The sequence below is a fragment of the Lissotriton helveticus genome, chromosome 7, assembly GCF_964261635.1.
Source record: "Lissotriton helveticus chromosome 7, aLisHel1.1, whole genome shotgun sequence".
Classification (NCBI taxonomy): Eukaryota; Metazoa; Chordata; class Amphibia; order Caudata; family Salamandridae; genus Lissotriton; species Lissotriton helveticus.
In genome coordinates, this window is record NC_136068.1 from 1,175,376,335 (window position 1) to 1,175,520,513 (window position 144,179).

Genomic DNA, 144,179 nt, shown 5'->3' on the forward strand with positions numbered 1-144,179 from the left:
CATTTTTTGGGTACAATTATTATGTACTTTTAAAATGCCCCCAAAGGATTGTGTGAGTTTTAGATTTGCTTTCTTAACTTGGGTGCCCCAGTCCATCTTATCATTAAGGGTAAGACCCAGGTAATCAAAGGTAGATACCCTTTCTAGTGGCTTGTCGTCCATTTGTGGTTTTGGGAAATTACTGGTATTTGCATGAAATACCATATATTTCATTTTTTGGAGATTGATCTCCAAATCTCTCTTCTTGCAGAATTTACAGAACTCCTCCAATACCCGCTGCTTGCCCATCGGGGTCCTGGAGAGTAGCAGCGTATCATCCACAAACATTAACACAGGTATTTTACGATTTGCTAACCTTGATGAGTCTATATCTTTTACCGCCAGCAGAGTTTCAATTAGACCGTTTGAAAAGAGGGAGAACAGGGTAGGCCGAGAAGGCAGCCCTGTCTCACTCCTTTCTCTACTGGGATGGGGGCTGTCAATTCCCTATTCTTACCGTATCTAATTCTCGCATACGTATCCTGGTGGAGACGCTTCAGTTGGTGGCATAAGTAATCTGGCACTCCCATATCCTGGAGTATGCCCCATAACTGATCACGCTGCACCGTGTCGAATGCGGATTCAAGGTTAGGTAAAGGCTGCCTCCCTCCAGGAACACTGTTTTCCAGTGGCTCAGTTGCTTTTACTTCTAAAGCCAGGTTGCAAAGGTGTTAAAACCTTTTTGTCATCAATCCAAGACTGCAATCGACCCAATAGAACATGGGCAAATAGCTTTTGGGTCACGTCAATGAAACTTATTGGACGATAGTTAGCCGGGTTAAGCGAGGAGCCCTTCTTAAAAATCTGGATCATTTCTGCACCTGCCCAAGTAGATGGTAACTCCATCCCTTGAAGGATAGCGTTAAATAACACCCAGAGATAAGGGACCAACACAGATCCTTCATTCTTAAATAGGTCGTCGGGGATTTTATCCAACCCAGGCGCTTTTGCTGGGAGCATTTTACACAAGGCTGCAGAAACCTCCTTTATAGTACAAGGAGGCGCATTAGTCTCCAGTGGGTTGTTATAGGATATTGTATCCCTAGTAGATACAGCTCTATCCGCAGGTCTGGAGTATACATTTGGAAAAACGACCTCCAGGCTTCCTCCCCCAAATTTGGTTTGATTGCCGAGTTGCCTTCGGACTTCCCAGTTCTCACTAGGTTCCAAAAGCCTCTCATGTCTCTATTATCTAGAGCCAATTTATTAGCTTCCCAATTTTCTAGCTCCTAGGATGACTTTGCTTCCACTACCAATTTTTTATATATAGCTCTGGTTTCTTTGGTACGTTGTTTGTCCTTATCTTTGACCGCCAGCACCAACGCACCCTTAGCATCCCCAGACGCTTTATTGAACCAAGTATGCCTATTTTTGGGATCTGAATGATTTTTTGGCTCTCCATTGTAAAAAACACTGCAAGTTTGGAGAGCATTTCCTGATGGTTCTTGCCTATTACTGGCAGGGAATGTAAGAGTTGATCACTAGCAGACATTAGAAAGGCTAGTTCTAAGTGGGGAATAATTTGATCATAGAGAGTGGCCACTTTTTCGCTTGACTGTACAAACGTTCTCCTATGGACTCTTCTGCCGCCTTCAATTGCTACCAAGTTTGGGGCAGAATGTTCGGATGGATTCTGAGATTGCTCGAGTTTTGGGAGGGGGATTTCTAAGACCAGCGGATTATGGTCACTTTCACAGCGGGGATTAACTGCAAAATCTGCTATACTGTGCCATAACTCCACATCTACCAATATATAATCAATAATAGATGTATGGCCCAGCTTGTTATAAGTAGGAACACCCAGACTGTCAGTGGGAAACCAGCCATTGCAAGCCCTAAGCAGATTAGAAGTTCATCTGCAGGACTAGAGGGGTCCACCTGTTACCTGATATTTATTACAGTTGGGGATGGACCACGCAGAGTCCTCCTCACTGGTAATAGTAGTACTCAAACCATTTAATGGTTCGAAATGACAGTTAAAGTCCCCCCCCAATAATTTTGTGCGAGGGCTCGGGCAATGTATGTAAAAAGGAGGCCAGGCAATCTAGAACCTGTGATGTCAGCCCCGATTTCACAGGCCGCGAGTAGATGTTAATGATAGCAATGTTCAGGTTGTTAAAAAAAGTAAGGAGAATACACAAGATGTCGGGGGATGGGGAGTCTATCACTTTTATGGTACAGCCCAAGTGAATGCCAACCCAGATGCAGAGGCCACCCGACGGTCACCCCCTGGTCCCCTGGACAGCAGGAGTAAAGTATGCTACATACCCCATTCTATATAGAACCTTTCTTGACCAAGTTCCCTGGAAGAGGCATAGTTCATGTGTTGTCTATAAAGGCTCCCCAATCTGGGAGATCTGAGAGATCTGGGAGATCCATTTTGGAGTTAAGATCTGCTATGTTCCAGGATAAAATCCTAGTATTCTGTGCAGGAGACCCTCCCCGTTGTGTTACCTGACAAGTAATTTGATCCTGCTCGTGTCACCCTACCTCATCCTGTGTGATGTGATCTAAGTTGCCTAGAATGGTGTCTCGCGCTCCAGCGGCCCCAATCAAAGGTGTCATCTCAAAATGTTTTTCAGAGGATTGGACACTATTTTTGGATCATTCTAGGTATTGAAAATGAGTTGATCGATTTTGTGCCAAATTCAAATTTTTATACCTGGGTGCTAGTCAGTCGACCATATCCAAAGGACTAAATCGATTTCTAACAGGGATATTGAATTGCTCTCTATTACCCCAATCCTGACCTATAAATGGCAGACCATTACTCTGGGCACGCAGTTTCCATTTTTTGTAGACACTATCCACTCTATCTAAGAGAGGGCTTGGGGGGTAGAAATAACCCAAGAAACTGTCTGGATGCCACCAGTCACCATTGTTGGTCTCCAGTTAAGGATATGTTGAACCACCCTTCTATCTCTAAAGTTTATCAGGACACAATCTCCTGCTATGTCTTTTTGTCTTAGCCCAAGCCAGCTAACCCTCAGGGTGAAAAGAATTTCAGTGTGTACTGGGTGCGGAAGTGGTCTATATTTACTTAACCAGTGAATGATTTTATGTTTTAGCTCAGGGTATGTTTCCTCTCGACCGTCATCCAGCGGAGGAACTGTGGCTAAAATTACTACATAGGGTGTTGATGCTGGAGGTAGGTCAACAGAAGGGAGAGTAGATGTTGTCAATCTTGGCTTGGCTGGTTTTGGATTCCTATAGGTGTTTGGTTCTATTGTTTGTGGCTGCTGTTCAACTGATGTAATTGTAGTGGACACCGCAGCCCTCTGGGTTTGCGCATTGACAGGAGAGTGTGACATCCTGCGATGGGAGCTACTAGGTGGTTGGGACAATTGAGGAGGGCATGCTGATTCGCCTGTGGGGCATTCTTGGGGGCTACAAGTGAAGGGTGCTAGACACAGGGAGGTAAAATAACCTGTGTTAGTTGAGGGGTAATAGCCTTTTCTATGGGAACAGTTGAACTAACTATGTTCAAAGCGGCGTCAACTTTAGATCCCCATGCATCTATAAGTGTTTTTAATTTAGGTATGCTTTTCATTACATCTCTAATTTCAGATTTTTTGAGCTGGTCTAAATATAATTTGAGCTCCGTTGTCAACAATGATACCCAACCCAGAGGCTCGGCGATTTTATTACCACATCATCCAGGTTTCCACTCACTGGAGTATTATTTGACACGATACTTGGAGAATACTCCACCTGTTTTCCAACCATATGAGCACCATTTTTCCGCAGAGCTCCTTTCCTTTTCACCCTCCCTCTCATGCCCACCCTACCAATTCTTGTTGCAGCTGAATTAACTTGTACAGGAGGTAATTCTAGAGAAGGGGAGGCGACTAGTGCTTGGGACTCAACAGGTATATCTGTCTCCATTGGTTGTGGGTGTTAAGGATACTTGGGGTTAGTGAGAGACACCTCTCTGAGCGCTCTTTTTCACTGGAGACCTGTTGAACCATCATATCAATCGCAGTCGGCTGTATTATGGGGGTTTGAATAGGGAGTTTCTGTCTAGTACTCGTGCGAGGGGGAGTAGATTTCCCCATGAACGTTTCCTATCTCGACCAAACAAGACCTACAGCTGGAACAGTTGTTGAGTGTGATCAATGAGCTGCAACAATACAAAGACCCTGGTGACTGTTTGGAAAACCTATGGACAATAATAATAGTTGCTCTCTAAGCCCCAGTCCAATAGTGCTCACTAAAAGCAAATGTCCGTAGACTGGTACTCACAGCGTACAAGTGGGAAGGGGGGTGGGCCAGTCCGGTCTCATCCCGTCTCCGACGGGCTCAGACGGGCCTGCCCTTGGCCTGGGCTTCGCCCGGTGCGCCCGCTCGCTACCCGTGTAACGGAAGTCTTAAACTCACTTTAAAGGTGGCGGTCGCGGTGGGTGTGACGTGTGCGGCTCCCGCCGTAACGTGCGCTGAGTCTTGGACTCTGCAGTCTGGTAGGTGGAGGCAGCAATGCAGGCTTTCCACTTCCTGCACTCGGAAGCGTTAACCCCCACTTTGAAGGTGGCGGTCGCAGTGGACATGACACGTGCGGCTCCCGCCGCAACACGTGCTGAGTCCTGGGCTCTGGAGTCCGGTAGGTGCAGGCAGCAAGGCAGGCTTTCCACTTCCCACACTCGGAAGCGCTAACCCCCGCTTTGAAGGTGGCGGTCGTGGTAAGCGTGACGCGTGCGGCTCCCGCCACAACGCACGCTGAGTCCTGGGCTCTGGAGTCTGGTAGGTGCAGTCAGCAAGGCAGGCTTTCAACTTACCGCACTCGGAAGCGCTAACCCCCGCTTTGAAGGTGGCGGTCGCGGATGCGTGACGCGTGTGGCTCCTGCCTCAAAGCACTGTGTCCGGGGCTCTGGAGTCTGGTAGGTGCAGGCAGCAAGGCAGGCTTTCCACTTCCCGTACTCGGAAGCGCTAACCCCCGCTTTGAAGGTGGAGGTCGCGGGGGGCATTACGCTTGCAGCTCCCGCCGCAATGTGCACTGTGTCCTGGGCTCTGGAGTCCGGTAGGTGCAGGCAGCAAGGCAGGCTTTCCACTTCCCGCACTCGGAATCGCTAACCCCTGCTTTGAAGGTGGCGGTCGAGGTGGGCGTGACGCGTGCGGCTCCTGCCACAACGTGCTTAGTCCAGGACTCTGGAGTCCGGTAGGTGCAGGCAGCAGGGCAGGCTTTCCACTTCGTGCACATGGAAGCGCTAACCCCCGCTTTGAAGGTGGTGGTTGCCTTGGGCGTGACACGTGTGGCTCCCGCCGCAATGTGTGCTGGGTCCTGGGCTCTGGAGTCCGGTAGGCGCAGGCAGCAAGGCAGGCTTTCCACTTTGTATTATGACCATATGATATTTTGAATATTAGATAAAAGTGACTTGATAAGTATTCAGAGTTTGTCTTTATTAATGAGTTATTAGACATAATTCATACTGTGACTATTGTTGTTGGTCAGGCTTTTTCTTCATTATAGGTCCTCATGAGGAAATGGCATCTGTCTCTTATTATCTGAGTCTCTATTAGCTCTACCTAAGATCTATCTGAGGACCAGATGTTTGTAAGTGGTTATTGAGTTTCTATGGGCCCAAACTCTGAGTTATAATAAAGTATTTGTTTATGATATATTGGAGATATAGTAAATGAGTATAAAAATTATCACCGCTTCCACTGGATCAGTTTCTGGTATTGTCATTGGATGGTTAGTTTAGACTAAATATACTAGGTAATGAAGAGACGGAATTTAGAAATAGAATTTTATTGACTACGTACCTTTATGTTATATGGTTTGGTCCGTCGTTGACCTTAATGGAATAAACGTGTCCGTCGTTGGCCTAAGATCCCGGGATCAGCCTAAGGACAGTCTTAGTGTGGCATACACTAAGTTGAGTTGTCTGCTGTTGATGGTTGTATTGTCGGTACTTGCACAGGGAATCTTGAAGTGTTGGAGCAAAGTCACCGTAGACCAGCTAACCACCACCCTCGCCCAGAGCCCACCCGCCGACCATACCGACCCCGACATCGCCGCCCGCAACCTCAGACAGTGGATCAATGACTGCGCCAATACCCTCGCCCCGATCAAGAAACCCTCCAACAATCATACCAACAAGAAAGCCAGCTGGTTTACTGAAGACCTCCGGGCCGCCAAGCAAACCTGCCGAAAGCTGGAGAAGATCTGGCTCCGTGAACGAACACCGGACAGCCACGCCGCCCACAAGAATGCCACCCGCAGTCACCATCACCTCATCAGATCCGCCAAAAGGGCCTCCTTCAAAGACCGCCTAGACAACAACGCGCACAACTGCAAAGAGCTCTTCAACATCGTGAAGGAACTCTCCAACCCCAGCTCCAACACCAACGACGTTCCACCCTCGCAAGACCTGTGCGACTCTCTGGCCACCTTCTTCCACCGCAAGATCACAGACATCTATGACAGTTTCAACGCCATGACCACCCTGACAACCACTGAGACCTCCGCCCCCATGACCATCATCCGCACCAACCGCCTGCTCTACTGGACCAACATCAACGACGATGACACAATCAAGATCATTAACACCATCCACTCCGGATCTCCGTCAGATCCATGCCCACACCACATCTTCAACAAAGCCAGCACATCTATCACACCCCATCTCCGGAAAGTCATCAACACCTCCTTCGAGACAGCAATCTTCCCGTAGAGCTGGAAGCACGCCGAGATCAACGCCTTACTCAAGAAACCCAAGGCGGACCCCAAGGACCTAAAGAACTTCCGGCCCATCTCCCTGCTCCCGTTCCCGGTAAAGGTCATCGAGAAGACAGTCAACGAACAACTGACCCGCTACCTCGAGGAGAACAACATCCTGGACCCTTCCCAGTCCGGGTTCCGCATCAACCACAGCACCGAGACTGCCCTCATCGCCGCCACCGATTACATCAAGTCCCTGTTGTACAACGGAGAAACAGCGGCCCTCATCCAAGATGGAGGTCCTCATCCTTGGATCCAACCCTTCGACCTGGGACGACTCCTGGTAGCCGACCGCACTGGAACCGCTGCAACACCCACTGACCACGCACGCAACCTAGGGGTCATCCTCGACTCCACCCTCTCCATGACTAAACAGGTCAACGCCGTCTCCTCCTCCTTCTTCAACACCCTCCGCATGCTCTGTAGGATCTACAAGTGGATCCCCACTGAAAGGAGAAGGACAGTCACCCAGGCCCTTGTCAGCAGCAGGTTGGACTATGGAAACGCCCTCTACGCAGGAGCCTCTGCCAAACTCCTGAGACGGCTCCAACGCATCCAGAACGCCTCTGCATGCCTGATCCTTGACATCCCTTGCCGCAGCCACATCACACCCCACCTGAGAGACCTGCACTGGCTCCCGGTCAACAAGAGGATAACCTTCAAGCTCCTCACCCACGCACACAAGGCACTCCACAACACCGGACCAACGTACCTCAACAGACGACTTAGCTTCTACACCCCCACCCGCCAGCTCTGCTCCGCCGACCTCACCCTCGCTACAGTCCCCCGCTTCCGATGAGCGACCTCAGGTGGCAGATTGTTCTCCCACTTCACCGCCAAGACCTGGAAACCCTCCCCATCCACCTACGGCAGACCCAAGACCTGCTGACCTTCAGAAAACTCCTCAAGACCTGGCTTTTTGAGCAGTAGCAGCATTCCCCTCCCAAGCGCCTTGAGACCCTTACGGGTGAGTAGTGCGCTTTACAAATTATATGGTTGATTGATTGATTGATTGAATATTGAAGATTTATTAATGTACCTTCGGAAAGTGCATTTGGAGAAGTCCTGAGAATGTACACTTGAGTGAGGGTAAAATCGCGCTGGTCAAGATTTTGCTGGAAGTAAAAGAATTCTCACAGTGTCCTTCTTTTGAGTGGGGCCGGCAAGTTGTTTTATGTTGTTTTCTTAAAGACTTTGTAAAGATTCAAACGTTGATTTTGTAAAGGGAGGGTCAGTCGCAGGAGTTAAACTGATGTCACAAAGTGCAGGGCAGGTATTGGTCAGTTACGGAGGAATCGTCATGAAAAGTGCTGCACTGGAATACGTTGGTTGCTGTGTGCCGCGCTGGGATTGGACAGCGTGATTAATTCTGATTGGTAGCAGAGAATCATAATACGGAAAAAGAATAGTTGCAGATTTTTGCTTATATAGATATACTGTGAGCGAAGAGAATTGTGAAGATATTAAAATTATTGAAAACGTTATTTAGTCAGAATGAGTTGATACCCAATAAAGAAGGAATTCATGTGACTCTTGAAGGGACCCCCACTTCTTACATGTCATTAGAAAGGGGTTATCATACGTTTATATGGTTAGAAAAAAGATGGAATACACTGAGCATGATGGTAATTTAGCATTTCCAGAGAATGGGACTTTTAACCTAAAATTTTAGAGAATATAAAGAGACAAATGTATAATTTGAGACCTAATCCTAGACCTATGCAGTACGAAGCGCTTGTAGAATGGGAATATGAGGCATACAAAAGAGCAAAAAGAAAGGTATCAGACTAGATACAAGAATACTGTGAGTAGATATTCAGAAACAAAATGGGATGCTCAAAAGAAACTGTAGAGAAGAGACATAGCAGAAGGTGCGAGAATGTTTCCAGTTATGGTAGCTGAGACTAATGAGGGAGAAAACTGTAAGGTGAAAAAGAACAATGTTGTAGAATACAAATCTAGGAATAGGGAATTTGCTGAGGAAACTGATGACATTGATGATGAATTTTTAAATGAATTATTGATGAATAGACTAACCCTGGGTGAAGTACTATGCTACGCTCCCGTAGTTTGCACAGTGTGTGCTACTTCGCACTACGTGAATTGCACATAGGACAGTGCAAACATGCGTAGCGTAGAGGTAATTTTTTGCTTGCTTGCGGTTCTTAATGTCAAGTTGGCCACCGTGATCAAGCAAAATGACATCCCGGCAAGACTTTTACCTTGTTTGCGATCAGCAACATCAAGTTGCCGATCGGGAGCGTGAAAAATAAACCTCCCGGGGAGGTCAGGTTTCTCATTGCCAGTGGTCGTGTATGCTTGCGACCGCTCGCAATGAGAAACTACCAGTCCATTTTGAGAAAGCTGCCGCTCGAGTAGAAATATACTCAAGCGGCATAAAACGACTGCTTGCACTGTGCAAGATGCTGTTTGCACTGATTGCACAGTGCGGAAAAGCATCCGGCACTGTGCAATCAGTGCGAACAGCATTTTGCACAGTGCACTATTCATTTCACGTACCTATGCATAGTTCGCGTAGTACAAAGTGCACTCCGCGTAGCTATTCGTAGCGCTACTACGCAAACTACGCCCAGAGTTAGAAGAGACCTTTGCCTTCTCAAGAAGAACAGAACAGAGTAGAGACAAATTCTTTACCAAGTGCTCCATTAATTCAAATCGAAGTGCCGCAAGAGAAAACACTTGTAAGTGTAAGTAAGAATCAAAATCGGGTTAGAGAGGAGTTGTTGAGAATAGTAACACCAATGAACCCAGATGCTTTGTCAGTTCCAGTGAGTCAGGAACAATCAATGTAGTGACAGAAGCATGTACCTTTTATAATTGTAAGAGGACTACATATAATTCAGCTATTTGTGTTGTTGAATCACCTAAGAACTTCAGATGAATATGCCTAATTTAAAATTTAGAATTACTTTGCACTCCCTTTACTGCTGTGAAAGAGAAGCACTGCTGTTGGCCCGACCACAGGTTGTGGCAATCTATCTGTTTAAAGACAGAATGAGTATAATTCAATGCTTTCCTCTTATTGGTGGGTGGCATGGAAATGCTTGTTGATATTGGAGGAATTTATGTATTTTTCTAATGCAGGACATGCACGTTAAACGTTCGAACACTGAGCACACATGTAAGGCTCTAGAATTTGGTATACTTGCCTTAGTGGCTGCCTCTAGTAGTGGTATGCGCTCCCTATAATACATTTTTGCTTGTGCTGTGGGACTTTCTTTAATAATGACCCTTTGTACTGACTTGGGTATTTTGTTCAACTGGACCAAACACTTTTCTTATGTGGAAATTGGATTTGATTTATATGCAATCCGAATGATCAGGTCATCTTATATATCAATATAGGTAAGTGAACCCTGCCTGACTAGGAATGATTCTTATTATATACATGTGTTCTATTTTGTGTCTGCAAATGTGCTGTTGAGAACTCGTCTTTCTGATATTCTTTAAGAATTTTATTGTTTTCTCCTTCCAGTTCTTCCCTGATCAACTGGTATTTTGGGGTGGCTTTCTTCACATATTTCGGGAGATATGTTTGCTTGAAATTTAGAAATCATTTTTGTACTACATACAGGGGCTCAAATATCCTACACTTCTTCCAGAACACTTCCCCAGGAATGCAAGTCCTTTCCCTTGACTGGATCTCAGGGAGATCATGTTTACACAGCATAGTGTAGTTTTGGTTACAGAAATAACTGGTGGGGCCACAGTGAGACAAATTCAAGTTCACTCTCCAACACAGATACTGAGCTGTGTTCCAATTAATTTTGCAGATACTATCCTAGTGGCATTTGGAATATGTAAAAACCAATCAGAATATCAATTGTGACCATATAAATATCTATAGTTGTCTATAGCGAGATGAGGGTCAACATCATACATTGAAGCATAAGGTTGTAAATCAAGAAGTAACTTAGTTATGGTGCTCCTACCTCAGTCAATGGCAAAAGGTCCAGATGATAACACGTCATATACATTCAGGTGAATGATGAGCAGTACTTGGACAGTACCTGCTAGTCCCATGATCTGGTACACCTAGCTTTCTCAACAAACACAATCTTGAAGTGGTTTAGCTGTTTGCTGACTGTAGAGCCATTCAAAAACGCCTAGTCACTCTAGCCTGGCTTTATTGCTACTGAATTTGGATTCTTATTCTTTGGAATTAATCCACCATGCATTATTTAAATGAAAAACACAACCATGCTTACCCAGATTATTAACACCTATGTAAAACTATCCATACATAATTCCAGGGGCTTGGTATAAGTCTGCATTGCTCAATTTGTTTTTGCAAATATTGTGATTATGTTGTCTACATGTTGTATATGTATATTCACTGCACCATCTACAATGTTCAATTCCATTGGACTTTTTCAAGGTGTCCGAGACACTTATAAAAGTACATGGTAAATGTTAGACCTGGAATCCTTGTGGTTTTCCTTCTACCTATTTGCCTTCAAACCTCCTGTTTTGATTACTTTGATTTTGCTGGCTTTGGGACTCTGCACACTTTATCACTGCTACCCAATGCTAAAGTGCTTATGCTCACTCCTTACAACATGGCAGAATTGGCTTATACCCAAGTAGCATTTACTTGTAAGTCCCTAGTAAAGTGGCACTACCTGTGCCCAGAGCCTGTAAATTGAACGCTACGAGGGGGCCTGCAGCACTGATTGTGCCACCCACTTAAGTAGCACTTTAAACATGTCTCAGGTCTGCCAACGTAGCCTGTTTGTGCAGTTTTAAACTTCATATCGGCCTAGCAAAACAAAAGTTTTGCCACGCCTAAACCTTACTTTCTAATATATATAAGTCACCCCAATGGTAGGCCCTGGTCATCCCAGATGGCTGGGTGCAGTGTATTTAAAAACAAAAGATATGTACTGTACGTTTTAGATGTCCTGGTAATGCAAAACATTTAGGATCATTTTTTACTACTGCAAGTCCTGCCTCTTCAATTGGATAACATTGTAGTTACCTTATTGCATTTAATAAGTGATCATTTCAAAACGGGAGCAGGTAACCAGTTCATATTTGGTATCTTTGGAATTGTAATGAAAAATCCTCTCTCATGTAGAAGTTGAATTTTAAATTATAATTCTGGAATTGCCACTTTTAGGAATTTGCATAAAGAATAAATTGCAAAAAGAACAATTGATGGGTGGAATGCTGAAGAATGTCAAACACTCATTCCCAGTTACAGATCTGGCCCTAAATCCATTGGTATGCCCATACGTGGGTCACATGCTCGCCATGCCCCTGGATTCAAGCTATCCTGGCTTATGAGGGGTGATACTCTGAAACCGGTCACATGATGCTTGTTTCCGGTCCAGGTAGGACCTGGCCTTGCATTTCGGGCTGGACTGTTCCCATGGGGAGCAGGGTCAAAACTGATTTCCATATATCTGGGTCCAAACTGGAATGGCGTGGTGAGCAAAACAACTATGGATTAAGGCCCAGATCTCCGACTGGGGTTGGGTGTTTGACATTGTTCAGCATTCCATCCATCAATTGTTCTTATTGTATTTGTCAACCCGAGTGGGGTTGGTATGCCTATATATGGGTCTCGTGCTTGTCATGCCACTTGATTCAAGCTATCCTGGCTGATATGGGGTGATACCCCAAAATCGGTCCTAGCATGTTTGTTTCTAGTCCAGGGGGACATGGCAGTTCAGGCTGGACTGTTCCCATTGGAAGCAAGTTCTAGACTGATTTGTATATGGCTGAGTCCAATCTGGAATGGAGTGGTGAGCAAAACAACAATGGATTCAGGCCTAGACTTCTGACTTGGGGAGAGTGTTTGACATTGTTCAGCATTCTATCCATCAATTGTTCTTTTTACTTTTAGAAAGTTGGCATTTTCCTGCTTAAGCCATTCAGTGCCTGCAGCCTGTCTTTGGGGCACATGACTGAGTGTAGCTGCCAGTTGGACTTTGTGTATTCCTCTTAGACAGCCACACACAAAAGAGATCTTAGGTGTGCTTGGATGGGCCATCACTGGCAGTATGAGTGGGCAGAGAAGGTTAACGCCCACCTTACACTTGAATAGGCTGTGTCCTGCCTCCACACAAAGAGCTGTATACCCCCTGTAGTTAGTCTGAAGCCAGGACAGGGAAGGCAGGAAGCCTGTGGACTTCAAAGAGAAACCTCAAGAAGCTTCTCAGACTTCAAAGGAATGCGGAGGTATAAATATTGGACCCCAGACACCAACTCTCCAGTAAACTTCTGGACCTCTGGAATTTCTACCAGAAAGAATGACTGCTGTGCTGCTGAAAGGACTTCCCCTCTGCTGGACTGCTACCCTGCTGGACTACTGCCTTGCCGGACTGCTGCCTTCCTGGACTGCTGCCTTCCTGGATTGCTGGATTGCTGCCCTGCTGTCCTCCTGTCTGAGTCTGAGGGATCTGGACCTGCATGTGAACCCAGGACTCCCAGAGTGACTACAAGGGCTAGGCTGCTGACCTTCTGTTCAAAGTCACAGGGACATAAGAGGGTCACAACCACCTGCACCAGCACCCAAATCTGGCTGAAGCATGCCCCTGAGCATCACATGTGCCCCTCAGGTCCTGGGCCCTTGGTGTGGCCTCAGAGAGGCTGAATTGAAGTTTTTGAGCTGTTCACAACTACGATTGGGCCAGTTGGCACCAGAACATTGTAACTTGCACAGCCTGCCAATGCGAAGTTCCGTTAGCCCGACCCTTCATGTTACAGTACTGAGCACTCGCAGAGAGCGCCACCGTGAAGCTCCGGCCCGCCCACTTGCAAAGACAGCAGGATCTTCACACTACAGCAAAAAGCATTCACGACTCCAGGTCTGCTATTCGTGCTACATCAACGACGGTCCGTGACACTGCCCTGATCTTCGTGGACTTTTTCTCTGCAAATGGAACTCTTTGCGCTGGACTGACAAGGTCATTTCTCAGCAGGACTAACCTGGTCCTTGTATCCAACCCGTGCTCCATCGCGGTCAGCCTGAACTTGTGACTTTTTCCCGGTCTCTCACGGCCAGATATCTGGTGCTTTGGGCTTGTCTTCGATTTTATACACATTTATAATTGTATATCTCCGGTTCTACTGATTGGATTTTTTATATTTTGGGCTGATTTATCTATTAAATTCTACTTCATTTTTCTAAATTGGTTTGGGACTTTTCTTGTGTTACATTTTCACTTTATTACTGTTTGAAGTGCTGCATCAATACTTTATACATTGCCTCTGAGTTAAGCCTGACGGCTCTGTGCAAGGCTAACAAAGGGTTAATTATCAGGTTAATTTGGGGTTTGCTTGTGCCTTACCCTGACAGGGATTGTGGTTGCTGCATGAGTAGGGTTTCAACCCCCTCAATCAGTAACCCAATTTCTCACAGTAAAATACGAAAAATCATATATGAATAAAGATGCACAATTAGAAGAGATACAAAGTTTAAACAGCATAGAATTTTGAAAATGTACAGCAGATTTGAGAAATTAGACCATCCTGATCATTTAACAATTGTAAAACGTGTAGTGCTACCCTCCCTTTGTAAATTTCAATTTCCGTAAAAAGGTTCAAAGAAATTGTTCGGTAAAAACTACATAGAATTTATTGATAAAAATAAAATGCAAATGGACAGTCTGAGACATCTTTACAAGTGCAAGCACAGACACTATTATTGCTATACAGTATTAAGGGGAAGCAAAGAAGTTGTTTGAGCATCCCTGCTCTAGATCTAAACAGTAAGGCCCGCTCCCAGTGGCCTGGTACATGAGTCAGGTATGGCTCTATTACATACGATTACAATTTTTAGAGCTCCGTCTAACCTAACTGTGGGTTTATCTAATTATTCAGCTTCCCTCATTAAATGATTTCTAGCCATGAAAAAGCATTTGATCTGACTTTCGTTCATGAAGCAGACAGGTCATCGGAAACAGAAGATCGCCCTAGTCTAGCAAGGTTCTGTTTAACATAAGTAAGTCCAAGGAATTTAAGTCCTTTTTCACATGACAAACAGTCTCTAATAATCTGCTGGTTCATGGTCCCATGGGATTTAAACCAGAAAGATAGCCACAGCGACAATGGTCCCATGTTAGCAAAATCTGCTAAATAACTGAGACCCAGTTTCTTGCGGCAAACAGTCAGATGTGGATGGAGGAGCTGAGAGGAAACTTCTACAAAAGCGGTTCTCCTCCACTTGCAATCCAGAACAAATAGTGTAGTACAAGACCCCTGCCTCATAAGTAGCCATTTGGTTCCACTCTGGGGCATATTTACAAGGAAATGGCGGAGGGCTAAGCTGCAGAAAATAGTGCAGCACGGCTCTCAGCCATTTTCAAAATGCAGGGATGCGGTGTATTTATAACAATACATTGCACCTCTAAGTTTTCCCTAGCGCTGCCGCTAAAAATAGCTGCCTAGCCCCAACACACACCCTTGCGCCATAGTGCAAGTGTGCCTGCAGTGCAGGGAATGATTGTTTATGTGCAGGAAGGGACACTTTCCTGCACATAAGCAATCATTAATGGTGTTTTGGTCTTTCAATGTGTAATGGAGCACACATGGAAAAAGCAAAAACGAGGAGAAATAAAAGTATTTTTCCTCATTGCGCTGTACGCCTACTATTGTATGGCATTCGTTTTTGGCCCTGCCTCAGATTTGCACATACTGGTAATTCTGGGACAGCGTTAAAAAGCAATCCGTGTTTCTGTGGAATCTCCACAGCAAAACCCATTGAACGTGGAAAAATGTGTGAAAGGGTACCATATTTACAAAGCGGCGGTAAGCCACAAAAAGTGGCTTAACAACACTTTGTAAATGTGGACCAGGGAATTGCGCCACAGGAACGTTGGCAAAAGTGACGTTCATGTGGGGCAATCCCCTTGTAAATATGCCCCTCTGTCTTTTGCAAACTTGAAGAAGGGGTAAGATTGATTACTACCTAAAGGCTAGACAAAGTTAAAGACAGCCCCCACTGTTTGACTAAACTTCAAGTGGTGGTTAGAAATATTAGTAGTCTCAAGGGAATTGAAAGAGACCCCTAAATATGGGAATGTAGATACCCTTTCCATCCTATTTTTTTATGGTGAGAGCACACTCAAGCATTTAGAGCCACAAGCCATCATTTGGGATTTTGCAAAGCTGGTAACTAAATCTTAGTAGACCATAAACTGTAATAGGCACTAACTAAGCGTCATAAAGCCAGTAGGACCGTATCGTCTGTGTAAAAAGGAGAGCTGCAAGGACACAGACCTGGCTCACCACCATTGTAAATAAAACGAAGCGCCATAAGGCCATGGGAGTGCGGGCCAGTATGACCGTATCATCAGTGTACAAAAGGGCGGGGGTATGATCACTGTTAATCATCAGTACATCTAAACAAGCATTGGTTAAGTAAGGATTGAGTTTATAAATATATAAAATAAAAAGGGGAGGTGTGAGAACACAGCAGTGGTGTATTCCCCGTGGAAAGTAAAACTAGTCTGATAACTTCCTGCTGGGACCAAATCTGACCCCGGCTGAAAGATTCTCATGTGGGACGGATAGTAAATGCGCCAAAGTTACATCAAATTCCATTTCCAGCAAAAGAGGTCATTGTTTAGAGAGGTTAACATTATCAATTGTGGACAAGTCCATAAAGGCAATGTGCAATAGGCAGTGTTTAGCTATGGTATAGTTACCAATAATAAGATAAAGGTTTAGGGACTCCTCCAGTGTATCCACCAACTCACTAAAGCCACATTGGCAAGGACTAAGTCTGTTATTGTCATTGGGGCAGTCTCACATTCTCGTGTAAATTACTCTTCCTATGATTTTAACTGAGGAGTCAATAAGGGAGATTGGCCTATAACATCTGATCTGCTGCCTTAATTAAATGTAGTGACTATGACCGATGTAGACCATAAACAGGGTAATTGTGTGTGTTCAAACTTATTAAAAACATTAGTTCCGAGGGGAGCCCAAAGTTCTACATTGCATTTTGTCAAGTCAATGGGCACCCCATCTGGTCCAGGAACTTAACCAGCTGGGTGTTGGTGTATGGCTCCAATCACTTCAACCAAATTAAAAGTAGCTTTAGGGACCTGTCCTGGAGTAGTTTGAAAAAGGAACTGGAAGGTGAACATACAAGGTGACAATAAATACCCATGATATGTGTGACACATTATGCACTAATAATATGGCTGCTAGGCTCAGAAAGTGGGCTGTTATTGGCTTTGATGGATTTTATTGGCTTGGAGATTTTTGAGTTGGCAGCAGATACCAAACGCTACCAGTTATCTCTATGGGTGGTTTCTTTCCCTTTGAGGCTAATTTTTATACTTAACGGGAGGCAGAAACCTCCTCAATATCCCTATGTCTGGAGGACAACGCATTGCGTAAGACTTGATTTGTGGATGACCAATCCGCAAGGAACCATCGGTGAAGATGATCATTGGGCTCACACGGGCCTAAGCAAGGTCATTTTAAGGTTAAAGCAAAAAATTATAAAGGCACGCGTTCTTTCACCCAACAGTAACCTCCAAAGATTAGCAAATGGAGAACAGGTTAAAATGTGATCAAGGGTGCTAGCAGGTCCCAGGCCAGCCTCAGAGCATTACATTGAGGCTGTGGGTAGACTATTGACACAAGAAGGCAGCCGGTAAGCACTAGAGGGAGAGGTAGTGAGGCGATTACAGGATTGTGGTCCGCATAATTAACTTCTAGCATTTCACCCTTCAGTGAGATATTTTGTTAAGCCAGGTGACAAGAATATATAGTTAACTACTGATGGCAGTCTCTCCCATGAAAAGGGTACGCTATGCGCCCCACTATACTGAGTCTCGTGGATATTGATAGGTGGTGAGTCATCATATAAGTACTGAGTTTGGGGCTCCTGCGGTCTGTGGGCTCATTTATCTGACACTTTTCCAAATGAGGTCAGATGTATTTAATTGGAGTTTTGCAATAACATCCCCAGAGAGTATTAAACTGAGCTCCTGCGTGGGGCATCTGTGCTTACACTTTAAATTGCCTATAACAGTGAACAGCAAAAGAAAAATTCCTGTGAATGGGGTTTACAAAGTCATCATTATAGAAATGGATTCAATAGAAGTAAATGTTAGGCATACCCTTCACTAAAAATGTCTGAAGCTCCATACTCTTGGTCTCCACAACAGTTATACCTAGATTTAGGGAAAGCGTAACCTAAATCGAAAGTCCTCCTTTTGCTCGCCCAGAGGAAGAGGAGGAAGTAGGTAGGGAGCGGCATGTGCGTCCGTCACTGTAAAAAGGGAGAGTGGCCCAAGTTGACGGGAATAGAATGAAACCGTGCTTATTATTCAAAGATATAATCAGGCTGGGATAGTTTAGAGATGGTCCAACAATATTCCAGCTGAAAATATTTTTCGGGAACAGGGTATGTTTGGTATGGCACGTAGGCCCAGAACTTAGAATCGCGATCTCAGAGATGAATCCCCCGCTTGCTGAGACATTACGTGTAGGCTAGTAAGCCAATCAGTAGCCTCAAGATACTGCAGGGCCTCATACCTAGCAGTCAAAGGGGTATGGATCAGCTTCATGCAGCACACATAAAAGTAGCAAACATTTTTTTATTGATTGTTTATGTGCAGGAAGAGTCACCTCCCTGCACCTAAACAATCAATGGCCTTTTGCTGTTTCTGTGTGTGCTGCACAAGGCAGCACACATATAAACAGCAAAAATGAGGAGCCATAGCGAAGTTCCTGTGGCGAAAGGGGCTTCTAAATATGCCCCCAAGTGTTGACTGTTTCATGCACTCACTTGCGCAGCCTCCATCTGGGTGGATCAGAAGTCAATAAGAAAGAGAGGTGATCCAACCGAAGCACAGCAAGGCCACAAGACAGCATTTTCAAGGAAACATCAGCTTGAGCACCATGGGGCAAAAGGGGTTGAGGACAGTAGCGGCTCGTGGAGGGAGTGCCGCGGGCGGTGAGGAGGGGCACGGTGGGGAGTAGTAAACTCCGGCTCATGGCTGACCGGAGTAATGTATATAAATAAAATGAATTTCATTGCGTGCGCTGAAATGCCAAATGCGTTTATGCGTGCGCAATGAAATTCGCTTTATTTATTTATTTACATTACTCCGGTCAGCCGTGAGCCGGACTTTACTACCCCCCCCACACTTACCCTCCCCCACCCCGCCCCGCGGCACTCCCTCCGCGAACCGCTACTGGTTGAGGAGTCACTCAATTTGCTCCTAACGATCAATAATGGTTAGTAATTGGGTACTTAGGATTTACAAAACTGCAGGAGTGCTTAGGCAGCACTAGCTTGAGATTGGAGGTCTTCAGGAATTGCTATACTCAGAGATGTTTTAAGACCTGGGTAAAGTGGACTCTGGACCAGGTCCCTAGTCTTTCAAGGGGCCCCTGATAGAGCCAGCTCTGTTCTGCAGAGTGTCTTGCACTGATGACCTTCAATAATTCTTACACAGATGGTTTGAAATACATTTTTCCTTTAATTTTTTATTTAATGTGGCTAATGTGGCGAGGAGAAAAAGAGACTCCTATTGCGGGGACCCTTGAGAGGCGTGTAGGTAATCTGCCTTGTCTGACTCAGCTAAACTAGTACGTTTGCCAGCTGAGATAGCCTTCCCTCTGCCCCCCGAAGTCCAAGAGACCCGCAATAGGAGTCTCTTTTTCTCCTTGCCTATTTTAGGTTTGAGTACTTGCTTACTGCTGATTTTTGCAATTAGGATCCAGGAATCTAGGATTGGATGCACGTTAGTGTGTGTAGACCGTCCATTTTCCTTTTTCTCGTCCTGATGAAAACCTGGGATTTACCTCATGAAGGTTGAAACATGTAGACCATTCACATAGATACTTACGGTCATAATCACCCACCAGTATCTTCCCACTATTTTTAATATTGTCCAGTTGCTTGTGAATAAAGTTTTTTCAATAAAGTTATACCAGGACAATTTTTAACACCACTTTTTTTGCACCAATCACTCAAAAATACCGGCTCCACTGTAGTCCAGGTCTCGCAGCACACCCTGGTGGCACTCGGTCATCAGGGTGGACCCCAATGATGAAGCATGTCACCAACCAGGTTGGTGAGTGAGGGTTTTTTTAACAAAAGGTTAATACTCCTTTTGGTCTAAACACACCCCATTCAGAATCTTTTTTAGATTCCTGTGGTGATACTCCTTTCTTGTTACATTTGTACTTTAGTCCAGGGAACTTGGAGTATATTCCTTTCACACATGTGAAAAAATCCCTCACTCTCTCTTTTGTTTATACAAAACATGGGGGTTAAACAGGCCTTTGCTGCCTGCTCTAGGTCTCCCTGAGTGAGGGGTGGTCACGGGGCTGCCATTCTGATCTAACTGGGCTCCCGGGCAGCCCCGATATTAATACCGGACTGGCCTCCCTCCCAGGGTGTTACCTTGAGGCCTCGTTCACTTTATGGCCCGCACAGGTTCTGTGGGTCACCGGCCACTCTCACTCTCCCCCCTCCGGGCCTCCAAGTTGGCCTGGAGAGATAGGGGGCTCCCGCTCTTCTCTGATCCCCCGCGCTGAGGCCTGGACGGGCTACGGCCTTCGGGTTCCTTCCCCGGCCTGGGAACCAATGAGAGCGCGGCTTTCCCGGGCGCGGCAGCAGCAGCCAATGGGTGCGTGACTTGGAGGGGGTGTGGCCGATGACACAGCCGGCGCCCCGGTTGCGTGGCAATGGGTGCGCTCGAGGCCTAGGCCCAGTGCAGCTTTCGCCAATACCGCAGGGGCCCTCCCCAGGCTTCGGTCAAAGGTCTGCACGCTCTTCTCCTCGGGCGGTCTCAGCTCACTTTTGCTCCTGCCACGCCGGGCAGCGGCGGTGATTTTCGGCAGATAGCGCACTTCCCGACACAGTGCTAGATTGAAGGTACCTGGGCTGCGGCGGTGATCGGGGCCTGCAGCGCTGGGAAGTCACAGCGCCGTGGCAGGGCACAGCCACAGTACACAAGGTGGGGGACAGATGCGGGCACTATAGCGCAGTTTGACCACAGTGCTTTAGGCAAAGGGCCCAGCCTCAGCAGGAGGCAGCAAAGCTTCTCAGTCCAGCGCTGGCAGCAGGGGCTTCTCAGACTAGCGCTTAGTGGCACAGCGCTTCACCTGGTTATCCCCCAGTAGCAGCTGCGCTCACAGGGTACTCAGCGCTTGGAGAGGATGGCAGGTCTCAGGTTCACAGCGCTAGTTGACAGCAGGACTTTAGCTGTAGTTACTTGGGGGAAGATGGGGGTTGAGTTTGCAGGCACAAGAGACAGGCTGGTCCCCTGCAGCACACTGGAGTTGGTCTCCTGGGTTTCCCCCTCACTGGGCAAGGTCAGCAGGCTGGCAGAGTCCCTCAGCTATCTTGGGTACAGCAGGGCCTAAGCTCAGTGAGTCTCAGTAGTGTAGGTTCCCCCCTGGGCCCAACCGCCTATACTGCGGCAGAGGTTCCCCCAGGTCCAGTGGTGCCCCAACTAACTAGTCAGGTTTCCCTCCTTTCCTCTTATACCCGTAGGTCAGGTGACCCTCCTGAAAGGCGGCAAAGCATAACTCCTCCCTGAGCTGGAAGGTTCCAGGAGCTTCTACATGTCTGTCTATGGGACAAAAAGGCGGGACGACAAGGATACAGTAGCAGTATGTCCCAGCCTCCTCCTACCTACTGGTGCGTGTATGTTCAGTGGCCACTCCACAATAGCAGGAGCCTGTGGCAGCCATGTTATTAGGAGAGAGCACCTGCACCTCAGCACTGTTTGGCAGTGGTAAGGCGCCCAGAAGCCTAGGTCCAACAAAAAGATGGTGGCAAAAATGAGACGAAAAGGGAAAAAATGCGGGGTAAGACCACCGTAGGGTGACAGGTCTTACACCTTCTTTGTCTCATGCATCTCTGCCTGACATAAACATGGCAGCCGCGCATGCGCAAGGAGCTGGTGTGCGAGAGGGGCGATTTCAAGAAACAGCCAGCTCCATTCCTTGTCTAATTAGCACAGTCGCGCTTGTTGCAGGTTAGCCTTGTTTTTTTTGTAGGTTTGTTTACTTTCCTTTAAGGCGCAGCGCTATTCGCGCTATGATGGTTTTTTTTAATTAGTTTACTTTCCTTTGAGCACGTGGGTATTGTAAACTCTTTGCCACTCCCTCCTGTCTCATAGCAAACACTTTCCCGCGCCCTTCTGTCTTGGTTTTCCAACTCGGCGCGACGCCCGTTTTATGGGGGGGTCGCGCTATAACTTTGAAATATGTCCGAGTTTGTTCCCCCTTCCCCCGTGCAGACACTTCCTCTATGCTCCATTGTTCTCCCTCCCTTTCCCATCTATTCCCTTCCTGTGGCTTTTTTTCCTGACGCGGTTTCCACTTTATTGTTTCTTGTTTTTAATCCAGCCACAAACAGTTCACATTCACTCAAGAACCCTAGATGCATGACGGTAACCTGCACAGTTCTCTCCAAAACAGATCTCTCAAAAGCACTCAAAACCTTACTATGTGTATATTGACGTTGCAATTGATTGTTTCACACGGATTTCGTTGCCCAATCCTGCAATCTAAATTCGCCCTTATCCCTTCTTCCATGCCCCCAAAAGAAAGTAGCCCTTATGGTATGTTACAGACAGATGAGTGCAAGTGCTTTTCGATTTAGGGGCAGTTAGATGCATCTGAGCCCAGTGGACCTCTCTCCTTAGAAGCCTCCGTCCGGAGCGGCAGCAGGTAGGAGGATTAACACCTCGGGCTACTTGAAAAGGAACAAACACCCAGTGCATATTTAACTCGCTTTCCCAAAAGTCCGGTGTGACATAATCTCACAAGTCGATGTGTTGCTGCTGTGAGCTTGATTGCCACCCCTATCAGTTTTCCTTGTCCCTTGTCCCTTTCCCATCCTTGCACCTCAGAAACATGGGGATTTCTAGCAGATGACGCTCTAGCCAACATTCAACACCTCACTAGATATGGCTGCTGTTTGTTATAGGCCATCAGTAAATTGTGTTAGGAATGATGAAAGATTACTCTGTGCGATAAATAGCCCATCTCTATCACCTAATGTCAAGGCAATCTACTCGCCTCGCAAACCTGCAATCAAGTGAAACAAGCATTTGCAGTGCAATAGGTCTCGCATTAACACAGGTTTGAGTGAGTGGCATTGTAAATGACAATGCCTTTTATGTTTAGGTTTTTAAAATACAAATAAAAAGCATTGTCATTTACAATACTAATAGCTTAAAGTCTCACAAATGTGAGACCTATTGCATTGCAAATGCTTGTTGTTAGTGCAATTTCCTTCATTATAATACCTACTGCGCACTCCAAAATACTGTCATCGGAGTTGCCTTTAGAGGGATGATCAGTGCTGCCCACTGCCTTTCTCTGGCCAATATTGTGGCACGATTTGCAAGCCTCGACCAATCAGTCTAAAAAAGGAAACAAAAGAGCGGTGGCCCATCCGACCTCTGTTGGCTGCTGATGGGCACAGACCGGCCTCCCCTCGGCTTGGTTTTCGACCAGGTCACACCCAGTGCTTAATTTTAAAAAACAATGAGTTACAGGGCACTCGTCACAAGGCCACTGCAGCTTGCACCACAGATTGCCCTGCCATGCTGCCAATGATAGTAACAACACAACGACTAACCATTACACTTCTACAAGTGTGAGAATTCAGACTATTTCATGGCCTCCAAAGATTTGAGAATGGCTTTGGCAGCAGGTGATAGTCATGTTGAATGTAAATTGAATTAATAATTACTTGTTGTGGTCATTTCTAAATTAGCCAGACAGTGCTACCTTGTGGCGATTAAGTGCTGGTTGCGAGCACCATAAACCACCAGCTCAAATTAAGCATTGGTCATTCCCGGGTCACGTCTGCTTGTGTCCCACACAGCGGGAGGCTGCAAGTGCTTTGTAGAGCACAGTCCAGGTAGGGGAGGGGCCCTCTTCCTCCACCCACTCCAGCTTGATCAGTTGTTCTGGGACTTGTAGTTCCACGAGTGTCTCCATCCATAATGTTAATATCATTTGCCTAGGACATCACAATCAAGTCTTCCTGCAACAATCCAATGATGCTAATGGCCCTTGAGCTATTCTGTTATCCTTGAGGTAATATGGTATATCCGAAATATAATATAAATGTTGTTAAGTAATATGTTTTGGCAACTATTCGTTGGGTAAAATACCCATTTGCTGTCTCTAAAACAGTTTTGTACTTTTTTCCTGTGAGTTTCATCATCAGTGGTGGCTCCTTCACTGAGGTGGAGGAGCGTCGCCCCACTGGTCAAAAGGGCAAATTAAATGACAATAACATATTGTTATTTTCATTTTGTTTTTCCTATTGCAGTCAGTAAGGGGGACAGGGCTGGCCGGAGCAGGGAACTCTTTCGCCAGCTCTCTTGGGCCGACCAAACAGTTCATGCGCACTTTGCATGTTCCTACCAGGCTGCATTACACAACTTGTCCAGGAACATGCACAGGCTCCTTATTCCAGTCTGAGCGCCGATCCACGGCGCTCACACCAATCACAATGCTGCAGTGTTGTGAATAGTTCAGGAGTGCCTGTCTGCCCCACTGCATCCTGCTGCCACCACCTGGGACAGGAAGATTAAGAGGAAGAGGATGGAGGATGGAGGAGAGGTGGCGTCCGGCAGTAAAAGGTAAGTCCTTTTTTCAAATTGCATTCCTCCCCGAACCCCCGCCGCGCCACCCCCATCCGGTAGGAGCTGCTACTGTTCATCATTAATCTAGTGCTATGTGCATTCTGTACTGCATATATTTTACAATGCTGGTTCTAATTAAGATCGTTCAAAATGAATCTCCAGTATCTACCTGCTTTTCATATCAGGAAAAAGACAGTGTTCATTATAGATGAGAATGGGGTATTATTCCTTGAGGAAAGTGAGTCTGATGCAAAGTGGATTTGTTCTTAAGGAGGGGATGTTAGAGTATATGTCCTGAAAGGGTGAAGTATTTTTACTGCAGGCTATAGAGTTCACTAGGGGCCAGATGTAGGTAATTTTAATTTACCACCTCTTAAATACCGATTCATACCGAATCGGTATTTAAGAGGTGGTAAAATAGAGGAGGGGAGATGTAGGTATTTCAGGTTCGGTAAATACCGAATCGGTAAGATTCGGTATTTACCTATTCTGTAAATACCGATTCGGTATTGCCCATTGATTCCTATGGGCCTTGCAGCCCATAGGAATCAATGGGCAATACCGATTCTGTAATTACAAAATCGGTAAATACCGATTTTAGCAAGGGTGCAGGGGGTGTCACTTTGACACCCTCTGGCACCCCAAAAATAGGCATGTGCGCCATGTGGCACACAGACATGCCCTAAGGGCATGTCTGTGTGTCACATGGCACAGGTGTGCATGCACACATGTGCATGCACACCTGGATTCGGTATTTTACCACCCAATTGGATTGGGTGGTAAAATACCGATTCTTAAAGCCCTGTGGCACTCTGACATGTGCCAGCTACATCTGCGTTTACAGAATCGGTATTTTACCGAGTCTGTATTTACCGATTCGGTAATTTTACCGAATCGGTAAATACAGAATCAGTAAAATACCGATTCTGTAAATGCATGCCCTACATCTCAAAATCCAATTACCGGTCGGTAACGGCCGAATTCGGCCGTTACCGACCGGTAATTGGCCACCTACATCTGGCCCATAGTCCTTAAGTATTGAGAAGCTATCTTTGGGGACATTACTTGAAGCTTCTATTTTAGTTGAAAAGAGATGTGGGCGTAACGAAATAGGCAATGGAACATTTTATTGGACGCTTTTTAAGTATCTTTGGTCAGAAGCTCATAAGAGGTACGGCAAAGGCTTTGCAGTTTCTTGCATTGTTGCTTTGTTGCTCTGAGGTTTTCGTTATACCAAGGTACAGATGCCGTTTTATGAAAGAAGCATCTTGGTTTAATATAGAGAAGTCGAATTATGGCTTCATCAAGACATTTGTTAAAAGAGAGAGCAGACTCTGTTATGACAGCTGAAAGGCTAAAAAAGGGAGGCCCAAAGTGCCTTCACAAGTTTGGTTGTGTTAATATTGACCACTGCGGGCCTTAAACAAGTATGATGACCTTGACTGAATTAGTAGGGGAATCACAATAAGGCAAGTTGAATAGGAGAGTGAAGAGATTAGCCCAGGTAAAAAGCAGTGGTAAGAAAGTTGGCAAAAATTAAACGGAGAAAGTTTCCTGGCTTGTGGGTAGGAGCAAAGGGGATAAACTAAAGTCTGATATTGCAGAGTGAATCAATCAATCAATTAATCAATCGGTTTGTAAAGCGCTGGCTGCTCACCCGGAATTGGTCTCAAGGCACTGAGGGAGATGAGGGCCGGGGGTGGTTCCGCAGGTCCGGCAGGATCACTGCGCGCCAAGTCTTGAGATCCTTCAGGAACTTGTGGAGCGATGTAGTCTGTCTGAAGTGGAGAGGGAGGGAGTTCCATGCCTTGGCCATGAGAAGGAAGAAGGAGTGCCCCCTGTTCTGCTTTTCTTGATCCAAGGTACTGCTGCGAGGGAGAGTTGGGCCAAGCGGAGGGAGCACTGGGGTATGTGGAACTTGGGATGGTTGTTCAGACTGGCGGGTCCAGCATTGTAAAAGGCCTTGTGTGCGTGGGTAAGGAGCTTGAAGGTGATTTTCTTCTTGCCGGGGAGCCAGTGTAGGGTCCGCAGGTGTTAGCTGATGTGGCAGTGTCGTAGTAGGTTGAGGACTAGTCTGGCAGCAGCGTTCTGAACGTTCTATAGTTTACGGGTGAGGTTCTTGTTGATCCTGGTGTAAAGTGCGTTGCCGTAGTCCAGTCTGCTGCTGATGAGGGCATGCATGACCATTTTCCTGTGTTGTGGGGGCATCCACTTGAAGGTCTTGCGGGGTAGGTGGAAGGTGTGGTAGCATCAGGAGGTCATGGTGTTGACCTGGTGGTCCATTTTGAGTTCAGAGTCCAGGATGATCCAGAGGTTGCGTGCATGGTCAGTGGGGAAGGGGATTCTCCGAGGGCGGGGGCCACCAGGTGTTGTTCCTAGCGTTGGGGTGTGGGCCCATGATGAGTATCTCTGTTTTGTCCGTGTTGAGTTGAAGGCAGCTGCTCTACATCCATCTGGTGACAGCTGCCATTCCGTTGTGTGTGAAAACTGAGATGGTGTTGGTTTCGATTGATAGTGAAAGGATGAGTTGGGTGTTATCTGCGTATGCTGTGATGTTGAGTCTGTGTGCTCTGACGATGGCTGTGAGCGGGGCCATGTAGATGTTAAACAGGGTCGGGCTAATGGATGATCCCTGTGGTACTCCGCAGGTGGTTGGTGTTGTTTCTGAGAGGACTGGAGGGAGTCTGACTCGTTACGTTCTGCCGGAGAGGAAAGAGCGGATCCAGTCGAGGGCCTTGTTCCGGATTCCGGCGTCATGGAGTCTGAGGGATAGGGTGTGATGCGAAACAGTTTCGAAAACCTCAGAGAGGTCGAGGAGGATGAGGGCCATGGTCTCTCCTCTGTCAAGGAGGGCCCGGATGTCATTGGTTGCTGCGAGGAGTGTAGTGTCAGTGTTGTGGTTTTTCCTGAAGCCTGATTGGGAGGGTTTGAGGATGTTGTTCTCTTCGATGAAGGCAGCGAGTTGGTTGTTGATGGCTTTTTTCATGACTTTGGATGGATAAGGGAGTAGGGAGATCGGTCTGAAATTCTTGAGGTCGGTGGGGTCAGCTTAAGGTTTTTTCAGGAGAGGGTTGATCTTGGCATGTTTCCAGTCGATGGGGAAGGAGGCGTTCTCAAAGGATCAGTTGGTGATGCCTTGTAGTTTTGGGGCGATGATGTCTGTGACTTTGTGGTAGATGTGGTGGGGGCAGGGGTCAGCGGAGTGGGCGCTGTTTATTATCCTCAGAGTGTCTTCGATGCTGAGGGCAGTCCGGCTGTTAAGCCTCCATTGCGTGTTGCCGGGTGCAGTGGGAGGGGGTTCCTCGTGGGTGTTCTTGACATTAAAGTTGTCATAGATGGTCCTGATTTTGTGATGGAAGAAAGCACTGAGTCTGTCACAGAGGTCCTGGTAGGGAGGGATGTTGGTGGTCTGGCTGTTGGGTTGGGTGAACTCTTTGATGATGCAGAAGAGTTCCTTGCTGTTGTGGGCATTGGTGGTGATTCTGTCCAGAAGTGTTTCCTTCCTGGAGAGGCTGATGAGCTTGTGGGGGGCTGCTGTAGCTGTTTTGAAGTTGTCGAGGTCAGTTGTGGTTTTGAGTTTCTCCACAGTTTTTTGAGTCGTTTGCAGGTGCGTCTGGAGTCTCGAAGTTCGGTGGAAAACTAGCTGGCTTTTTTGGGTGGGGTTTAGAAGTTTTCTACAGGGGGGCGATGGTGTTGGTGCAGTTGGTGATCCAGTTGTGTAGAATGTGTGTGGTGGTGGTGAGGTCATTGTCTGTGGTGGTGGGAACGGAGCAGCTGAGAGCGGAGATGAGCTGGTCGTCAGAGATCTTGTTCCAGTTCCTCCGTTGGAGCTAATGCAGGCGTTTGCAAGGAGTGTTGGATTTAAAGGTGAAGTGAACACAGCGCTGGTCTGTCCATGGGACGTCAGAGGTGTGGCTGAAGGTGACGGAGTTCCCTGCTGTGAAGACGGGATTAAGGATGTGCCCAGCTGAGTACATAGGTTCAGGTACGATGTGTTTGAGCCGATAGTGTGGGGGTTGTCCAGTAGGGCGGCGATGTTGGGGTCCAAACGGTTGTTGAGTTGGAAGTTGAGGTCTCCTAATAGCGTGAAGTCAGTGGAGGTGATGGCATGCGATGTGATGATGTCTGTGATGAATTCGGAGATAGGGGTGCGGAGTCTGGGGGGTCTGTAGATGAGGGTGACTCAGAGAGTGGAGGACGGGTTGGTCTGGATCTTGAAATGGAGGTGTTCCATAAGGTCTGTGGGCCCATCTGAATATGTGCTCAGTCAGAAATTGGTCTTGTGAGCAATGGCGATGCCTCCCCCGGGGAGGTTGGGGCGATCCTTCAGGGTGATCTTGTATCCTTCAGGGATGGCAATCACGATGCCTGGGCCGGAGGCAGTGTTCGTCCAAGTTTCGGTGAGGAAGGCGAAGTCTGGTGTGGAGCTGTTGAGAAGCTCCCAGATTTCCGTGGCATGTTTGTGGAGTGAGCAGACGTTGATGAGGACGCATCTCAGGGTTTTGGGTGCGGTGGAGTTGTTGCTGGAGGGAGATGGTGGGTTATGGGTGTCACCCGAGGTGAAGGAGTGGAGGCAGTGGCGACAGATGAAGGGTCCGTGGGTGTCGAGAGGTGAGGAGAGCTTGCAGTTGAAGTTCTTACCGGTGTTGAATTTGTGGAGAGCCGAGGAGGTGTAGTGCTGGTGGGCCGGAGTACCAGGGGTCCTGGCGTTGGTCATGGTTGGGTTGTGGACGGGCGCAGAAGGTCTTGGCCTTTGGCATGCCATTGGCTTGCCTGCTGGGTGCGGCTGCAAAGCGGCCACCGGTAAATAGGGGAGGAGGGAGGGAGACGAAGCTGGGAGGTGGGCTCAGGAACCAGCGGGGGAGGGGCTGTGGGGGCAGCAGCGGTGGGGAAAGGCTGGAAAACAGGCAGCGAGAAACGTGCAAAAGAGGAGTATATCAAGACTCCCACTGAGGCAAAATAGTGCAGAGGAATGCTTAATAAGGCCCAGAAGGGTTTGTAGGAATTTTAAAAAAGCAAGCCGGAGCGTCAGAAAAAGCAAAGCAGGGCAGGGCCCGGCTCGGAGTGGGAGGCAGCGGTACTAAGGTGGTGCTACGAGCCTGAGAGAGCAGTATCCACGCCGAGGTGAGGCAAACTTCCTCTAAGTGTTGGGATTGAGAGCCCTACAATTGTGCAGTTGGAATACTTGAGGCTATACAGAATAAGGCATAGGTAACAAGGGTACTCCCTACGGTGATTTCAGGTCTAGAGGAGGGAGTGACTGTCGAGCAACAATGAAAGGGGGGGACCTCTATTCTGACCTATCTATCTTTGCATAGTGGCATTTAAGCCTGTTCACAATTTTCATAAAGGATGCAGCAGGGTACATAGAATCATTTACTTAGACATAGTATTAGTTATTTTCACTTATTTAACTTTATAACAAATTATTTTTTCATTTTTTAGTAATTATATTGTCAACATTATGATACAATCACATGATCACTTTAGTACATCTAATTAAAATACAGAGCTTAGACATTGCTAACCAGGAACCCCTAGACAATCTGTATGCAATTACTGTCACTCATACCATCATTCACACAAATTCAGACTTTCATAACTAATGTGCTAACAATACAAATAAAACAGTGAGACAATACACAGTGAAACAATAGTGTACTATATTGGACTCCTCAGAATATAGCTTAACCCGTGGTTTGAGTCTTCCTTTTTTTTTATATATCTTTTTTCCAGGGATTAATAGTCTTGTGTAATCGTTTATTTTCTTTCTTCGAGGTTTTATTCTGTTTTGTATGAGGGTCTATGGTGCGTACGGCCTACGTACGTTTCGGTGGTATCATTTCTTTGATTCACCTTCCTCAGGGCCAACGAGAGACTGGACAACAAACATATACATGCATTCTATTAAAACAAGGGGGTTCTGATAATCTTGAACATTTCTGTTCCTTTCAGAGATATTTTGAAGGGATGTGTCGCATGTGTGCTGGCTCTCACAGAATAAGGATAACTGTAAGAGCTAATGGGAAGTTAGATTTAGGAGCCTGGGCCAGGTACAGAGGAGCTCTTATATATGAATTAGAATAATTCAATTTATTGGTATAAATTAGAATTTCACCAAGATTAGAACTATTGATAAATTGTCCTGATCTGATCAAGAGAACGAAATGCATTGAATGATAGCAAGTCTGCCTCTGTGTTTCCTTTGCTGATTAATATGCAAGATCCGGTATCCAGGGAGGAAGGCGACAGCAATGCTTGGGAACGACGAGTTGCAAAACCAGCTTTCAGCAACAAAAATCACATGTGGCGTTTGAGTGACCTTGAAGTCAAAACTATCATGCTGATGGCGAAAAATGGATATAGTGTTGATTGAAAAGCAGTTGCAAACTGAGTGTTCTCACTGGTTCCTAAATCTAGTAGTAGTGGGATGCGGTTTAAGTGTAGAAAATGGACAATGAAGGTACTATAGGGGCCTGTGGGGCAAAGCCTCTTCCCCTAGAGACATAAACTTGAGGGATAATGTTTGGCAAATCCACTTCTTTCTGATCCCATGGATGCTGGCATATCTTTGGCATTTTACTAACAAAGCTGCATCACTCTTAACATTACCGAACACTGTTTTGGCTACATTGATATTGCTGTGTGAAGTTGCGAAATCAGCTGATTCATAGCATTATGTTCACTTTTTCTGTTTTAAGTGCAATCCTACCAATTTTTTTTATTTTTTGTAAACAGTTCTTTGTTATTGAAATTTGTAAGTAAATACTCCTGTCTACATCTGGAGGTGTCACAAATAAATTCACTATAAATGACAGCCAATAACTTATGGGATATCTATCCCTCCCGTGCAACTACCCCAACAATTCCCATGTTATGTTCCAGTGACATAGCCTGTGATGGTTAAATACTGGTGAAGTGTTCCAAGGTCCTGATTACGAGTGATTATCAGATGCATTAAATACCTTAGCTGTTATTAAATTTCAGCAGGTTAAACCTGGAATTTACTGTACCATGTGGATTTTGCTGCGTAAAACACCACCAATATCCGCTTGTTATTCCCCAAAAACACGTGACATCGCACACGATAAATAACACACCCTGTGGTATCATTGTTTATTATGTGCAATAAATGACACCTAAACTCGTAATTAGGGCCTCTGTGATGCTGATGCCCCTCATCAGCTGGTCGGTCTTTGAGGTGCGGGAGTCCGAATTGGACTTCAAACAAGCTTTGGTTGCTGAAAGGGGTCCGGTGCATCTGGTATTAGTGCAGGGCTGTTCCTGGAGGTCCAGATGTCTTAAAAAATGTTGGGGAGATGGATCTGACCTCTGGCAGCATGATAACCTACTCCTGTGCAGCTGCTGTGTCAGTGGACCTGGTGGTCAGCAGTTTGGTGAATCAGACTTTGTGGTCAGTGCATGCAGGCTGTAGGAAAGTGGCTCCACCACTTCAAGGAAAATGCTAACAACTATGCCCTGTAATGGACGCTATGGCTTGCCCCCGGAGAACAGTCTTATAAGCTTCCCAAAGGATGGACGGGATTCTACAGAGGAGGTATTTTCTGCAAAATAGTGTTTGGTCGCGCGTTTAAGGTCCTTTTTAACATTGGGGATTTTCAGATAGCTATGGTATATTGGGTATAGCCTCCTGCGCGAGTTTTCCCTGGAAGAGAGAGTCAACACTATCGGAGAATGGTCCGAGATGCCCCTGGGTTGAATTTCAACCGCCTCTACATTCTGTATCCTCGACCCCACCATTCAGAAGTGGTCTATCCTTGAGAGGCTATTGTGCACTGTGGAGTGGTATGTATATTGGTGTGTCGCTGGGTGTGTCCGTCGCCAAATGTCGACGAGTCCCATCGCCTCCAGAAAGCCCTGGAATCGGGAGGGACCCGACGTCTTCGGCTGTGCCGGGAATCTATCCATTTCTGAGTTTATAGTTGCATTGAAGTCACCACCGATAATGAGGTCGCCCTCCGGCAGTGACAATATGAACGCCCCCAGCGCTGGCATCGCCACCGATTGCAGCGCCGGAGGTATGTAAACTGAAACTATGTTAAGCAGCTTGCCCTCCCATTGCCCTTGTATTGCGGCAAAGCGGCCGTGGTCATCGGTCTTAGTCTGCAGTAATATAAACTACGACTTTTTTTTATCAGAACACCCGTTCCCGTCAACCCTGAAGTAAACTCGGCATGCGCCGCCATCTTGTAGCCTCGTCTATCTAGTGCCCGGCACGCCGTCCCCATGAGATGAGTTTCTTGTAAAAGGACTAATGTTGGGTTATTCTTTTCAAGGCATGCAGTACCAGGCCCCTTTTTATTTTATCGCCCAGTACTCGTACATTCCACGTTAAAATCTTCAGTGGGTCGCACAGGGGTCATTTGCGTCCTTTGGGCGTGGGCGTCCCTTTGTGAATTGCGTGCCACCATGGGACTATTTGGCTCTGTGGCGTCGTTGTCGTACATTGACCTCCCTGCGTGTATGGCGCAAACGTGGACCCAATATGTGTCTCTCAACCGTCCCAATCATGACGCAGCCATCATCCTTGCATGCCTGCCGTATGTGCAGATGCTGAGCTGTTATGTGTGTCCCGCCCATCTCGACTGCGATGCAACTGTCCTCACCTGATGCAATCTGCATGTACCTGTAGCTAACTCGTGCCATAAGACTCAAACTCAAACAAAAGCAAAACTTCCCCCTCCCCTCCCGCCCCCCTCCCTTCCTCCCTGCTCAACGGACTTAGAACCGCCCGCCACCCCAACTTAGCAGAGTGCTTTACCCCAACCCAAACCATTGTACTTGCTTGTCGGGGGTCAAGGGCTGTGCTCGCCCTTGTCCAGAAGCCAGAGCCGGGTCACAGATAGTACTCAATACTGCACTCAATGTCGGCCGAAGTCAAGAGGCTAAAGTTCATGTTCCAGTTCATTTTCTTCCGTCTCCGGTCCAGGTGAATGGTGCGGTTTCCTTGTTTCCGCTCCTGTGAACCAGCTCGTTCACCCTCCTGCTGTCGGCGATGACTCCCGCTGGCGCGGTGCCGCGCTCCCACCTGTCTCCAACCCTCCAACCAATCGTACGCTGACTCCGGCGAGTCGAAGAACTACGTTTTACTGTCGGCCACCACTCATAGTCGGGCCGGGAATAGCATGGAGTAAGGCAATTCTCGCCCTTTCAATTCTTTTTTGACCTCTATGAAGCTTCTCCTACGGCGGGCCACCTCCGCGGTGTAATCGGGAAAGAACGCAAGTGTGGCGTTGTGAACACGGATCGGCTAGGATGTTCTTGCCGCTTGTAGGATTGTGTCTCTGTCGCCAAAGTTGAACAATCTGGCAAGGACCGGTCGTGGGGGCGCCCCCGGCTTTGATTTGCCACCCGGGACTCTATGGGCTCTTTCTACCGAGAAGAAGTGTGATAATCCCTTCGGCTGTAGTTTAGTTTTGATTAAGTCTTCTACATATAAGTCCATAGCTTGAGTCCCTTCCATTTCAGGAAGACCAAGAATTCGCACGTTATTGCGTCTCGAGCGACCTTCCTGGTCGTCCAGCTTGTCTTTCAGGAATTTATTATCCGTCTCGAGTCGCTTTAGTGCCGTCTGCAGTTCTGACGTGTCCTCCACCAGCGACTTCGTAACTATTTCTACTTCTTTAACTCGTTCCGCCATTTTGTGGAAGTACGCCCTTAGCAAAGACACATCCATTGAGATCGTTCCAACCGTCGTCTGGACTGCTGTTAACGCTTTCATTATGTCTTCCAATGTGACTTCCTTCGTCCCCTCTCTGTCAGTCGGCTTTCCTGTGGACGGGCGGCCCTCCGGAGGTTGCGAGGTGCTCTTCTCGTATGCATATTTATCTAGTTTGGCCTGCGCTGCGTGGTTTCTCAGTCCTCTCCCAGCCATGGTGTCTCTGCTTGAGGGTTTACCGCTGCAAGGCTGGTATGGGAGGAGACAAGCGGCCAGTCCAATTCTACAAGATGGATGGCATCGATGGATGTTCACGTTCGTTCAGGGGTGCGCCACGAGTCAGTGCAGCTAGGATGGTGGCAATGTGGGCAGCAAGGGAGTCAAGGCCTGCCGGGACACAGCACACGCGGCCAGGTGGGGCAGTCCGGCCAAGAGGGAGGGGGGACTCCAATCGCGGTACAACCTCCGTTGTTAGCTGTGGAGCGTTGTCACCCCGCGGATGACACTGGGCTTACTGTTGCCTGGACCTCCTGTTGTCAGCGCAGGGTCCGTGGCCCTCCTCTCGGCATGGGTCGGTCCGCCTCTCCCTTCTATTGCTGGGCAGGGCCGTCTAAAAGGTCCACACGTATGGTTTCGCCTCACGCGTGTCACCTCTCTTCCCGTGGGGTGGTGTCGATAAACCTGGGGCACTCCGCCGTGCCCGTCACTGGTGCCACTTCACTGCTTGATGGGGGGTTTACATGTAATAATGCAACACGCGTGCCGTTGCCCCTCACTCACCCCGCCCACCGCTGCTGGTTCGTGCACTGTTAAGATGTGCTTTCTGTGGGGGGGAGGCCGGTAAATACCGCAATAGCCGTCACTATTTCCACCGTCGCCACCTCACTGTCGGTAGGGAAGACACTGTTTTAGGGAGGAGCTGGGTAGATCTGTGCAAGCGCCGGAAGAGTCTAATAGTGCCGGTGGGCGGCTATGAAGCTGCTGTGTCTTTGTCCCGTGGTTGTGGGAGACCGGAGGCGCACCACCGCTGTTTGCGCTATGCTGCCGGCGGGTCTCAGGATTGGTGTCTTCCGTCACGCACGGAGCAAGGGGCACTTCCGCCGCCGCGGCAGCCGGCTCGCCACCACTTCCGCCTGGCTGTAGAAATGCGGCAGTTTGCAGCTCGATGTCGCCGCGAAGGCCCACCGGACCCGCTGCTCATCACCTTCAGTTCGCTGCTCCGGAGTGCCTCTCGACTCCGCCTGCGTGCATCCCTCTGCCTCGGACTGCAGCTCCTGCCCCGGGGGCCTCGTTACTGGGCGGATAAATGCTCGGATTAATGGAAACGGGCACCTCTCACACAGAGCTTAGCAGCTACACAGCCATCTTCATCGGCTGCCAGCCACGCCCCCAAAAAATATAGAGTTTTTAATTTCGACTAGATATAATATCGAGTAAAAAATATAGAATGGACATAATATCGACTAGACATAATATAGACTACCAAAATATCGACTAGAAAATTTTAATATCGAATAAAATGGACATAATATCGAATCAAAAATATAGAATGGACATAATATCGACTAGACATAATATAGACTACCAAAATATCGAGTAGAACATTTTAATATCGAATAGAATGGACATAATATCGAATCAAAAATATAGAATGGGGGGACGTGGCTAGCAGCCGATGATGGCGGCCGCTGCTTAGGGAGGCTCCCGGGAAGAAGCGGCTTCCCGCACCGATCCGTAATAATTATCCTTTCCTCGTCAGCTGGGTGAGGCGGACCGGACCCGGAGTCCGTGCGGCAAGCATTGCCAGAATTTTGGGAGCGGCAAAGGCTTCACCGAGTGCGGAATCACCGATTGCAGGCGGGGGAGGAGTGGGGCCTGCTTTCCACGACACAGCCGCGGAGCCACAGTGCGTTTGCAGCCGGCCGGAAGCGGCCTGAAGTCGGAGGTGGGGTGGCCGGAAGTGCCGGTGAGCCGGGTGAATCGATCCGAGCAGCCACGGAGCCCCGTCCGGAGCCTTCCAGCCTTGGGGGCGTCCGATAACAGCCCTAGCACATCTCTTGACCCTCGAGCTACACTCCGGGGAGCGGAGGTCGCTGTGCGCCTCGAGTTCGGCGCCGCCGCTTTCCCGCTGCACCGACGCGCAAGGGCCAGGTAACGGCCGTCTACTCCTCATGGTGCCTGCTGTGTAGGGGTGCTGAAATCGCCTCAAGGGCATCCGAACGGCGCTAACCAGTGGATCCATCGGCAGGACAGGGGATCGGACAACATCACATTACGGGGGCACTGCGGTGGGGCGGCCCACGGGGCATACCACGGAGGCGAGGCCCGAGGCTCCCCGTCGGGCCCGCTACTGGGGTGCAGATCCGACTTAGATCCGGCGGACGGCCAGTGCGCAGCGTGGGCTGGGGCGACCCCCCCCCCCGCCTGCTACAACCTTGCGAGGAACCGTCCTCAGCCCATATTGGATACTCTATTCACGCATTGAAACGACCGACAGTCGAGGTGTAAGGGGGCGACTCTGCTCCTCTCGAACGGGTCCAACGGCGGCCCCCCCCTCGGGGCGAATACAGCCTGCGCCATGTCAAATAGGGGCCCTCGAAACACCTCAACCCAAGCCAGGCTGGACAAGTTTGCATATGACAGACAGTCACCGCCCCAGGAGCAACGTAAAAATGCTGGTAAGATGGCGGAGACCGAAGGGGCGAAGAAAGCCACACTGGATGATGTCCTGGCGGCGTTGGCCCAAGTGCAGGCGACGGTGGGGGCCACAGCGACTGAAGTCACCTTAATACGGGCGGATCTCCAGAAGATGAACGAGAGGGTCAAACAGGTTGAAGTGGTCACCAAATCGCTGGTCGAGGACGTGTCCGAACTGCAAACGGCGATGGAACGGCTGCAGGCTGATAACAAGTTGCTCAAAGACAAGCTGGACGACCAGGAAGGTCGTTCCAGACGCAACAATGTCCGTATTATAGGCGTGCCGGAATCGGAGGACACGGGGGCAATGGATCTCTACGTGGAGGACTTGATCAAGTCTCGGCTGCAACCCAAGGGGCTGTCAAACTTTTTTTCGGTCGAAAGGGCTCACCGTGTTCCGGGAGGAAAACCCAAAACGGGGGGCGCGCCACGACCGATATTGGCCAGGATGTTCAATTTCCGCGATCGCGACGCCATTCTGCAGGCCGCGAGAGTGGCGCCAGCCATTCAGATCCAGAACTCAAGGATTGCTTTCTTCCCGGACTACACGGCGGAGGTGTCCAGAAGGAGGAGAACGTTCCTGGAAGTGAAAAAGACCCTGAGAGAAAAGGAACTACCATACTCCATGTTATTCCCGGCTAGGCTTCGAGTGGTGGCAGACAAAAAGGTGTGGTTCTTCGATAACCCTGAAACGGCCCGAGACTGGCTGGAGGGCTGGCACACTGTTGGGAGACAACGCAAGACGCAATGGCCGAATCCAGACCGCAGGGGTGGCAGCAAGACAGACTCCCAAACCTCTGGTCGAATGGAGGGAGCGGAACGGTCTCCGTCCCATGGATTTGAAGGGGGAGGTGGGGACGAATGACTCCTACCCCGAACTCTGCATTGCTAAAGGTCGCTGGTTCCCGAGATGACTTGTTGTTTGAACTGCTGCACGTCGACTCTGGCATGGCCACCCCGAAGGCTTACAGGGAGGCCGCCTGCCCGGGGAGACACTCTCCCCCCTACGCGCAAGTACTCTGGTTGTGGGATGGGTAAAGCACTCTGCTTGGTTGGGGTGGCGGGCAGTTCAAAGTCCGTTTGGCAGGGGAGCAGGGAGGGGGGTTTGTTCTGAATGGTGTTTGTTGATGTTGGGAATGTATACCTGCGGTCGGGGTCCTTGGTTTAATCCCTATGTGCGCCAGTGCATGTTGCTGGGGAAGGACTGTGATACTATGCCCCCATAATGTCCCTGGCTTTTTTGCTGTGCAAGGGCGCGGCCACTAGTACTAATTGGCTTTTCAGCCGGTACGCCCCGAGCCCGTTATGCACCGATGGCTGATGAATCTGGCCCGGCAGTGGCCGTAGATTCCTCTGACTCACCCTGTCCTCCCCTACGTTTGCTGTCCTGGAATGTGAGGGGCTTGGGGGACAAGGTTAAACGGGGGTTGGTGTTGACTGCACTTAAGCGCCAGCGACCTGCCTTGGCCCTGTTGCAAGAGACTCATTTGGTGGGAGGGGCAGTGAAAGCGTTAGACAGACGCGGCTATAAAATGTGGGTCCACTCTGAATTTACGTCAGGATCCAGGGGGTCCGGCATTCTGGTACAAAAAAACTCACGATTCCTGCCCTTATCGACTAAGATTGATGACCAGGGGTGCTTCGCAGCCATTCATGGACAATGGGAGGGTAAGCTCTTCAATGTGGTGTCTGTATATATCCCGCCAGCTTTGCAATCGGTCCACCTCCCTAAGTTAGGAAAATTCCTTTTGACTCTTCCTGAGGGCGAGACCATTCTGGGGGGGGATTTTAATGCGGTTATGGACGCGCAATTAGACAAACACCCCGCACCGGTTCCACAAGGGGGGGGCTCCTCCTTCCAGCGCTTCGCAGCAGCTATGGGTTTGACTGATATTTGGAGACACTTACACCCCAGCGCGCAGCAGTACACTTTCCACTCTGCGGTGCATGGCAGCCTTTCGCGCATTGACTATTTCCTTTCGCTGGGGGAGGGCCTCCAATATGTTGATGCAATGGTAATTCACCCTAGAGGGATTTCTGACCACTCGCCACTCACGCTGTCACTCTCCTCGCAGACTAGCATACGTAAACGCATCTACCCCATTAGTGCTGCATACCTCAAGGTCCCACAGGTTCGTAAGGCTCTAAAAACCGCAACGAAGCAGTATTTCCTTGAGAACGTGCACTCTGTGCGCTCCCCGGCGACACTCTGGGAAGCTTATAAAACGGTCCTACGGGGGCAAGCCCTTAATTCCATCACGGGGCATAGAAAGCAGCTGTCACAGGAACTAGCCGATCTTGAGGTGGCACTGCAGGACCAAACAGAAGCCCATGAGCGTAACCCCTCCTCCACCGGTCTTCACGCCCTCACCCTCCAACAACACTTATATACTGCTCACCTGCGCCAGCTGGTAAAAGGACACATAGCTGATACTCGCAATAGAATATATGAGGTAGGGGACAAAGCGGGGAAAATGTTGGTATGGCTAGATCAGCGGGAGGGTAGTTCTAGGGGGATTCAAAGTCTGAAGGATGAGAACGGCGTGGTGCATACTGATCCACGGCGTATCACGGAGATACTGGCGGCCCATTTTGAGCGAGTGTACACCCCAGAACGTACGGTCACGGCTGAGAGGGCCAGGACCCTCTTAGCTCCGATAGCGGTCCAGACGTTGTCGCGGGAGGCCTCCGATGAGCTGGAGGCGGACATTACTGCTGACGAAATACAGTTGGCAATTAAGGCCCTACATCCGGGTAAAGCGGTGGGCCCGAACGGCATTCCCATTGAATGGTACCAAGCTATGCCTGAGATCCTCAGTGTGCATCTGTTGGAGATGTATAAGGATTGCCTGGAAGGGGGTTCCCTCCCGCCAGACCAGCGGGCAGCGACCATCGTGACCATCCCCAAGCCCGGCAAGCCGCCGGTGGAATGTACCTCTTATCGGCCCATTTCCTTACTGAATGCCGAAGTGAAGATATTGGCTAAACTCCTGGCGCAAAGGGTCTTGCCCCATCTGTCATCGATTATACATCCGGACCAGTCCGGATTTATGCCTCATAGAAATACATCGTTGAATCTGCGGCGGCTGCATGGGGTACTGGCGAGGGCGGATACCATCGACACGCCAGCAGTGATTTTAGCACTTGACGCCAAAATGGCTTTTGACTTGGTGGAATGGGAGTACCTTTTCGAGACGTTGCGCCGCCTGGGATTCGGACCCCGCTTTATTGCATGGATCAAACTATTATACACCGACCCGGTGGCCCACGTGGTGGCTAACGGCCATATGTCACGCACACTTCCGCTGGGGAGGGGCACGCGGCAGGGGTGCCCTCTGTCGCCCCTGCTGTTTGCAATCTCTTTGGAGCCTCTAGCCACCCTTTTAAGGACCTCGCCTCTCCTCAAGGGCATAACGTGGAAGGGGGGTTGGGAGGACCGTCTGTCATTATACGCAGACGATATGCTGCTATACTTAACAGACCCTGTGAACGGGGTGCCAGCGCTACTAGATATTTGTGATACGTATGGCAGTGTTTCTGGTTATGCGTTGAATTGGACCAAATCGGAGCTCTATGTGTTGCGGGGTCCGGCCCCGGTTCTGGCCGACACGTGCCCACTGAAGTTGGCGGGCTCTTCATTTAAATACCTAGGTATCCATATCACCAGAGACCAGAGTGAATTTGTTGATAAAAATTTGAAACCCCACCTGGACAGGCTGAAACGGGATGTCAAGTTCTGGTCTGGCCTGCCGCTGACGCTCCTGGGCAGGGCGGCGCTTTACAAAATGATGGCGCTGCCACGTTTCTTGTACGTTCTCGAAAATACACCCTACCCCGTGGCTCCCCGATTCTTCCAGAATGTGGCTGCTCTGGTTTCGAACCTTCTATGGGGGAACCTCCCGGCGCGCGTGGCGCAATCGAAGCTGTATAGAGATTGGTACGACAGGGGTATAGCGCTGCCAAACCTTAGGTTGTATTACTGGGCTGCACACCTGAAGCCAATAAATCATTGGATTCACGCCCCACAAACCGAACCGGCCTTCCAGTCAGATAGGGCACAATTGGGCACGAATACCTTGTTGGGTCCGTTGTATGATCACCGCAGGGTGCGGGCCTTAGTGGGCCCCACTAAATTGACCGTTCAGTTGTGGCATACGGCAACGGCGGCGCTGGGTTGGAGGGGGAAGATCACTAGGATGACTCCGCTGTGGGACTCGCGGGCACTGGGCAACATGAGGACTACTAAGGGTTTTGAACAATGGGACACGATAGGTATTTCCACGGTGGGTGATTTGTGGGAGAGGAATGCTGTGATGCCCTTTGTCCGTCTAAAAGAATTGTATGGTTTGGGCGACAGGGAGCTTTATAGATACATCCAAATACAGCACGCACTGCTCACCGCCCTATCCCCAGACACACCGTTACCCGAATCCTCGCCGTTGGAAGATCGCCTCCTCACTGAATACATGTTAGAAAGGGCAACGTCACTCACTTACCGCAAGTTGCTCAACAACTCCCCGGATCCAACACTCCAACTGAAAGCGAAGTGGGAGGGGGAAGTAGGAGACATGGATGAACATGAATGGTATGAAGCTCTAGGATCCCCCAAAGAGGTGGGCATCTCGTCGCGCATGCGCCTGGTACAGTTCAAAATCCTACACAGGGTTTACTACACGAGGACCATGTTACACCGCATACACAGGGCGCCCCATCCGTTTTGTCTTCGCGGGTGTGGGGAGGAGGGCACGTTTTTTTCACACCATGTGGGAGTGCCCCAAGATACAGGACTATTGGAGGCAAATACTCCGTACGATTTCCCAAGCAATGAATCGGTCCCTACTGCCCGACCCACGGAGGTGCTTACTTAACATTTGGGAGCCCAATGACCTGTCCAGGTATGAACAACTCTGGGTCACAGTGGGGTTGATGGTGGCGAAGCGTGACATAGCGCAGCGATGGGGTGTGGCAGACCTCCCGTCCAAGTCCCAATGGTGCCTGCATATGGATACGGTGATGGTGACCGAGAGGGCGGTGTATTCTAGGCGAGCCTGCCCAGGGAAATGGAACAAAGTATGGTTGCAATGGAATGGATATAGAGGGGACATTTGTGATCCATTAGTGGAGGATGAACAGGAGGACTCTGACGAGGAGGGGGAGGAGGGGTGAACTTATTAGAAATGGTTAGGCAAGGGAGCGGCCGGGGCTGTTAAGCGCGTCACCTCCTTTGGCTGGCAGAATGAGGGACAGGGGTGGACGTGAGCATGATGTGGGTAGGGACACTGACATACTGGGGCGAGGGATAAGAGTAGGCCTCTCCCTAGAGGCGCTTATCATCTGCATTATTGACCCGTATATGACCGTATTATCATTCCTATTGTTTTAGGTGTAGAGTTTGTTGTTTTTCAAAAAGACAAAATGCCATCAAAACCTCGTCTACTGTTTGCAACGATATTTCGAATGCACTTTTACTTTGTAGGATGCTCTACTGGACTCTTACGAGCGCTGTTGATTTTTGTGTTACACCGCAAAGCTATGCCATGTTTATCATCCACATATTAGCGGCCGGCCCGTAGGGTTGTAGGCGATCCGCTGTGTGAATATGCAAAGTGCAATAAAGGTTTTGGAAAAAAAAATATATATATATAGAATGGACATAATATCGACTAGACATAATATAGACAACAAAAATATCGAATTTTGGGTAAGTTAATATTAATTTTTTTTTGTTGTGTAATATAAATCTGTAACGGGTTGTGGGTTTATAGGGGAATAGGGTGGGAAGTAATTTAATTATAATTAATTAAATATGTTTTTTTATTTATTTTTATTTATTTAGAATTAATTGTTAATTAATTAATAATTGGTAATTCATTAAAATGTAATTGGTAATTAATTTTAATTGATTAATTGTTAAATATTTTAATTTTAGTAATTTATTTTCTGTAGCGGGTTGCGGGTTTATAGGGGAATAGGGTGGGAAGTAATTTAATTATAATTAATTAAATATGTTAATTAATTAATTGGTCTTTATTTTGAATTAATTGGTAGTTAATTTTTAATTGAAAAATAATTAATTGTTAATTGATAAATAATTTTAATTAATTGTTTAATTCATAATTATGTGAATAATATTTTATTTTCTCTAGCGGGTTATGAGTTTATAAGGGAATAGGGTGGGAAGTAATTTAATTATAATTAATCAAATATGTTAATTAATTAATTGATTGGTATTTATTTTGAATAAATTGTCAATTAATTTTTAATTGATAATTAAAATTTAATATTTGATTAATTGATAATTATGTGAATAATAATATTTTATTTTTAGTAGCGGGTTGCGGGTTTATAGGGGAATAGGGTGGGAAGTAATTTAATATAATTAATTAAACATGATATTTAATTAATTGGTATTTATTTTCAATAAATTGTTAATTAATTTTTAATTGGTAATTAATTAATCATTAAGTGGTAATTAAAATGTATTCATTGTTAAATTTATAATGATGTGATTTATATTAATTTATTCTCACTAGAATGGGGATATTAAAATGTACCCCTATGCTATCCAACGCTTTCCCTACTGTTGCACTCTCTGGAGTGGGAATAGTAATTTTTACCCCTATGCTATCCAACGCTTTCCCTACTGTTGCACTCACTGGAGTGGGAATAGTAATTTTTACACTTACGCTATCCAACGCTTTCCCTACTGTTGCATTCGCTGGAGTGGGAATAGTAATTAATACCCGTACGCTATCCAACGCTTTCCCTACTGTTGCACTCTCTGAAGTGGGAATAGTAATTTTTACCCCTACGCTATCCAACGCTTTCCCTACTGTTGCACTCTCTGGAGTGGGAATAGTAATTTTTACCCCTACGCTATCCAACGCTTTCCCTACTGTTGCACTCGCTGGAGTGGGAATAGTAATTTTACCCCTACGCTATCCAACGCTTTCCCTACTGTTGCACTCGCTGGAGTGGGAATAGTAATTGTTACCCCTACGCTATCCAACGCTTTCCCCACTGTTGCACTCTTTGGAGTGGGAATAGTAATTTTTACCCCTACGCTATCCAACGCTTTCCCTACTGTTGCATTCGTTGGAGTGGGAATAGTAATTTTTACCGCTACGCTATCCAACACTTTCCCTACTGTTGCACTTGCTGGAGTTGGAATAGTAATTTTTACCCCTACGGGATCCAATGCTTTCACTACTGTTGCACTTGCTGGAGTGGGAATAGTAATTTTTACCACTACGCTAGCCAATGCTTTCCCTACTGTTGCACTCTTTGGAGTGGGAATAGTAATTTTTACCCCTACGCTATCCAACGCTTTCCCTACTGTTGCACTCGCTGGAGTGGGAATAGTAATTTTTACCCCTACGCTATCCAACGCTTTCCCTACTGTTGCACTCACTGGAGTGGGAATAGTAATTTTTACCCCTACGCTATCCAACGCTTTCCCTACTGTTGCACTCTCTGGAGGGGTAATAGTAAGTTTTTACCCCTGCGCTATCCAATGTTTTCCCTACTGTTGCACTCTTTGGACTGGGAATAGTAATTTTTAACCATATGCTATCCAACGCTTTCCCTACTGTTGCACTCGCTGTAGTGGGAATAGTAATTTTTACCCCTACGCTATCCAATGCTTTCCCTACTGTTGCATTCTCTCGAGTGGGAATAGTAATTATTACCCCTACGCTATCCAACGCTTTCCCTACTGTTGCACTCTCTGGAGTGGGAATAGTAATTTTTACCCCTACGCTATCCAACGCTTTCCCTACTGTTGCACTCTCTGGAGTGGGAATAGTAATTTTTACCCCTACGCTATCCAACGCTTTCCCAATTGTTGCACTCGCTGGAGTGGGAATAGTCATTTTTACCCCTACGCTATCCAACGCGTTCCCTACTGTTGCACTCGCTGGAGTGGAAATAGTAATTTTTACCCCTACGCTATCCAACGCTTTTCCTACTGTTGCACTCTTTGGAGTGGGAATAGTAATTTTTACCCCTACGCTATCCAACGCTTTCCCTACTGTTGCATTCGTTGGAGTGGGAATAGTAATTTTTACCCCTACGCTATCCAACACTTTCCCTACTGTTGCACTTGCTGGAGTTGGAATAGTCATTTTTACCCCTACGGGATCCAATGCTTTCACTATTGTTGCACTTGCTGGAGTGGGAATAGTAATTTTTACCCCTACGCTATCCAACGCTTTCCCTACTGTTGCACTGGCTGGAGTGAGAATAGTAATTTTTACCCCTACACTATCCAACGCTTTCCCTACTGTTGCACTCACTGGAGTGGGAATAGTAATTTTTACCCCTACTCTATCCAACTCTTTCCCTACTGTTACACTCGCTGGAGTTGGAATAGTAATTTTTACCTCTACGCTATCCAACGCTTTCACTACTGTTGCACTTGCTGGAGTGGGAATAGTAATTTTTACCACTACGCTATCCAATGCTTTCCCTACTGTTGCACTCTTTGGAGTGTGAATAGTAATTTTTACCCCTATGCTATCCAACGCTTTCCCTACTGTTGCATTCGTTGGAGTGGGAATAGTAATTTTTATCGCTACGCTATCCAACACTTTCCCTACTGTTGCACTTGCTGGAGTTGGAATAGTAATTTTTACCCCTACGGGATCCAACGCTTTCCCTATTGTTGCACTTGCTGGAGTGGGAATAGTAATTTTTACCCCTACGCTATCCAACGCTTTCCCTACTGTTGCACTGGCTGGAGTGAGAATAGTAATTTTTACCCCTACGCTATCCAACGCTTTCCCTACTGTTGCACTCACTGGAGTGGGAATAGTAATTTTTACCCCTACGCTATCCAACTCTTTCCCTACTGTTACACTCGCTGGAGTTGGAATAGTAATTTTTACCTCTACGCTATCCAACGCTTTCACTACTGTTGCACTTGCTGGAGTGGGAATAGTAATTTTTACCACTACGCTATCCAATGCTTTTCCTACTGTTGCACTCTTTGGAGTGTGAATAGTAATTTTTACCCCTATGCTATCCAACGCTTTCCCTACTGTTGCATTCGTTGGAGTGGGAATAGTAATTTTTACCGCTACACTATCCAACACTTTCCCTACTGTTGCACTTGCTGGAGTTGGAATAGTAATTTTCACCCCTACTGGATCCAACGCTTTCCTTACTGTTGCACTCTCTGGAGTGGGAATAGTAATTTTTACCCCTATGCTATCCAACGCTTTCCCTACTGTTGCACTCACTGGAGTGGGAATAGTAATTTTTACACTTACGCTATCCAAGGCTTTCCCTACTGTTGCATTCGCTGGAGTGGGAATAGTAATTATTACCCCTACGCTATCCAACGCTTTCCCTACTGTTGCACTCTCTGGAGTGGGAATAGTAATTTTTACCCCTACGCTATCCAACGCTTTCCCTACTATTGCACTCTCTGGAGTGGGAATAGTAATTTTTACCAATACGCTATCCAACGCTTTCCCTACTGTTGCACTTGCTGGAGTGGGAATAGTAATTTTACCCCTAGGCTATCCAACGATATCCCTACTGTTGCACTCGCTGGAGTGGGAATAGTAATTTTTACCCCTACGCTATCCAACGCTTTCCCTACTGTTGCACTCTTTGGAGTGAGAATAGTAATTTTTACCCCTACGCTATCCAACGCTTTCCCTACTGTTGCATTCGTTGGAGTGGGAATAGTAATTTTTACCGCTACGCTATCCAACACTTTCCCTACTGTTGCACTTGCTGGAGTTGGAATAGTAATTTTTACCCCTACGCTATCCAACGCTTTCCCCACTGTTGCACTCTTTGGAGTGGGAATAGTAATTTTTACCCCTATGCTATCCAACGCTTTCCCTACTGTTGCACTCACTGGAGTGGGAATAGTAATTTATACACTTACGCTATCCAACGCTTTCCCTACTGTTGCATTCGCTGGAGTGGGAATAGTAATTATTACCCGTACGCTATCCAACGCTTTCCCTACTGTTGCACTCTCTGAAGTGGGAATAGTAATTTTTACCCCTACGCTATCCAACGCTTTCCCTACTGTTGCACTCGCTGGAGTGGGAATAGTAATTTTACCCCTACGCTATCCAACGCTTTCCCTACTGTTGCACTCGCTGGAGTGGGAATAGTAATTGTTACCCCTACGCTATCCAACGCTTTCCCCACTGTTGCACTCTTTGGAGTGGGAATAGTAATTTTTACCCCTACGCTATCCAACGCTTTCCCTACTGTTGCATTCGTTGGAGTGGGAATAGTAATTTTTACCGCTACGCTATCCAACACTTTCCCTACTGTTGCACTTGCTGGAGTTGGAATAGTAATTTTTACCCCTACGGGATCCAATGCTTTCACTACTGTTGCACTTGCTGGAGTGGGAATAGTAATTTTTACCACTACGCTAGCCAATGCTTTCCCTACTGTTGCACTCTTTGGAGTGGGAATAGTAATTTTTACCCCTACGCTATCCAACGCTTTCCCTACTGTTGCACTCGCTGGAGTGGGAATAGTAATTTTTACCCCTACGCTATCCAACGCTTTCCCTACTGTTGCACTCGCTGGAGTGGGAATAGTAATTTTTACCCCTACGCTATCCAACGCTTTCCCTACTGTTGCACTCACTGGAGTGGGAATAGTAATTTTTACCCCTACGCTATCCAACGCTTTCCCTACTGTTGCACTCACTGGAGTGGGAATAGTAATTTTTACCCCTACGCTATCCAACGCTTTCCCTACTGTTGCACTCTTTGGACTGGGAATAGTAATTTTTAACCATATGCTATCCAACGCTTTCCCTACTGTTTCACTCGCTGTAGTGGGAATAGTAATTTTTACCCCTACGCTATCCAATGCTTTCCCTACTGTTGCATTCTCTCGAGTGGGAATAGTAATTATTACTCCTACGCTATCCAACGCTTTCCCTACTGTTGCACTCTCTGGAGTGGGAATAGTAATTTTTACCCCTACGCTATCCAACGCTTTCCCTACTGTTGCACTCTCTGGAGTGGGAATAGTAATTTTTACCCCTACGCTATCCAACGCTTTCCCAATTGTTGCACTCGCTGGAGTGGGAATAGTCATTTTTACCCCTACGCTATCCAACGCGTTCCCTACTGTTGCACTCGCTGGAGTGGAAATAGTAATTTTTACCCCTACGCTATCCAACGCTTTTCCTACTGTTGCACTCTTTGGAGTGGGAATAGTAATTTTTACCCCTACGCTATCCAACGCTTTCCCTACTTTTGCATTCGTTGGAGTGGGAATAGTAATTTTTACCCCTACGCTATCCAACACTTTCCCTACTGTTGCACTTGCTGGAGTTGGAATAGTCATTTTTACCCCTACGGGATCCAATGCTTTCACTATTGTTGCACTTGCTGGAGTGGGAATAGTAATTTTTACCCCTACGCTATCCAACGCTTTCCCTACTGTTGCACTGGCTGGAGTGAGAATAGTAATTTTTACCCCTACGCTATCCAACGCTTTCCCTACTGTTGCACTCACTGGAGTGGGAATAGTAATTTTTACCCCTACTCTATCCAACTCTTTCCCTACTGTTACACTCGCTGGAGTTGGAATAGTAATTTTTACCTCTACGCTATCCAACGCTTTCACTACTGTTGCACTTGCTGGAGTGGGAATAGTAATTTTTACCACTACGCTATCCAATGCTTTCCCTACTGTTGCACTCTTTGGAGTGTGAATAGTAATTTTTACCCCTATGCTATCCAACGCTTTCCCTACTGTTGCATTCGTTGGAGTGGGAATAGTAATTTTTATCGCTACGCTATCCAACACTTTCCCTACTGTTGCACTTGCTGGAGTTGGAATAGTAATTTTTACCCCTACGGGATCCAACGCTTTCCCTATTGTTGCACTTGCTGGAGTGGGAATAGTAATTTTTACCCCTACGCTATCCAACGCTTTCCCTACTGTTGCACTGGCTGGAGTGAGAATAGTAATTTTTACCCCTACGCTATCCAACGCTTTCCCTACTGTTGCACTCACTGGAGTGGGAATAGTAATTTTTACCCCTACGCTATCCAACTCTTTCCCTACTGTTACACTCGCTGGAGTTGGAATAGTAATTTTTACCTCTACGCTATCCAACGCTTTCACTACTGTTGCACTTGCTGGAGTGGGAATAGTAATTTTTACCACTACGCTATCCAATGCTTTTCCTACTGTTGCACTCTTTGGAGTGTGAATAGTAATTTTTACCCCTATGCTATCCAACGCTTTCCCTACTGTTGCATTCGTTGGAGTGGGAATAGTAATTTTTACCGCTACACTATCCAACACTTTCCCTACTGTTGCACTTGCTGGAGTTGGAATAGTAATTTTCACCCCTACGGGATCCAACGCTTTCCTTACTGTTGCACTCTCTGGAGTGGGAATAGTAATTTTTACCCCTATGCTATCCAACGCTTTCCCTACTGTTGCACTCACTGGAGTGGGAATAGTAATTTTTACACTTACGCTATCCAAGGCTTTCCCTACTGTTGCATTCGCTGGAGTGGGAATAGTAATTATTACCCCTACGCTATCCAACGCTTTCCCTACTGTTGCACTCTCTGGAGTGGGAATAGTAATTTTTACCCCTACGCTATCCAACGCTTTCCCTACTATTGCACTCTCTGGAGTGGGAATAGTAATTTTTACCAATACGCTATCCAACGCTTTCCCTACTGTTGCACTTGCTGGAGTGGGAATAGTAATTTTACCCCTAGGCTATCCAACGATTTCCCTACTGTTGCACTCGCTGGAGTGGGAATAGTAATTTTTACCCCTACGCTATCCAACGCTTTCCCTACTGTTGCACTCTTTGGAGTGAGAATAGTAATTTTTACCCCTACGCTATCCAACGCTTTCCCTACTGTTGCATTCGTTGGAGTGGGAATAGTAATTTTTACCGCTACGCTATCCAACACTTTCCCTACTGTTGCAGTTGCTGGAGTTGGAATAGTAATTTTTACCCCTACGGGATCCAATGCTTTCACTACTGTTGCACTTGCTGGAGTGGGAATAGTAATTTTTACCACTACGCTAGCCAATGCTTTCCCTACTGTTGCACTCGCTGGAGTGGGAATAGTAATTTTTACCCCTACGCTATCCAACGCTTTCCCTACTGTTGCACTCTCTGGAGTGGTAATAGTAATTTTTACCCCTGCGCTATCCAATGTTTTCCCTACCTTTGCACTCTTTGGACTGGGAATAGTAATTTTTACCCATATGCTATCCAACGCTTTCCCTTCTGTTGCACTCGCTGGAGTGGGAATAGTAATTTTTACCCCTACGGGATCCAATGCTTTCACTACTGTTGCACTTGCTGGAGTGGGAATAGTAATTTTTACCACTACGCTAGCCAATGCTTTCCCTACTGTTGCACTCTTTGGAGTGGGAATAGTAATTTTTACCCCTACGCTATCCAACGCTTTCCCTACTGTTGCACTCGCTGGAGTGGGAATAGTAATTTTTACCCCTACGCTATCCAATGCTTTTCCTACTGTTGCACTCACTGGAGTGGGAATAGTAATTTTTACCCCTACGCTATCCAACGCTTTCCCTACTGTTGCACTCTCTGGATGGGTAATAGTAAGTTTTTACCCCTGCGCTATCCAATGTTTTCCCTACTGTTGCACTCTTTGGACTGGGAATAGTAATTTTTACCCATATGCTATCCAACGCTTTCCCTACTGTTGCACTCGCTGGAGTGGGAATAGTAATTTTTACCCCTACGCTATCCAATGCTTTCCCTACTGTTGCACTCTCTGGAGTGGGAATAGTAATTATTACCCCTACGCTATCCAACGCTTTCCCTACTGTTACACTCGCTGGAGTTGGAATAGTAATTTTTACCTCTACGCTATCCAATGCTTTCACTACTGTTGCACTTGCTGGAGTGGGAATAGTAATTTTTACCACTACGCTATCCAATGCTTTCCCTACTGTTGCACTCTTTGGAGTGTGAATAGTAATTTTTACCCCTATGCTATCCAACGCTTTCCCTACTGTTGCATTCGTTGGAGTGGGAATAGTAATTTTTACCGCTACGCTATCCAACACTTTCCCTACTGTTGCACTTGCTGGAGTTGGAATAGTAATTTTTACCCCTACGGGATCCAACGCTTTCCCTACTGTTGCACTCTCTGGAGTGGGAATAGTAATTTTTACCCCTATGCTATCCAACGCTTTCCCTACTGTTGCACTCACTGGAGTGGGAATAGTAATTTTTACACTTACGCTATCCAACGCTTTCCCTACTGTTGCATTCGCTGGAGTGGGAATAGTAATTATTACCCCTACGCTATCCAACGCTTTCCCTACTGTTGCACTCTCTGGAGTGGGAATAGTCATTTTTACCCCTACGCTATCCAACGCTTTCCCTACTATTGCACTCTCTGGAGTGGGAATAGTAATTTTTACCAATACACTATCCAACGCTTTCCCTACTGTTGCACTCGCTGGAGTGGGAATAGTAATTTTACCCCTACGCTCTCCAACGATTTCCCTACTGTTGCACTCGCTGGAGTGGGAATAGTAATTTTTACCCCTACGCTATCCAACGCTTTCCCTACTGTTGCACTCTTTGGAGTGGGAATAGTAATTTTTACCCCTACGCTATCCAACGCTTTCCCTACTGTTGCATTCGTTGGAGTGGGAATAGTAATTTTTACCGCTACGCTATCCAACACTTTCCCTACTGTTGCACTTGCTGGAGTTGGAATAGTAATTTTTACCGCTACGGGATCCAATGCTTTCACTACTGTCGCACTTGCTGGAGTGGGAATAGTAATTTTTACCACTACGCTAGCCAATGCTTTCCCTACTGTTGCACTCTTTGGAGTGGGAATAGTAATTTTTACCCCTACGCTATCCAACGCTTTCCCTACTGTTGCATTCGTTGGAGTGGGAATAGTAATTTTTACCGCTACGCTATCCAACACTTTCCCTACTGTTGCACTTGCTGGAGTTGGAATAGTAAATTTTACCCCTACGGGATCCAATGCTTTCACTACTGTTGCACTTGCTGGAGTGGGAATAGTAATTTTTACCACTACGCTAGCCAATGCTTTCCCTACTGTTGCACTCTTTGGAGTGGGAATAGTAATTTTTACCCCTACGCAACGCTTTCCCTACTGTTGCACTCACTGGAGTGGGAATAGTAATTTTTACCCCTACGCTATCCAACGCTTTCCCTACTGTTGCACTCTCTGGAGGGGTAATAGTAAGTTTTTACCCCTGCGCTATCCAATGTTTTCCCTACTGTTGCACTCTTTGGACTGGGAATAGTAATTTTTACCCATATGCTATCCAACGCTTTCCCTACTGTTGCACTCGCTGGAGTGGGAATAGTAATTTTTACCCCTACGCTATCCAATGCTTTCCCTACTGTTGCACTCTCTGGAGTGGGAATAGTAATTATTACCCCTACGCTATCCAACGCTTTCCCTACTGTTGCACTCTCTGGAGTGGGAATAGTAATTTTTACCCCTACGCTATCCAACGCTTTCCCTACTGTTGCACTCTCTGGAGTGGGTATAGTAATTTTTACCCCTACGCGATCCAACGCTTTCCCAATTGTTGCACTCGCTGGAGTGGGAATAGTCATTTTTACCCCTACGCTATCCAACGCGTTCCCTACTGTTGCACTCGCTGGAGTGGAAATAGTAATTTTTACCCCTACGCTATCCAACGCTTTTCCTACTGTTGCACTCTTTGGAGTGGGAATAGTAATTTTTACCCCTACGCTATCCAACGCTTTCCCTACTGTTGCATTCGTTGGAGTGGGAATAGTAATTTTTACCCCTACGCTATCCAACACTTTCCCTACTGTTGCACTTGCTGGAGTTGGAATAGTAATTTTTACCCCTACGGGATCCAATGCTTTCACTATTGTTGCACTTGCTGGAGTGGGAATAGTAATTTTTACCCCTACGCTATCCAACGCTTTCCCTACTGTTGCACTGGCTGGAGTGAGAATAGTAATTTTTACCCCTACGCTATCCAACGCTTTCCCTACTGTTGCACTCACTGGAGTGGGAATAGTAATTTTTACCCCTACGCTATCCAACTCTTTCCCTACTGTTACACTCGCTGGAGTTGGAATAGTAATTTTTACCTCTACGCTATCCAACGCTTTCACTACTGTTGCACTTGCTGGAGTGGGAATAGTAATTTTTACCACTACGCTATCCAATGCTTTTCCTACTGTTGCACTCTTTGGAGTGTGAATAGTAATTTTTACCCCTATGCTATCCAACGCTTTCCCTACTGTTGCATTCGTTGGAGTGGGAATAGTAATTTTTACCGCTACGCTATCCAACACTTTCCCTACTGTTGCACTTGCTGGAGTTGGAATAATAATTTTTACCCCTACGGGATCCATCGCTTTCCCTACTGTTGCACTCTCTGGAGTGGGAATAGTAATTTTTACCCCTATGCTATCCAACGCTTTCCCTACTGTTTCACTCACTGGAGTGGGAATAGTAATTTTTACACTTACGCTATCCAACGCTTTCCCTACTGTTGCATTCGCTGGAGTGGGAATAGTAATTATTACCCCTACGCTATCCAACGCTTTCCCTACTGTTGCACTCTCTGGAGTGGGAATAGTAATTTTTACCCCTACGCTATCCAACGCTTTCCCTACTATTGCACTCTCTGGAGTGGGAATAGTAATTTTTACCAATACGCTATCCAACGCTTTCCCTACTGTTGCACTCGCTGGAGTGGGAATAGTAATTTCACCCCTACGCTATCCAAAGATTTCCCTACTGTTGCACTCGCTGGAGTGGGAATAGTAATTTTTACCCCTACGCTATCCAACGCTTTCCCTACTGTTGCACTCTTTGGAGTGGGAATAGTAATTTTTACCCCTACGCTATCCAACGCTTTCCCTACTGTTGCATTCGTTGGAGTGGGAATAGTAATTTTTACCGCTACGCTATCCAACACTTTCCCTACTGTTGCACTTGCTGGAGTTGGAATAGTAATTTTTACCCCTACGGGATCCAATGCTTTCACTACTGTTGCACTTGCTGGAGTGGGAATAGTAATTTTTACCACTACGCTAGCCAATGCTTTCCCTACTGTTGCACTCGCTGGAGTGGGAATAGTAATTTTTACCCCTACGCTATCCAACGCTTTCCCTACTGTTGCACTCTTTGGAGTGGGAATAGTAATTTTTACCCCTACGCTATCCAATGCTTTCCCTACTGTTGCACTCGCTGGAGTGGGAATAGTAATTTTACCCCTACGCTATCCAACGCTTTCCCTACTGTTGCACTCGCTGGAGTGGGAATAGTAATTTTTACCCCTACGCTATCCAACGCTTTCCCTACTGTTGCACTCTTTGGAGTGGGAATAGTAATTTTTACCCCTACGCTATCCAACGCTTTCCCTACTGTTGCATTAGTTGGAGTGGGAATAGTAATTTTTACCGCTACGCTATCCAACACTTTCCCTACTGTTGCACTTGCTGGAGTTGGAATAGTAATTTTTACCCCTACGGGATCCAATGCTTTCACTACTGTTGCACTTGCTGGAGTGGGAATAGTAATTTTTACCACTACGCTAGCCAATGCTTTCCCTACTGTTGCACTCTTTGGAGTGGGAATAGTAATTTTTACCCCTACGCAACGCTTTCCCTACTGTTGCACTCACTGGAGTGGGAATAGTAATTTTTACCCCTACGCTATCCAACGCTTTCCCTACTGTTGCACTCTCTGGAGGGGTAATAGTAAGTTTTTACCCCTGCGCTATCCAATGTTTTCCCTACTGTTGCACTCTTTGGACTGGGAATAGTAATTTTTACCCATATGCTATCCAACGCTTTCCCTACTGTTGCACTCGCTGGAGTGGGAATAGTAATTTTTACCCCTACGCTATCCAATGCTTTCCCTACTGTTGCACTCTCTGGAGTGGGAATAGTAATTATTACCCCTACGCTATCCAACGCTTTCCCTACTGTTGCACTCTCTGGAGTGGGAATAGTAATTTTTACCCCTACGCTATCCAACGCTTTCCCTACTGTTGCACTCTCTGGAGTGGGTATAGTAATTTTTACGCCTACGCGATCCAACGCTTTCCCAATTGTTGCACTCGCTGGAGTGGGAATAGTCATTTTTACCCCTACGCTATCCAACGCGTTCCCTACTGTTGCACTCGCTGGAGTGGAAATAGTAATTTTTACCCCTACGCTATCCAACGCTTTTCCTACTGTTGCACTCTTTGGAGTGGGAATAGTAATTTTAACCCCTACGCTATCCAACGCTTTCCCTACTGTTGCATTCGTTGGAGTGGGAATAGTAATTTTTACCCCTACGCTATCCAACACTTTCCCTACTGTTGCACTTGCTGGAGTTGGAATAGTAATTTTTACCCCTACGGGATCCAATGCTTTCACTATTGTTGCACTTGCTGGAGTGGGAATAGTAATTTTTACCCCTACGCTATCCAACGCTTTCCCTACTGTTGCACTGGCTGGAGTGAGAATAGTAATTTTTACCCCTACGCTATCCAACGCTTTCCCTACTGTTGCACTCACTGGAGTGGGAATAGTAATTTTTACCCCTACGCTATCCAACTCTTTCCCTACTGTTACACTCGCTGGAGTTGGAATAGTAATTTTTACCTCTACGCTATCCAACGCTTTCACTACTGTTGCACTTGCTGGAGTGGGAATAGTAATTTTTACCACTACGCTATCCAATGCTTTTCCTACTGTTGCACTCTTTGGAGTGTGAATAGTAATTTTTACCCCTATGCTATCCAACGCTTTCCCTACTGTTGCATTCGTTGGAGTGGGAATAGTAATTTTTACCGCTACGCTATCCAACACTTTCCCTACAGTTGCACTTGCTGGAGTTGGAATAGTAATTTTTACCCCTACGGGATCCAACGCTTTCCCTACTGTTGCACTCTCTGGAGTGGGAATAGTAATTTTTACCCCTATGCTATCCAACGCTTTCCCTACTGTTTCACTCACTGGAGTGGGAATAGTAATTTTTACACTTACGCTATCCAACGCTTTCCCTACTGTTGCATTCGCTGGAGTGGGAATAGTAATTATTACCCCTACGCTATCCAACACTTTCCCTACTGTTGCACTCTCTGGAGTGGGAATAGTAATTTTTACCCCTACGCTATCCAACGCTTTCCCTACTATTGCACTCTCTGGAGTGGGAATAGTAATTTTTACCAATACGCTATCCAACGCTTTCCCTACTGTTGCACTCGCTGGAGTGGGAATAGTAATTTTACCCCTACGCTATCCAAAGATTTCCCTACTGTTGCACTCGCTGGAGTGGGAATAGTAATTTTTACCCCCACGCTATCCAACGCTTTCCCTACTGTTGCACTCTTTGGAGTGGGAATAGTAATTTTTACCCCTACCCTATCCAACGCTTTCCCTACTGTTGCATTCGTTGGAGTGGGAATAGTAATTCTTACCGCTACGCTATCCAACACTTTCCCTACTGTTGCACTTGCTGGAGTTGGAATAGTAATTTTTACCCCTACGGGATCCAATGCTTTCACTACTGTTGCACTTGCTGGAGTGGGAATAGTAATTTTTACCACTACGCTAGCCAATGCTTTCCCTACTGTTGCACTCGCTGGAGTGGGAATAGTAATTTTTACCCCTACGCTATCCAACGCTTTCCCTACTGTTGCACTCTCTGGAGTGGTAATAGTAATTTTTACCCCTGCGCTATCCAATGTTTTCCCTACCTTTGCACTCTTTGGACTGGGAATAGTAATTTTTACCCATATGCTATCCAACGCTTTCCCTTCTGTTGCACTCGCTGGAGTGGGAATAGTAATTTTTACCCCTACGGGATCCAATGCTTTCACTACTGTTGCACTTGCTGGAGTGGGAATAGTAATTTTTACCACTACGCTAGCCAATGCTTTCCCTACTGTTGCACTCTTTAGAGTGGGAATAGTAATTTTTACCCCTACGCTATCCAACGCTTTCCCTACTGTTGCACTCGCTGGAGTTGGAATAGTAATTTTTACCCCTACGGGATCCAATGCTTTCACTACTGTTGCACTTGCTGAAGTGGGAATAGTAATTTTTACCACTACGCTAGCCAATGCTTTCCCTACTGTTGCACTCGCTGGAGTGGGAATAGTAATTTTTACCCCTACGCTATCCAACGCTTTCCCTACTGTTGCACTCTCTGGAGTGGTAATAGTAATTTGTACCCCTGCGCTATCCAATGTTTTCCCTACCTTTGCACTCTTTGGACTGGGAATAGTAATTTTTACCCATATGCTATCCAACACTTTCCCTTCTGTTGCACTCGCTGGAGTGGGAATAGTAATTTTTACCCCTACGGGATCCAATGCTTTCACTACTGTTGCACTTGCTGGAGTGGGAATAGTAATTTTTACCACTACGCTAGCCAATGCTTTCCCTACTGTTGCACTCTTTGGAGTGGGAATAGTAATTTTTACCCCTACGCTATCCAACGCTTTCCCTACTGTTGCACTCGCTGGAGTGGGAATAGTAATTTTTACCCCTACGCTATCCAACGCTTTCCCTACTGTTGCACTCACTGGAGTGGGAATAGTAATTTTTACCCCCACGCTATCCAACGCTTTCCCTACTGTTGCACTCTCTGGAGGGGTAATAGTAAGTTTTTACCCCTGCGCTATCCAATGTTTTCCCTACTGTTGCACTCTTTGGACTGGGAATAGTCATTTTTACCCATATGCTATCCTACGCTTTCCCTACTGTTGCACTCGCTGGAGTGGGAATAGTAATTTTTACCCCTATGCTATCCAATGCTTTCCCTACTGTTGCACTCTCTGGAGTGGGAATAGTAATTATTACCCCTACGCTATCCAACGCTTTCCCTACTGTTGCACTCTCTGGAGTGGGAATAGTAATTTTTACCCCTACGCTATCCAACGCTTTCCCTACTGTTGCACTCTCTGGAGTGGGAATAGTAATTTTTACCCCTACGCTATCCAACGCTTTCCCAATTGTTGCACTCGCTGGAGTGGGAATAGTCATTTATACCCCTACGCTATCCAACGCGTTCCCTACTGTTGCACTCGCTGGAGTGGAATTAGTAATTTTTACCCCTACGCTATCCAACGCTTTTCCTACTGTTGCACTCTTTGGAGTGGGAATAGTAATTTTTACCCCTACGCTATCCAACACTTTCCCTACTGTTGCATTCGTTGGAGTGGGAATAGTAATTTTTACCCCTACGCTATCCAACACTTTCCCTACTGTTGCACTTGCTGGAGTTGGAATAGTAATTTTTACCCCTACGGGATCCAATGCTTTCACTATTGTTGCACTTGCTGGAGTGGGAATAGTAATTTTTACCCCTACGCTATCCAACGCTTTCCCTACTGTTGCACTGGCTGGAGTGAGAATAGTAATTTTTACCCCTACGCTATCCAACGCTTTCCCTACTGTTGCACTCACTGGAGTGGGAATAGTAATTTTTACCCCTACGCTATCCAACTCTTTCCCTACTGTTACACTCGCTGGAGTTGGAATAGTAATTTTTACCTCTACGCTATCCAACGCTTTCACTACTGTTGCACTTGCTGGAGTGGGAATAGTAATTTTTACCACTACGCTATCCAATGCTTTCCCTACTGTTGCACTCTTTGGAGTGTGAATAGTAATTTTTACCCCTATGCTATCCAACGCTTTCCCTACTGTTGCATTCGTTGGAGTGGGAATAGTAATTTTTACCGCTACGCTATCCAACACTTTCCCTACTGTTGCACTTGCTGGAGTTGGAATAGTAATTTTTACCCCTACGGGATCCAACGCTTTCCCTACTGTTGCACTCTCTGGAGTGGGAATAGTAATTTTTACCCCTATGCTATCCAACGCTTTCCCTACTGTTGCACTCACTGGAGTGGGAATAGTAATTTTTACACTTACGCTATCCAACGCTTTCCCTACTGTTGCATTCGCTGGAGTGGGAATAGTAATTATTACCCCTACGCTATCCAACGCTTTCCCTACTGTTGCACTCTCTGGAGTGGGAATAGTAATTTTTACCCCTACGCTATCCAACGCTTTCCCTACTATTGCACTCTCTGGATTGGGAATAGTAATTTTTACCAATACGCTATCCAACGCTTTCCCTACTGTTGCACTCGCTGGAGTGGGAATAGTAATTTTACCCCTACGCTATCCAACGATTTCCCTACTGTTGCACTCGCTGGAGTGGGAATAGTAATTTTTACCCCTGCGCTATCCAACGCTTTCCCTACTGTTGCACTCTTTGGAGTGGGTATAGTAATTTTTACCCCTACGCTATCCAACGCTTTCCCTACTGTTGCATTCGTTGGAGTGGGAATAGTAATTTTTACCGCTACGCTATCCAACACTTTCCCTACTGTTGCACTTGCTGGAGTTGGAATAGTAATTTTTACCCCTATGGGATCCAATGCTTTCACTACTGTTGCACTTGCTGGAGTGGGAATAGTAATTTTTATCACTACGCTAGCCAATGCTTTCCCTACTGTTGCACTCTTTGGAGTGGGAATAGTAATTTTTACCCCTACGCTATCCAACGCTTTCCCTACTGTTGCACTCGCTGGAGTGGGAATAGTAATTTTTACCCCTACGCTATCCAACGCTTTCCCTACTGTTGCACTCTCTGGAGTGGTAATAGTAATTTTTACCCCTGCGCTATCCAACGCTTTCCCTACTGTTGCACTCTCTGGAATGGGAATAGTAATTATTACCCCTACGCTATCCAACGCTTTCCCTACTGTTGCACTCTCTGGAGTGGGAATAGTAATTTTTACCCCTACGCTATCCAACGCTTTCCCTACTGTTGCACTCTCTGGAGTGGGAATAGTCATTTTTACCCCAACGCTATCCAACGCTTTCCCTACTGTTGCACTCGCTGGATTGGGAATAGTAATTTTTACCCCTACGCTATCCAACGCTTTCCCTACTGTTGCACTCTCTGGAATGGGAATAGTAAATATTACCCCTACGCTATCCAACGCTTTCCCTACTGTTGCACTCTCTGGAGTGGGAATAGTAATTTTTACCCCTACGCTATCCAACGCTTTCCCTACTGTTGCACTCTCTGGAGTGGGAATAGTCATTTTTACCCCTACGCTATCCAACGCTTTCCCTACTGTTGCACTCGCTGGAGTGGGAATAGTAATTTTTACCCCTACGCTATCCAACGTGTTCCCTACTGTTGCACTCGCTGGAGTGGAAATAGTAATTTTTACCCCTACGCTATCCAACGCTTTCCCTACTGTTGCACTCTTTGGAGTGGGAATAGTAATTTTTACCCCTACGCTATCCAACGCTTTCCCTACTGTTGCATTCGTTGGAGTGGGAATAGTAATTATTACCCCTACGCTATCCAACACTTTCCCTACTTTTGCACTTGCTGGAGTTGGAATAGTAATTTTTACCCCTACGGGATCCAATGCTGTCACTACTGTTGCACTTGCTGAAGTGGGAATAGTAATTTTTACTACTACGCTATCCAATGCTTTCCCTACTGTTGCACTCTTTGGAGTGTGAATAGTAATTTTTACCCCTACGCTATCCAACGCTTTCCCTACTGTTGCACTCGCTGGAGTTGGAATAGTAATTTTTACCTCTACGCTATCCAACGCTTTCCCTACTGTTGCACTTTCTGGAGTGGTAATAGTAATTTTTACCCCTGCGCTATCCAATGTTTTCCCTACTGGTGCACTCTCTGGAGTTGGAATAGTAATTTTTATCCGTATGCTATCCGCCGTTTACCCTACTGTTACACTCACTGGAGTTGGAATAATAATTTAAACCCCTACGCTATCCAACGATTTCCCTACTGTTGCACTTGCTGGAGTTGGAATAGTAATTTTTACCCCTACGGTATCCAACGCTTTCCCTACTGTTGCACTCTTTGGAGTGGAAATAGTAATTTTTACCCCTACGCTATCTAACGCTTTCCCTACTGTTGCACTCTTTGGAGTGGGAATAGTAATTTTTACCCATATGCTATCCAACGCTTTCCCTACTGTTGCACTCGCTGGAGTGGGAATAGTAATTTTTTACCCCTCCGCTATCCAACGCTTTTCCTACTGTTGCACTAGCTGGAGTTGGAATATTAATGTTGACCCCTACGCTATCCAACGCTTTCCCTACTGTTGCACTCACTGGAGTGGGAATAGTTATCTTTACCCCTACGCTATCCAACGCTTTCCCTACTGTTGCACTCGCTGGAGTTGGAATAGTAATTTTTACCCCTACGCTATCCAATGCTTTCCCTACTGTTGCACTCTTTGGAGTGGGAATAGTAATTTTTACCCCTACGGTAAAAATGTTGTATATGTTTTGTAAATAATATGTATATATATATATTTATGTAATTAAAATATATATTTTTTTTTAGTTACATTAGTTATTTCTAAATTTTACGTTTATTTAAGTATTTTAAATATGTTTAAATTAATTTAATTTATTATTATATTACTTTTAATTTACTTTTAAGACATTTAAAAAAATCGATATTTTGATAGTCTATATTTTTTACATTCGATATTTTGGAGTTGATATTTCTGTACTTACCTGTTTGAAGATAGGAAGTCGATATTTTTGCAGTCGATATTTTTACTTCTATATTTTGTCCTCTCGATATTTTGTCTGTCGATGTTGTGTCAGTGATCCCTTGACAAGAACCTATCAATGGAGACCCACATCAAAAACTCTGCAAAAAGTGTTCTTTCCTCTCTAAAACACCTCAAGAAATTAAAACCTTTTCTTCCCCATGATGACCTCAAGACAGTAGTTCAATCCCTGGTTCTCTCTAAAATCGACTACGGGAACGCCATCCTTACAGGGACTCCAAAAGCTCACCTAGCCCCTCTAAGGGCAGTGCTGAACATGGCCACTCAACTTGTATCTGGAGTAAAAAGATTTGATCACATCACTCCAGCCCTCAACTCCCTCAAATGGCTTCCCATGGAAGGGAGATGTATTTACAAGCTGGCCTGCATCACACACAAAACCCTCCACTCTCTGGCCCCCAACTACCTGAATAACAAACTGGTAAGAGCAGGTCAAGCCAGAACACTGAGAAGCTCCAACTCACTCCTTCTCATTCTGCCAGAAATGAAAAAAAGAAAACCAGCCAATACAGATCGTTTTCTGGCAACGCTCCCAGGATATGGAACGCTCTCCCTGGAGTCCTCAGATGCAACCCCTCCTTCTCCTGTTTCAAAAGGGACCTCAAACTCCATCTCCTTAACAAATACTTTCCTGAACAACGTCAACTAACCTAGACCTCAATAACCTGAGTTGACTCCCATAAGCTTCTTAAAAATCGCTGTCAGGCTACGGAACACACGGGATTAAGCCATGATGTACACAAAATTTGTATTCTTTTTATATGAATTTTATTTGCTATGTATCTGTTTTTAAATTTACACATAGTTCAGTATTGTAATGTATATGAATTTTATAACTTGTGTTTTTATGATGGTTGTTATCATCGAAATAAAGATTTACTGAACTGACTCCCATTCAAGGATTGTTGGTGAACGAACTATGCTAATCACCTTGTTTTCTTTTTTTCTCTCCCCCTCCGTTGCACAATTTTTTATTGTTCATGCTGTATTCTTTATCCGTGGTTTGCTTACTTACTGTCAGCCTTCTAGGTAATGTAAGGCCCTTTGGTTTTGCACAATATGTATGTGAAGCCTACGGGTCTAGCTAGCACTATACAAAACTTTAAAAAATAAAATAAATAAATAAAAAGAGCTTGGCCGCACCCCCAACCCCCGGGGGGAGGGAGGGGGGTGGGCAAGGACTTTCTCAGGGCCGGTTTTGGTTCCCAGTCCGGCCCTGGACACCAGGGAGTCTTGGTATGTGCTGCTCCCATGTGTGTCGGCTCTGATGCTACACACACGCATACAGCTATTTATTTGCAGTCCTACGCTACGCAGGACAAACCACAATCATCACGCTAGTGGGGAAGAGCTCACCTCCCACCCCGTGGGTGCTCTGTGACAATAGGCACGCCCAAAGTCAAATATTGCGAGGAGAGATAGAACATTCCTCCACAAACAAAGAATCCACAACTAATAACAATTAACAATTTGCATGACAACAGAATGAGGTATGTACTCTTGGAAAAAGCAGCTTACAGTAACATACACGAAGACCAATCTAGGGTGGCATTAACAGTGAAAATTCTTGAGCCGACTCGAAGGTGCAGGATTGCCTCTAAGTCTATATTGGGTGCGATTCACACAACACTCACCATAATCATTAGCTCTCACAGACTACTCAACAGCATCACCTTGAACACCTACCAGGGGTACTGGCTCGGTCATACCTTCAGCTCCAGGGACATCAGGGCCAGAGTCAGACCAAATGTCTGAGTTACAGTCATCAGGAGTGGAATCTCCGAAAGCTGCCTGATCATTGGGAGACCCATGATACTTCTTGAATGCAGACACGTTTCTCGTAAGCATCTCACCACCTCTCTGTCCTGAACAAGGACCAGGTCCCCGGTTTGAAGTTCAGGCATCTTGGCTCCCCATTTCACGCTGATCTTGTCATTGGCTCGATTCCTCTGGCAATACACCTCAATAACATTGAGACCTACAGGCACCCACTTGGGATGTTGAGGGATGAAATCTCGAACCACTCGTCCCATGGATAGGTGCCCAGGCTACGTCCTGTGTTTGTGTGAGGAATCTGATGGTAATCTAGGAGGAAAGAATAAATTGATTGTTTCACTGACTCACCATGTGCTATAGCTATTCGGATGACTTTATTCAATGTTAGTATGAAAGGCTCAGCTTCACCGTTGGCCTGTGGCCACTTTGGGGTAATCTTCTTGTGCACTATTCCATTAGAAGCAAGGTACGATGCAAGGCTTGTCACTGAAACGGTGGACCATTATCAGTTCTGAGCTCTTTGATGAGACCATGAGTGACCATTACCTTTTCCAATTTAGGTATGACTTCAGGGTCCTCCACCAGCTCAGCCAGCACGTGTGCACTTAGGAGGGACTTTCCCAGCAGCATGGGCACTGGGCACACGATGGAGCAGTGCGTGTCCGCCGCCCGGGGACATGATGGACCACCCTCGTCGCTAGAAATGTAATGTCCGAGCGCTTATTTGCATGCGCTCCGACGGCAGCGATGACACTGTTGCGCACTGCGCTTTAACAGGGTGTCAGCCGGAAATGAGACTCGGGACACCAGCAGGGCCGGACTGGCCATAGCGGGCACTGGGCAATCCCCCGGTGCGCCACACGGGTGGGGGCTGGTTTTGGGCCCCTGGGGGCCGTTTTTGTTACAGGGCATGCTGCAAAAACGGCCCTGTAACAAAAACGGCCGAAAACCGGCTCTGACAAAGAGCTCGGCCGCACCCCAACCCCCAGGGGGGAGGAGGGGGGACCGGCCGAGCACTTTGTCAGGGCCGGATTTGGTTCCCAGTCTGACCCTGGACACCAAGGAGTCTTGGTATGTGCTGCTCCCATGTGTGTCGGCTCTGACGCCATACACACGCGTACAGCTATGTATTTGCAGTCCTGCGCTACGCAGGACAAACCACAATCATCACGCTAGTGGGGGAGAGTTCACCTCCCACCCCGGAGGTGCTCCATGACAATGGGCACGCCCAAAGTCAAATATCGCGAGGAGCGATATAACAGTCTGTTCCCCCCTTAACAATATTTCTATTTAATTCTGACTCAAGTGTATTCTGCCCTGTTGGTGTCCAGGGCTCTGAGTTGGGCCCTGTCTGCTCCAAGTTTATACCAGGTTTTAGGAGCCCCTGTCTGCTCTGTTTCTTTTATATTTTTCACTGCTTTGGAGACCAGTGTGCTGCAGACGGTTGCTTTTAAGGATAAATGTGCGAAAGGATTTTCTGACTTCCCCATAGAAGCCAGCTATTGTGCTGTCCTGTCCCCTTGGGCAACTGGATAGGGATCTGGATCTGCGTGTGATGCGATTGAGACTGCATATTTATGTAGGCGGATGTGATCAGGTTTCTTAAGTGTACCAAGCACAGGCAGTGACCCAATCGTGTGTATGTTTTATGTGCCGCTGAGAAGTGTGTATACCTTTTGGTGTGTGGCCTATTTCCATCATCCACTTCCTATCGTTCAGAGAAAGAGCTCCTATCTGCCCCTCTCTTTTTGCTGATCTATCATATCCTTCTGCACATCACTAAGTATATATATATATATATTCACTGAAAAAAACATGGGTTATAGACCATATATAGTTAGGAATTAGCATTTACAAAACCTTATTTTACTCACACAAAACCATTGAAATACCATATATAGTTAGTTGCACTAACTATATATCGCGCACCCGCAATCCACTGCTGATCATGTCACATATTACATCATTCATGACATGGTCAGTGACATCACTGATGACATCACTGATGACATCTCAAATGACATCACTGATGACATCACTGATGACATCTCAAATGACATCACTGATGACATCATCCACTGACTGTGTGTTTCTGTAAAGTTTAAATATGTTTTACATATTGAAAAATGAGTAGATGTAGAAGTGTCTAAATAAAAGATTTAGTAGGTGCGTGACTGACTGTATGAGTGAGTGATTAAATGTGTCTCACTGAGTGCATGGGTTAGTGACTAAACTGTCTTAATTTGTGCATCATTATGTCTGTTGTTCTGTAAACTGCTGCATGTGTTGATCAGTAGCTATATGAGTAACTATATGGGTTATTGATTGATTGTCCAAGTATTTGTATGGGAGACTGAGTGTGTGTGTGGCTGGCTGGGAGATGTGTGACTCTGTGCAGATCAATTTGTTCTTGTATCAATGATTGTATAAGAGAGTAAGAATGTGTTAGTATATATTTGAAAATGTAAGGTACTCTATGTTTAACTGTATAGATTAGAAAATGGAAGTGTGATTGATTCTTTACAGGACTGACTAGGTGTGTGAGTAACTCCATGGATGAGTGGCAGAGTGTGAGTGTCTGTATAGGTGTATGAGTGCATATGATAGTGTTGTAAAGATGAGTGATTGTATGTATGAATGATTGTATGGGTGAATGAGTGAATGTGTGTGTAGACATAGGAATCAGTGAGTGCGTATGTAGTAACTAGTATTGGTGTGTCAATGGTTTAAAAAATTATATTCTGTATTTAACACTGGGTGTAACAGAGGTTATATTAAAGTGTGAGGAGATGCATTGTATTGTCACATGAATGATATCATCAGTGATGTGACCATTGATGTCAAATGAGATGTCATCAGTGATGTCATCAGTGATGTCATTTGAGATGTTATCAGTGATGTCATTTGAGATGTCATCAGTGATGTCATCAATGATGTCATTTGAGATGTCATCAGTGATGTCATCAGTGATGTCATTTGAGATGTCATCAGTGATGTCATCAGTGATGTCATTTGAGATGTCATCAGTGATGTCATCAGTGATGTCACTGACCATGTCATGAATGATGTAATATGTGACATGATCAGCAGTGGATTGCGGGTGCGCGATATATAGTTAGTGCAACTAACTATATATGGAATTTCAATGGTTTTGTGTGAGTAAAATAAGGTTTTGTAAATGCTAATTCCTAACTATATATGGTCTATAACCCATGGTTTTTTCAGTGAATTTTCAAGGTTTTGTAAATGCTAATTCCTAACTATATATGGTCTATAACCCATGGTTTTTTCAGTGAATTTTCAAGGTTTTGTAAATGCGAATTCCTAAATATATATGGTCTATAACCTATGGTTTTTTCAGTGAATTTCAATGGTTTTTTATTAGCAAATATCAAAAGCTTTAAAATGTCAAGTACGTGGTAGGTAAAAACATTTTCGTGTTTATGCACGCTGATGTGCTTTGAACGCTGCCCCCCCCCCCATCTTTTCTTTTAGGAGTATTCTCTCTTTGCAGATAGTGAAGGGTAGGTAACGCAGGCCTTTGCCCCCGTTGTAATCCGTCGTGCCTGCTTCCCTCTCCATTTGATTGATTGTTATCCAAGCATTTACTGTTTTGGAATTGGTTCTCTTTGGTTCATTCTCTATTTACAAACAAGCACAGAGTCGCAATACTCTGTTTAGTTTTTGCAGATAGTGAAAAATCGTTAGAAAAAACAAAAGGAATCAAGCAAAATCAGTAGGCCACTAATGGGATCTCTTTTTGACCTCGCTAAAATAGAAACATTAGGAACAACCCCTCATGAGAAATATGAAACTAGTGAGAGGAACCGAGCTCGACGCCATGATGGCTGCAAGACAGCTCGGCTCCGCCGCCCACCCCGCCCAAAATAACGACAAACCCTATGCAAATATTAACCCCTTAATTGCTGCCGTCGGCCAACGGTCGTCACGGCCACTACCTCCCCAGTGCTGCGCACGACCGTTGGACGTCCATTCAGCACTAGTTCCAATGGACAGCGCAGCACTGGGGAGGTCTATTTACAACGCTTTAAAGGGGTTAAAAATATATACAACACACCAGCAAAGTAACAGGGTAAAACGTTTTATTAAATAACTATTTACATGGCAGCCTGCTGCAACATCGATCCAAATGCATGCCGCCGTTCCCGGGATTTCTCCCCGACTACTCTGCGGCCTACGAGATGGAGAGGCCGGGGCGTTGACTAGGCAGGGCCTCCGGCCGCAACCACAGCGCCAACGATCGCTGCTGATGGAGGGGAGCCTTGCCGGTGAGACCACTGATCTGAAGAACCGCTGCCTGCGGTGCCTCCCCGAGCCGCTTGACGGAGGCCCCCGAGGGGCGGTGTGGTGGCGCGGACTCGGAGGGGGCGCTTGGCTTCTGCCCCCTCCCCAAGTCTTGTTGCCCTGGTGTGGCCTGAGATCGCCCCCGACATAGGCGGCCGGCTCCCGGGGTCCGGCGGAACTTTTAGCCTTTTGGTGACTCTTCCATTCTGGACCTTGTCCCACAATCCGTTTGACCTGAAGACACGTCCTGCGGTGCCCTGGTCCGACCATCACATATACCTGCGCCAGGAGACGGCGTGGGGTGCACTGGAAGGGAGAGGCGGCGCGAAAGAGCCTCCCCCACCTCCCCAGGTGGAGGTTTCTCAGCTGCACCCCAGCGCTTCACTCGACATAGGCGGCCGGCTCCCGGGGTCCGGCGGAACTTTTAGCCTTTTGGTGACTCTTCCATTCTGGACCTTGTCCCACAATCCGTTTGACCTGAAGACACGTCCTGCGGTGCCCTGGTCCGACCATCACATATACCTGCCCCTAGGTTTAAAGCCTCCACATCAAACCTAGGGGGTCAGGGAGGATCTTCTATGCCCCCTTATGGTCATTTCCCCCTTTGTTTTGGCCTCCTCTTGTCTCTCGATCCTACCGAGAGACAAGATGGCGGCCGCTCCGGACTGTTTAGAATGTTGACAGACACCGGAGAGCCAATCAGCTTCGCTTCGCGAAGTTCCGTTACGCGTCAAGTACGCGAACCGGAGCGCTACCTGGAGCGCTGTTACAGATATATATATTTTTTTTAACGTTAATTTCTCAAAATCCACTGGAGCACATATATTGAGACCTAGCAAAGGCACATCGGGCTACCAGTCCCTACAATTTTGCCAAGTTTCGTGCAAATCCATTCAGCCGTTCGAGCTAAAAGTGAGGCCAACCGCCCTATGGAAATTAACATGGGAAAAACGCGTTTTGGGACCCCCCTTTTTTCTCGGCCCCCCCTTGACGAAACCCCCCCAAATTTTTTGGGGCTGCTCAGAAACAAAATGTTCCATTTTCCTGAAAATTTCAGCCAATTCCGTCCACAAACGCCAAAGTTATTAGACATATAATTTTCAAAAATCCCGTAGAGAAAAAATCCTAACTATATATACCCACTGGCGACCGCCAGTAGGTAATATATATATATATACATATATATATATATATATATATATATATATATATATATATATATATATATATATATATCTGTCTGTGAGTTTGTCTTTGTCTGGGACAAATGGAGTGGAGGAGCAAACCTTAATTCCTTAATTCTGGAGTCTTGAAGTTTACTGGATATGGGTAGTAGCAACTAATGAATTTATTAAGTGCCAACTGGAATACGCTTGCTGTTATAGTCAGGGCTGTGAGATGAAAAAACTGTTGGGTCTCGCAAAGGGGGGTGGCCGTTGTAATTGAGGACGTGGTTTAAAAACACCTAAACTAAGAATCTGTGCTTAGCATAACATGCTCCCGACTGGCATCTTGCTGCTTCTTTCATTTGTTGCATCCAGATATATATAAAACAACAAGTAACATTACACCTACAACAAGCCAGGACTATTGGCAAGGATGGTAGTGCTGCAAAGCTAAGATATATTTTTCACTCTGAGGGTGAGGGCAAAAATTAAGAACCCAATAGCACCTGCTTTTTAGAACTGCCAGTGCTGAACACCAGCCAGACCCGGCCCACTTAAAGCCGTCTTATACATAGTATTTAAAAAAATGAAATTGAAAAAGAGTATGTCTTTGTTTCGGGTTTGTAAGATGAGTTCAATATTAGCATTGACATTTTTCTCCTTGCCTGTGTTAAGTGCATATGTCAATGCAACTGTGAACGTGTATTCTCTCTGACCGATCCTAGTGGCTAACACCCTGCCCAAAGATTCATCCGCTATTTCTTTTACCACCTCCTTGAAGGAGTTTGCCACCAGGATTGCTACCTCTGCTTTCTTCCTCATGTCACGGGACAGGTATTGTTAGGGGAACCATCTCAATTGTAGTCTCTGCTAGTTCTTCTTGGCCAGTTTCCTGGAGAAGACAGATATTACACCAGAATCTTTTAGCATAGACAATATAGCTCCTCTTTTAACTGGAGCTTTGAGGACTCTAACATGGAGACTGAGTATTTTAACCTCGCCCTTTCTTAGCTATGTTAATATAGCTATGGGGAGTTCCACCTCTTACCCATTTCCTTTTACTATTTTTGCATGAAGTATTTTCTGGGATAAATTGCTATAGTTGACCATGATTCCCTCCCCCTAACGTCCCACCAAACCCATTAAACAATAACCTATAGATTCATTGACCTCCTTAAAGTTGCGCTCTCTAACCATTGGGTCATGAACTGCCAACCCAAAGGTTAGTGGTGGTTTTCGATTCATTTAGTCTGCGCCAACTATAAATAGCTCCACCTCCCGACCCACAAAGCTGTTCCCCTGGGTGCCCACTCTATCATAGTGTTATTTTCTCATTGGTTTCCTCGGCTGCTACATTTGCCCCAATTAAGGGGCTCATTGGGATGGCGGACTGAAGGGCGACCGCCGTCCTGGAGTAGGCGGAAAAAGCCTTTTTTCCGTCCGCCTGCCGCTGACACTCCGTCCGCCATATTAGGATGGGAAACACTGTCAAATTTCCGTACACCCGACACCGCAGCGGATGCACCCAATCCAGACACACCGCCGTACGGAATGATGTCTCCGACCGTCCTCCAAATCATGATGGCGGAAAACACACATAAATTCGCTGCGGAAAAACAACCTGCCTGAACACGGCGGAATCACCACAGCGGAGATACACACCACAAGCAGATAGCCGTCATGGACCCAGCGCTGCACGCATTTCCGATACTCTTCGTGCTCCACCACCAGCAAGTCATGGACCATCATCGACGACGACGCAAGTACGCCAACTCACCAATTGCTGACGGAAGGGGAGTACCTGGCAGGGCAGTGACGTTGGAAGGGGGAGTGTCATGTCACAGGAAATACATTGACGATCGCACCAAAACATACACAATTGAAGTGCACAACCAGGAATGACAACGACAAACCACAAAACATGATTTATTAGCTTTATTCAACATAATAGGTGCATAATATCAGAATATCCAAGAGCATGGGCATTGGGTACAACAGATCATGTACATCACTGGCAGCACGTCAGAGTGGGTAAGTGCATCAGCAGTCCATTGCACAGAACAACTACATCAGTGGCAGCATATGAGAGGGGCCAAGTGCGTCAACAGTCCATTGCACAGAACAGCTACATCAGAGGCAGCATATGAGAGGGGCCAAGTGCATCAACAGTCCGTTGCACAGAACAGCTACATCATTGGCAGCACATGAGAGGGGGTAAGTGCATCAACAGTTCATTGCACAGAACAGCTATATCATTGGCAGCACATGAGAGGGGGTAAGTGCATCAACAGTCCATTGCACAGAACAGCTACATCAGAGGCAGCATATGAGAGGGGCCAAGTGCATCAACAGTCCATTGCACAGAACAGCTACATCATTGGCATCACATGAGAGGGGGGTAAGTGCATCAGCAGTCCATTGCACAGAACAGCTACATCAGAGGCAGCATATGAGAGGGCACAATGCAGTATCAGAACAGCAACAGGGCATTGTGGCCAACACAGCAGGTACATCAGAGGCAGTAAATGAGAGGGGCTAAGTGCATCAACAGTCCATTGCACAGAACAGTTACATCATTGGCAGCACATGAGAGGGGGTAAGTGCATCAACAGCCCATTGCACAGAACAGCTACATCAGAGGCATTACATGAGAGGGGGTAAGTGCATCAGCAGTCCATTGCACAGAACAGCTACATCAGAGGCAGCATAAGAGAGGGCACAATGCAGTATCAGAACAGCAACAGGGCATTGTGGCCAACACAGCAGGTACATCAGCGGCAGGAAATGAGAGGGGCTAAGTGCATCAACAGTCCATTGCACAGAACAGCTACATCATTGGCATCACATGAGAGGGGGTAAGTGCATCAGCAGTCCATTGCACAGAACAGCTACATCAGAGGCAGCATATGAGGGCACAAAGCAGTATCAGAACAGCAACAGGGCATTGTGGCCAACAGAGCAGGTACATCAGAGGCAGTAAATGAGAGGGGCTAAGTGCATCAACAGTCCATTGCACAGAACAGCTACATCATTGGCAGCACATGAGAGGGGGTAAGTGCATCAACAGTCCATTGCACAGAACAGCTACATCAGAGGCATCACATGAGAGGGGGTAAGTGCATCAGCAGTCCATTGCACAGAACAGCTACATCAGAGGCAGCATATGAGAGGGCACAAAGCAGTATCAGAACAGCAACAGGGCATTGTGGCCAACAGAGCAGGTACATCAGAGGCAGTAAATGAGAGGGGCTAAGTGCATCAACAGTCCATTGCACCGAACATCTACATCAGAGGCAGCATATGAGAGGGCACAATGCAGTATCAGAACAGCAACAGGGCATTGTGGCCAACACAACAGGTACATCAGAGGCAGTAAATGAGAGGGGCCAAGTGCATCAACAGTCCATTGCACAGAACAGCTACATCATTGGCAGCACATGAGAGGGGGTAAGTGCATCAACAGTCCATTGCACCGAACAGCTACATCAAAGGCAGCACGTGAGAGGGCACAATGCAGTATCAGAACAGCAACAGGGCAGTGTTTACAACAGAGCAGGTACATCAGAGGCAGCACGTGAGAGGGCAGAATGCAGTATCAGAACAGCAACAGGGCAGTGTTTACAACAGAGCAGGTACATCAGAAGCAGCATATGAGAGTGCACAATGCAGTATCAGAACAGCAACAGGGCATTGTGGCCAACAGAGCAGGTACATCAGAGGCAGCACGTGAGAGGGCAGAATGCAGTATCAGAACAGCAACAGGGCAGTGTTTACAACAGAGCAGGTACATCAGAGGCAGCATATGAGAGTGCACAATGCAGTATCAGAACAGCAACAGGGCATTGTGGCCAACAGAGCAGGTACATCAGAGGCAGCATGTGAGAGGGCACAATGCAGTATCAGAACAGCAACAGGGCATTGTGGCCAACAGAGCAGGTACATCAGAGGCAGCACGTGAGAGGGCAGAATGCAGTATCAGAACAGCAACAGGGCAGTGTTTACAACAGAGCAGGTACATCAGAGGCAGCACGTGAGAGGGCACAATGCAGTATCAGAACAGCAACAGGGCATTGTGGGCAACAGAGCAGGTACATCAGAGGCAGCACATGAGAGGGCAGAATGCAGTATCAGAACAGCAACAGGGTAGTGTTTACAACAGAGCAGGTACATCAGAGGCAGCACGTGAGAGGGCACAATGCAGTATCAGAACAGCAACAGGGCAGTGTTTACAACACAGCAGGAACATCAGAGGCAACCCAAGGACGTGTGTCAAGGGACCCGTGACAAGGACAATAATAATATCTAGGTGGTTACATTCGTCAATCTACACACAAAGTTAAATGACATGTGAGTGACGGCAACTAAACCTCACACCACAGAATCTGGTGGACTGCTTGAACTACTCGCCTCGGACACACCGCCAGCACCAGCGACAGGAGTGTGAGACACAGCCACCGATCTTCTGACTGACACATGAGCCATAGACCCAGACACACCGCCAGCACCAGCAACCGGAGTGTGAGACACAGCCACCGATCTACTGACTGACACATGAGCCATAGACCCAGACACACCGCCAGCACCAGCAACAGGAGTGTGAGACACAGCCACAGCTGTAGTGACTGACACATGAGCCCTAGACCCAGACACACCGCCAGCACCAGCAACCGGAGTGTGAGACACAGCCACCGATCTACTGACTGACACATGAGCCATAGACCCAGACACACTGCCAGGACATGTCCCTGTACACTGACCAACAAATACCATGCCTGCATCTGACACATGAGAGTGGCGGACACACACAGTGCCAGTACCTGCAACAGGAGAGGGCACAACTGATACAGTGCTACTACATGATGCATGACAGCGAACAATAGACACAGTGCCACTATCTGACACATGAGAGTGAACTGCAGATGAGCCACTAGGACCACTGAAATGATGAGCCACAGGGCTGTATGGGCCAGGAGGCAGGGTGGCTCTGGGAGCTGGGGACAGCTGTACTGGAGCGACATTGAGGTGGTCAGGTCTCACTGGTGTGTGTCTCCGTTTCTTTGTGAAACGTAGGGGCACCCCGGACATGACTGGACTGGAAAGTGGCATCATCAGACATCAAAGGTGTATCATGTGCCTGTGGTGGTCTGCTCTCTGGGGACATGCTGGACCCTGCCTGCCGTTTGCTGTGGGCCTGCCTTCTGCCCTCTGCATCATGTGTAATGGGGGATGCAACAACAGTGTACTCCTTCCTCTGCTTCTGCGGGGTGTGGATGGGAGTAGAGGTATGGGGGGACTCCACTGCTAACACATGTGTTGTACATTCCTTAAACATCATCCTCAGTGCAGCCAGTGGTGAAATATGCCTGTCCTTGATGGTGCTTTTGTCCATGGGAGAACTCTTGCCCATGGGATGTGCCTTGGACGTAGGAGGTGTCCTGTCCCTGGAATGTCCCTGATCCCTTGCCGGTGCCCTGTCCCTGGGTGCAGACTTGTCCGTTGTAGTGTCCCTCTCCTTTGAAGCTACCTTGCCCTTGGGGGTGTCCCTGCTCTTGGGAGGTGCCCTTTCCTTGGTACTGTCCTTGTCCTTGGGAGTGTCCCTGCTCTTGGGTGGTGCCCTTTCCTTGGTACTGTCCTTGTCCTTGGGAGTGTCCCTGCTCTTGGGAGGTGCCCTTTCCTTGGTACTGTCCTTGTCCTTGGGAGTGTCCCTGCTCTTGGGAGGTGCCCTTTCCTTGGTACTGTCCTTGTCCTTGGGAGTGTCCCTGCTCTTGGGAGGTGCCCTTTCCTTGGTACTGTCCTTGTCCATGGGAGTGTCCCTACTCTTGGGAGGTGCCCTTTCCTTTGTACTGTCCTTGTCCTTGGGAATGTCCCTGCTCTTGGGAGGTGCCCTTTCCTTGATACTGTCCTTGTCCTTGGGAGTATCCCTGCTCTTGGGAGGTGGCCTTGGCTTGGGAGTCCCTTTTGTGGGGGATGCCTGTGTAGCATGTGAATCCATTTCCACCAACACCCCTTGATGATCCTGTGTGTCAACTCCAGTGTTGCTCACGTCGTCTTCGGAGAAAGATATCCCAGTCCTAGGGGATGGTGTCTGTGCCCTCCGTGCCCTGCCTTGTTGCCTGTGGCTGCTCCTAGTGTAATAACCTGAATAAGAGGCCTGGTCTGATGACTCACTCTCCCCTGTAACATCAAGTGGTGTGGATGGTGGTACAGAAGTAGCACCCTGTCTATGCGACTGTACAATGGCTGAGGACACAGTGTTTGCCAATGACTGAACTGTTCTGTGGAGACCAGCAACATTGCCATGCATCCCCTCCATGACTGCCACCACCTGCCCCAACCTCCTATCGTGGTCTTGGAATGCATTGATCATGTTGGTCTGCCCTACACACAGCTGTCGCAGCAGATCAACAGCCTCTGCACAAAGTGCACTTTGTGTCACAGGTGCAGGGGCAGCGGTTCCTGTACCGAAGGCAACTCTGCTCCCCCTCCTCTGGCGAGCACGAGCAGTACATGTTGCAGTGGGTGGCAGTGTGGGCCCTGTGTGCTGTGTCCCGACTGAAGGTGTCGATTGCCCACTCCCTGTCTGTGACAACAGTGCTGACTCACCAACACTTTCTGAGGATGAGGGCCATTGTGTCTCCACATGTGAGTCCTCAGGGACGGTTCTGTCCCCCTCTCCGTGGCTGCCCTCTTCAGTGTCAGTCTGCGTGTGCGTCATCTCGGATCCGGATGCATTGCCACCACTCATCTCCGTCGTCTGTGTCTCAGTGCCCTCGGCCAAAGCTGGTAGAGAGAGGGAAGAGATGTGAACCTAAGTGACACACTCACGCACTGAAGGTTTCAAAGTCACACCGTTCCGTACAGCCGATTGACATGTAGCACCCATCCTGTACACGAACCACTCCTACCACACATCCACACATCATAGATCCGTGGGTGTATGTGAAACCTGTACATCATACAAACAGGCCAAGTGCATGCAGACCGCCACACATGTCATGCCATGGGACACCAGACCTCAACGGTATGTCCTGGAACCCTCAAATACAAATCAACTGGCATGTCCACCTGGCGGACATGGGTGCTACCGGTCACTCCGCTAATGCCACCAACATGCAATATATGCTAAAGATACGCACCGCGAATGTCACTACTGTGTCTGTGCACGGATACATGCATTCACTCACAAGTTACAGACACATACAGTCTGCTTACCGCTAGTTTGCTGTTGATCCCCTCTCAGCCGGGCGGACAGGTCAGGATGCGTCACAGCAAGTATGCAGTGCATTAGAGGTGTCATGGTGCATCGTTCAAGGTGGCCTGTTCTCGGAATGATCCCCAGTGTCATCTCCGCAACGTTCTTGCTGAGCCTGGATATGTCGTCCCAGCGCTTGTGGCAGTGTGTGTGTCGTCTATTGCACACCCCCACTGCCCGTACATCACGTGTTATGGTCTTCCACACGGCCTTGCGAAGGTGCAGCTTCACTACTAGGATGCGAGACAAGAAGGGAACGTCAGTGGAATGTTTGACAATCATATACATTGCAGAAACACGTATCTTCATGCAGCCATGCGCAGTACAACACATGTGAAGGTCCCACAGCACACCGCCAAGCTTGCAGAAGCAAGGAGTCAGTGACCACCTCATGCCCACCAACATGTTACCCACTTCACTTACCACCTGTCCGGGGGCACCGTAGAGCCGTTCATAGTGGGTGAGCACACCGTCCACAAGGACATCCAGCTCCGCTGCGGTGAAGGGACGAGACCGGGTCTCTCGCACTCCCTGCATGGCAAGGTTCACGACTGTGGCAGTACAGCAGCAGTTGTTGGATAGCTCAGCAGCAACAGGTCGAGGTGACGGTCGCAGGCAGCAGTTGTTGGATAGCTCAGGAGCAGCAGGTCAAGGTGATGGTCGCAGGCAGCAGTTGTTGGATAGCTCAGGAGCAGCAGGTCGAGGTGATGGTCGCAGGCAGCAGTTGTTGGATAGCTCAGGAGCAGCAGGTTGAGGTGACGGTCGCAGGCAGCAGTGGCTGAAAGCAGTGAATGTGTGCAGGAGATCTTCACACATATATAGGGCCCTGAGCTCATTCCAGTGGCACACGTCTGCTGCAATTAGTTTTCCCTGGATGCTTCATTCAAAAAGAGCCAATGACTCACATTGTTGTGGCGGAGCACGTCTTCCGCAATTTTTGAATGCGCTTACGCGCAACGCGTACCCTGTTCCCATTGGATACATGTGCACGGACCGTCACGTTCACACACCGGCAACCGCATGTGCACGCTACCGCGACGGTGCATCATTTGAAATCAATCACTCACTGGCGCCGCTATGGCGGTGCACGCCTTCCGCGGTGGCGGTGCAGGCAAACACATATATTTGATGATGCATTCTGAAATGGCAGTTGAAAAAACCCCTTACAGTGTCACCGCCAGTCCAGGCACTGCCCAGTCCTGGCGGTGGGTGACCGGCCTGGACTGGCGGTGTGTGACCGGCATGGACTGGCGGTGTGTGACCGGCATGGACTGGCGGTGTGTGACCGGCCTTGACTGGCGGTGGGTGACCGGCCTGGACTGGTGGTGGGTGACCGGCCTGGACTGGCGGTGTGTGACCGGCCTTGACTGGCGGTGGGTGACCGACCTGGACTGGCGGTGTGTGACCGGCCTTGACTGACGGTGGGTGATCGGCCTGGACTGGCAGTGGGTGACCGGCCTCGACTGGTGGTGTGTGACCGGCATGGACTGGCGGTGTGTGACCGGCCTGGACTGGCGGTGTGTGACTGGCATGGACTGGCGGTGTGTGACCGGCCTTGACTGGCGGTGGGTGACCGGCCTGGACTGGCGGTGTGTGACCGGCCTTGACTGGCGGTGGGTGACCGGCATGGACTGGCGGTGGCTGAGGCAATAACACTGTAAGGGGTTGTTTCAACTGCCATTTCAGATTGCATCATCAAATGTATGTGTTTGCCTGCACCGCCACCGCGGAAGGCGTGCACCACCACAGTGGCGCAAGTGAGTGACAGATTTCAAATGATGCACCGCCGCGGTAGTGCGCACATGCATTTTCCCGGGGTGCAACCGGGATGGTCATTGACCATACAGCATATGTCATGCATATTTGATGTGTAATCGGTCATCTCCTGTGTTGGTGGAAGGCGTCTCCAGATGGCGTATGTACACACACTGCATGTCTCCGCACACATGTAATCTTCTTAGTTGTGCGAGTGTGTCAGGACATGTCCGGAATGCTGTAAGATTTTTGATGTGTAGTCTATGGACCATGTCCACGTGCGACATTCATGTCCATTTTTTTCATGTGTGCTCAGACTGTAGACCTTGCCAGTGGTTAACAAAGGCTAGTGTTGTGGGCCAAAGTAGCGTCAGATGTGCATTGCGACGTGTTGACGTTTTGGTCTTGTGGACACACGTGTTCATTTCTACACATCTACACAGTACCGCAAGGGTGTGTACACACATTCATTATCTGTTGTGAGTGTGTTGTTTGTGTGTGCAAGTAACAATGATGTGTGTGTACATGCATTCTGTGTATGCGTGTCTGTTGTTGTGTGCCCATGCATGTCAGCTGAGGGGGCATTGTCTGTGTGTTCATGGGTGCATGAACACAAGTAGGGTGTCTTCCAACTTCATGTTGTTTGTGCACGTACATGTGTCTCTGTGTGGACGCTTGTCCACATATGGGCCCTCAGTCATGTGTTGTTGCAAGATGTTTTAACATGTGTGCACGTTACATTGTACATGTTAGCCCACAGGATGTTCTTTGTGGCTGTACATTGTGTGTAGTCAGCTCTATTTCCTGAGATATTGTGGCCTTCACACATATCGTCACTGTCTGCAACATGTATTATTAGCATTGTGGTGCTCAAGATGTGATAGTGTTGCACAGCTATGCGTTGTTGGTCATTTGACATCTGCTGCCATCTACTCCCACACAGGAGGGCTCCAAATGTGCATCGACCATACATTGTGCTGGAGGACATGGTTGGCGAGGTGGTGATCCGCAAATACCGGCTTGACCGACTGAGATTGCAGGAGCTTGTCACACAATTGTCACCTCATCTGCAGCCACGCAGGACATATCCTGGAGCTTTCACACCCACAGCAAAGGTGATGGCGGCACTACATTTCTTTGCGACTGGCACTTTCCAGTACACCGTTGGTCATGCGGGAGGGATGTCACAATCCATGTTCAGCATGGTTCTGCGGGATGTCCTGAATGCCATGATGCATTACAAGGATGATTACATCCATTTTTCACGTCAGGCCCAGTTGGCAGCAGTCAAAGGGGACTTCTATGCCCTGGCCCAGTTACCACACGTGGTGGGTTCAATTGATGGGACACATATTGGTCTCATACCACCCCAGGCATGTGAAGCTGTATATAGGAATCGGAAGCAGTACCATTCGATCAACGTGCAAGTGGTGTGCCTGGCTGACATCATCATCTCGGATGTGTGTGCCAGATTTCCCGGTTCCGCCCATGACTCCCACATAATGCGGAGCAGCATTGTCCCCCAACTGATGGCTAATCTGCGTCCAGAACGTGCGTGGCTTGTAGGTGAGTGTGCTGAAAGGACAATTGTGTTGTCAGTGTGTTGTGAGGACAATTGTGTTGTATGTGTGGCATGGTGTTTCCACAATTCAGGGTTATGACATTTGTGTCTGTCATCACTCCACCTAGGCGACTCGGCGTACCCAAACAGGCCATGGCTGCTGAGCCCCATCAGGAATCCTACTACCCCTGGTGAATTGCGTTATAATGATGCCCATGGGAGGACACGTCGAGTGATAGAACGTACATTTGGGCTGCTGAAGTCTAGGTTTCGATGCCTGGATAAAACTGGAGGGGCCCTGCCATACTCACCAGGCAAAGTATGCAAAATCGTGATTGCCTGCTGCATGCTCCACAACCTTGCCTAGCGCAATAACATAGAACTGATCATAGACCCTGAAGACCAACAGGTTGCTCGGCCTCCCATCCCACCCATGTAGACTGATGAGGATAGTGGTGAGGAAGAAGGTGTGGACCAGAGGCCTCAGCTCATTGATCGCTATTTCCCTTGAATGTGAGTAACTACCGCTTGTACAGCCAGACAATGCGTGATGTATGTTTAGTGGTGGAGTGTGGATGTGGTGTGTCTATGCAGCCTGTTCTGGTATGTTCTGTTTGCAAATGTGTGTGTTAGATGGGGTACATGGTATGCTCCCTGATGTGTGTCCTGTGATCCACTTAATTGGTGATGAGTGTGGTTTGTGGAATGTTGCTGTGCAGTGTGTTGTGATGGGTGTGAATCTCTTTCCTGACCTGTGTTTGTTGTTCTCTCATTATCCCTAGGTCACAGAGGCATGATTCTCAACAACATTGATCCCTGCACCTGGTAACGTTAGATTCTAAGACATTCATGTGAATAAAACATGGAGGCAACACATCATTGAGTGTCTACGTGATGTTTATTTACAGGGTGAGGATTGTTGTTGGTGCATATTTACAAAGAAGTGTTGGTGGGGGAGTGAGAGTTGAAGGTCATGGCAGATGAAATCACAGTGGGGACACCACAATGTGTGATGTCCAGCTAATCCAACAGACGTGTGGCAATGGTTGGCATTGTGGGACAGGATAGTTTTCAGGGTGAATGGCAGGCTCAGACAAGGGTGAATTCATTGGCGCCCCCTATTAGAGCGGGTAGATGGGGCAACACCACTGTTCTCACCTGCATCCAGCCTCGGACGGCCCCTCCGTCTTGGAGCCGGAGCAGAGACAGCTGTGGGGGCAGGTTGGTCAGGGGCCACCTCCGTGTCCGTGGGCTCAGGTGTGGGTGGCGGTGGTGTTGGGGAGCGGTCCCGCTGGGCACTAGGGTGAGGGGGGGTGCGTGGGATAGCCAGTCCCTCCACAGAGCAGTTGCTTCGCCCATGATGTCCACAATTTGCCCTATGCGCGTATCTATGGACCGCAACAGATTGCTGTTCTCCTGTGAGTCTTGGTGGGCCCGTTCAGACTGTTCCTGTGCCCGCTGATAGGAGGCATTGACTCTTGCAATGGCTTCCAGGGTTTCGGTGGCAGGATGGGGTGGGTGTCCTTCCCCACCTCGCCGGACAACTGCACTCCTGGTTGTGTGCTGTGCCCTCACCTGTGTCCTCTCACGTCCACTCTTCCTGCTTGCCTGGGATGTAGATGGCCCATCATCGGCTGATGGGTCCAGCAGGGTGGCACAGGCAGAAATGGTGGTGGTGGTGGTGGTAGAGGTGGTGGTGGTGGTGGCTGCACAGCTCACTATGGCAGGTGATGGTGTGGTGACACAGGCCGTGGTGGTGGAGGCAGTGATGTCCTGTGAGCCTGATGGCCCTGGAAGTCTGCTTGGTCCCGCTTCGTCCTCTGCGTCTGAGCTGGCAATGGGCTCGTCCCCAGAGAGTCCGTGCTGTGAGGGGGGCAACTGGTGCTGGCGGTTGGTGCTTGCGCCAGTCAAGTTGCGATCACCTGAGGGACAAGATTATCATGATCAATGCTGTGGACATGACATGGTTTTGGTAACAACATTACTAATTTATTACCTCTCTCACACCCCCCACCCACCACCACCCTCCATGTGGACATGGGGGCCTGTTGGGAGTTGTAGTGCTGGTCTCTCTCACCCCCCCACCGCCATCCCTCCCTGTGGACATGGGGGCCTGTTGGGAGTTGTAGTGCTGGTCTCTCACACACCCCACCCACCACCACCCTCCCTGTGGACATGGGGGCCTGTTGGGAGTTGTAGTGCTGGTCTCTCTCTCACCCCCCACCACCATCCCTCCCTGTGGACATGGGGGCCTGTTGGGAGTTGTAGTGCTGGTCTCTCTCTCACCCCCCCACCGCCATCCCTCCCTGTGGACATGGGGGCCTGTTGGGAGTTGTAGTGCTGGTCTCTCTCACCCCCCCACCGCCATCCCTCCCTGTGGACATGGGGGCCTGTTCAGAGTTGTGTGCTGGTCTCTCTCACCTCCCCACCGCCATCCCTCCCTGTGGACATGGGGGTCTGTTGGGAGTTGTAGTGCTGATCTCCCACACACCCCACACACCTCTCTCACACCCCCCACCCACCACCACCCTCCCTGTGGACATGGGGGCCTGTTGGGAGTTGTAGTGCTGGTCTCTCTCACCCCCCCCCCACTGCCATCCCTCCCTGTGGACATGGGGGCCTGTTGGGAGTTGTAGTGCTGGTCTCCCACACACCCCACACACCTCTCTCACACCCCCACCCACCACCACCCTCCCTGTGGACATGGGGGCCTGTTGGGAGTTGTAGTGCTGGTCTCTCTCACCCCCCCACCACCATCCCTCCCTGTGGACATGGGGTCTTGTTGGGAGTTGTAGTGCTGGTCTCTCACACACCCCACGCACCACCACCCTCCCTGTGGACATGGGGGCCTGTTGGGAGTTGTAGTGCTGGTCTCTCTCGCACCCCCCCTCCCCCCCCACCGCCATCCCTCCCTGTGGACATGGGGGCCTGTTGGGAGTTGTGGTGTTGGTTGCTCTGACAACGTGCAACCATGGGAACGTAGGAGGCAACATTTGTGGTTGGTCATGGTGGGTGCATTTGAGCTGAGGACTTCATATTTGGGTGACTGTGTGGTCCACATGCATGGATTGGGGCCAGGGAGATGTGTCTTGTCAGTTGTGCATGGCAGACCATGGCAGTGTGATCGTGGTCATTTGTTTGTACTTACCAGCCTCTTCTCCCTCCTCGATTCCTTCCAGGTTCTCAGGGTGCAGTATGCCCAGCACCTTCTCTTCCCATTCAGCAAATGGTAAGGGCTCCAGGGGAGTGCCGCCGCCAGAGTGGTTTGCCCGCAGGTGGTTCTTTGCCCTGATGCCTTTCACCCTTGCCTTGAGGTCGTGCCACCGCCTCTGGATGTCGTGTTTTGTGCGTGGCACAGTCCCTGACGCATTCACTCTGGTCACTATCCTGTCCCACATGTGGTTTTTGGTTGCCAAGGTTGTCTGCTGGACTAGGTTGCCGAAGAGCTGTGGTTCGACACGGATGATTTCATCCACCATGACCTTCAACTCAGTGTCAGTGAATTTAGGATTTTTCTTGGGTGCCATGGTGTGTGATGTGCAAGGTGTTGGTGTGGTGGGGTGGGATGTGCAGGTGTGTGGTGTGTAGGGATGGGGTTGGGTTGTGTGGTGTGTGTGTTTGTGAGCAGGTAGTATGTGTGTTTGTGTGTGTCTGCTGCTCGTGGTGATGTGGCTCTTGCTTGCAGCTATGCTGTGATGCAAAGGACTGTGGTAGTGGGAGGGTATATTTTTATACTCTGTGTGGTGGTGGTGTCCCAATGGTTGTAGGCAATCAGGTGTTCTGTGGGTGTGGTGATTTTTGTGCATTTTTCGGAGCTGGGGGGGTGTCATTGGGGCGTGTAGTTGCTGGGGGTGGGTGTTTCTGGTGGTTGGGTGTTCGGTTTAATGTATTTTCTATTTACTTCCGTCTGCCACTTTGTAATTGGTTTGACAGCAGGTATGGTGTTTGTGTGGTTCTTCCGCAGTCATTGTCAGTTTTCGGAGGTATTGTTTCCGCGACGGTGGAGGACGGCAGTGAGTTCCGTTGGAATGGCGGCATTATCCTAATCGCGCGGACGGACACTCCGCAGGTATGGTGGCGGTTGGGCCTGTTCCCGCAATCATGTCCGTCCGCGGCGGTGGGTGTTCTATTGGTTCCGTCCGCCGTGGACGGTGTTAGATGTGTTCAGTCCGCCACGGACGGTGTTTGATGTGATCCGTCCGCCGCGGTCGGAGTTTCTTGACATGGATATCCTAATCGCAACCGCGGATTCTCCGCGGTGCGGGCGGGAGTGATTTTTCCGCGGCCATGGCGGACGGTACCCGTTTCCGTCCGCCATCCTAACTGACCCCTAAGTTTCTTGAGTCTCATTGTTACCTTGTAGCTGAGTCTGCAAGGCTTGTCTCACTGCCTGCAGTATCTCTTACATTACTTTCCCTTATACGACAATCAACCCCACCCGCCCCACCCACCCTATGCCTTAAACGGCGCTTCAAAATACAGTACATCATGAATCTTACATCTATACATTTTACAAAAACAATTCATTAGAGAAATTTAATTAGAGGATTCATTATAAACAAAGCTTGAGAAAAGCCGAACTGTCTTAAAGTGCATACTGTAAATTTATCTTGCTACTCGTTTAAGACATTGGGATCTTTCCTTCCTAATTTCTGGAAGAGCCCCTCGGTACAGTCAATTTCTCTTGCCATTTCTGGTAATGTCTATCCAAATCGTCTACATTACTGAATTAAAAATAAATAAATAACCCCAATAGAACATTTTCGTCTGCTAATAAGTATGTCCACTCAGGACCGGCTCTAGGGTTGTGCGATGGGTGGCACCGCACCGGGCACTGACTTTGGGTGGGGGCGTCATTTTTGAAAGTGTCTCATCTTTTTCGAAGCACCTGCTGCAGCGTTCCTAGGTTCGAGCAATTCCGGTGTTTAATCGTCTTCCTGGAAAGGGAGGTTTGTCTAGTGGAAGTTTTGACTCATCCTGAGATAGCACAGAGGGTTAAAATGTCTGCTGCTAATAATGTGTACCATGCAGATAAAAAAATGCATATCATGTAAATAGGTCAGTGGGTTATTGCTTCTGTAAGAGAGCTCCTTTTGTTACTTGTTGTTTATAAGTCAAAATCCTAATATAGAACAACGAGCTATTAACTGTCATGGAAGAGCTGCATGCAAACTGCAAGGTATATGTTAGAGCTATATGTGTTTTTTCCCAGTATTTCGTTATCCTAATCTTGCCAAAAGGGTTCATTTGGGTGGGAAACTATTTTTATTATTAAAGAGAACCCCTAACAATGATGTTACGTTTTAAGTTCTGAATTTGTGCTTTTCCAGAATAAGGACTCAAACTATATTGCCTACCAGTATCAATGATATATCACTCCTACACTACACCTTGTAGTCCAGTCTGGCGTAACATTTCCTAAACATTGATTTACACATGCATGAAAGATTGTCTCTTTGTAATGTGTGTGTGATGTAAAATGCTCTGACACCTCACACTGGTATGAGTGGTGCTATAAAACTAAATGAATCTGAGTGACAGTGGTTATGGAGACTTAAAGGGCAATGTTAAAGGGTGCTAGTGAGAGAATCCGTGGCGGAGGTGATTAGTGGGGGGCGCCAACAGACATTGTCGCACAGGGTGTCACCAGTGCTAAAGCCAGCCCTGTGTCCACTAAATCGACTTTCTGAAAGCCCACTGACCCCGTCCTTTTTTCCATGTCAGGAAATCCCGCACTTGGAGATACTTTAAAAAATCTCTATGCTCTATATTGAGGTTGTTCTTAAGTTCTGCAAATGAAGCAATCCTATTGATGGAATAGATGGGGAGAGGATGTAGCCTTGCGGCTAGAGAGTCAACCTCGAAGCTGGGGAACCGGGTTCGAGTCTCAGCAACGATGCTCAACATCCTGTGATTCTGGGCAAATCACTTAATAATCCCTTGCCTAATAAAAATGTACGTGTCCTTGTGTAAGGAAACTGGTGCTCATGTAAAGCGCTCCAATACCCGATCTCTCGGGTCTAGTTTGCGCTATATAAAACTCCAAAAAAATAAATAGAAATGCCCCAATCTATTTAATCCAGCAATTTTCAAACCTGAAATACATAGATCACCAAAAATATCCGGTTGTATCTTACCCCCAGATGCATCAACAACCCATTTTGCGATTCCTTAATAGCGAAAAATAGCGATTCGCTATTAAGGAATAATCAACCAGGCAAAGACGAAGGTACTGGTATTTGGCAGATGCAAGAATAAGAAAAGGCTGGTATGGAACATCGGGCCCGCCAGGATTAACACAATAGCAAAATATAAAATACTTGGGAGTTTGGTTCAAAGAGACGTCAAGGCCAACAGCTCACCTAGCTGCCTTGCAAAAGAGAGCAGGCGCAATAACATACTCCCTGACCCGGTTGAATCAAACCCTGAGCAGCCCCTCTGCAGAAGCCATCTTGAAGGTAACTAAAGCTGTTCTACTACCTGCGTTAACCTACGGACACCAGGCCTTCCCTGGCGCATGCTCCCCCAGTCTTGAGCTCGCCCAAATCTCCACCTACAAATTTTTTTTCCATCTGCCAAGTTTCATTCAGCGGGCAAGACTACGATTGTAGCTGGGTCTACAAAGACAATCTCTTTACTGCGAGGCCGACATCCTGAAATATTTTATAAGGACCCTAAAAGCAGGTGATAACACTCTTAAATCCCAGCTAAAAGGAATCCTGTCCAGTCCTGGCAATCCCTGGAACACCCAGCTTGTAAAGGCCATAAGAGTGTTAAAGATTGACAACTCAGCTCTCCTCTCAGTCACTATTCCATACTCGGCCTGGAAAAGCGCCATCAACAAGCAAGTCAAACTTATCTCCCAGTCTAAGGATCTGCAGGCTATAAAGTCATCAATCATTCTGCTCCCCTTGAACTCCTCGTATCTTCCTAGGATACCACAAGCATATTTCCAGGAAAATTTAAGCGCTGTGGCTCGGAAGAATATAATGTTTATGCGACTTCTATGCCTGCGCTCGACGGCCTTCAACAAATGGGCACCAACAAGCGAGGGGGAGGCCTGTAGGCCGTGCAAATACCACTCTGAATCATGGCTGCATCTCCTGTGCTGCTGCCCGGCACTAACAGACCCCAGAAGGTCCTCTTGAAACCCTTGTTTTTAAAATGGGGTGCTAGGACGTGCCGGGAGGCCTCGGCCTTGTGCTTTACATCTACTGACATCCAAGTGCTCGCAAGGTTTGGCAAATTTGTGAGACTTTTGGACAATCTTCTATTATCTCCTTTAGCCGCCATGCTTCCTCCCCTTCCCCCTCAAAGACTCATTACAGACTTTTTCCGTCCTTTGGCCCAGCACCCTTTGTCTTAATTATTTTAATCAGGCCAAGCACAGCAAAATGTTCATACAGGCAACTATAACGCTGTTCTTTCAATAAGCATACGGTCTCTAGTCTGGAAAACTGTTTTTTTAGTCCTGTTTTTATATGATAAATGTGCCAAAAGCTAAATTTTATAACTGTGTTGAAGTAGATTCTGTATAGCAATGGTTTTAAGTAACTGTGCTAAATTAATTAATAAACTAAAAAAAAAACTATTACGGAACAGCAAAATGGAATGCATCAAGAAATCACAAAAAAATAGAGATTTCTTAGAATTCCTTAATTGCGACTCGCAAATTGCGAGTCGCAATTAAGGAATACCTCCCAATTCATTCATATGGGCCTAGAGGCCCATAGGAATGAGTGAGAAGACAATCTCAATTTGCGAATCGCAATTAGCGAATCGCGAATTGAGATTGAGATTTCAAGGGTGCAGGGGTGTCCAAAGGACACCCTGTTGCACCCCTGAAATTGATCTGTGTACATATGTTGCGCACACACATGCCCTTAGGGCATGTGTGTGTGCAACATGAAACTTTGAAAATTTGCAAATTACCATGAAGTTGTACTTCATGGTAATTTGCGTGCCCTATTAGCGAATTCGCTATTTTTAAAACTTTCATGCATTGCATTTAAGGAATCTCAATTTGAGATTCCTTAAATGCAGATAATCGCAATTTAGCGAATTCTCAATTTGCGATTTTTGCATCTGGGATGATGCACTCCAAATGCAAAAATACCGGTCGCAAAGGGGCAGATTCTGAGAATCTGCCCCTTTGCAAGCGGATTTTTGTTTGATGCATCTGGGCCTTAGTCTTCCAAATAATAATTAAATCTACCAATCACTGTGAGAAATGCCGAGCAAACCTTAAAGACGCTTTAAAGAGTTTTAATGCGTATTCTTTTGTAATATTTGAACTCGAGCTGTCACCAGAAAAATACCCAAGCATCATCACCAATTAACAGTTCCACATGATTGTGAATATGGTCTCCAATATCCACCTCCATCCTTTTTTGCAGTGGCTCTAGGTTATTCTGCAGCATTGTAGCCCAATAATAAATTTTTAGATTAGGAAGAGCCCACCCACCTCTCTCTCTTGGCAGCGTTAACAATTTGAAGGCTCTTCTTGGTCTTGCATATAACCAAATAAACCAAGAGATTAACTCCTCCAATTTCTTGAGCCACTGACCCTCAAATTCCAATGAAAGACCCCGAAATAGATAGAGGATCATGGGAAAGAGGATAATTTCTAGGTTTCGTCTACAGAGCGCTTGCGCTGTGCTTGAGAAATCTATTGTTTTTAATATAAACTTAAAAGGGACTTACATCCTGCCTCCTCTCTTTCCTGGCTTATCATTGGTTGCTGTGCATGCCACTTACTTTCCTCTATTCTCTTGGCTGTAGCATATTTTCCTGCATGTACCAATTCAGTGTTTTCGTCTGCTTATCCTATTAGTTTCTCGTAGCCGAAATACATGTCAACATCCGCTTTGGTGGAACTATATTATCATAACATTTTGCCTTTTACTATTGCAGCATATTTGTATAACAATTAATAACCTGGAGAGATCAAGTGATTTGCATAGAATCACAGGATGTTGTGCTGTGCCGATAAGACTCGAACCAGGATCCCAGCTCTCGAGTCAGCAGCTCTGGTCCATGTGCCACATCCTCTTCACTCCTGTGTTAACTGTCAAGGAGCTCTTTCCTTCTCCTGGACGATGATTGATGAAAACGGCTGTTTATTAATTACATAGGCGAATCCAATGCATTTCCAATGCTTGTTATTATATTGCACTTACCAACTAAGAATAGATGTAGATTGATTAATCATTCTCAAATCTCTTTTTGCCTTTCTAATCAGTGTTTCAAGATTCCCATTTACTATTCCATATATCTCTGATATAATGCTTACACCTAGATATATTGTACTCTTTACTACTCGCTTATCTGAAAGGATAATCTTATCATTAACCACAATTAATGTATTTTCATTGTTTAATGAGTATCCCAAGATATTTCCGAAACTCAAGGCCTCCTGCTTTACCGCTTTTAATGCTGTGATCAGATCTGGTTTGAGAAGTGGGATATCATCAGCATATGCCAAGGTCTTGGTGTCCCTTTCTTGAAATTTCATAGGTTGAATTAAGATGTTTTTCTTCAATCTACGTATTAGGGGGTCAATCGTATATCACACACAGAAGCAGTGAGCAGCGACACCCTTGCCAGGTCCTCCTCGAAATCTTGAAAGGCTCCAACAAATCCCCAGCTTCATATATCCTGGCCTGGAATTATTCTGGCCCAATACCCATTCCCTGTAATATTGCCCATAAAAATTGCCAGGAAACCCTATCAAAGGCTTTTTCCATGTCCAGCAGAATCAAAGCCATGGGTCTCCTGACACCAGAGCAGCATCAAACAGGGTAATTACCCTGCAAATGTGGTCAGTTTTGCCTCACCCCGGGATAAACCTGTGTTGTTGTCTGAAAACCATCTTGTTAATAATTGGGGACAGACAAGTAGCCGAAATTTTAGAGCAGACCTTGGAATCACCATTGATCAGGGTAATTGGTCGATATGATCCCAGTTCTATGACAGGCTTATTTTTTTGAGAGAACACTATAATTTTTAGTGAGTGATCAAGAGTTTGACGGGTTGATCCCATTATACATTTGCCCAAATAGATTTCTTAAGCATTCTTTGAGCACAGGCGTGAATGTCATATAGAACTCAGTAGGTGTACAATCTGTGCCAGTAACTTTCCCCTTGGGTAGACTACACAGAGCAACATTTCTTACACTCAGGAGGCACCTCCAGTGACTCTTGTTCTTCTTTACTTAGTTCATCTAAGAAAACAGATTTCAAATAGTGTAGTATAATTCCTTCTTCTCCCTCCTTGCTTTCTGTATATAGGTCTTGATAAAATCTTTGAAATGCCGCATGGATGTTTACAGGATCAGATACCATCCCCCAACTTGGTTGTCTTATTTTCCGCACTTTATTTTGCTCATTTCCCATCCTTGTTCTAATGGCCAGATGATGCCCTATCTGTTCGCTGCATTTGTATACTTAATCCTTCCAAACCGTAAGTTTATCTGCAGCTTTCTTTGCAGAATTCTCATCAATCGCTGCTTTAGCGATTGTAACCCCCAGTAGAACTTCACTGATCTTATCCCCCTTCTCTGCAGCCATGACTAGTTTTCTTTCCTCTGCTACTAAAGCTGCGTATAACTCACCCCATTTATGTTTCTCTTTCTTCACTCGGTTCAGAGTAAACTGCAGCATCTCCCCTGTATCCATGATTTCAATGAATTCCATACAACCCCTAATAGGGGACTCCCAATATTTTCCTTTAGAAATATGCCATTCCAGTTGTTCATATGTGCTCAGTATTCTTTGTAATTAAAAGATTACATTCAAAATTCCAATGGTTACTTTTTCTACAAAAATCTGCACCCTTAATTTCCAGTACTTCAGGGTTATGGTTGGACATAACCTGTGGATAGCGTACAATATTCCACCCTTGTAAGAAAGCATGAGAGACCAGGAAGAAATCTAGGTGAGCATGAGATTGGTGAGGCGCAGAAAAATATGTAAACCCGTATTCGGAGGGCCTTTTGGCCTTCCATACATCCGTCAGACTATGATTTTTACAGAGCCCCCTTAACAATTGAAACACTTTAAGTTTCTTACCCGAGTAAACATAGTGATCCTTTAGGGACTAATTCACTGGTAAATTAATGTTCAGGTCCCTACATAGGTCGATGGGTGAGGGCCAGTGTACCAATTCATTTGACAGCCGATCAAATAGCCCTGAATTGTCAGTAAAACATCCATAAACAGAAGACAGTGTATATTTTTGCAATAGAGGACTGAAATTCTGCAATGACCCAACACCCATGTTTGTCTCCTCGCACTTGTTTAAAACAGTCATGCAAATTGCAAATTAGTATTGCAACTCCACTTGTGCGTGTCCCCAGCGATGTCCCCACAATTAATTTAAATCCTAGTGTATTAAACACTTGTAATTGTGAACCCTCAATACGTGTATCCTGGAGACATATGATATCAGTGTTTAGAATTTGCAATTCTAATGCTATTCTTCCTCTTTTTCTCCCATCATTCCAGCCACAGATATTTACCATTTCTATTCGCAATTTACTCATATCTAATATTAGGATTTGCCATCCAACTATATACTTCCCCAAATAAAACCATCGGATCGGGACATAGGACTTCTAAGATATACCCATCCACACCCTTGGACTCGGATCTCTCTTGTTCCTCCTGACCATTTAAATGTGTAGTTCCCCATCCTTCCACACCCTGAGCCCTCCCACCCCTCTACCACTCACCTATTCATGAGCAATCAGGCCCTAGCCTGTTTGATAACTACTGAAGGACCATACCCTCCACCTACTCTCCCTCTACCCCATTTTTCAATCAAAAGGGTGACCATAACTAAAGCACAAAGGTCAGCGGAAGCATTTATCCTCACAGAAATACCATACACAGCTCTCTTCACCTCCTGTTGCACTTCTCATATATACTTTTTCTTTCGGTGTCTGGACTATTTTTTATTATAATCATCCCACGACCTGGAAATGCAACGTATCTACTATGTTGCTTTACTCTATGTGCTACTAGCGGTGGCAGACCCTCTGCCAAGTTCTTTTAGATATTCCTGGGCCAATATCTCCAAGGTAAAACTATGAGTATGCCCAGTAAATATTACTTTAAGCCTTGCCGGGTTTTGAAGAAATACTTCAGCCCCGATTTCCCGAAATGGGCTTAAGATCTGTCACAACTGCTGTAGCATGGCATAATCAGGTCTAACAAAAAACGAAATCCCCTCAAATTTTGTTTTTTCATTGGGATCAGTCAGATCATAAATTACTTGTCGTAACCAGAAGTTCCCAAAATATACTAGAATGGCCCGGAGTCTCTCTGGGCCATCAGACAAATATTTCTTCACCATTAGGTGAAATCGATGGGCATGTTGGACTTCTATATCCCAGTTGGTCTTTTATGGGCATGCCCTTTTCAATAGCGTCACCATAAATGATCCTAAATCATTTCCCTTCACCCCCTCTGGTATACCCAGAATTCTGAAATCGTTTTTGCATTGCCTATTATCTTGGACTTGTAGTATCCAGAGCATTTCCGTCATTATTGCATCTTGAGAGGATTTCTGAGTTTTCCAAGTATTGATCTCAGTTTCTAAGCACTCCATCGATCTACCACCAGCGTGATGCTCTCTGCAATATCTGAGCAGGTTTTATTTAATTTTCTGATTGTTTCATATAGATTTGTATGCTAATCTAGCACAACAGCTTTCACTCCGTATTTCTTCCTGCAGTTGTTTAACAGACTGGAGGATTACTGCAAGCATTGACTCCACAACGGTTGTTGCACTCTCCAAGGCCACAGTAATCACATTTGATCTTTTACAATTTTCTCCTCTGCATATACTAGTTGCATGGCAGAATAGTACCATCTCAGACTCTCCACGGAGGTTCCATCCATACTCCCACCCCTCCCCTCTCAGAGGATCTTCTCTCCCTTCTTTTTCTTCTTTGACAGCTTCTGTTGAGTTAAGACTGCAGGATTGTCCAGGATACTGTTGGTGGAAGAGTCAGAGGTTAAATCGTCTATAGGCGATGATGAGGTGCTTCAAAGATTAAACAAATCTGAGTCATTCATCAGGGAAAAATATTCTCTGCCAAATCGAATGTCTTGGCTATTTTCTGTAGCATTCAAGGCTTGATCCTGAATGCTGACCACCAAGGTTCTTTGACCTTTAGATCTTTTACTCATTTCACTTTTAGGTTTCATCCCCTCTTTACTGATTGTCAGGGCTGCTGGTTCTCGTTCTTCATTTAAGACATTCTCTTGCATTCTATTTTCTGCGGCCCAGTCGGAGTTTGAATTGGCTCCTTCATTGTTTCCTCCCCCCAGTCCCTGTAGGATGAGTTTACACCTCACTCTTGGTAAAAGCTTCCCTGCTACCTCCTCCTGCCACAGGGAAAGCAATGCCTTTGACTTACCTCCCCATATCAATTTTGGACTCCTTATTACCTAGTGTGGAAAAAATGTATAATCAATGGCAGAGAAGTCCTGGTATCACCATGTAGCAAGCTCTTTGCTGGTCTTAAAGTAGCCCATTTTGAAGCCTAACCCCCATTTCTGTTTTTTCTTTGTTTTGAGTCTCTTCTCTTTTTTCACCTCCTCCCCTCGGCTCCTTACCAATACCTCAGCGTGCAGTAAAGAGGGCAGGGTTAGTGACCACGTTTGTAGATACTGTATGTTTAACCCCTCTGCCAGGTCTACTATGTTCCAAGAGGGCCGCCAGCAAAGGGAAGAGGACCATGGCCAGCTTGGTGAAACACCTAACAGCCTCAGCGACCGCAAGGAGGGTAAATCGGACAAACCCACCTCAGCTGCAGGATCTCCGGAAAAGTCGAGATGAGGTGAGGGCACGGCAATCAGCGGGGTATCACTCAGGTGCTATCTTGCCCTCATCCTTTCATTAGTTTTACAGTGTTTTGCATTCTCTTCCATCTTTTTGGCTTACTGAGCTTTTGGTCATGTGTGAGGGGAACCTGACTGTGCCCTGAGAGTCTAGGTGTGGGTTCTCCAGGTTTAACCATTGGCACAGCTCTGCCAGGGAGCTCATGTGGTATTGAGCTCCTTCACATGTACATATGATGTGGAAGGAGTGGCCCCATCTGTACTTTATGTTATGTTATGTTATGTTACTGTAGTTTTGTATAGCGCAAATCACCACTGGTCTCTAAGCGCTTTTCAAAAAGAAAGGAACACAACACATAGCTGTCGGTAACGCGCCCCTCATCCAGTTGGCAATTTACGTTAGAGATGTCGTCTTTTTAAACAGGTAAGTTTTTAACGCCTTTCTAAAGGGTAGCAGCATTGGCTCCCCTTGCAAAGTTGCCAGAAGCTCGTTCCAGATTTGAGGGAGAAGGACCGACAGAGCTCTCCCTCCCTTAGATTTGAGGTTGAATCTTAAAGGGGTTAGTTTGCAGGCTTCAGAAGAGCGCAAGGTTCTGCCCGGCACATACTTCCTCAGACGATCTTTGATATATTTGGGAGCCTCTCCATAGATAGCTTTATGGGCTTAGCAGAGGCACTTGAATTGCACTCGGTGCTCAATGGGCAGCCAGTGCAACCTCTGAAGAAGAGGCGTCGCTCGTGTGCTCAGTGGTAGTGAGAAAATCAGCCTGGCCGCATCATTCTGGACCACCTGCAGTTTCTTAAGGAGCTTTCGAGGAAGACCCAGATAAAGAGCATTTCCATAGTCCAACCTCGAGATGATTATGGCAGACACAATGGTACGTAAAGTCGAGGCAGAAAGAATGGGAACCAGTCTTCACAGCTGCCTTAGTAGACCTACACAAGAGCCTACAACCGCAAGGACTTGGGGAGCCATTGACAGATCTTCGTCAATTTTTAAGCCTAAGCTTTTTACTGCTCTTCCTGGGATTGGTACCTCCCCAAGTTCGGGAGGCCAGAAAAGCTCACACCAGGGGCTTTCTTGATTTGATATGTGTTTGCTCCTCAAGAAGTCTGTTACTGTTTTGAAGTCTTGTCTCTTCTGCAGCTCTCCTGCAGAGTGATATTTGGGCGGTCTTGGAAGAGATCCACTTTGTTTCCCTTCAAGGCGATTTTTTCCATGTCTCTGGCTGCTGCCATGATGCTCTCTTGCTGTTAGTAATATTGTAAGCATGTCAGATATCAATCAATCAATCAAGAAATTGTAAGCACGCTACTCACCGTGAGGTTCTCAAGGCATTGAGGGGGAGGTTCACAGATCTGTTTAGCTGAAGAGCCAGGTCTTGAGGGTATTCCTGAAGGTTTTCAGGGAGTGGGCGCGTTTGATGTCTGCCGGTAGCTTGTTCCAGGTCTTGGCTGCAATGTGAGAGAAGGATCTTCCGCCTGCTGTGGCTCTGTGGATGCGCGGGGTTTCGGCCAGTGCAAGGTTGGAAGATCGGAGGTATCTTTTGGGTTTGTGGAAGTTGATTCGGTCATTGAGGTATTTGGGTCCGTTGTGGTGTAGGCATTTGTAGGCGTGAGTGGGGATTTTGAAAGTGACTCTTTTCTCCACGGGGAGCCAGTGGAGACTTCGTAGGTGCTGACTGATGTGTTTGTATCGGGGATGCTGAGGACAAGTCTGGCGGCGGTATTCTGTATTGTCTGGAGTTTGCGGAGTAGGGACTTGTATCTGACAGTTCATCTCTCTCTCGACCTGGGCCTACTTGATTTATGCGGTCCAGCACAACCTCCTCTTTTCCTAGTGCTGGAAGGATATGTCTAAACAACCTCTTGACATCTCATACAGTGTTACCTTCTTCCACATTTCATGCAATGCCTTCAATCCATACATTTTTATCATCTGGAATGGTTTTCAAGGTTTTTCAAATGTACCTGAGCATTCATTCCTTGGTCTTTAAGGGAGACCGCCTGTTGCCAAAGGACTTCTACCTCTACTTCACAGGCATCTCCTGTGTTTTTGAGAGATTAAACTCTGTCAACCAGTTTGTTCATGTCTTGCTATAGAGTCTGCACTTCTTGTTTCACCACCATTTACAGTGTCTGGGGGTCATCACGCGGGTCCTTGAAGAAGAATTGCTCCATAAACATAAACCTGAGGATCAGAATCATCTTGCGAGGGTGTGTCTATTGTAAAGAATTATTGGTCACCTTTGTTGAGGTTTTCTGTTTAATCACTCTTGTGCAAGATTTTATGTCTTTAATTGAAGCGTCTTCCTCATACCTAGCCGTTGTCATCTTGACCATGTTTAAGGTGCAGCGGTGAGTTCTTTCTCTGAGACATTTTTAGTTGAGCTTCCAGGTGTGCGGACTATCTTGAATGGTGTAATGATTTAACTGTCATTTGCCACCATCCAAATACTAGCTCTCTCGCTCACTGGGTCACGACAACCCGTCTCTGCACAGAGGTGTCTCGGAGACCCGGTTTATGCTTTCAGATCCTCTCCTCTACATTCTAACAGGCTATGTTTTTATCAGTACAAACTAATCTAAATAAAGTAGTTCATGATCCCTATTTCAGCAGGTGGAGGAATTGTTTGTTTCTGTGGATGGGTTGCTATATTCTTGTATATGCACCACTTTCAGGTTGTGTGAAGGATCTGTCACTCTCCCACACCCCAGGAGCAACTCTCATAAGATGGGGAAGTGCACAGTCATGACCCGACTGCTCCTTTCCCTCCACAATCGCAGCCCTTCTCTGCTGCTTCTGCATTTAGGTAATTAAGTTCTCTTCTAAGACCTCCCATCAGTGCATTTAGGTAATTAAGTTCTCTTCTAGGACCTCCCACCATGCAGCAACTACGTGCCCGAGTGTCCCAATGGTACTGCACCAAGGTGGGGTCCAAAAAGGCTGCAGGCAGGCTAATAGAGCAAGGGTAGGCTGGAGCTCAGGGTACAACCACATTAGGCCCACTTGGGTCACAGAAGCAAATCCGTTTAACCACAAGCAATCCGTTCCCTTATATTTATCACCTCAGCCTCGCCTGGCTGAGGTGTTAACGTGCTCATGTCACGGCTCATGGAAGAGCATGGGTGGCTCAGTACAGGCAGGACTCCTGCCATCACAAAGTTCAAAGTTAATTGCAAACTTGTTCGCTACTCTGCTGTTCCACTTCAATTTTCCATCTCATGCTTTGTCCTCTGTGGTTCTCTTCATTACTTCTCCCCGGATCCACATCAACAGTACATTGCAGCCGGGTCAGCCATATATGCAGTCCTTGTTCACTCCAATGCTAGTTTCACTGGGCATGCTGGGTAGAGTGTTTCTGGGCAAGTCTCCATCTTCTAATCTGGCATGCTTTGTGGAAGTAACGCATGTTGCACCCGGGTCTTTGCTTCAGACCCCAGTCCCAGAAGAATTGCATGGTGCATCTCCATCTGGTACCTATGCCATGTAGTGAGGCTGGCTGCCTGCAACAGGTTACAGGAGAGTTGCATCCCCCCACCTAAGGACTCTGACTCCAGCCGACATACGCTGGAGGTGTACTCTGTTCGGCACCTACTGTATCAGCCCCAATCCGGGTGACAGCTGCTCATCAGCTAATGTAGTCGAATCCTATGCAGTCGTCTGTCCTTTCAACCACCATGGGGGGTGTTATTATGCCATTGGGCCCCAGCAGTACCATGGATTCTTTTGGATAAAGGCTAGGACCACACCCTGCGTCTTAGTGTGTCTCCATCTTGGACCCCCTCATTTATTTTTTTTAAAGCAATTTTAGCAACCCTTTACAGTAGTCAGAAAATATTCCTGATTCTAATCAAGGGCATTACGGGCATTGGATGTTTAACACCACTAAGAATCTGCTCTGTGCAAGGCATGAGTCCAACGACCTAACCGAGATTGTGAATGTCTGGCATGCCAGTGGGAATTTCTGAAACAGTAAATCATCACCAGATGAGGGCTGGGTGGGTTATACTCCACCTCAGCCAAAATATGGGAAACTTCAGAAACTCTTGCAAAGTGTACAATTTCATGATTTATATTTGAAATGTCATTTACAGACAGAGGCTGTCACATCATAATTACAATAAGGGTGTGCTGAAGAGTCAATGGACCAGGTAGCAGCCCTGCCCCAAGGCTCTGCTGGGGAGTAGTGCTCTGATGATAGCTGACCATTCACTCTCTCTTTATGGCTTGCATGTTGTCTTTAATTTGAAAAGAGTCTAACTTCTGGAAATAGACACACTCAGCTTATGCAGCTGGCTACTTGCCTAGAACCCTCGAGTGGCACCGATTAGGCATCTAACTTTGCTTGGATAGGCTTATAGAGTTCCACATAATAAATGTAGGAAGCATGATAGCTTGTCATATGTTCTGTATCTGTACAAAATGGTCTTACAGGATAGGTGAAAGGGGCTTATAGGCAGTGCTTAGTTTGTAAAAAAAAACAGAGGTGAAAGGAGAAACAACAAGTCAATATCCCACCTAGACCTACTCAAATCCGAAAGCAGGGAATATAAAAAACACATCAAGAATGAGAAAACCTCTTTCTTCTGTGATGCACTAAACAATGCCATAAATCGACCCAAAGAACTCTTTAATATCATCAGACAATGAACCCCCAAGCCCCCCTCTTCCTCAGTGACGGCCTCCACAGAACTGTGCAACAACTTTGCCACCTTCTTCAATGAGAAAATCAACAAGATTGAGCTTTCCTTAGACAACAACCTCCAAGCACCCAACGTAAGCCCTCCACCCTGTAAAGAAGACCTCAACCCACCACCCAGCCACCCCCCCAACAACTGGAAATCCTTTGCCCCCATCTTAAAAACAGAGATCTCTAAATTGATTACCAGCTCCAAACCCTTGTCTCACTTCTCAGACCCTATCCCTGCGCAACTAGCTAAGAAACTCAATCTCACCCTAGCCCCGCTGTGGACCAAGATCATAAACAGCTCTCTAAGAACCGTTGTCATGCCAGACTGTCTCAAAATGGGTCAAATCACACCACTTTTAAAAAAAACAGGCTCCGACCCAATGATCTCAACAACTTCAGGCCTGTATCTAATCTCCCTTTTCTTGCAAAAATCTTAGAAAGATGTGTCCTCCTACAATTAACACAACACATCGAAGGCAACAACTTCCTAGATCCTCACCAATCAGGCTTCAGAAAAGGTTGCAGCACTGAGACAGCGATTCTGAATGTCATAGATGATATCCACAAGTCACTTGACAATGATCGATGTTGCCTAGTCATCCTCCTGGACTTATCGACAGCCTTCGACACGGTTGATCACAAACTGCTCATTAATGTACTACGTGAAAGGGTCGGAGCAGACGAGATGGTAATACAGTGGTTCTCCTCCTTCCTGCAGAACCGTACCCAAAGAATAAAACTTAAAACCAATATGTCAGACTTACTCCCTGTAAACAGAGGGGTTCCGCAAGGATCAGTTCTTTCCCCTGTACTATTCAATATCTACATGGAGCCACTCACCAAGATACTCAACAAAGCCAACATCCCCTTCCACCTATATGCAGACAATACCCAGATCTAGCTTGAAACTTCCTCTATTGAAGACATACAAAGACTAAACCTCACCCTGAAAGAAATCCAACACTGGTTATCCCTCAACCACCTGAAACTAAACCAGGACAAAACAGAAATACTCATCATATTCAACAAAGTACAGGCTCCCCAAGTCACTGAATGGCTAAAAACCATTGATGCTCTAAACTGCAGCCTCATCCCAGCAGACTCTGTAATATCACTGGGAATCACTCTAGACCCTAATTTAGACATGGTCAAACACATAAAAAATACTGCCAAGAGCATGTTCATCAACCTAATACTGCTCAACAAGCCACCCAATCCTTGGTTCTGTCCAGATTGGACTACGGAAATGCAACCTTCACAGGCACAGCAAAGTCCCACCTAGCCCCCCTCAGAACAACTCTAAATGCTGCAGCCAGGATGGTCACTGGAGTAAAAAAATATGAACACATCACTCCTGCTCTCAGACAGCTAAAACGGATACCAACCGAAATGCGCGCCAACTTCAGAACAGCCTGTCTCACTCACAAAGACCTGCTTACCTGGCTGCCAAACTAAACAAAGCCGGTCAGTCAAGGAACCTAAGGAGTACTAACACTCTACTTCTCATCCCACCAAAAACCCACAAACATAAAGCCTCATCACAATCCTTCTCTGAAAATGTGCCCAAAATTTGGAACACCATCCCAGTTCATATCAGAACTAACCCATTCCTTTCCAAAATTAAAAAGCCAGCTCATAGACCTTTTCCTCAGCTGAACTCTTCCTAATGGATAGCTGACGCTCCACATCGAATCCCACACACTGCAATATACATCAACTCTGTTTAGAGGACGGATACCTCTCTCACCTCTCGTCTCACTCCGGTGCCCCTCCTCACCGATCTGGAGTTGTCTCGAATCATGGAGTCTATCGGTTACTCTTTTTGTTTGAACTGTTCAAGTCACGGATCATTACGCCGGATTTGCTACTCCGTGTGTTTGAACTTTACTTGTCACGAATCACTATGCTCTACTATGGTCACTTCTTATGTTTGATTGCTTCTTTGTTACATGTTGTAAAGCACTCTGATACCCTCGGGTCTTGCCAGTGCTATATAACACTCCAAAATAAATAAATAATTAGTTTGTAAAAAAAAAACTGAAGTGAAAGGGCCCTTATCAGGAAGCCTCTTCAGCTGGCACCACCCAATGCCCCTGACAGCAATGCCAAGGTCAGTACTAACACAATTGTGGTAGGAAGCTGGCTCTGTATATACTATACTAAAATGAGGAATAGTGTGCACAGAGTCCAGGGAGTCCCCAGTGGTATCACAGAGGCTAAATTAGGGAAGTACTAACCGCTCTCTTTGTGGTAGTGTGGGCGAGCAGTTAGGCTTTCCAGAGGGTGTAGTAAGCATTTATTGTATTCACTCAATCAATAACTGATTACACACATTCAGAGACAGACTCCAGAGTTCAGACCAATTAGGTTAGCATAAAAAGGTAAACATATGTTTTATTTTTAGAACCAAGCCAGACTTGGCACAGGTAAGTAGAATACGCTCTCAGATTCAAGTCTGTTCAAGGAAATGCAGTTGTGTTTTAATGTGCAGTTGTTACAGGTCAGTATTACTTTGAAATGCAGTTTGAATTATACAGTAATTACTTTTTTAGTTACTTTTGAATTACTTTGGATTACTGAGGGTGGTATGCCTAGATACCATACCTTAAGGTTTCTACATGCAAGGTAAGTACGACTTTGTATGCTTTACAATTGAATTCACTTGCCCCATACATTAACAGTTCCACACTTAGAACAATGTTAGGTCCAAAATCTTATAACATGGGTTCCTATGAGAGAACATTGGTTATCGGTTTTGGGGGTAAGTACTCGACTCACGAGGGTGAGTTTTGGGGGTTAGGACCAAGGTTCCCCAAGGTCTAGTTGGGCACTCATCACACTTGTGCAAGAGTGACAATTGAGACTGTTACAGGCCCCCAGAGCTATGAGAATGGGTTGTTCAGTAGTTATTGTTTATTGAGTATACATACTTTGAAAATGACTAACTGTGATTGTGTTCATCTCTACATGAGACAAACAGTGCCACCATGTGGCAAACTTTCATAACTGCTGATGTTGACCAAAACCACCTGCTCAAATTAATCACTGCTAGAGTGGCATAGCAAGGGAGAAGTGGGTGGGCTCTGAGTTTTTGGGGCAGCAGCCTCCCCCCCCGGCTCCTATGTGTGGCCGTCGTGGATCAGCAAACGCAGGAATCGCCAGCAACCCCCAGCAACCCTCCCGCTCTTACATTCAGCTGCCGTGGGTGGCAAACGCAGGGGCCGCCACGGGCGACACAAGACCTAGCTACCTCACTGCACTGCTAATAGGGAATTGGTCCGATTTCCTGCTATGAGGCATTTTTAAAGACTGCCATGTTGTACAGCAAACTAGAAACAAATCAGGTGACAGGTACTGCTACAAAAGGACAACAACAACACTTCACAGTAGGATAGCATATTAATCAGAGTTTTTCAGAGTTATTTTTGTGTTCTAGCCTGAGGATATTGTTAAAAAACAATTTCAAAATATTTAATTTGAAAGCGCATTTGGTCAGTCTTAACAAGTCTTAAATTCAACTTAAATAATCTCATTACCATTTTATTGAGCTGTCTATCCCTCTCGCTCTATGTCTCATTTTGATCCTTTTGTCTCTCTAGTTTCTCTTTCACCCTTTATTTCAAAGTCTGCCCACTCTGCCTCTATTGCCCTTTGTCTCTCTACCCCTCTCTGCTTTCTACTGCATATGTCTCTCTTCTATTTGTGTTCTTGTGGTCTCTTTCACCTCACTCATTTTATGTCCCATTTTGCATTCTCACTTTAGTTCTCTCACTCATTGTCTTTCTTCTTCTCTGACATAGCTCCCATCTTATACTTAACATCACTCTTCCCTCCCATTAATACACGTTCCTACCTCTGTATAATATTTTTTTTCTTGCTATTTACTCCTTTGTTTTACCCATTATCTGTCTTCTTCCCCCCCTCTCTTTCCATAGCGCTATGCCATCTTCCACTCTTCTGTACTTACCCCCCCTGAAGTCTTCTTTCTCCCTTGGCCTGTTTAGGTACATGGCATTCCCGCTTACTATTCTCTTTGCTTTGGCTTCACTCTTTTGTTGATGGTCCAGTTGTTACAAGCAAATTGTTAATCATAGAAGTTTCCCTAAAGTGTCTAAATGTCATCTTCTCAGTTAGATGTATTTTTAATATATTCTTTTTTTCTCCAAGGTCTGTCCTAGCACCTTGATGCCTGTGCTTGAATGCAGAGCTCACATGTACCCACTCACTTACTGGTCGGAATATACCACTCTCGAGAGACGCGCAAGGGCGCGATACAAGATGGCCGCCGCCTAGAGAGCTCCGGCGATTCAGACCCGTTTTTCTTCATTAAAACGCCGATTATCTGTCAACATTGCGGCGAAAACAATGTTGCTTGTATTTTAAAGTTAGTACCTGTGGTGTGTGGTGATTTTCAACTATTTTGGTGGCGGTGAACAGCGTTTTTCCCTGCATTCAACTTCTGCCTCCAGCTCTGCTCCAAGAACAGCCAGGTTTGTTAGTCAGGGGGGCAGAGCAAGTCTTCAGGAAAGGGCCTGGCTTGGGCCTAGCCACTTCCATAGACCATAATAGCTGCTGCACCAGCATTAATAAGAATTTCGTCTTGCTGCCTTATAACTTATCTCCTTTTCTACCAAATTTTCGACTTTTATCACACAATTAAAATGGAAAATAAGAATTCTATTCATACCAAAAGAAGGCAGCAGGTTTCACCTCCACCAATTAAATCAAAGGCAGTTGAGTCATCGGAACCTTCATTATCCCTAATTTTAGAGGAAATTCAAGCTCTTCGCATTAACACAGACTCTATTGCTTCAGAAATTAAAAATGTTCGAAAAGAAATGGCGAGTTTATGAAGGAAAATCCCCGATAATGCCATCAAAATTCATGATAATAAGACCAAGCTTGAATCTTTTATTCCGCTTATTGCAAAAATATCACCAATGTCTACACATCTTTTAGGCTTGGAAAATCGCAACAGACAATACAACCTATGCATTTTTTATTTGCCAGAAGAGGTTGAGGGTAGCAACTGCAGACTGTATTTAGAAAATTTAATTCCAGGCCTTCTATAAATTAAATTTCCAGAAAAGTTTGAGATTGATAAGGCCCACAGGATTTCTTCACATCGCAATCCTAAGCATACTAAACCTGGTCAAATGATATTCAAAGTTCTCCGACATCATCATCTAGTTTTGATTCGAAAAGCAGCGCGAGAAATTCCTTCCTTGATGGTCAATGGGAATAACATTTTCATTCATCAGGATTTTGCTAAAGAAACTGTTTCAACTCACAAGGAGTTTACTGCTCTACGTCCTCAACTGCGAAGTCTTGGGTTGAAATATGGTCTTTTTGACCTTTCAACTATGCGTATCTGGAAAGACAATTTTTTTAAGTCTATTCATCGTGCGGATGATTTACGTCAGTTTTTGGACCAACTTTACCACCATTCCATGGATACTCATGACTCTAATACTTGACTTCAAATAAATTCTTGTGTCATGACAAAATAATTGCTTATTTCTTCATTTGGGCTTCAACGGTTCCGGTCATACTTGTAGAACGTATGCACGTTTCTTTCTTGATATTAATGTACTTTGTTTGTTCATTTCTTCCAATTTTAATTTCTCCCCGTCCTTTTACTAATTCTAGAGTTACTGTTTTCTTCTATTTCTTACCTATTTCCTCTTCTCCTTTTCTTGTTTTTCTTACTTTTATTTCTTTTTCCATCACTTAATTATGGCTAATGTTCAAAATATTAAAATCGTTTCTCTAAATGTTAACGGTTGACGTCATCCAGTTAAACGCACCAACATGTTAGATTATTTAGGTAGTTGTAAGGCAGATATTTGTTTCATTCAAGAGACTCATATTGATGATAAAATCTTACATTTTATGGAAAAAAGTGGGTAGATACTATTGTTTCGTCACCTGCTAATGGTAAGAAAAATGGTGACGCTATTTTCTTAGCAAAAAAATTACATTGTCAAGTTTTGAGTAAAACCTCTAATGCAGAGGGTAGATACATAATAGTTACAATTAAAGTTCATGATTCAGTCATATTTTTACTTAATGTTTATGGTCCTACTGCTGATGACCCTTCGTTTTGGTCTAATATTACCACAGAGGTTTTAAAGTTGGGAAACGTTCCTTTGATTGTTGGAGGCAATTTAAATGTTATTGCTGACCCATTATTAGATAGACTATATAATATTAAGTTTCGTCCTCCTAAGCTTTTCCATGCTTTTAAATCCTTTATTCATACCACCAAGTTAGCTGACATTTGGCGTTTGTATTTCCCTACTGACAAATGCATTACATTTTTCTCTAACCCCATAATTCACATTCTAGGATTGATCATTTTTTAATTTCCCCACAAGTTGTTCAAACTTCAACTAATCCTATGATTGGTAATATTGATATATATGATCATGCCTTAATTTCTTTTGTTCTGAATTTAATTTCCACTTTTGCTAAACAAACTAGATGGCGTATGAATACTGAGATTGTTCTTAATGATCATAATAAACCAAAAATTTTAAATGCCATTCAAGATTATTTTTCTGCTCAACCCTGAAGATTCCACTTCTATGGTCAATTGATGGGACGCCTTTAAAGCCTATATTAGGGTGTAAACATTTCTATTATGGCCTATGAGAATAAAACATTTAATGCACATATCAGACATCTGCAAAACCAAATTGCGAAGTTTGAAAGACTTTTTATTACGTCCAATGATCCTCAATTCCGAGTCAAACTTCAAAAGCTTCGTTATAAATTTAATTCGATCCTCAGTAAAAGAGCTGGCATTCAACTCTCCAAATCTAATGCTAAATTTCGTTTGAATGAAAATCGTTCTGGGTAACTACTAGCGAATTTTTTTGGGTCTAAAAAAATATAAGACGCAGATTACCTCAATTCAGGGTCCTAATGGCAAAATCTCACAATGATATTGTTAAAGAATTTTTAGAATTTTATTCTACTCTATATAATAAGCCAGATTTTCATGATGTCTTCTTAATTGACTCTTTCCTAAATACTTGTGATTTTCCCAAAATCTCACAACCAGATAGACTTGGACTAGATTTGCCCATAACTACAGATTAAATTTTAACAACCATAAAATCTTTAAAAAAAAAGTCCCCTGGCCCTGACGGTATACTAGCTGAATTTTATAAAGAGTTCCAATCCCAACTTTTACTTATCTTTTTCAACTTTTTACTTTTTTTGGTTCTTCAGGAACTATCTCAGGTTCTTTTACGGATGCTTTAATTATTGTACTTCTCCAACCTGATAAAGACCCCACCCTTGTTTCAAATTATCTTCCTATATCTTTAATTAATCAAGACTATAAATTATATGCTAAAATACTTGCCTCTAGATTAGCTCCTGTACTAGACTCTATTATTTACACAGATCAATCAGGTATTATGAAGAATAGATACTCTACAAACAACGCAAGAACCTTATTGCATGTAATTGAACAGAGTCCCACTTTAAGTGCACCCTCAGGTATTATGGCTTTGGATGCAGAGAAAGCCTTTGATAAAATCCATTGGCAATTTTTATTTCAGACCTTGTTCTCATTTAATTTTGGTCCCTTATTTATCCGCATGATTTCTGCCTTGTAGTTTGCTCCCACTGCTCGTTTATTTATCAATGGCCAAGTATCAAGTCAATTTTCCCTTTTTAGAGGCACAAGCCAAGGTTGTCCCCTTTCTTCACTTTTATTTCTAATTGGAATTGAACCTTTCCTTAACCACATAAGAAAATGTGATAAGATTAAAGGTATTACGTTGAAGAATGTTACTATTAGCTTAGCTTATGCGGATGATGTGTTATTATTTATTAGTTATCCTACCTCCTCAATCCCTTCCTTATTAGAAATTATTTCAAAATATTCCATAGTTTCTGGTTACAAACTTAATATTAATAAAACAGAATGTTTCCCCTTAAATGTTTTCTGCACTACTGATATGTTACCTATGACTAACATTATCTGGCAAAAAGATAAATTAAAATATCTTGGTTTTTTGATTTCGTCATCCATCAAAGCAACATTAACATGGAATAGTAACTATATCCTAATTTATATTAAAGATAAAAAATCCAAATGGTCCTAACTTCATCTTTCTTGGTGGGGTAGAATGGAATCCATTAAAATGAATATTGCACCTAAACTCTTATATACTCTTGCTAGGATTCCTACTCAGTTTCCGTTAAAGGTTTATAAAGATGTTGATAAAATGTTATCAAAATTTCTTTGGAATAATAAATCACCTCGAAATGCTTATAAAAAATTAAAAATACCTAAATGTAATGCTGGTTTTGGTCTGCCTGACTTTTTTGTATATCATAAAGCATTTATATTGAAACAAAGTTCTATATGGTTTAATTCTTCCTCCTTAATTAATCCTCCTACTTGGTTTTCAGATAGAGCAATCACTTGTTAACCCTTTCCATTGCCCACCTTGCTAACACTATCTACTAAATCTACAGTCTTGCATCAATCAGTTATTATTTAATCCTCAAAATTAATTTTAATGACTTGGATTCAAATTTTCTATCTCCTATGGATCATAGACTTATCATTATGGCATAGTAATGTTATTAAATTGAATAGAAATGTCAATTTTCAGGAATTTCTGGATTAAGGATGGTGTCTTCTATCTTAAAGATATATATTGTAATAATGCCTTCATTCCCTTCGAAACTTTACAAATGAAATTTAGTTAGCCTAAAGCTGATTCATTAAATATGAGTTTCTATTTAATTCAGGGTTAGGCTCTTTTTCTCATGGTATCCCATCTACTGCTAGAACAGATTTAGTCATTTATATTCAAGCTGTCTCTATGTCCCCACATGCAGTTTCTATTTTGTATAAAAAAACTATCTACCTCTGTTGGAAATAATCTAAATGTAATTTCAATATTTTGGAATAACGAACTTTCCCTTTATTTATCTAATGATACTTGGAAAATGATTTGGCTTCGTAGTATTTCTGGATGGTTACCTGTATTGCTTTACCAAACCAACTCTTATATATTATTCAATTCTCTATGGACCCCATTAAGCTTATTCCGTGCTAAACTGATACAATCTGAAACATGTTGGCATTGTAAATTACATCCAGGATCCTTGCAACATATGTTTTTTGATTGTCCTTTAATTTTTAAATTTTGGACTGAGGTCTGGGATATTATACAAAAGATATTACATATTCAAGATGTTATTTCTTATAACTTGTTAATATGTAAATCGGTTGGTCTTGTGCATAACCTAACTGATTTAGAAGATAAACTGTTTAAATTCCTAATGTCATCTGCTTTAAAATCCATAACTTCCTGTTGGAAAGATATTTCAGCTCTATCGGTTCATGCTTGTGGTCATGGGTCATTTTTACAAGAAGAGGAGCTCACTTATCTATCACTGGGATTAATCATAACTCTCATTTTTTCAAGCGTTTTGGTTACTTATAGATACATATTTGTCTTCATAAATGTATTTTTATGCCTGTTATATAATCTAATAACATTATATTCCATTACTTATATGTTAATAGTAACTCTGTTTTTTCTAATAGATGACATAGTATGTATTCATATTCCCCTTCTCCCCATCTTTTTGTTTTTATCCTTTCCTTTTATTGAGTATTGATATTTCTATGTCTAATATACTTTAGTGATGTTTTTATAGTTCTTCATATTTTGATTAGATATGTTTGCTCATGTATAATTTTTCTGTATTGTCTGTTTATGTCATTTATTCTAAAATTCAATAAAATTATTTTCAACACAAGGAATACACCACTCTCATATAGTTGCCCTATCATCACTTTATAAATTCGTTAAAGCATTTACACACTCTATTGGTTTCTGGAAAGATGCAGGAGAAAGGTCTGTGTTCTTTTAACACAGGATATTTACAAACATGGTAAGTTACATTTAGTGTACGGATCTATATAAATGTTCCCCAGTTGCTAGACATTTTGGGCCCAATTCACAAAGGTAAACCGAGACCTGAAGTCTACGTTTGGACCTGAAGTCTAAGTTTAGATTTGAAATTTAAGTTGCAAAGCAAACTAGAAACAAATCACGTCACTGGTACAATTGAACCACTACTTCTCAACTCTAAAGGTGGACTGCACTACCTTCACAGGTACTTTTACAAAATGCTAGCATATTAACCAGAGTTTTCTAGATTTATGTTTGTGTTCTGCCCTGAGGATAGTGTTAGAAAACGAATACAAAATATTTCATTTGAAAGCACATTTGCTCAGTAACATCGGTCAAAACTTGATAAGTCTTAGATTCAAATTAAAGACTCTCATTATAATTTTATTGAGCTGTTTCTGCCTCTGAATCTCCATCTCATTTTTCTCTTTTCATCTCTCTAGTTTCTCGTCTTTTGCCCTTTATTTCAAAGTCTGACACTATGCCTCTATTGCCCCCTGTCTCTCTACCCTTCTCTGCTTTCTTCTGCATATGTCTCTCTTCTCTTTGCGTTCTAGTGGTCTCTCTCCCCCCATTCATTTTCTGTCCCATTGTCCATTCTCTCACTTTAGTTCTCGCCCTCATTGTCTTTCTTCTTCTCTGACATAGCATCTTATACTTAACATCACACTTCCCTCCTAATAACACCCATTCCAACTCTGTATATATTTTATTGTTTTCTATTTACTATTTTGTTTTGCCCATTATCTATCTTCTTCCCCCTCTCTTTCCGTTAAGCAATGCCATCTTCCTTTCTTCTGTACTTTCTTCCCTGATGTCTTATTTCGCTCTTTGCCTGTTTGTTTTTCTCGAGGCCCTTCTTTCTCCCAGTGACTGTACTTCTCATTCATAATCATTCTTCTCTCCTTCGCCCACCCTTGTCTCCCTCTCCAAATGTCCCTCTCCTCCCATTATGCTCTACCTGCATTTCTATCACACTTCCCTCTGCATCTCGATGTAGGCAGCTCACTGTGATTGATTTAATGTAAAATGAAATCGAAATCAGTAGAAATGGCATTACAGATGGTAAATTTCATTATTTCTAATTTCTTTAAACCACAATGCAACACAACATTCCATTGGAGTTCTAGCTATGCCTTTCTCCCAAAAAGTCCAGGTCATTCGTTAACAGTGTGAATGTTTTATGAAAGCATGATCTAATTGTAATATATCTATATATTAAGAGTACCCTAATATGATACTTACATGAAAACCAGCTTGTATCATTTTTGGAACGAGGTAAGAGCACCATGTATTTTCCACTTTTCTGAGTAGAGGTGAATAAAAATCCTTAAACCTTGCGCCAACAAGGAAGGACAGATTTAATTGCGTACCACATCTATACCCAGGAAAGGTGGCCACTGTAGTATCACATGGCAGGGGCAGACTAGGCAGACTAGGTAGGTACATATCATTCCCTCATACTATTCTCTTTGGTCTGGCTTCACTCTTTTGTTGATGGTCCTGTTATTACAGCACTCTAGGCTTAGTGGTGTTGCCTTTTCTGTATTGCACACACCTACAACAAATTACAAATCATGGAAGATTCCCCAAGGTGTCTAAATTCCATCTTCTCTGTTAGATGTATTTTTAAAATGTTATTTTTCCCCCAACATCTTTCCTAGCACCTTGATGCCTGTGCTTGAATGCAGAGCTCACAAGTACCCACTCACTTAGTGGTCGTAATACACCACTCTAATTTAGTTGATTTATCATCTATTGGCTTCTGGAAAGAAGCAGGAGAAAGGTCTGTGTATGTTTAACACAGGATATTTACAAAAATGGTAAGTGACATTTAGTGTATGGGCCTATTTAAGTGTTCATCAGTTATTAGACATTTTGGGCCTAATTCACAAAGGTAAACTTAGACCTGATGTTTTGTGTGAGTTCATGATTGTTTGCTATTCAGAAAGGGATTAATGAGCAGTATCTTTAGGAGTCTTCACACATAAAAACATAGGACTGTCCTATCTTTTTATGTGCCGAAACTCCCCATTCATAAAGATACTACTCGTAAATCCCTTTGTAAATAGCAAACAATTGTAAACTTACACAAAAGTGTACATTTACCTTTGTGAATCTGGGCCTAATATTAGACCTGAAGTCAAAGGGCCTAATAAGTGCCCTTAGACTTCAGGTCTAAGTTTACCTTTGTGAATGGGGCCTTCAGTACCTCAGTTTCAAAGGACATCATAGTAGTAATTTGCTTGTTATTAACATAAAAGAAATATGTTTTTTCCTAAAATCAAAAAGAATTTTGAGCCTATGAATATTTTTTTTTTAATTGAACAGTATATGGCTTCATACTTCACAAAAAATAGATTAAAGTGCATAAAATTCATTAAAATGTAGTCAGCTGTATTCTTATAAGATATAAATAATAAGCAGACTGATACAGATTCAGTTGCCCTGTTGAAGGCGCACACAACAGTCAATCCAAGAAGATGAAATGTGTTGTACTGTCAGAAAATGTTGGGATAATGTGGCACAAGATTTTGTAGGTGTTTTAAGGACAGTAAAAGGGACTGTATTTTGCTTTAGTATTGATTGATTACAGAACAAAGTGGATTGAGGTGAAGTTTGTGAGAGATTGCTTGAGATCCGAGTGGTCAAGGAATTTTTGAGAGACGTTTTCTCACATGAAGGTTTGCTTAAAGTTCTTGTCACAGATAATGCTATTCATTTCCTCTCAAGTGAAATGATAGCTGTTTTAGAGAAGACTGGCATTGAATATTGGAAAATGAGTTAGTGTGTAAGGAAATGGCTTAGGTGAGTTGGTGAACCAATTGGTTTGTAAGTGTATACGATTATGTCATGATATAGCTTTTTTTAGAGCACACGCATGTCGTGTCATCAATGAATGCACGCCGAGACAGGTTAGTGAATATGGCTCGCTTATTATGCATGTCCGTTCTCGCTGCCTTCATGTCTAGTAATGCCCTCCTCACTCCCCTGACTGGATGTTGTGTCCGGTTCCTGTCCCCTCCTCATGCTCGAGTGCAGGGTCCTAGCGCCACTTGACCCAGGTCACTAAATCTCCCCCTTTGTCACAGGAAAGAAACAATGAGAGAAGAGAAAGAGAGAGAGGGAGAGAGAGAGAGAGATCTTTATAGAGAAGAAAAGAAAGATAGAGAAGCAGAAGAATATGTAGAGATATGTATACATCCCCATCACTACATTTCTTCAATCAGTCTTTTTGACCTTTTGCTCACTCTTCTTGGACAAGTCCTTCCATTCCTGTCTGTGATCCCTCTTCTTGTCCTCCACCATTGTCTGTTTTTTTTCCTTTGTTATCCATCGCTCCATTTTTGTCCTGTGAGCCAATGTTCTCTACTGCCTTGTCCTCTCCGTCTTCATCCATGGTCTTCAGTCCTTTGAAGTGAGAACTGTTCCTTGTCATTCGGTAGTGACCCGACTCCGCTGTTATCATTGGCCCCTTGACATTTGTTATTGTTAGGGGGTCCTTTGAGAACGGGCGGTCGGACTTTCTCTGTTGCAGCTGACGCACCACCACTGAGGCCCCATGCTTGAGGTGTGACAGAGTGGCATGTCCCCTAGCGTCTGCATACGCTTTCATCTTCTCTTTTGCCTCTCGGTCTCTGACCGCAATGCTGCGGTGTTCTGATGGCATCTTTGCTTCCAACTGTGGTAACCTCGTCTTGCTTGTCCTCCGCAGCACTAATTCAGCAGGACATTGTCCTGTGAAGCTGTGGGGAGTGTTTCTATAATCTCGTAGTACTTGACAGAGTGCTTGTCTTATGGAGATCTGTGCCAGTTTCTTTGGACAGCCTTCTTTATGTTATTATAATAATAATAATAATAATAATAATAATATGTTCCCCATGAACCTCTTCACCATGCCATTCGCTTGTGGCTACAGAAGAGTTATCCTCCTGTGATGAATGCCTACGTAGGTCATGAATTTGGGGAACTCCTCCCATGAGAACAGAGGACCGTTGTCTGGCTTTAATGTTTCTGGGGAGCCCCTGGCCGCAAATATGTCATCCAGTATTGGCAGGGTCGGGGTTGCTGATGTCGATGAGGAGTGGCACACTATGGGAAATCTCGAGTATTCATCAATGATCACTAGCAAGTAGCTGCCCATGTCAAAAGGCCCAAAGAAGTCTGCTGCCTACGCTGTCCTTACTGTCCCTGGAAGTTCCAACATTTGTAACGGTTCAGGCTTTCCTAGCTGTCCCGTTGTTTGGCAGATTTGACAATTTAGGACGGTGACCTCCACCATTCTATCTAGGCCAAGGAACCATACTTCGTCCCATAACATCTTTTTTGTTGCGACCATGCCTCTGTGTGACTCATGAGTTAAATTAACAGTCTGTCAACGTAGTGCACTTGGTATTACTATCCTTGATCCTCGCATTATTATTACATTTTTAGTCTTTGATAGTTCTTCATGTATTTTTTTGAGCGCTAACATCTCCTCCTTTTTAACTCCTACTCCCATGGTACAGTTGATGTTGAAATGTCTCCATCTCTGCTGCCTTGTCGTGACTTTAGCCGCTTGCATTTTGGCATCTCTCGCGGTATCCTGCACTAGTTCTGCTATTGTTATTGGCGCCAGAGTGTTGAGTCTTAGCACAAAGTTGAGATATTCTTCTGCCATTGATGTATTCTCTGGGGCCTGCGGTAAAGGGTGCCGTGACATGTAGTCAGCCGGGTTGTGTTCTTTGCCTGGCTTGTGTACAATCTTGAGGTCATAGTCCATCAATCGTATACCCCATCACTCAATGTGAGGCAGCATCTTTGCAATCGATTGCCATATATTGTCACCAGGGCCTGATGGTCAGTCACAATGGTGAACGGTTTCCCATAGATGAACATGTGATATTGTTCATACGCCCATACCACTGCTAGGCTTTCCTTTTTTGGTTGGGAGTATGCCCTTTCAATGTTAGACAGGCTTTTGCTTGCATAAGCAACAATTTTGTGAGTCTCTACCTGGCTGGTGTTGTGCTACTATTGCTTCTAGTCCAACCGGGCTGGCGTCCACAGTCAGCTCAGTGCATAGCAAGGGATCGAAATAGGCAAGATGATCCACAGCCATCACTGCATGTCTGATGGCCTCAAATGCGCAACTGCATTCCTGTGACCAGATGAACTTCTGACCCCGCTTTGTTAAGTCCTAAAGTGGTGTGCTCACTCTGACGAAGTCTTTTATGTAGCGAGAACAGTAGCTAGCAAGCCCAAACCATTCGTGTGAGCCGCAGGCTACTTGTATAGCACTTGCGGGCTCCGCTAAATGCAGTTGTGTTGATTGGGGGAGTTTGGCCAGGGGATGAAACAGTGTAAGTATCTGCATGTGGGTTAGAGTCAAGGTATCCGAGGTGGTGTCAGTCAGGCATTTCCCGGTCAGCCATCCAACCACCCACTGCAGTTGCGCTGCCAGGTAGTATAATTCCTGGTTGGGAACCGCCAGACCTCCCGCGGCTACCGGTGCATATAGTTTCGTCAGCGCCACTCGGGGTCTACCAGCGTTCCAGATGAGAGCTCTGATCATGGATTCCAATTCTCCGAAGATGCGGTTTGGAACGTAGACTGGTATGCTAGAGTAATAGTATAGTAGCCTCGGTAGCACAACCATTTTTGTCAGGGTTACTCGGCTGGGGACATTCAGGGGGAGCGTTTTCCAAAAGGTTATTTGCGCTTGTAGGGAGGAGATGGGTCTGACCAGGTTACCCTCCAGCACATCCACGGGGGATCAGTAAACATGGATACCTAAGTATCTGAATGTAGCATTGTGCCAGGCTAGCTGTACTCCGCCCAGTCGCACCTCACACTCCTGCAGATCCGGGCTGAAGGAATACACCCCGGATTTGCCCCAATTCACCTTGAGTCCTGAAAGGGCTGCAAAGGTACAAAAGGCGTCCGTTAGCATTTGCGGCACCTGAGTGAGGTCTCTATTCTACAGAAGCAGGTCGTCTGCATATAGGGAGACCGCGTGGATACCGTCCACCAGGGGGATACCCCAATCTGCGCTTTGCCCTCGCAGCAGTTCTGACAGTGACTCTATTGCTAACGAGAAGAGCAGCAGCGACAGGGGGCAACCCTGTCTTGTACCTCTCCGAATTCTGATGGCATCGCACAAGAGGCCACCGGTGCGGACCCGCACTGTGGGCGTTTGATATAGTAGGTTGACCATAGCTATGAAGGCATCTCCCAGCTCGTATTTCTGTAACACTGCTCTGAGGTAAGGCCACTCCACCGAATCAAAGGCTTTCTCTAGGTCTAGCACTAGGCACCCCGACCTTGGCCATTGTTGTACCGCATACTCCTGTACTCTGAACAGTCGGCGGATATTATGGGAGGTTCTTCTCGTGGGGACAAAACCATTCTGATCGGCGTGTACTAGTGTAGGTGTGAAGGGGGTTAGTCTCTGCGCTAAGGTGGATGCCAATTTTTATAGTCGGTGTTCAGGAGAGCAAGAGGTCCGTATGAGCCCAATTGTTCGCCATCCCTGCCTGGTTTGAGGAGGGAGATAAGGGTGGCTTCATTGAGTGTGGGCGGGAGGGAGGAGTCCTCTATTGCCGCTTCATACATCCGGATCAGTTCCGGAATCAGCAGATCCGGGTAAGCCTTATAAAATTCCGCCGGCTGTTCATCCGGACCCGGGGATTTGCCATTGGAAAGCGCAGCTACGATCACACGGAGCTCCTCAGGCGTTATTGGTGCTTCCAGGTCTCCGCGCTGGGTTTCCCCCAATGACAATAGTGGTATGTGCAGGAGATATTCGGTAGTGTACGGAAGAGGAGTCCGCAGCTGGGAGAAGTACAGCTCTGTGTAGTGAGTGGTGAAGGCGTCGTGTATCTCGTTTTGTGTGTATAACATGTCGCCTCGGCCGTTACTTATCGGCGTTACCGGCTTCGTTCGGTCTTCTCGGCTGATCAACCATGTCAAAATGCGTGCAAGCCGAGTGGGCCGCGTAGTTGAGGCATCGCAGTCTTTCCAGCAACCGCTCATGTTCCGCCCGGGACTCTAATTCGCTCTCATCCCCGTCTCCAGCCGGTCCCTGCTCTGTCTGCATGAGGGTAGCCTCAAGCCATGTCAGATCTGTTTCTAACTGCCGTCGTATGTTGGCCTGTGTGCCCAGGCAGTTGCCTCTGATCACAACTTTGAAAGCATCCCATTCTATTTGGGGGGCAGACACCGTGCCTGTGTTGTCCTCAAAGTAGTGTACGATTTGTGCAGTTAGTGAATCCCGTAATGGGGCATCTAGGAGTAGATCTGGTTGCAATCGCCAGGTGGGGATATGAGTGTGTGTGTGTGTCCATGCAAATTCCAAAATATGGGGATTGTGGTCCGAGTGCGTGCGGCCCATGCAGTAGGTGTCGGTTACATGTGGGAGTAAGTCGCTAGTCAACATGTACCTGTCCAAGCGTACGTGCAGATCATGGGTGCCTGAATAGAAGGAATAGATCCTAGCATCAAGGTTACGGCACCGCCATGCATCGCGCAGATCCCATTGTGTGGCCCAGGTAACATGGGCTTTCATGGCTCCCATCATAGGTGCACCTGGTAAAGGTGGAAAGGAGTGGTCCAGTGCGGTGTCAAGGATGCAATTATAATCGCCACCCACTATCCAAGGGAGCCCGTGCCAGGGGGACAGGACGGCGGTGATCTGTGCAAGGAACCCCTGCTGGTCTGTGTTAGGGGCATACATCGAGGCCAGCACTACTGGGCACCCATCCAGCCGCCCTCTCACCACCACCAGCCTGCCCTCCTTGCCAATGTGGGAGTGTTCCACCTCGAAGGGGGTCCCCGGCCATATTAAGGCGCCTCGTGCATAGGAGGAATAACCCGTGGCATAGAGCTGTCCATGCCACCTACGACGCAGTGTGTGCACCTCTGTGTCATTTAAATGGGTCTCCTGCAGGAGCGCTATTTGAATCTGGTGCCTTTTCAGGTATGAATAAATTTGATATCTACGTGATGGAGTATGGATTCCAAGTACATTCCATGTAAAAAATTTGAGTGCCACCATCACGTTAGTTTAGGCGATCCCCATCCCCCATCTCCCCGATTTTGCCATGCCAGTTGTAAATGCATTGCCACCCAGCAGTTCCCACACCTGTACATCAAACACCCTGTTATGATTACCTGCGGTGTAGGGGTATGAACACGAAGTAGCGATAAGAAATCCAGATAGCTCGTTAAACCTAAATAATATTCAACATGGGGGATAATACCAAAAGGGCGGCTGCAAACCATGCAGATGTCCAAACACTCTATCGAGATAGTCAACATTCAAGTCTACGGGGGTTGCTGCTTGCCATGCAAGGTTGAACAGTCAAAGTCAATGGGTAAGTGACATTGTATATTCTCCCTTCCGGGGAGTAACATGCGTAGACAGCCGGCTCTGTGGCGTGTGATTTAGAGGTGTTTACGGCATGGCAACCTGTATGTAGTTCACCCACAGTGCGTCGTCTGCTAGTGTGAGCGATATAGCCTCATTGAGCTCATTGGACTAGAGGGCAGCCAGTCGGGACGCGCCAGCTGGGGCAGTTATCCGTCTATGTGTTTCTGACCACCTGCCATCAGCCATACAGCCTGGAGCGATACTCACTGTGTCTCCCGGTTGGTAGCCATGCGTCCCAGTGGCGGCCTCTCTTTTACAATGATTTGGTGCTAGCAATCAACTGGAGTCAGAAGTGATCAGGCGCCTCAGTCCTTCCGGAACATTGTAAATGAAGGAAGGAAGAAAAGGCGCAACAAGGTTCTTCATCCGAACAAATCAAATGTTTGCGGTGTAACATCCGGTAGTTCTGAGGAGAGCTGAGAGTCCGGTAGCCCATATATCGCCTCATCGCCACTGGGCAGAGCCCGAGGGATGGTGGTCGAGAGCGACTGTGAAATCGGTGAATGACTAATTTCTGCGACTATGCGCAGGGCGTCTTGCTGTTCCTGGTGCATTACATCCTCAGGCGGTCCGGTGCTCTTCTGTGCTTGGTATTCTGGGGCTGGCAACGACTTATTCCGATGCCTCCTCCTCGGGCCTCGGTTCCGTTTCAAATTAGGATTTTCCGCAATTCGTCTGGGAGCCCTGTCCATGCCATTGTCCAACAACGCCGCCACTTCTTCAGAGCTCGTGAAAAAATGTGTTGTGTCGTGCGCCACCACACGGAGCTTGGCAGGTAACAGGAGAGAATATTTGAGGCCTAGTTGGCGCAATCGCTGTTTTACTGTCAGAAAACAGTGTATTTGGCGCTGCACCTGGATCGTGTAATCAGGGAAAAACATGATTTTGGCATTGTCGATCTGAATGTCCTGGAGCTTACATGTTTCCCTCAGAATGGAGTCCCGGTCCCTGTAGTTTAGAATGCGGAGGAGGAGCGGGCGGGGATTAGAGCCTGTTGGAAGAGGCAGCGTTGGTACTCGATGCGCCCTTTCCACCACGAAGTGTGGCGACAGTGTCCCTTCAGGCAACAACGTGCACAACCAGTCTTCCATGTGCGCCGTGGGATCCCACCCTTCCCATCGTTCCGGTACTCCTACTATCCGCACATTGTTCCCCCTCACCTGTCCTTCCGCATCCTCTGCCCGATCTTCCAGAAATTCAACTCTGTTAAGCAGGTCCCTCATTAACTTGTCCGACTGGGTGACACGGGGTTCAAGATCCGATATTGAGCGATCTGCAAGTTTCTTGTGATCCGCTCGTAAGTGGGTTAGATCAATGGCTACTCCATTTATTTTCGTTTCAAGTGATGTCCGTGTGGATTGCATCGACTCCTCCAGCCTCTCCATGGCCGCTAGCACAGTTTCGAGTTTAGTCGCCACCAGGTCAGCCTCTGTTTGTTTCGCGTTCTGGTGCCCCCAGACATGGGCAGCGCCGAAGTCTTATGCTTCACGGTCTTGTGCTCTGCAACCGACGGCTCACTCAATGGCAGGCGTATCCGCAACGAGTGCGGGCAAGGCAGCGTCCACCTGCGGAGGGTGGGCAGAGAGATCGGTGGCGCCTGGTGTTTATTTGCCGTGTCGTTGTCCTTTTATGCTATAATGTCTCGTGGCTGTATAGGGCCCATCAGCAGTGAACCGGCGAGTGAGGACGTGATTTCCGCTATTAGGGTGTGCCCGCCAGTACGTCCCAGGCCAGGTCGATGGTCCCTATTTCTCATGTTCAGTGGTGGTGACGCCAAGCTCCTGTCACCATGTCCCCCTGTATTGTATCGCCATCCGTTTCTGCGTCCAGCGTCTGCTCTCTGTGCGTTTTTTCCCTCTATTTCCCGTGGCTTCCGGCAGCTGTGCCCCGAGGGTGACTCTGTCGCTGCTATATGGGGTGCGCCTCTGGTGAGTCCCAGCCGTTGTTTGATGTAGGCCCCCACTGAGACAGTCTTAACGTGTTACCGGGCCTAGTCCTTCAAACACCGGCAATCGCGGCCCTGGCTCCTCACCGCCTCAGGAAGCTTGCCCCCACCGGTGGTCAGTCCCTGTTAACAAACTCACTGTTCTGGTGCACGGCAATGGCGTCTTCCAGCCTCCGCGCTCTGCTCTGCCAAGTCCGTCTTCGTGGCCGATGTTCGCGCCGTCTGTCGGGCGTCATCTGCTGTAGCTGAGCTGTGGGTATGCCATTCGTATTTCTCGGCCGGGAAATCGCCAGGAGGTCGATGGTGTGGGTGCAGGTCACCTATAGAGAGTAGTGCGGTGGGGCCTTGGTGTCCCGGTCTGTTTCCGCTACTTTTGCCTCCTGCTTTAGGCCTCGGTTTGCAGCCTTGTCCTTCGTGGCAGACCCTGGCCTTGCGTAGTTGTTGCCGCCGACGCTGCTCTCAGGAGTGCGGCTGCTCTTTGGTCTGGGACCCCGGTGCGGTCAGAAACCTCCCAGTGACCTGTAATTCAACAGGGCGATGGCCAGTGGGTCTGGGCTGCAGGTGCCGGAGTATGGACCGGCAGTATTTAGTTTTTACGGATAATTTTCCGATCTCGCTGTATTCATAGCCGCGCCCCCTTGGTGAACGCCTGATGTCGCTGTTTGGTTCCCGGGTCGGCGGACCAGGGTGGGCTCCTGGGTCTATTTCAATGTGGCACACACTTCTCACATGCTTCTGGTGGCTATTCTTGACCCACACTAGTCACCAGTTGTCGTGTCTTCAATGAATGCACGCCGAGACAGGTGATTATGGCTTGTTTATTTGCTTCTTGGTCGTGCTCACATGCATGTCCGTTCTCGCTGTCCACGTGTCTAATAATGCCCACCCCACTACCCTAACCGGATGTGGTTCCGGTTCCTGCCCCTTCCCCATGCTTGGGTGCAGGGTCCTAGCGCCCCTTGACTCAGGTCACTACAACGCACACCAATGGTATCTTGGAGCTAGGAAAAAGGAGAACGAAAGACCAAACACGAGAGGAACATTTTTAGACGTGGGAGTGCCCATGCTGAAAAGGCAGGTGTTAATACTTCAACTAAATAATCATAGGCTTGTTTCATGACAAATTGCAACCGGAGGGAAATTCTAAACAGAGAGACAAACAAAGAAGCTACGACAATCGGTTTGGATTTCTGAAGATTTTAATTCCACCAACAGGTTGGCTACCAAAGAAAAAATTGTTTTGAATAGAATTTGTTTTCTCAAAACAGGTGAAAAGAAGCGGCATTTCCCTCCAGGGCTTTACAAACAGAACATAAGGACTTGGATATGTTGATTAAAGGAAGGTCAATGAAGATAGCAAAGAAGAGGACAGGTGTGACAGAATCTGCAAACCACTGCAAACCAGTGCTAAAGGACTTGTGTCCTCTTCTTTAAACAGGGAACAATTTGTCCACAGATGATTGGTACACTTTAATTTATTTGTAAGTCCATAGTAGATGGTACTACATGTATATTAGGCCAGTACATTAAATGCTACTAATGAGTTTTCATCCCTCGCTGTGCCACCCACAAAAGTAGTTCTTTAAAACATGTCTCAAGCTTGCCACTGCATGCTGAAGTGCTGTTTTAAACTGCTAATTTGACCGGGCAAAATACACCTTTTGTCAGACCTAAATATTCCTATTTAATACATATTAGGCACTCCTGAGCTAGGCCTAAAGCCCCATAGGACAGGGTGCATTGTATTTAAAAAGTAGGATATGCGTACTTGAGATTTTTATGTTGTCGCAGTGAAATACACCAACAGTTGTTTTTCACTGTTGCAAGGCCTATAACTCCCATTGACTAACGCTGGGTTACCTGATTACATTTAATAAGTGCCAACTTTGTATTGAGAGCCATTATAAATATACTATTTACACCCAAATACACTTGAATGATTTGAAATTTAAATCTTCTTTAATATTGAAGTTGGGTTTTAAGTTACAATTCTGAAAATGCTACTTTTTGAAAGTTAACATTTTCTTGTCCCAACCATCTGTGCCTCCTACCATTGTCCTGGGTCACATGACTGTGAACTGCTCTGCTGTTGGGGTTTGTGTAGTAAATAAGTAAGTAAGTTGAGTTTATTGTACAGTTAATTAAAACCTTTACAATCATGCGTTAAAATTTCTCTCTTTTGGCTCTGCAATGCGATTCAGGGGTATTGGGAATTGTTAACACAAGACCTGACAGGGGTCCTGGGCTGGGAGGTGCCCCTTGATCCCATGCATGTTCTTCTGGGCGTCACCGACGGTCTGGACGATTCCAGGGCTGGGAAGCTCTTCCTCAATACTGCGCTGGTTGTTGCCAAGAGGAACAACGCTGCTCACTGGCTGGACACCGCCCCTCCCACTCTAAGGCGCTGGCGCCGGGGGGTGGACTGGTGTGCTGCGCAGGAGCGACCTCTATACATAGCCAAGGGGTGCCCGAGAATTTTCATTGCATGTGGGGGAAATGGGTTGGGGTACTCGATGAATGAGATGATATGCTCCGCTCTCCAGGTGCACGCGGATATGCTATTCTGGATTTCTTTCTGTGATCTTGATGTCATTGTGATGTGTTTTTCCCCCTATCCTGCTAATGTACTATGTAACTCTGAATGGTGCTGTTTGTTGTTAAATTCAACTTCAAACTCAATAAAATTGATTGTGACTTAAAATAGATTGTTGTTAAAACACAATACAATTCAATGATGTGTGACCTAGAAGTAGTTATAAACAGCAAAGAGAAGAAGTGTCGGGCGGAATAGGTATGTTAAGTAAAGTAATTAAATGTTTATAAAAAAGGAGTATGGTTAACTTAGAAAAAGAGGGTTGATAAGGGTGTTAAAACTTAGTGCAAAACTTTTAAAGTGCATTGTATACATATTTGACATTACGCATTCCCCATTTGAAGCAGCTACACAGTCCTTAAAGTGTATGATGTACCAGTCTTCATGCTACTGAAGTTCCTATTTAGGGTGGCGATGCAAATTCTGTAGTTCGTTCAGTTGTAGTGCAATCTGCGAGCTGGGCTGCCTGCTTTTTTATAATTGTTTTTGCAGCAGAAAAATATTTTACCAGGTGACAGCTTAGTTGGATGTCCTCACCAGAAAAGGATGCTAGCACTGCTTGTCTGCAGGTTTGAATGCATTTCTTATTGAAGAAAGGTCTTAACAGGGTCTGTCGTTCCTGTTTTAGGGCCTCAAATATGGTGAGTAGGTGAACTATGTCATCCTCCCCCTCCCTGCAGAGTAGGAAAATTGGACGTAGCGAAGGCGACATGTGGTATACAGATGGTAATATGCCCAGGCGGTGATTCAGAAATTTCTCTTTTGTTGCTCTAGAGAAGCTGGTGAGGAGATAGGCTTGTGGTGATGCCTTACTGTAGGTCTCCAGAGTGAACCAGCCATGAGTGTGCTCACTCAGGGTGGCGTTGTCCTGTATAAGTGATTCCTTTTTGATCACATTGTTTACAGTTTCTTTGAAGCGGGCAATGGTCGCTGGAACCATCCAAAATTCCTGCAAACCCAACTAGTTGAGTGAGTCATCCAGGTAGCGTCGGGCCCCCTTGGTGTTCAGTTCTTTCCACAGATGCATGTTTGATGAGTCAGGTGGACCCCTTTTGATTTTGAGCCAGCTTTTAATGAATGCCCCTTTGCCGGCGATCTCTTGCCTTTGAATCCCAAGCTCCAGCCTTAGTTGTGCGGGAGATGTGTATCCTGATAGCCCAAAAATCAATCGAATTGCTCTTGTTATTGTACGATCCAAAGTTTCAGCATCTCTCCCTCTCATATCTTCGCTTCTGTAGCTGTTTGATGGTATGAGCTTTGCCCGGATCCCTCTGATCAAGGGAAGTAGATTTGGGCCAGAGATGTTATTCGTAAGGTTACTTAGTGCCACAGTGGTCATTAATCCCCTTTTTTGATAGCCTCCAGTTGAGCTGTGCACCTTCCTTTATCATCGATGATGATTCCAGGTACTCGTAATTTTGTACAGTGTCCAGCTTACATGAAGCCAGATGCCAGTGAGGCTGTGCCATTTTTTTGTGCCAGTTTACTCAGAGAGTTTTAGTTTTTTCTCTGCTAATGTTGAGTTTGTTCTCCTCCGAATAGTTGCTCTAGGCCCACTGGTGTCCAGTGTTTTGAGGACCAAGTTGTCTGCGTACAAAAGGTTAGACAGCTGGAGGCCACCTATTTTGGGAGCATGCAAGTTGTTGTCATTGAGGGAGTTTGAGAGCTCTGCCATGAAAAGATTAAAGAGTGGCGGAGCAAGCATACACAACCTTGTTTTAGTCCGTTGGTGGTTGGGATCTTTTTTGTCAGATGGTCTCCTGTGTCCAGTTTCACTTGCACCCATGTGTTGCTGTGCAAGAGGACTAGTTGTTTTAATAGTAGCAGTGGAATGTTCAGTTTTTTTAGTTTTTGCCACAATAAGTTCCTGTTTATATGGTCGAATGCTGAGCTGTAGTTAATGAAACATGGATACAAGGGCTGATTTATGGTAAGTTTGGTGTCTATCATTAGTGAGAGGGCCATGATGTTGGTGGTAGTCCCCATGTTCTCACAGAAGCCTCTTTGGTTTATTAGGATTGCAAAGATTCCTGTCGCTCACGATGTTAGTTCTTGTAAGAGCAATCCGGTGTAATATTTGGCTTCATTGTCAATTAGAGCTACCAACCGGTAGTTTTTTGGGTTGTCCCTGTTGCCTTTTTTGTAGATGGGGGTAGATGATTGAACCCCTCCATGAAGATGGTATCGCCGATGAGCGCTAGATTGATTTGAATGTCGGTTTCAATACAGATGCCCAGTAATTTGGGTCTTGTTTGAATAGTACAGGCGGGATCCCATTTGGTCTAGGGGCTCCTTCGCACCTTCCCTTTGAAATTCTTTTGCAGATTTGTTCCCTCGTAATGATAAGAGGCTGTTCTGAAATTGTGTTAGACAGTATTTGAAGTGTTTCAACATCGCCTTTGAGCAGGAGGATTTCCTTGTGTGGTTCGGTTACTCGATCTTTGTTGAAGTGAGATTGCCGATGGGAGAGACGAATGTGTAGTGTATTGTGGTGCTTGCTAAAGTGTTGTGGAAGGTCGTGATCTGTGGGCGGTCTCCTGGAAATCTTCCATTTAGAGATCGGAAGCCTACCTGCTCCAAGATTGCTAAGAGCCTTTGTGCTGTTTTGTGTGTCTACCGCCTGCATTATTATCTTATATTGCTGCAGTCCACAAGAAAGGGTCCTCCTCTATATCGGTGTCTTCAGAGGTTCTTCTAAATATGTTTGCGCTGAAGTCTCCAGTGATGATTAGATCATTGGTCTGCTCTTCCGTTAGGATTTCCTCTAGCTTCTCTTTCAGCTGCAGAATGCCTTTTGTTTCATCGCGGGGTGTGGGTAAAGGTGTCTTAGGATTACCTGCTCTTTTTTTCCTCCCCCTGTACGATTAGTCTGAGTGCTTGCATTGCATTTGGAGATGCTATGCTATACATCATTGACTCCTTAGCGTAGATGCTCTTTATGGAGCAGTATGTGGCCAGTCCTCCCTTGCTGTGGCCAAAATTGGTGCTCTTTATGGCAGGTAGGAAGAACAGGTTGAATCCATTCAGGGCGGGCGGTGAATTGCTCCAAGTTTCCTGGAATGAGATTATGGCAAAGCTTTGTAGGTAAAGTTGCAGGTCCTGATCCCAGGTTTTGTCTCCCACCCCGTTGATGTTCCACAAGCAAAGTTTGAGGGAGTTTTTGGTATCAGGATAGAGTTCAGGGAACCTGGAGCGTCAAAGCTTGTGATTTTTTGTGTTTATGGTCCTTGATAGCCAGCTCCACTCTTGTGGGGGGGATGCTTTTTGTTGCAATGGACCAATGGAGTCGCTGGTCGCTGGCTTCTAAACCCTCTTGGGTTTTGCTGCGGGCTCCGCATAGGATGGAGTACAAGTGCGTGCTGGTTTGCCTCGGTTGGCTCCCCCAAGGCTCTTTTTGATTTTCCGAAGTTGTGATTAGGAGTTCTGGGTATCTTGGTCTGGCGAAGGGATGTAGCTTAATGCCCCAGGTGTTGAACTTAGTGTATTCTTTTAGAACTTTGACTGCTATCGCAGGTGTGGCCCAAACTGTACTAGTTGCTTCCACACCTGGGCGTTCCGAACACTCCACGAATTCTATCGACTCTAGGTCATTCGATTTTATATTCTTCAAGCTATTGATGGAGTTTATTAAGCGTAGGAAGTTTCCTCTATTCAATATGTCGATACATCATTTTCATTTATATTGAGGGTGGTACATGATTGTTGTGGAGTCTGATTGCGCTGTTTGGTCTAGAGGTGGTTCCTGTTTGGCTTTGGGTATATCAGCAGCCTCAGGGAATTCTCTTAATGTGATTCTTGCCTCAATAATTGTCAATTGTACCATCATAAATGCGTTCTCTTTCCTCGCGGGGGTTCGCTCTTTGGGGTGTCTCCTCCACTTGTGATTGTTTTAGGGGAACTGCTTCCTTCTATGTCTTTCCCCTTTTCCTGGGGCAAGTGTTCTGGAAGTTCATGTTGACTCTTAGTCCCATTGCCCACCTGGGTTGTAATTTTGGGGAGAACTGCTTTGCAGTCTTTCCCCTATTCCTGGACCATGGCCCTACTGGGAGTTGTTGATTGAATAAACTTTTGGTTTTGCCCCTTTCTCTTCAGCTTCCTTTGCTGTTTTGATGTAAGCGTGCTGGTTGGCGATTGATTCGTTCCTAGAAGGCTGCTGTTGGAAGGTGCGTTACGCTTTGAGAGCCTTGGCGAGGCCATCAGTAATCCTTGCCTTGTTTGATTTTCCCCCTTCGATCTTGTTGGGGCTGGGCCATCCTCAGGTGGACTAATCTCTGCTTTCTGTTCCATGATGTACAATTCCTTGGTATTGAATTGTATTTAGTGTTGCTCTGCAGTTCCCATTGTGGATAATTCTTTTAGAGTTAATTTCTGAGACACCATGGTTCTTATGTCAGATTGGAAGTTGTCCATTACCGTTGGGAGGGTTGCCAGCTTATCTATTATGGATACGCATGTGGAGCTAGCCTGTGCTATTTGTGTCTCCATTTGTGCTCTTCTGATCAGGTCATTTAGGTCTGCCAGTTTGTCATTGATATTTGCGACAAAGATCGAGAGAGAGTTGAGGACTGACAGTTGGATGTACATCTTATCGGACTGGTATTGCATGGCGTTTAGCGACATTTGCATTGTGTGTGGCAAAGTGGTCAAAATGTCTTCTTTTTCCTGCATTTTAGAGGGTTTTATATTGGTCTTTGGTGAGCTGTTTCTTTGTTGGGGTTCAGCAAAGGAGAGAGAGAATATGAGGCAACCAGTTCCTCCCAAGGGGGAGTTTTGCTTTTCCTTGTTGAGGGTTTTTCTTTGGTGTTCTGATTCTGTTGCCTCTTCTTTTTGTTGTTGATGGAGTTCGGGGGTGTCTGATTCTTCCCTTTGAATAGTGTTTTCGTTGTTTTTCTTGTTGACAGTGGTGACATTTTTGTTAGCGGGGTTTCCATGATCTTGGCTTTCATGGAGTTTAGACCCCATGGAGTTTAGACCCCATTTTCCCAGATTGTGTGGTGCCCAGATAGACACTGTCGCTGTTGTTGTAAGAGATGTGTCTATTGATTTTTTAGTTTGCTTCCTCTTTCGTGGCCTCTATGAAGTTGTTAGTCTGAGCTTGTTCACCTGTCTCCCTTCTGTTGGTTTTGTCGGTGTTTTTGTTGATTGTATTTTTATTGATGGTATTTCCTTTCAGTGTCAGCTCCGATTGGCCCTGACTGATCTTGTTTATTCCTTCATGTGCCTTGTCCCCCTGTGCCCCCTGTTCCTTGTTCTCATTGGGCATTACATCTTTGACGCTAGCTTTGTGAGGTCTTGTTGCGCATGGTGTTTCCCTGCCTGCCTTGAGCCCATCATGGTCTCCATAGACTCCGTTTGGCTGCTGTTGCATAGTGTGGAGTATTTTGATGGGTGAAGAGGGGATGGGAGAGTGCTTCCTTTGTTGATGGCTAGGCATAGGACCGATCCAGCATCTTTTAGGAAGGAGAATTTGGTGTATATTTTCGGTTGATAACCCTTAGACTTGGCGGCCCCTGTTGATGCGTTAGTTGCATTAGTTGTGTTGGCAATCGCAATCGGCTGTGGACTGCTAAGAAGTGTAGAGATCAAGGAGGTCTCCTCTTCCTTTGTCATCAGATCTTCTGTGCTTTCTAGGATGTTAGTGCTGGAAGGCTTCTTTGTTGTCCTGCGCGTTTTCCTGCTAGGGTTTGGCGCCAGCTGCTGTCTTGCCTTCTCTGATCTCATTGTAGCGGTAGTGTGATTGATATGGGCACCCCTTACGGGTTTCTTCTACCTTTTTTTACTTGGCTTTGTCCTTGAGCCTTAGCCAAGGTTCCAATGCCCGGTGATTATTGAATTCCCTTGACTTTCCCTCCTCCTTCCTCCTTGTGATCAAGTTTGTTTGATTCATCTTACGCGATGGATCTAAAGCTGGAGCTGGAGCTGAGCTGAGCTGAGCTAGAGCTGGGTTTGGGTGGGATTGAAAGGTGAATTAGTTTTGCTGTGTGCTGTACATCCAGCATCTTGAGGTGAGTCTTGATATGCTGTGGTTGTTAAGCTTGGCAGCTCGACAGGGGCTGAGGTTTAAGCTAGGACTTAGAGGCGGCCACCTTGCACCCCCCTCGCACTAGAGCGCACTCTGCTGTGCCACGCCTCGAGCACCATACACTGTCTCTTCCCACCGCCAGACCCCCCTGTCCCTCCTCTCCTACAGTGCTGCTTCTCGCCTTCCTCTAAGCTATGAGCTCCATGAGGTGCTTCTGGATGTTTCCAGTTCTACGCCATGGTCAGGAGCTAGGCGTTTCTGCAGAGTCTACAGAGGACAGAGAGTGGGCCAGTCAGCCAGGCTAGGTGTGAGGGCCAGTAGGCAGGCTGGCTAGCAGAAAAGAAGATGTAGGTAGAGCTAAGAGGGTAGGAGGGACCAGGAGAGACCAGGAGAAGGCAAGAGAACTACACGGTGCAAGACGGGTGGGGTGAAGATAAGTAGAGTAAGCCGAGTGTGCTGAGGTGGGACAGGCTGAGGTGGGACAAGCCTGTCTGCCGCACTCTTGTTGACACGATTTCCCCCGCTTCCTCCTGCCCCCTCTGCCACCAGTGACCAATCCACAGTAAACCGCCTACCCAAGCACAGGTCTGACAGCCACAACCAACCAACGGGGCTGTTATAACAGGCTTACCGGGCCAATTTGCCATTTCGCTGCTGCCCTCGTGGTGTCGGCCGATGGCAGAGCTGTAAATGGCAGCAGCAGTGGGAAGGCAGCGGTGGACATGGGGGGTGCAGGGCAGATGCAGTGCTACGCGTCAGGTCTGATTTTCGCCTAGAGCTGGAGCCTGGAGCTAGAGCCGGAGTTCACTGTGGCTGCAAGCTTGGCCTAGAGGGCAGAGCCTGGAATCTAGAACCGGAAAGCGATGCAACAGAGATCTGGATTAAAGCGCCAAACGAACAGTACAAAGTGGGGATTAGGTATGGACAGTATGGCCAGGAAGGGGCTGAAGCCAGACCCATTTGCACTAAAAAGGGCTTTTCCTTCTTCACACAAGCACAGGAACCAGACACCAGGCCTGCCCTGCCTTTTGCCACCCTCAGACAGTTTGGAACCTTGACAGGGAAAGGGGAAGAACTTTCCAGAACCAGATGTGGGGTTAGGACATGGAGTCTCTCCACACAAAGGCTGGCAACAGTTATAGATATTGGACCTAGAGAACAATTGTGGAAGACAACTGGGCCTGTGGAAATTAAAGAAGAAGGATGGCCTTGCTGTGTTCAGGACTACCTGGCTGTCTGCGAAGGAAGACTACATCTGCTTGCCTTCATCCGGGGCAATCCATGGTGACTCCAAAGGCCAGTTGGCTGTTCTCCGGTGTGAGCTACTGGGACACACCAACTCCCGGTACCCAGTGGCCCTGGTGCAACTGGACCTCCCTGAGCCCTCTTACTGGCCTCCAATGTAGGTAGTGCTGAACTGTAAGAGGTCCGCTTCCCCAGTTCTGGGCCCTTGGCTGGCATTAGAGTGTATTCCTTCTGAAAAATAGGTGAAAATCCTGAGGTTTGGGCTCCTTGCAACTGCCACCCACTACAACCACCAATTTGAAGCTCCAATGAAACCTGTTTTTTGCCCCAACCAGAAATGTTGACAGCGACCAACAAAGAAAAACCTGCACTTCACTCTATAACTACGACTGCCCCAGCAACCACCAACATGAAGTTACAGCAATGACCATTCCTGATGCTCAACCAGCTTTTGTTGCTACAGCAATGACTATCCGCAGTAGCCACCCTGCACTTCCCACTACAGGGATGACCCCCCATGACAATCAGCCTCATCCTTACGGCCTCCTCCAATGTGAATGGAACTCTTTGTGCCAGACTTAAAAGGTAACCTTTCAGGGGAACTAACCTGGTGCCTTTATCCAACACACGCTCAATCATGGTTGGCTCCATCGTGGTTAGCCTGAACTTGTGACTTTTCCCCAGTGCTGCGTGATCAGATGACGGTGAGTGGCGCTTTATGCTTTTAGGCACTATGTTTACTGAAAACGTTGAAACTAAATATCTCTAGTTCCACTGATTGAATTTGTGTTGTTCTTTTATTAAAATTTACTCTATTTTTCTTGTATTATGTTTTCACTTAATTACTGTGTGTGTGCTGCATAACTACTTTACACATCACCTCTAATAGTGGAGAAGTGTGGCTCAATGGTTAGAGCGGCAGACCCTGATGCAGAAGTCTAGCCCGGGGCCAGGGTTCAATTCCCCACCTCGGCGGGTCTTGGGCTCAAAAATTCCACGGACCTGATAATTCTCGCCTCGGTGCCTATTCCAATCATGGAGTCCCACTCTGCAACTCTGGGCAATAGCTTGCTTAATCTCCACAACGGCCCCCACAACGCTAAGGATGCCTGGCCTCCACCTTGGGGGTGCCCAGGAGTGGACACCTCACAGGGAAAGCCAGGATGGGTTCCACAGCGGTATTCGTACAAGCGCCTTGAGACCCTTGCGGGTGAGTAGTGCGCTATACAAGTATCAATTTACATTTTTTTTTACATTTAATAAGTAGAGATTTTTGGTTGAAGGATTATGTGTAAATATTTTCTTTTTCTTTTTTTCAACTTCTATCACTAGTTGGGTATTCACCCTCCACACTGCTATTAGTCATCCTGGTATTGTAATATTTCAGTCTCATTAGGAATTTAAGAAGTTTGCTCATACATTGTATTCTTTGCCTTGTGCTATCAATCATTCAAGGTCATTCGTTTATAGTTTTGGGTTTACAAACATCCTTCTCAGTTTAAGTGTCTATTTCAACTGCAAAGGGTAGTTGGGTGGTATTAAGTCTTATTTTATGAAATTGTGTGCGCGTTATTTTATGTAGGTTGTGCCATGACTGTGAAATTTCAATGATGCATTTAAAATGTTCCTGTATTCTAGCTCAACCTTCCAGCAGATTCAGTTTGGCAGCAGCACCGATAAACTGAATCTTCACTTACTCCATGGGTCATACAGCTCCTGCCAGATTAGGGGGCCGTGGGAAAAAGGGAATTGCATGGTTTTCTTCATTTAGTAGGGTCAATGTGATATCCTTTCTTTCTTTCTGAAAACCTGCCGGGGAAAACCTCGCAGTCAAGGACAGAAAAAAACAAATGATGACTGCCACAACTTTGGAAATAACTCCCTCGGTGTGTGTGTGTGGGAGGGGTCACTATTTTTATCAGAAAACAATTCCAGGTTTGGGAGTTTTTTTATCAAAAAAACACAAATGTATAAATGTTTGGTGAATGACTATCAAAATCAAAAGGCATACAATGGATGGACGGAATGTAGGACAAATCAAAATATTTACCCCCAGTCAAGAGATCATGGTTATATCCATCATTCTTTATTTCACCATGCTACCCCAGTTAAGACCTGGCCATATGCAAATCAGTCTTGACCCTTTGCCTCATGGGAACAGCCCAGCCCGAACTGCCAAACCAGGTCCTCCTTGGACCGGAAACAAGCATCCTAGGACCGGTTTCATGTTTCAGCCTCATCAGCCAGGATAGCTTGAATCCAGTGGCACAGTGAGCCCGGGACCCAGGTCTGGGCATACCCGGCGCACTCAGGGCAAGAAATCAAAAGACACACAGTTTATGGACGGAATGCAGAACAAATCAAAACATTCACCCCAGTGAGGTTCTGTAATTCTAGAGCCTGACTCCATTTTGTGTTGCCCTCACGTAGGCCTTTGAAAGAGGCCCGGCGAACAAGTGGCCTGGCCTTCTGAGTTCATGTAAACATTAATTAGGTTTCTTTCGACTCTGAAAGAACTGCAGAGAACTGACCTCTTCACCTGAAACTGACCTCATAAAGCCAATTTCCCTTGGTTTGATCCTTGTCTAAAATTGCCACTTAATGTTCAGGACCTCGTTAAGCTTTAGTTTCCTTGCACATGTTTTATCTTGTTCAGCATCTATTACTGTTTCCTTTATGTCCTGACATTACATGGGTTGTGCTTTTCAATTATAAATTTGTCCGGCTTGCAAAGATTGAATTTGGGACATTTCTAATAATTAACTTTTGGGTTGGGTTACTGTAAATTGGGTTTTTGTTAATGTGATACTCAGTTAGAAAATGTGTCCTATTGGTCAGAATTTTGCGCAGTGGGTGTGCATTTGTAATGAGCAAAATATGTATAAAAAGAGATGTCTTGCTCTATGAAAATTGAGCAGTCTCCTGAGTTGTACACCATGTTGTATTGCTTGGTTTACTGTTACTAGCTGCAGCTAATAAATTTGATCTTTGACGCCATCCAGAAGTATTCCGTGTCTCTGTATTCCAAGACAGGAGAATCCGAAGACTTCGGGTGTGTCCCTGGCACCGCTGGGTTCTAAGAAAACCCGGTTCTTCAGTTGACGCCCAACGGTGGGGCGACTTCAGCGGTACCGGTCCAAGTCCGAGGATCGTGAGGAGCCACGTGAGGAAATTCTGGAGGAAGGCCGCCACTTCATCGACCCCTGTATGTTGACGTGGACCGAAGGTCTTTTCTGCGAAGCTTCCCGCTTTCCAACGGCTACAAAGGACTGCTGCCCTGACTGTCGCCCTGTCTTGGACCCATGATTGATCCTTTGTAAAGCGAGACGATAGACGGTCTTCTGGTGGCGTGACAGATATTTTGGTTAAGTATAAGTGGGTCGCTCCCACGACTTAGTTTTGGTTCTTGGTTTTGATTCGGATATTGCAATAGTCGAAGCCGAGGGGCTCGTATATTTACGAGTGTATCGATAGTTGATAACCCCTTGAAGTTTAAAGCTAGATTAGTGAGCTATAAGATGCCTGGTCTTAGCAGATTTGGGAAATGGTTTAGTTGTGGTTGCAACAGGGATTCTCGATTGGAGGATTCGTGTCCGATACCTCCGGTTGGAACTCCGACTTATGAGCTCTGTTCAAAACACGGAGTGGGTTCTATTACTTATAATGAAGTATGGGTTCGCTATACGAAGAAAGATGGTGTTTTATGATGGCCCCAACATGGTAGTTTCGAATTAAATATTTTAGATAATCTGGAAGTTGCGCTATTTAGGAAGAAAGCCCGGCCGGCAATGTTTGACTCTTTCCGCCTTTGGCGTAAGGAAGCCAAAGAGCGAGAAATTAAGCAAGCAAAGAGAGATAGGAAAGATAAGAATATGTCAGTACTGCAAGCTGCTAGGCAGTTTAAGGAAGATGGAGAAGAGCGTGCGAGTGAAGTCTCAGATAGACAACGTTGTATGGCCATTGATAAATGTTATCCGGCCTTGCCGCCTTCTCCTCCGAAAGTAATTGAAGATCTTGAAAAAGATCCTTTGATCTCTCATTTACTGAAATTGCCACCCCTTATGTGCAGGGTGCTACTGCGCCCCAATTTCCCCCGGTTGTTCCACCCTTTGTTGTTCAACCTCCTGCTGTTGTTCAGCCACCCGGTGCTCCACAGATGGTTTTGCCTCCTACTGCGCAACCCACTCTAGGGTCGCCAGCTTTGCTACCAGCTTTGCCTCAAACTCCTTTGCCTTCTACTTCTGTATCTTTGACTCCTACTGTTCTTGTCCCTATACCTCTTTTGCCTCAAAATACTTATTCTCCTGTTCTTATGTCTGCTACTTCTCCTTCTGCTCGAAACGAATGACCGAGACTGTTGTTAATCTGTTGTCTCCATTGTTCGGGTCACTGAATATGACCCCTGTTTCGGAACGAAAGCAGAGTCGTAGTCAGCTTCCTAGTTCCGAGGAACGGACACTGTTGGATTTGTTGGCTCGTAGGTGGATTTTAAATGCTTCTAGGTATGATTTGCCAGCGGTTATGGATTTTTTCTTTCAGTGGGAGCCGCCTAAGCAAAGGTACGTTTTTGATTTAATGTGTACTTTTCTTCGTCAGGAATGGGAAGATAATGAGTTGGGTCCGATTCCGCAGGAAGTGCTTGATGTTCAGTCAGAATTTGCCAAAGGGATGATAGTGGAATCTGATGTTACAGATGCCGTGGAGACGAAACTTGTTTTTAGGTCTAGATTACCGCCTCAGACATTGTACGGACCTGATTCCTCTGTTAGGAGGAAAATGAAGCAGTATCCTATGAGAGAGGTTCCCCCTGTATGGAGAGAGGAAGTTTTTGCTAACGTTAATCAGGTTATTCAGGGTGTACCGGCTCATTTTCAGCGAGTATGGGTACATGTTCCTTGGAAGAGAGCAGAAGTCTTAGCTCTTAAGCAGACTTTACCTGACCCCCGTAAGAATCCTGCCGGTTATTACAAGGAGTTGTCTCAGACAGTTGATGCGTGTATTATGAATTTAGCTGACATAGATATGTTGATGGGTAATGTAGTTCCTCAACCTTTTGGGCGAAGATTCGTCATGAGAACCATGCGCAAGAATTAGGAGATACGTGGGCTAATATTGTTGCTGCAGATGGTCGGCAAGTAGGAGGTGCCAAACTTGAGCCCTTAGTTGCAGAATTCCCTGGTAGGATTATTAATTTAATGAAAACTATGATGCCTCCTTTACGAGTGAATTGGGATAAGTTAGCAGCATGCAAACAAAAGAAAGACGAGAGTGTGTCTGATTTCTTCGCGAGGTTTGAAGAAACGTTTATTGATCATAGTGGTCAGGATATGAGCACTGAAGGTGGTCAAAGGTTGTTCGTGGACAAATTTGTCTTTAATTTGCTTCTCAAACTTTCTAATAAGTTAAAGAACTCTGAGAGTTCATGGGCTGTTTCTTCGTCGGCCCAGATATTGGCTACTGCACAATATTATGAGAATAGGGATAAAGATGAGAAGGATAAAGCAGAGAAGAAAACGAAAGATCTAAAGACGAAAGTTCTTTTGCAGCAAGCTTATCAGCCTCGTCAGAATCAGCCTCAGTTTCAGCAACCTCCACAGTTTCAGAGATTGTTACAGAAGCCTGAGCCTTATGCTCCTCGATTCTTTCCTGGTCCTAATCAGTGTGCTTATTGCAGAGAGGAAGGTCATTTCAAGAATGGTTGCCCGGCTTTGTTACAGCGTGCGAATGGCGTATCTGGTCAGAGGGGTCGTGGTGGTTTCCAGCAAGCTCCTAGGGGTAGGGGACGTGGTGTATTACCCCAGAATGAGCGTTCCTCTTCCCTTCAGAATTCTGCAAATTATTTTGACAGACAGAATGTTCCGAGTGGTCAGTCTGCACAGTACTATGTTGATGATTATTATGTCGAGCGTGAGAGTGCTGGTTATAGTTAGGACAGCCATGGGCAAAGAGAGGGAGTAGTGTCAGTTCCAGTAGACCAGAGTGGACCTTATGTTGAAGTGATTACATTAGGTGTGGCAGAACCTTTTCTTTTGGATACTGGTGCGACGAAGAGTTCTATTATGCACTCTAAACTTCCTGGCGCACCTTTGTCTGGCTTGACCAATATTTCCGTAGGATTTTCAGTTTGTAATCCGGTTTCTAGTCCTTTGTCCCTTTCTATTGGTCCTTGTGAATTGGAAGCTCCACTTATTCTAACGACTGGTTGTGGTGAGAATCTGTTGGGTTTGGACTTGCTGAAAAGACTGCATGCGACATTACTTTGCTCTCCTTCGGGAGTACATCTTACCTTGGGTAAGGAAGTGATTTCTCCGATGTATTTGTCTAAAGATTGCCTTCCACTGGAGTTGCGTTCTCTTCCTGATACACTTTGGGCTACAGGTCCCAATGATGTTGGTCTCTTGCAGATTTCACCCTATGTTGTTACCCTTAAGTTGAATGCTAGGCTACCTCGTATTCCGCAATATAAAATATCTAGTGATGGCGAGAGACCTCTTCTAGCAATTATTTATGATTTGGTTGAGAAGGGTGTAATTGAAGAAACGAGAGGCAACGTGTGAAACAGTCCTGTTTTGCCTGTCCTTAAGCGTACTGATGCTTCTCAGCCACCTGTGTATCGGTTTGTGATCAATCTTCGAGAAGTGAATACGATTGTGGTGCCACAGTTTCCTGTTGTCCCTGATATCACTGCTTTGTTGACTCTGATTCCTGCTTCGGCAGCCTGGTTTTCTGTTATCGACTTGAAGAATGCTTTCTTCAGTATTCCAATTGCCGAGGAAAGTAGAGATATTTTCGGCTTCTCTTTAGGAGGCCACAGCTTCCGGTTTAAGAGAGCTCCTCAAGGTTATTGTGAAAGTCCCTCCATCTATAGTCAGGCGTTGAAAACTCAACTTAATGATTTTGTCTTGCCTTCTGGTGCTACTCTTATCCAGTATGTTGATGATTTGCTGATTACTGCTGATGACGAAGAGATTTGTAAAGAAGCTACTCTTTCTTTGTTACGACATTTGTCTGACCTTCATCATAAAGTGTCACCTTCAAAGTTACAGTATTGCCGACAAGAAGTAACCTACTTAGGTCATCGCTTGTCGAAGGAGGGAAGAAGGTTGACCCCAGAACGAATTCAAGCGATTGCGCGAATGAGTGTGCCATCCACACAGAGAGATGTGCGTGCCTTCTTAGGTATCACCTCGTATTTGGAGACAAGCAGCGTCCATGTGCGTATTTTTCAGCTACGTTAGATCCGGTATTTAAAGCATTGCCGAGTTGTCTGAGAGCTACAGCGGAAGCGGCTGTTTCTATCTGACAGTCTGCTGGTTTGGTATTGGATAACACGTTGATTGTGATGGTCCCACATGCAGTGGATACCTTATTGAATAGGACTAAGACTCAGCACCTTACTAGTGCACGTCTGTCAGGTTATGAGCTGACTCTTTTGGCTAGCCATGTTCACATTAAGAGATGTAATGTGTTGAATCCAGCTACGTTGTTGCCGATTTCTGTAAAAACAGATGCTCAAGAACAGCATGATTGCTTTCTTCGGACAGAGGAAGAAACGAAGGTTAGAGTTGATTTGAAAGATACTCCTCTAACGAATGTTGATGGTACCCTATGGGTAGATGGTTCGTGTTTCAAGCTTCCGAATGGTGAAACGACTGCGGCATATGCCGTCACAACTTTACATACAGTTGTTGAGACAGCACGTATAGCACAGAATTCTGCGCAGCAGCAGAGTTGATTGCATTGACTAGAGCGTGTGTGTTGTCAGAGGGAAAGCGAGTGAATGTTTATACTGATAGCCAGTATGCGTTTGGTGTTGCCCATAGTTTCGGACGTTTGTGGAGAGAGAGAGGATTTCTTACTTCCCATGGTATGAAAATTCAGCATGGGCAATTAGTGAATGAACTTCTGGAATCACTTACTCTCCCAAAGCAGATTGCAATTGTGAAGTGTAGTGCGCATAAGAAGGTTGTGGCTGATGTAGGTCGAGGAAATGCGTTTGCGGATGAAGTTGCGAAGGAAACGGCGAAAGACATGATGAGCCGTATGTATGTTGCAGGCCCTGCTAATTGGGTTATGGCTGGTGGAATGTGTGAAGAAACAATAGAAAGTGTGAAGATGATTCAGGCTGAAGCTACGGAAAAAGAAGTGAGTGTGTGGAGAGAAACTACGGGTATTTTGGATCCGACGGGTTGTTGGGTTGAGTTGTCAGAACACCAGCGATGGTTGTTGCCTGATGCGTATGTGTTCCCAGTGGTTACTATGGCTCATGGAATGGCTCATATTAGCTCAAAAGGGATATGCAAGTTGTTGGCCCCAGTATGGCAGAATGTTGGAATTCCGAAATGTGCTGAGAATGTGGTGAAACGTTGTATGATTTGTTTGAAGTACAATCCTGGAAAGGGAACTCCAACTCCAGCTGGTCATTTTGCTCCTCCAACTTATCCGTTTGAAGTGATACAGCTAGATTACATTCACATGGAGAGATGCAACAATTTGAAGTATGTCCTTGTGGTTGTTTGTGCCTTTTCCAGATGGATAGAGGCCTACCCCCTAAAGGATAATACTGCCTTGTCAACAGCCAAGGTTTTGCTCAAGGAGTATTTCACTAGATATTGTTTACCGAGAATTGTATGGAGCAACAATGGGAGTGAATTTGTGGGTCAAATCATGAAGAAAGTGTGTGCTGCTTTGGGTATCAATCAGAAATTCCATGCTGCGAATCACCCCCAGTCTGCTGGACTTGTCGAGTGCTATAATGGCACCTTGAAGCTGAAGCTAGCTAAGATACAAGCGAGCACTGGTCTTACATGGCCAGATGCCTTGCCGTTGGCTCTTTTTTCAACAAGGATGACAGTGCATTCTCGTGTGGGACTTAGCCCATACGAAATCGTCTTTGGTCGTTAGGCCAATGTTTGGGGTGTGCCAAGGCCTAAGAAGTATAGTGACATCGAGTACCCTATGTTGGTGGATTACTTACATGACTTGACTGCTAAATTACGTGCTGTCCACCAACAGGTCTATGACAGTTTGCCAACAGCTACTGCAGATCCAGGCCATACAATTCAACCTGGAAACTACGTGCTTACGAAGAATTTTCAATGAACCAAGAACTTGGAATCGAGATGGACTGGACCACATTTGGTCCTTTTGGTCACTAGGACTGCAGTTAGGGTAGCTGGTAAAAAAAACTGGGTGCATGCCACCCATTGCAAAAAAGTTCCTTTGCCCCTACCGTATGATAAGTGGGTTAGGGATGGTATAGCCGGTTCCGAATGTGAAAGTATTCCTAGATTTGTACCTTTTAGTGATGCACATTTGACATGGACTCAGTCAGAACGCGAGGATGATGACATTCTGCAAGCTGCTGTGCCTTCCCATCTGAGACTCGATACAACGAATCCGGAAATCCTTTTTCAAGAGCAAACTGTGTCTGGTAAAGAGCGCTACAATCTAAGACCGAGAAGGAATGAATCAATGGACAAATAAAAATTTAATTTTTTCATGTAGTGAATTACACCTTGTCAGATCAAGAGACTTTTTTTTACTTTTTTCTTTTTTGAGTCACCATCTGGACTCCGCTGCAGGGTCGCGGTACAGCCTTAAGGGGTGAGCCGCCTATTGACATAAGGTCTGTGGTTCATGGTCGTTAGTACGATCTTGACGCACACTTAAGTGAAGAAGGTAATAGCCGTGAGCAGCACGTTAGAGGATGGAGTTTTTTTAACCTGATAAGGGTGTTGTGAGAACTGATTTTAAAATGAGAATGTGTACATTGGTCCGTAGCAAATGTTTTTTAATATTGTGTTTCTTGATGCTTTTGAATATTATATTGGGGTGTGTGGGTTGGATTGTTTATGCCATACAACATATGCTTACATCTACGTCCCAATCTACTCTTTCTTTTTCTACTGTTTCTCCACATGAATTTCATACGTTGCCTGAACATGAACAGACACGGAGATCAGAATTTGTTAACAATTCATTCGTTTATACAGTTGTTGCATCAGCATCAGCTAGTCGTAAATACCACGAATTGTTGGGTTTGTGGTCTTATGCCACATATGACAGATAAGGGAATGCCATATTTGGTTTTGCCTTTTTCGCCTAATGGGTCAGTATGGACACTCCAAGCAATGTTTATCTATGCGAATGAAGCATCTCCTGTACGTTCCGTCAAAGATAATGCGAGTAATAATGCCTTGATACAGGGATTAGTAGATATGATCAGAGATATTGATGCGTATAATGCTATCCCTAAAGATGAGGTACGAGCATATGTTGGTTGGAACAAGACTGGATATAGTATTAGTCTGACAGAGAAGGAGAGATGAAAAAGGTCTCCCCCTATTTGGATTGTACCCCACCAAGGTTATTTTTGTCTGCAAGGTAATGGTCAGAATCCGAGAGCTCAGCTTGGTAAGAGTGTGTGTGCTCACACCTATGTCTATACATCCCAGAAATCGCCACCGTTCGTGCCAGCTAAAGGCACGTATTTTGTTACGACAGAGCATATACATGGTTGCCTCCTGATTTTTCAGGCACATGTTATGTGGCATTTTTGCTTCCCCCTACATACACCGCTGTTTTCAATTACCATAAGACAAGATATGGTAGAGGTGTCATCGATGCGAGAGACACTGTTGCACATGTAGTTAGAGACTTCTTTAAGGGTTTCGTGGCCTTTTGGGGTCCTATGGCTAATAGTAGGAATATTCCTCAGCTTACGAGAGTGGTTGAGGCCACTATAAATGAAACTGCAGGTGCCCTTAGCAATATTACAGCTGAGCTTCAAGCGGATCATCTTATGACATTACAAAACCGTATAGTTTTGGATATTATACTTGCAGATAGAGGTGGGGTATGTAAATTGATCGGGTCTAGTTGCTGTGTTTTCATACCAGATAATGCCCCGACAGTGTACCAAGCCATCTTGAAGTTGCATAAGTTCGCTGAGTCTATACATATAGACGAAGGGAACTGGTCATTGATGGAATGGTTTTGGGGACTGTTGTCCAGATGGGGATGGAAGATTCTGATGTTCCTTGGTATGGCTTTAGCTATCCTTTTCTCGTGTTGTTTATGCATCCAGTGTGGTCCCGCCATTTGTAGTCTTTGTGCTACGATGTGTGTGAGAAGACCTATCCCGAGAGAAGCAAAGGATAATAAGAATATGCTACAGCAACACCTTGATGACCTGATGAGAATAGAAATAGACCTGGATTCAGATTGACATGAGTTTAGGTTATTGTCTACGTAATGGCAAAAGGAGGGTCTGAGGTTCTGTAATTCTCGAGCCTGACTCCATTTTGTGTTGCCCTCACGTAGGCCTGTGAAAGAGGCCCGGCGAACAAGTGGCCTGGCCTTCTGAGTTCATGAAAACATTAATTAGGTTTCTTTCGACTCTGAAAGAACTGCAGAGAAACCGACCTCTTCACCTCAAACTGACCTCGCAAAGCCAATTTCCCTTGGTTTGGTCCTTGTCTAAAATTGCCACTTAATGTTCAGGACCTCGTTAACCTTTAGTTTCCTTGCACATGTTTTATCTTGTTCAGCATCTATTACTGTTTCCTTTATGTTCTGACATTACATGGGTTGTGCTTTTCAATTATAAATTTGTCCGGCTTGCAAAGATTGAATTTGGGACATTCCTAATAATTAACTTTCGGGTTGGGTTACTGTAAATTGGGTTTTTGTTAATGTGATACTCAGTTAGAAAATGTGTCCTATTGGTCAGAATTTTGCGCAGTGGGTGTGCATTTGTAATGAGCAAAATATGTATAAGAAGAGATGTCTTGCTCTATGAAAATTGAGCAGTCTCCTGAGTTGTACACCGTGCTGTATTGCTTGGTTTACTGTTACTAGCTGCAGCTAATAAATTTGATCTTTGACGTCATCCAGACGTATTCCGTGTCTCTGTATTCCAAGACAGGAGAATCCGAAGACTTCGGGTGTGTCCCTGGCACTGCTGGGTTCTAAGAAAACCCGGTTCTTCACCAGTCAAGAGATCTAAGTTAACTCCATTATTCTTTTGCTCACATTGCCATCCCAGTTTAGACCTGATCATTTACAAATCAGTCTTGACCCTGGTCCTCGTGGGAACAGTCCAGCCCAAACTGCCGAGTCAGATCCTCCCTGGACCGAAAACAAGCATCCTAGGTCTTTTTTTCCAGGTTTCACCCCTCATCATTCAGGATAGCTTGAATTCAGTGACACAGTGAGCCCACGGCCCACGTCTGGGCGTACCCGGCGCCCTTAGGGCGAGAAAGCAAAAGACACACAATTGATGGACAGAATGCAGAACAAATCAAAACATTCACCCCCAGTCAAGAGATGTGTGTTAAATCCATTATTATTTTGCTCACCATGCCACTCCAGTTTAAACCTGGCCATATGCAAATCAGTCTTGACCCTGTGCCTCATGGGAACAGTCCAGCCCAAACCGGTCCTAGTATGCTTATTTCCGGTCCAGGGAGGACCTGGCTTGGTAGTTAAGGCACAGGGTCAAGACTTATTTGCATATGGCCAGGTCTAAACTGGGGTGGCATGGTGAGCAAAAGAATGATGGATTTAACCCAGATCTCTTGTCTGGGGGTGAATGTTTTGTTTTGATCTGCATTCCATCCTTCATCTGTGTGTCTTTGGCTTTCAAAATCAACATCAGCCATACCCTGAACATTTTGTACCTTGAATGGAAGCATTGTGTAGGTGATTCCGTACAAGGTACAGAGAGTGCCACTGGGAGTGGTCATCTCTCAATTTGGTGGGTGGTAGTCCATCCGGGTGGCAAATGTAATGTCCTCCAACATGCTGACTGATGGAGTACTGTCCACCAAAGCCTAAATCAGACTCAAACTATATTACCAAGACTGGAGCCTGGTTAATGTAAACTAAAGATATCTGCAGAAGGTATCCATCAAGCTACATTTCAAAACAGCCTACTCTTGGTAATGTTGTGGGCTAGAGAAGTGTCATTCAAATGTAATGAATAGATGACTCTGCCCTTCTTGATTATATAAGGACTATTCCATGTGACAATATGTAGGTTGTCTCATTGGGCATTGCCTCAGAATGTCTAGTAAGATTGGAACAGTGTCAGCCACAAGACACTTGTTAAATTGATGGGAAGTTGCATGAAAGGTGCTGGCTGTAGAGCACTCTTATGAAATATCCCACACAGAATTACAATCCTTTTACACTGCTAAGTCTTGTTTATCATACCTGATCTGAAAGATGAATACAGACTATGACAATTCAGTTCACGGCCTTTCAGCTGTAAATGCCAACTACTGTCTTGGTAAACCTATTCCATCTAGGGGAGGGCGTAGTTCACGAAGTAGCGCTACGCGTAGCTACGCGAAGTGCACTTCGCACTACGTGAGCTACGCGTAGCACTACACGAACTGCGTAGTAGCATGTTCGCACTGTGCAAGATGTCATTTTCAATGATTGCACAGTGCGGACAAGCATCCAGCACTGTGCAATCATTGAAAACGGCATATTGCACAGTGCGAGCTATACTTTTCTGCCGCTAGTAGATTTTTACTCGAGCTGCAGCTTAATCAACGCGTACTGGTAGTTTCTCATCGTGAGCGGTCGCGAGCATGCGCGACCACTCGCAACGAGAAACCTCACCTCCCCGCGTTGAGAATCTCGCCGGGAGGTCTATTTTCCATGCTCGCGATCGGCAACTTGATGTTGCTGATCGCGAACAAGGAAAAAGTCTCGCGAGGATGTCATTTTGCTTGCTCGCGGTCGCTAACTTGACGTTGAGGACTGTGAGCAAGCAAAAAATGACCGCTGCACTACGCTACGCATGTTTGCACTGTGCTACGTGCAGTTCGTGTAGTGCAAAGTTACACAAACTACGCAAGCGTAGCATAGTGCTTTGCCCAGGGTTAGTTCTATCTGTAAGCTATTAAGTATTGGGCTATCAGGAACTAAATTCTCCTAGGTAAATAATGGTAATTTTAGTATCTTTCTATTTTTATTTATCCGTTTTTATGTATTGATGTAAGTTTTTTTACTATATTTCTATTCGATGCATTTTTAACTGATGTATGCATATTTTGAAATACTGCTGCTACATATTGAGATGTACACTTGTATGAATAAAAAAATTGAATAAAGTTTAATGATGATGTATGAGTCCAATGTTTATGTACTGATAACAATCAGTTCAGGTTTAGTAGTAGCCCTGCTGCAAAACAATGTTAGCTTCCTATACTGCCTGCGGAAATCACAGGAATTACTGTTAGCATGAGCTGAAGCCATTTTGTTTGCGGCATCTATTTGCATTAGCTATGTGTTAGCCATGTGATTCTGCCATCCTCACTGTTGCCTGCCTTCCTATTCTACTTGAGTCATCAACTGTAATTAACTCCTTCAGTACTGAGCCAGAGCACTGTGCATGCTCAGAAAGGCCTTAGCTACTATAATGCACCTGTCTCAGAATGTAACTGTCAGGCTGTTTCAACTCACTAAGCTGTACTATGTCTCCTCCCACGTTGCTGAGTAAGAGTTTTTTGTCTGCCCATGTTATTCGATAGTTATTCTTGTACATGCTTGTACCTATTTTTTGAGTCTCCATGCTTATTCAGCAACAAAGTGTGTATAAAAGGCCCCTGATCTCTGTATTTCTTGTACTATCTCATACAGTGCCAGAGGGTGCTGTATCGATGTAGTCCCACTCATCAGTGATTAATAAACTTATTTTTTTTATTCCAGCCTCTGTGCCATTCTCTGTCTTGTTGATTTAAGGACCAGTGGACTGACAAGGGTGAACCCCTGCAGCAGTGAGCCCCTAAAAAGGCTTATTTTTCAAAAATGCTTATTAGTGTACCTGATGCCTATTGAGGAACATAAAGCTGAGTGTGGCGATAGCATAACCTTGCAATACTGACTTCTCCAGCTGAGATTGCCATTAATATATATTCCTATATATAAATAGCACATATTAGCTTATTTTCAAACAGTCTATTAACCTGGGTCTTCAAAAAGATTGTAATAAAGCATATCCAGGCATACTAACTCACAAGAATGCAGATTTAAGGCTTTTGGGCATTCAAACGTTTTCCAGAAATACTTTTGGAGGATGTTTGTGAATTCTTGTTTTGCGTGAAAGAATGTAGGTGTGTATTTTTGCATGTAAGACAAAATCTTGGAGGACCAAATACAAATGCAAACATTCTACCCTGTAAAGGGATCGATTTCTACAGCAGACAGCAAAAAATCTCAGAATATTTCCTATGTAGCAAAGAGCCAGAAAATTGGGCTGTGAATACATACAAACATGAAAGGTTGTGAGTGTTCACAAACTTCAATGGTATTCCCGCCCTGAAACACTTACCAGCCACCCAAAGGAGATCTAGGGCCAGTTGTGCACCATCAGGGTTTGCGACTTGCAAATTGTGATTTTTAGCGACTCACAATTTGCGAATTGCAAGACCTGAGGTACAACAGTGTCTGAGGCACTGTTTGTGATTCCCCAATGGGAATCTTCATTTTTGTGTACAGTATTTACTTCTCCATGCAAATCATGATTTGGACTGGCGAGTGGCCTGAAGTAATGGAAAGTAGCACCCTGTACATCTTTGCAGTACTGTGCTTCAATCATGCGTAACATGGGTGGTACATAGTGGTTCCCATGCAACCATCCATGGATTTTGACACACATTCCTATCTGCTTACATTTGTCGACAGAGAATTGACAGAGCACACACAACTTTGCACTGTTTTGAAAGGTTGTGCTTGTTGGCACACAGCAGCCAGCCTTAAGCAAGAGAAAAACCGCACCATATTGTGGTAGAAATGGTATTGTTCTGCTCTTTCTTTTTGACGCAATGCATCACAGCAACTTTGGTTGCTGCACTGCAAGGACCAGACTGACCTCTTATTCCACTTGGCATTCCCCAGTGGGCTGGAACCTCTGGAGGCTGGTTGTGAATGCCCAGTGCCACTCCTGGTGCCTATGTCACTTTCACCAGCTCCCTATGGTCAATTGTAGCAGCAAGGAGAGGCTTGAAGAGAGGGAGGGAATGAACATATAAAGAGAAAGAGCGACCAGAGAGGGATAAGAGAGACAGGAGAGGCTGAGAAAGAATGGATAGATAGAAATAGAGAAGTGCAGCGAAGAGATGAAGGGGACGGGCTGGTTTTAGCCTTTTTGCCATGGCTGTTTTTGGTTCCTCTGTCCGGCCTCGTGCACTGTGCTGCATGAAATGTAAGTATATCTGCCCTTTAGTCTCTGTTAAATTACACATTTTTCGCAGCATAACCTTTGCTGATT